The sequence below is a fragment of the Schistocerca gregaria genome, chromosome 1 (genome assembly GCF_023897955.1).
Source record: "Schistocerca gregaria isolate iqSchGreg1 chromosome 1, iqSchGreg1.2, whole genome shotgun sequence".
Lineage (NCBI taxonomy): Eukaryota > Metazoa > Arthropoda > Insecta > Orthoptera > Acrididae > Schistocerca > Schistocerca gregaria.
The window spans coordinates 368,284,441-368,428,619 of NC_064920.1; positions in this window are offsets into that span (position 1 = coordinate 368,284,441).

Consider the following 144,179-nt stretch of genomic DNA (forward strand, 5'->3'; position numbering starts at 1 on the left):
AATGCATGTGTTTGTCAGAAGTACTTTCATTATAGTCTATTTATTGTTTTTAAGCTGTAGACAGTCTGCGAGTGTATTTAAGCTTTTTCCCATTTTTTGCTGCAGGTCTGATGATGGTCATCATAGACCGAAACCGGTAATCTGTTAACAAACGTTTGTGACCATAGACGTAAATTAAATGAAACTTAAGACCTTTTTCTATGAAATTCATTGTAATCAAATTTTTTACTGGGCTCCTTTTTCGCTAGAGGCCGTAGTTTCCGAATTATTCAAGAAAAACGTATAACAGTGATTTTCATACTCCTGAGGAACTCTGAGACTGAGGCCTGCAGTGAAAGGGTATCCCAGTACACAATTTAACCACATTAACATTCCTACAAAAAGATCCTGTTCATTTTTTCTGTAGGGCTAATGGTTTGTACATAGCAAGTAAGAAAATATGCAAATCTCACGTCTAGTTTTTGAACGCATTGCGGGTTGAATAAAACCTGTCAATAGAGGCAGCTGAATCACTCTACATGACAGCAAAACTCAGAGTACCATAAAAAGGTAAGTGGGGCTGTTGTCGAAACGTCGTTCGTGAAATGGAAACTGCAGCCTGGCTGAAAACGTGAAAGATAATTTATGAATGAGGATGTTTATTTCAATGTCCTCGCAGAATCGCCCTTTCTATTACTTCTTCATTATGGGTATGCTATGGACACTCCCATCTTCGAGGATGACAACAGCCGTGGTTACATGTCTGCTCTTAAATGTTTCTGCCTGATGAACACTGGGGCACTTCGACTGGCCCAATAAATCAGCCGACCTTAATCCATAGTAAATTCCTGGGGCCATTTGTAACAGTGGGTGACGTGTATCAGTCAACATCCCTTAATTTTCGTAGCTCTACGGCACTGAATCATCGACGAGCGGCTCTGGGTGAATACAGCATACGTGAGGAAACTTGTTGACTCTGCTCCTCGTCCAATTGAGGCCATTTTCCAGGTAAGAGGCGCCAGTACAATCTAGTAGCGGAATGCCTCCTGTTAGTGACTGAATTTTTGTTCAGTATGTTTAAAATGTGTGACGTTACTCCACGGGGACAAATTATCTTCAGAATACTCCTAATTTACTTATGCCTGCTGTAATATATCCTGTATAAGTTGTCACATATTTGCAGCCACTCAATACGATTACATAATTTATTTACTTTTTGTTGTTCTGCAATTCTGAAAAGCACTTCGCTTCCACAACTAAGAGTCAGTATAGAATTGGAAAGATTATTAAGAAGTACAGCGATGTAAGCGTCAAAAACTCTGTGTTGTAAAGACATATGCAGTAAAAACTGGCAGATTCGTACAGGCTCTCATAACAAAAGCTTTCTTGCGTTCGGAAATGTTGCGAAATTATATCCATTTACCCTGTGTTGTAGGCCTCGTGAAAAGCGTTCCTGTTTCCTATGACATCGATAAAACATCTGCTAAGACGCGTTAAACTCATTTAAGTTTCTAAAACTCGCTGTGTTGTTTGTCTGCAAGAGCGCATTCGGTTGCGTAACCTCAGCGCTGCCGTCTAATCCCCAGCGACAGCTGTGTATCAGCCAGCCCTGGTGATGTAATCGTTCGCTCTTCACCGCAACGTCTCTTCTAGACGCTTGAGGCCCAGCTAGCCGTACATAGCGATGCTTGTCTCGCACCCCGTGCTTTCCCACGCAGGCCATGTGTGCTTTCATCTCCTTCGCAGCGACCTCCTGCTTTCAGACACTTCTCAGCTTCTCAGTTGCAGCTTAGGCGCTGCAAGTATATCACACCACACGCATGTCGTATTGTACGGTAAGATTTTTACGTACGCCGTACGTAGAAACGCCCTTTTTTCTTCTTCATTCTAGCACGTCGGAAATGATTTACTGACTGAATGGAGTAATTTATGTTTTAATTAGCAATTACCCTAGTCGGCGCAGAACGTCCCCTTGCTCGGGTGCAGTATTCAGTCCGTCGTGGCATACCATCGGTGGGATCGACAAGGTAGCACTACTCCAAATTGCTCGACTCCACATTGGCGATTCTGCTAAGTCAGGCACAGTGCGTAGTCGTTGACAAGAACGACCAACTGTTTATTTCAGTAGATCCCACACCTGTTCGATTGGGTTCATGTCCGAGGAATTGACTGGACAATCCGAACTGGTTATCCCCGCTTGGTGAAGGAACGTGTTCAAGAGAACATAATTATCAGCACGCCGGTTATCATTCATCAAGATTAAATTGCCACCAAAGTGTTGACCTTACGGTACCATTGTTAGTAGCACAACCTTGTCCACGTATCGTAAAGCAGTGAGATTGCCCTCAATAATCACAAGAGGTGTAAAGTGCCTCATGTAATGCCCCGCAGAACATCACTGCACCACTACGTAGTTGCACACGTGGGACACAGTATTAGAGGCATTAGAGGCTCTGAGCACTTTGGGACTTAATTTCTGAGGTCATCAGTCCCCTAGAGCTTAGAACTACTTAAACCTAACTAACCTAAGGACATCACACACATTCATGCCCGAGGCAGGATTCGAACCTGCTACCGTAGCGGTCGTGTGACTCCAGACTGTAGCGCCTAGAACCGCTCGGTCACTTCGACCGGCTCGAGGAATTCGATATTGCCGGGTTGTCTCCAGAGACGCTGTCTGTGATTATCAGGGTACAAATGGATCCGAGTTTCGTGCGTAAACAACACGCGGCGCCAATCCATGGGCGTCCAGTCTGCATGATTTCTTGCCCAACGATAACACGGTCCATGATTATGTGGTGTACGACGTGACACTCCCCAAGGTAGACGAGAATTCAGATTCCCGTAGTGCAATTGTCTGTAACAGTTTGGTGCGATACATGACGTCCTGTGCCTCTTCGAACGCCGAATAGTTCTGGGCTACTCAGCCCACAGTTGCTTTAACTCAAAAGTCGTTGATATCCATCAACGTGTGCACCTGTGTGGTGTATGTCTTCAGCACTACCTGTCAGAACCCCACGTTCTAACCTCATCACTGTGACTCCAGTGCACAGGTCGAGCAGTTTTCCTGTTCATTGTATCGCGTACACTAGAGAAATAGTTCGGAGATGATGATCGTTTTTGTCAAGATGCAAGCGGACCTCTCGCAAAGAACCATCTGTGGCAAAATGGCTTGTCAATAACAAAATTTCTGAAATTGGCTAGAGCGCCTAGAGTCCCGACCTGAACCCACTGAAACTTCTTTGGGACGAGTTAGAACGTCTACTTAGCGCCAGATCTCATGTAAACTTTTTAAGTTGAACCGTGAATTTACTTTCAAAATCTTTTCTTAAAGAATTTACTTTATTCACTAACGATTCATTAAGAACATTAACACATTTAATCACACTATGTGAGCGTGGAAGTAGTTGCCAGTGGGCAAGTGATGAAAGTCCACAAATGGAAATTTTATTCCTAAAAACCCTTTCCTTTTTTTAACAGATTTAAAATTATAATCAGAAAGCACCCTGTAAATATCAAGCTACAATTTATTCAGAGGCAGAATTTATTTATTTATTTATTTATTTATTTATTTGCAGTAGGAGCCTTCGGGCTGAGAACCTTGCCGCTCCCTTTTAACACGGCCGTAGTCACGACCGCTCACAACAACCTCTGGAAGACTACACTGGTGCAAATCTGCAACACACCATATTACTTTAAACTAAAAATTTTAATAACTCGCACAAACACCTAAACTATGCACCCCGTAGGAGGGATGGAAATGGTACAAAACACATTAAAAATTATTTGCCACCGAAAGTACAACTTTTTCTTAAAAGAGCTCTTACGGTGGAAGGTGGCAACGTTAGATACTAAAATGACCATTTAAATAAAAACCCATGAAATGCAGTCTTACATAAAATGTACAAACATGCTCTACATTACACATATACCACCTGTCTGGATGATAGGCAAGATAAAAACATATTTCAGGAATTCGGCCTTTACACCTTAAGCAATAAATTCGTTAACACCGAATCCGACAAACATGGCAGAGGCAGCTATTAACGTACGGCAGACCGTCAGACAGACACTAACTGCTTTACAAATGCGGACGAGAGACAGACGAGCAAGCTGGGGACGAGAGACTGCCCAAGAACACAAGTAGAATTTAACAGCAATTGACACAACATATCATGAATCACTTAACTTTCAATAAACTGCGATGTCTGGTGAAGACCTGGCGCTGCACCCCCAAATCGCTCTCCCGAACCGTCCGCTGCCAGCCGTTTCAACGGACGCAGGAAGGAGCGCCGATCTCCCGTCTCACGGCGTCGCAGCTCGTGTCGGCCAGACCGATGTCGTGGGTTGAGTCCCGTTGTTCTCGTGTCGGTCGCGAAGCCACTCCCCTTGCTATACGGCGCGGCCCACTGGACTCACGTGGCGACCTCACATGCGCCGACGCTCAAGACGGACAAGTCATGTTGTGTCTCAGTGCGCGACCGACCAACCAATCGATCCAACCGCAAATGACCATTGCCTGAACAAACCCGAGCAGACTGGTGTCCTAACACATACTAGCACTCCGGACGACAAACAGACACTGACTGCCCCACACTTAACCCGGTTGACCAACTTAACAGACTCACCCCCCTGACCAACTGCCTCTTAGCGAGCTCATCGTGCCCCTTAAATGCACGTGAACAGGCAACCTTTCCCCTTTCCCACCAGAGGGAGACACCAAAGCTGCGATTGCCACAGCGGCGCCACCATCAGAAACGGAGGGCGACTGCTTCACACTATGCGCTGCGGCGCGCTCTTCAAAACAGCAAATTTTACCACGGCTCAGAAGTGAAAACTATTTAAAAAAGCTTGAGATTAGCCCGTGAGATATACAAGGTGAAAATTAATAAAACCGACAATCTGCTGGGATGGATTACTGACTGGAAATGGAGGAAGAAAGGCCGTACAAACATGTGCCCGGAAATGGACGATGTGCGTACCGCGACAACAGATCGTCGCGGAACACAGAAATGAGCTGCATCGCATCCATGTCACAACATCAAAGTGGCGCCCACGTGGTGCAGTGTCATGCTGGGTACACACAATCGTACTTTGGCTTACACCATGTTGGCTGGCCACTTGCCTGGAGCTTCTACTACGGCTCGTCTTCGTATCCTGTAGATCTGGTCCTGCAAATCTTGTGTTCGCACATTACCCCGCTTCCCTGCACGTTCGTCTGGCTGAAAGGACTCATGATCACACAAACGCTCCAGAACGACTTGAAATGTTGTGTGATGTGCGTGGTGTCTGTGAGGGTACTTTTTTTTTCCAGCTGTGCTTTCTCTCGGCCGTTTCCACCTGCTTGGTCATAGACAAACACCATCTCGGCTTGTTCCCGACATGAATGCAGGATCATTCGCCTGCTTAGAGTACGCTGCGTCAATAAAGGCTGCAATACATATGGAGCACACGGCACGTGGACAAAATGTTCAAATGTGTGTGAATTCATAAGGAACCACACTGCTGAGGTCATCGGTCCCCAGATTTACACACTACTTAAACTAAGTTGAACTAACTTATGCTAAAAACAACGCACACACCCATGCCCGAGGGACGACTCGAACCCCCTGTGGGAGGGACAGCGCAATCCGTGACATGGCGCCTCTAACCGCGCGGCCACTCCGCGCGGCTGCACGTTGTCAGAGGAACTGTCATTCGTCAGCGCTATCTGCCGTGGCAACGATGCATTTCAAAACACGTCTTCATATGACCTTTCTTCCTCTATTTCCAGTCAGGAATTCGTTCTTGCAGTTTGTCGGTTTATTAATGTTCGCCAGGTATAAGTACGGTATTAACTTAGAATTGTTGGAAATTGCAGAGAGTTCAAATGTATCAAAGACCGTTGTGGAAGACTTTAGAGTGACACCAGTGAAAATGAAAATTAGGCAAGCAGGACATACTAGTTGAGGTCAAAAAGTTCTTTATAAGATTCCGAGAGGTAAGAGTAGATCTCATGTAAACTTTTGAAGTGAAAACTATTACAAAAGCTTGAGATTGGCCCATGAGATATACAAGGTGAAAATTAATGGGTAGATCACATAACAAATGAGGAGGTATTGAATAGAACTGGGGAGAAGAGGAGTTTGTGGCACAACTTGACTAGAAGAAGGGATCGGTTGGTAGGAAATCTTCTGAGGCATCAAGGGATCACCAGTTTAGTAATGGAGGGCAGCGTCGAGGGTGAAAATCGTAAAGGGAGACCAAGAGATGAATACACTAAGCAGATTCAGAAGGATGTAGGTTGCAGTTGGTACTGGGAGACGAAGCAGCTTGCACAGTATAGAGTGGCATTGAGAGCTGCATCAAACTAGTGTCAGGACTGAAGACCACAACAATAACAACAACAACAACAATAATAATAATAATAATAATAATAATAATAATAATAATAATAATAACAAGAGAAGACTGGGGATATATCGTAATAGGGGGTTGACTGATGAAATTAGAGAAGGTACATGTTGCGCATGGTTGGAAACATTGCAAAACATGGAGAAATCTGGACGAATTCCTTAGCAGCAGAAGCTGAGAAGTGTCTGATATTATTTAAAGTGTTGCCCATATTTGCAGTTCACATGGTATCGTTTACTGTGAATATGATGTATAGAGCGTGTTACTATTTAACCTGGAGTTCGTTCATAATCCACTGCTTTGATTTCTTCGACCGCAAATACCGCAGCTGAAAAAAACGTTTTTTTTTTATTTACAAGAACATAAAGTCCCCCATTCGTAGAAAAAAAAGAGCACAAATGGATTGTTCACAGCTAACATATTGGCATAGAGTGTCATGTGTGCACTAAATTCGACTACATATAAGTAAATGCTCATCTATTCTGTTTGTTGACAAGACTGGCTTCGATAGTTCTGTCGTTCTCTGTATCCCTATGAAACAAAAACCAATATGAAGAAACACACTTGTCACAATTACTTTAAATAAACTCTTAACAATACATGAATTAAAAGTCATACCGTATTACTAGTTAGCCGATGGTCTCTTCGGTGTGAAGTATACCTCCTCGGGTCTCCTACTAAAGGAGTGACAGTGAGTGGGGCTAGCCGGTAGGAGTCGTTATGTAGTTCGCCGTGTATGTATAAACTAATTACAGTGTTCAAGTAACTTACGTAAATGCAGCCGATATGTGACGATCCTTTCATTTTCCAGGAAAAACTGCAGGAACTAAGCTCTGCACAAGGGAATTTAAAACCTCGGATTACTGAACAATTCGGAAAACACACACACACACACACACACACACACACACACACACACACACACACACACACACTGGCGCCACTACACAACAAAAGTTGACCGATGACAGAAGTTATCGATAGTGAAAATTACTAAACAACGGGCAGTGTAGCATCAACTCTATCCCTCTATATTTTGATTAGGCAAAGAGCAGTTTTCCACTCAGAATTTAAGCAAGCACCTCTCTACATTTTTAAGGCTTGTAACACCATAGCTCTAATGCTGTACTGATTTATTTTGCCTTTTGTTTCGTTTAGTGTTATATCGTTGAGTTGATGTAAATGTTGCTGGATTGAATCGATACCATGAGAGTGGTTATTCTTTTCTGTGTAAAAAACTTTGATGTCATGGTTTGATTCTATGCAATGTAGTGTATCTATCATTTGCTTACTTTGCCTCATTTGGAGAGAACAAAACTTAATGTATATAATTGTAATTTTGTTTAAATATCTTTTTGTAGAAATTTCAATATATGCAAATGTTCTGTTTTATTTAAATTGTTTGTTTGATGTTATGTAAACTGCTGACCTTCACTTAGGGTTCTTAGTTATCTTGTATGTAAAAGGTGGTGTGGTTCCCCTCGGGAACGGCACTGAATAGTGCGCGCAAATTGTGGTTGGCGTAGGTAGAAGAGGTGGATTGAGAGTAAGTCAGGAACGAGCTACCAAATTGTCAACTGCTCCTGTAAAAGTTGTATATAGTGCTGGTGCCGAGAGAGGCTTTCCGTGCCGCTTTCCAATGCCTCGGATGGGTGGATAAAGAGCTGGAACTCTTCTGGAACTGACATCTATCATCGCCACCAATGAATGACAGAGTCCAGCAATTCTATCCGCAAATCCACCCACCAACATGCAATCGCCACCACATTGCGCAATCATTGAAAAGGAACCAAGGAATAGCAGAAATGTATGGTGAAGGATCAGCTCATTGGAAGTTTCAGCGTGCGCAAATATAAGGTAACTTATACTCGAACTCTTATACCTATCTTCATCTTTTATTCCAGTCACACAACCACTTAGGGTCCTTCCCATGTCAAAAATACATACCGAATGTCCATATTGTGAGAATAGGAAAGTCCAGTGTTTTACTAGTTAATGCCACTTGAAAATAGAAAAAAGAAAGTTAAAGTTTATGTAGTGGAACTGAGTAGCATAGGAAATGATGCTTGTTGAAAATAATGTTTCTATTTAAACTGTTTATTAATATTTTGTTGCCAACTTCCAAAGTGAATGTTCTCAAAACTCTGGCTTGTACAGGTTTGCAAATTAAATGATCACAGTGCAGTCTGTTGAAAATCACCCAAAGGTGAGCTATTGTCTTATAACCACACCAAGTTGTGCTCTACTGCAGTAAGAGTGGAGAACTATTACTGTTGAAAGGTACATGTTCATGTTTTTTAAGGGCTTGTTTCTTTAGTGTATTGAAAGTGTGTTCAGTTTTCTCTGCTACAGTGATCAAGATTAAGAGCCCCCCTCCATTGAAAGTAGCTCAAATGGACAAAGTTACTTAATTATAGAAAGTTTTAATTATTCTTCCTATTCAAGTGAAATTATGTACAATTTTGGGTTCCTCTTGTGTATTAAAAGTGCATATTAATGGTGTAACAGGATCCACAGTTTGTCTATTGTTCTCATGCTCGAGATTGTAATTCTAAAGAATTATTATGAACCCTCAGCCAGGCACTTATGTGTGATTCGCGGAGAATCCATGTGAATGGAGATGTAGATGTACTAAGCACCCCTCATACTTCCACTGGCTAGGCCCTCTCACTGTCAGTCCTCCACTAGGCGACCAGAAGACATGAACGACCCTTCTACATACTCAATGAATCATTGGCTCGGGAGTAATATGGTACACTTTTAAATTATGTTCGAGTCTCGGTCCGGCACACAGTTTTAATGTGCCAGGAATTTTCATATCAGCGCACACTCCGCTGCAGAGTGAAAATCTCATTCTGGAATACGTGTGAGCTCTGACTGTTGAAAAAAGAAATGGTTCAAATGGCTCTGAGCACTGTGGGACTTAACATCTGAGATCATCAGTACCCTAGAACTTAGAACTACTTAAACCTAACTAACCTGAGGACATCACACACATCCATGCCCGAGGCAGGATTCGAACCTGCGACCGTAGCGGTCGCGCGGTTCCGGAATGAAGCGCCTAGAACCGCTCGGCCACCAGATCCGGCGACTGTTGACCTACATCTACATCTACATCCATACTCCGCAAGCCACCTGACGGTGTGTAGCGGAGGTTACCGTGAGTACCTCTATCAGTTCTCCCTTCTATTCCAGTCTCGTATTGTTCGTGGAAAGGATTGTCGGTATGCTTCTGTGTGGACTCTAATCTCTCTGATTTTATTCTCATGGTCTCTTCGCGAGATATACGTAGAAGTGAGGAATATACTGCTTGACTCTTCGGTGTAGGTATGTTCTCGAAACTTAAACAAAAGCCCGTACCGAGCTACTGAGCGTCTCTCCTGCAGAGTCTTCCACTGGAGTTTATCTATCATCTCCGTAACGCTTTCCCTATTACTAAATGATCCTGTAACGAAGCGCGTTGCTCTCCGTTGTATCTTCCCTATCTCATCTATCAACCCTATCTGGTACGGATCCCAGACTGCTAAGTAGTATTCAAGCAGTGGGCGAAAAAGCGTAGTGAACTTACTTTCTTTGTTTTCGGATTGCATTTCCTTAGAATTCTTCCAATGAATCTCAGTCTGGCATCTGCTTTACCAAAGATTAATTTTATATGATCATTCCATTTTAAATCACTCCTAATGCGTACTCCCAGATAATTTATGGAATTAACTGCTTCCTATTGCTAACCTGCTATTTTGTAGCTAAATGATAAGGGATCTATCTTTCTATGTATTCGCAGCACATTACACTTTTCTACATTAAGATTCAATTGCCATTCCGTGCACCATGCGTCAATTCGCTGCAGATCCTCCTGCATTTCAGTACAATTTTCCATTGTTGCAACCTCTCGATACACCACAGCATCATCTGCAAAAAGCCTCAGTGAACTTCCGATGTCATCCACCAGGTCATTTATGTATATTGTGAATAGCAACGGTCCTATGACACTCCCCTGCGGCACACCTGAAATCACTCTTACTTCGGAAGACTTCTCTCCATTGAGAATGACATGCTGCGTTCTGTTATCTAGGAACTCTTCAATCCAATCACATAATTGGTCTGATAGTCCATATGCTATTACTTTGTTAATTAAACGACTGTGGGGAACTGTATCGAACGCCTTCCGGAAGTCAAGAAACACGGCATCTACCTGTGAACCCGTGTCTATGGCCCTCTGAGTCTCGTGGACGAATAGCGCGAGCTGTGTTTCACACGACCGTCTTTTTCGAAACCCATGCTGATTCCTACAGAGTAGATTTCTAGTCTCCAGAAAAGTCATTATACTCGAACATAATACGTGTTCCAAAATTCTACAACTGATCGACGTTAGAGATATAGGTCTATAGTTCTGCACATCTGTTCAACGTCCCTTTTTGAAAACGGGGATGACCTGTGCTCTTTTCCAATCCTTTGGAACGCTACGCTCTTCTAGAGACCTACGGTACACCGCTGCAAGAAGGGGGGCAAGTTCCTTCGCGTACTCCGTGTAAAATCGAACTGGCATCCTATCAGGTCTAGTAGCCTTTCCTCTTTTGAGTGATTTTAATTGTTTCTCTATCCCTCTGTCGTCTATTTCGATATCTACCATTTTGTCACCTGTGCGACAATCTAGAGAAGGATCTACAGTGCAGTCTTCCTCCGTGAAACAGCTTTGGAAACAGACATTTAGTATTTCGGCCTTTAGCCTGTCGTCCTCTGTTTCAGTACCATTTTGATCACAGAGTGTCTGGAAATGTTGTTTTGATCCACCTACCGCTTTGACATAAGACCAAAATTTCTTAGGATTTTCTGCCAAGTCAGTACATAGAACTTTACTTTCGAATTCATTGAAAGCCTCTCGCATAGCCCTCCTGATCTTTGTAGTAAAATAGCTTGGTTGTCTGGAATCTTCCTGAAAAAAAAAAATGGTCGGGTTTAAAATGGCGATGGGAGGACCTCCATCATATTGACTTAGTAATGGCTGTAGTGAAGACATTTCTTCCTGGTTCTCCAAAAACTATCAAGAACAGAAGTGCTGTTAGCAAATTACGTAGAATTACACCTGTCACGTGCACAGTATGTGTATGCTCCAGATGAGGCACGCCGCTATAGATTGGAAGCAGACGTACTCGTGGGATGTTTACAGGGGCGGCGAGGCTTATGTAAATGGGAGCAGCCGTCTAGGCGGGGCGAGGATTATCTTTGTGGGTCACAGGTGTGCGCCCGCCTTATCTTTTGTCAGCTGGGTGCGCTCGGCGTCGCTGTTCCAGATGGCACGGTGCACAGCGCCAGCTAACTAGGTCCTCCTTTCTATGATTCCAGAGCAGCCTATTACCTACTACAGGCGTGAAGCTCGAAAAAAAAATTGTATATGTAGGAAGTACTTCTATAGAAAGGAATTAAAAATGAACTCTGCCCTAAAGCATGCAAGACCCCGCATGTGAGAGCGTATAACTTGTTATCAGAGTCAGAGATTATCTAGACTTCAACACATCCGTTAAGACCCAATATTAGACCGAGTGAGGTGGCGCAGTAATTAGCTCTCTGGACTCGCATTGGGGATGATGACGCTTCAAACTCGCGTCCGGCCATCCTGGTTTAGGTTTTCAATTATTTTGCTAAATCGCTTCGGGCAAATTCCGGGATGGTTCCTCCGAAAAGGCACGGCCGACTTCCTTCCCCATCCTTCCATAATCCGATGGGACCGATGACCTGGATGTTTGGTCCCCTTCCACAAAGCAACCAACTCAGTGTTGATACACCTAACAGTGGAAATACGCTATATGAAATTTGGTCCTAACATGAGATGATAAGGTTGGGAATTGATACAGGGTGAAAAGTATTTAAACCGACAAACTCTGGCAAGTTGTAGAGGACATCAAAACAAATATTTTTCCCTAATGTCATTTTTTCCTATGAGTAGTATTTAAACCGGCAGAGGAAGATTTCTCTGGCGGCAAATAAATTAAACCAACAAACACTCTTCCATTATTTTATGACCAAGAGACAAGAACTAGGTAGCAGATACGGCCCAATTAAACAGTCTCCAACAACACCGACCCACACATTAACGAAGAACCGCATTGTATGAGCACTAGTAACTGTGGCGTGTGGGTTATCCTCACTCCAAACATGCGAATTGTGCATGTTGAAGACTCCATCACGCCCGAATGTTGCTTCATCGGTAAACAACGCAGAGGATGGAAATTTAGGAAGCATTTCACACTGTTTCAGGTACCACTGAGAAAACTGTGCTCTGGGTGGATAATGAACTGGTTCCAGGTTGTGGACATGCTGTAAGTGAAATGGACGTAACAGTTACTCTCGAAGGACTGTTCTTACGTTCGTCTGGTTTAAGGATCCCGCTCCACATGCTTTCTTACCGTGCGACGGCATGCCTTTCCAGGTAATCTGCTAAATGACCTGGTCTCCCGCAGACGGTGGTACACAGCAGCAATGGTCTTATGATGCGGGATACGGCGATTAGGATATTGTTGTGGATAACCCCGCTGTGCAGCTCGTCCGTTGTGAGGCGCTATATGGTACGCACCAACCATATCAGTGTACTCACTCCAGGTGTATCTCTCCATTAGTAAACAGAGACAATGCACTACTACACTGGTGGGCAGCAGTTGCCTACAACTAAAGAGCGTAATACGGCCCCCAACGGTTTAAATAATCCTCGTAGGAAAAAATGACATCAGGGAAAAATATTTGTCTTGATGTCCCCTACAACCTCCCAGAGTTTGTCGGTTTAAATACTTTTCACCTTGTATAATCTCAATTAATAATTGCATTTGAAAAGCAACTGGTAATATAGGAAGAGAACACTACCTACTTTAAATGAAATTCAAATCATAATAAACTAGTGATTTACTCCGAAAGTCAGTCGTCGTATACAAGAAAACCAGAAGATCGACAATACGAATCTAACATGATAAACAATTAATTAGCATAAGTATGATGGTCAGGGAAGTGTAATGGATTCAAGATGCACATTCCATTAACGATTCGAATAATCCACAAGAATCTGAATTTTACTGTACAGTGGTTGGTTGTGCAAACTAAAACCGAAACAGCCTATCTTCATACGCGTCGTTGGTGTACTGCTCCAAAATGTTTAACTCCCATCTAACGTGCCGGTGCTGCACAATACGCCCAGGTTGTTGTCTTGACGGATGTGAAGATGTGGCACAGGACGAAATCTGCATCACCGCGGAATCAGCGGATCACGCTAAGTTGTCTGGACGAAGTAACAGCGATTTATTGACGTTCCACATAAAAGCAGTTATTCTCACACCAAAGAAAATATGGGCTTCAAACTTTTATTTATTTCATCCAAGACTAGACGGCGTGTCTAAAAAAGCTGAGGGAAATACACTCCTGGAAATTGAAATAAGAACACCGTGAAATCATTGTCCCAGGAAGGGGAAACTTTATTGACACATTCCTGGGGTCATATACATCACATGATCACACTGACAGAACCACAGGCACATAGACACAGGCAACAGAGTATGCACAATGTCGGCACTAGTACAGTGTATATCCACCTTTCGCAGCAATGCAGGCTGCTATTCTCCCATGGAGACGATCGTAGAGATGCTGGATGTAGTCCTGTGGAACGGCCTGCCATGCCATTTCCACCTGGCGCCTCAGTTGGACCAGCGTTCGTGCTGGACGTGCAGACCGCGTGAGACGACGCTTCATCCAGTCCCAAACATGCTGAATGGGGGACAGATCCGGAGATCTTGCCGGCCAGGGTAGTTGACTTACACCTTCTAGAGCACGTTGGGTGGCACGTGCATTGTCCTGTTGGAACAGCAAGTTCCCTTGCCGGTCTAGGAATGGTAGAACGATGGGTTCGATGACGGTTTGGATGTACCGTGCACTATTCAGTGTCCCCTCGACGATCACCAGAGGTGTACGGCCAGTGTAGGAGATCGCTCCCCACACAATGATGCCGGGTGTTGGCCCTGTGTGCCTCGGTCGTATGCAGTCCTGATTGTGGCGCTCACCTGCACGGCGCCAAACACGCATACGACCATCATTGGCACCAAGGCAGAAGCGACTCTCATCGCTGAAGACGACACGTCTCCATTCGTCCCTCCATTCACGCCTGTCGCGACACCACTGGAGGCGGGCTGCACGATGTTGGGGCGTGAGCGGAAGACGGCCTAACGGTGTGCGGGACCGTAGCCCAGCTTCATGGAGACGGTTGCGAATGGTCCTCGCCGATACCCCAGGAGCAACAGTGTCCCTAATTTGCTGGGAAGTGGCGGTGCGGTCCCCTACCGCACTGCGTAGGATCCTACGGTCTTGGCGTGCATCCGTGCGTCGCTGCGGTCCGGTCCCATGTCGACGGGCACGTGCACCTTCCGCCGACCACTGGTGACAACATCGATGTACTGTGGAGACCTCACGCCCCACGTGTTGAGCAATTCGGCGGTACGTCCACCCGGCCTCCCGCATGCCCACTATACGCCCTCGCTCAAAGACCGTCAACTGCACATACGGTTCACGTCCACGCTGTCGCGGCATGCTACCAGTGTTAAAGACTGCGATGGAGCTCCGTATGCCACGGCAAACTGGCTGACACTGACGGCGGCGGTGCACAAATGCTGCGCAGCTAGCGTCATTCGACGGCCAACACCGCGGTTCCTGGTGTGTCCGCTGTGCCGTGCGTGTTATCATTGCTTGTACAGCCCTCTCGCAGTGTCCGGAGCATGTATGGTGGGTCTGACACACCGGTGTCAATGTGTTCTTTTTTCCATTTCCAGGAGTGTATATGTTTTATATTATGCTGTGCTGTGACAACGTGTGGGCGATGTATGTCCTCAGACACAGAGTAAATAATATAATTTCGTAGGCTTCCGGGGCCAGAGTCAGTCGACATAAAAGTAGTCTGAGTATAGTACCGCGTCAGTCGACATAGAAGTTTTCTGGGTATGGTACCGTCATATTGCATAAAACTACTGCTGGAGAAGTTTTATACAACATGACGAGGTACCATACCCAGAAAATTTTTATGTTGTAGAGTAAATAATGTTTGTGATAATGAAGACACTAATTACAACTCTTTGAGGTTGTTTTAAAATCCGCTTTACGCAAACACTAAAAAGTATATAAATTGTAGAATCATCATACTCAGGTTTGAAGCTAATCTTGATGTTTTTACGTGTTTGCAGTTTCAAATAATAAATAGTGTCTGCATAATGCAAATTTCTAAGCAATCCAAATTTTAAATTGCAAACACAGAAATAGCCAAGAGATGTTCCAAACCTGAGTTATACAATATGACGTGGTTCCATACCCAGAAAATGTTTATGTCGTAGAGTAAATAATGTTTGTGATAATGAAGACTCTAATTACAATTTTTTGAGGTTGTTCTAAAATCCGTCTTACGCAAACACTAAAAAGTACATAAATTGTAGAATCGTCTTACTCAGGTTTAAAGCAAATCTTGACGTTTTTACGTGTTTGCAATTTAACATAATAAATAGTGTCTGCATAAGATCAATTTCAAAACTACCCAAATTTTAAATTGCAAACACGGAAAAAGCCAAGAGAAGTTTCAAACCTGAGTAAGATGATTCTACAATTTGTGTACTTAACTTTTGTCATAGAAGTAGAGTCATACAGTGTTGGAGGTGAACACCTGAATAGATTAAAATAAATGTGAAACTATCCCAGCAAGCCTGCTTCATTGTACTGAGTTTTTTCTATCACTTTCTGTTGACTAGCACTTGTTAAACCAAACAAACGAACAAATGTTCCTGTCTCTTGTTTCTTTCTCTGCTTGTAAACCAGTTTCAATAGGTAGTGGTTAGAGAGAGGGTTCAGTAGGTCAGATATTTTGACAGCTTCCCCTAAAAATGCCCGTAATTTAATGTTTAATTATTTATTGTTTGCTTATTATTTTCATTCGCGTATAAAAGATTTAATTGTAACAGCAGTTTCCTTTGTAGACAGTGAGCTGTTCTATAGTCCTAAATGTAGAACTGGACGTGTTCTGAGACAATACAAACTTTAGAGGGGGTTCAAATGAAGGAAGTACTACAAAGAATGGAAGAACTTGGACGGAAGAAGAAAAGTAGCAGCGTATCCACCGTTTGAAGTAGTACTGGAAACAGAGGAGAATACCGACAAAGATGACATAAGGCAGTTGTCGCGTATCTCAGGTGGTCAAATCGTCAATAAAAAAAGGAAGTAATGCAGTCTTTTAAACCTACTGAATTACCTACCTTGTTAAGATCACGGACGGATTTTCACAATAAACTCAAGATTTACATTAGTAAGAAGAAGATGGGTGAAGTATCTGCCCACGAAAAACTGCGATCCTAGGTTCGAGTCCCGGTCCGGCAAGCAGTTTTACTCTGCCTGCTTTCAGTGTTTTGTTTGTTATAAAATAACATTTGCATTTGCGTGCCGCGATTTTACTTCAGATGTTTTTACTCAACACGTTTCAGGAAGTAATGTCTATTATCAAACGCGTTTCTGGTGTATATTGCGATTTTAGGCGTGATACTTGCAAAATGTGAGTTGCTGCATTATTGTGCTGACTTTAATGTAACACTAACAACTGAAGTTTCGTAATTACTGATGTATATACCTCTGTGAATAATGATGTATGTGAAAGTAACTTTTACTTGGGGATTTCTCTTCATCTTCTTATGCGGAAATGCTATATATATTATACATCACTTACATAGCTGACAGTACACAATACACCAACAAACAGTAAAAACTGCAAGTTATTCGTTTATTCAGCTCCTGTAGGAGGCCATGCTCATTTGACTAATGCATGTGATGTGTTCGCCTCTGCCCTTTGTTTGTGGATGCTAAAGGGGAAACTCTATGCCGTGCAAATAATATTGCCAACACTCACCGAGTCTCGCTTCACAGTGGCGGGATATTAGAGCTACTGTTTGCCAAGCAAGAGTATGAGAAGGGGGCGAGGGGGGGGGGGAGGAGGCGTGTACTTCCTAGGAACGCTAATAGCAGAAAATGGCTCATCAGGTAACAGCTGTTATTCAACGATGCGCCGGTGATAAGAAAGTTCTCGGAAGTGCCTCCAGAGACATATAATGTCGGTATCGGTGTAGCTGACCAAACAGTCAATATTTACTGGAAGATATCTAGAGAAACCCAGGGAAACAGAAGACGTATCAACGCATCGGGACTTAAGACAACTTCATGTGAAGCATTCGTTTGAAGGAGGGTGTTCATACCTCCATGATATTGGACTATACTCAGCAGTACTTCGTGGCCTTACAGAAATGTGAGGAAGATAGAGAAAACAAGAAAATATAAGAAACTAAGTGATAACTACAATATAACGAAAAGACAAATTGCTACTTACCACAAAGATGACACATTAAGTTGCAGACAGACATAGCTAAAAGACACTTCCACATAAACCTTAGACCAAAGCCTTCGTCAGAAACGGAAACGCACACACATTCACTCAGCAAGCAAGCACACCTCACGCACACATGACCGCTATCTCCGGCAGCTCGCATAGAACTAAGTAATAAAGATTATGGAGCTCAAAACGCACGGGTATTGACGCATTGTGGGAGATTAATTAAATAAAGTAAAGTTAGCATCAAGCTGAAGGGTGGGTTGAACCCCACAGAGTTTTTCTGTCCATGATCGTATTGTAGGTGCTATGCCTTTGCCTTCCTCCGTCCAATTAACTGACTTACCCAGCGAGTTCAGGGGACTCACAATTTATCGTGGATTCCATATCAGGGTGGAATTTTGTATTTTTCACATATGTAAACCATTGACATGGGTGAAATACACTACTGGCCATTACACCAAGAATAAATGCAGATGATAAACGGGTATTCATTGGACAAATGTATTATACTAGAACTGATATGTGATTACATTTTCACGCAATTTGGGTACATTTATCCTGAGAAATCAGTACCCAGAACAACCACCTCTGGCCGTAATAACGGTCTTGATACGCCTGGACATTGAGTGAAACAGAGCTTGGATGGCGTGTACAGGTAAAGCTGTTCATGCAGCTTCAAGACGATACTACAGTATTGTGACGAGCCAGTTGCTCGGCCATCATTGACCAGACGCCTTCAGTTGGTGAGAGAGATGGAGAATGTACTGGCCAGGGCAGCAGTCGAACATTTTCTGTTTCCAAAGGTCCGTACAGAAACTGCAACATGCGGTCGTGCATTATCCTGCTGAAATGTAGGGTTTCGCAGGGATCGAATGAAGGGTAGAGCCACGGGTCGTAACACATCTGAAATGTAACGTCCACTGTTCAAAGTGCCGTCAATGCGAACAAGAAGCGAACGAGATGTGTTACAAATGGCACCCATACCATAACGCCCGGTAATACGCCACTATCGCGATAACGAATACACGCTTCCAATGTGCGTTTACCGCGATGTCGCCAAACACGGATGCGACCATCAAGACGCTGTAAACAGAATCTAGATTCATCCGAAAAAAATGACGTTTTGCCATTCGTGCACCCAGGTTCGTCGTTGAATACACCATCGCAGGCGCTTCAGTCTGTGATGCAGCGTTAAGGATAACCGCAGCCATGGTCTCCGAGCTGATAGTCCATGCTGCTGCAAACGTCGTCGAACTGTTCGTGCAAATCGCTGGCGCCTTTCAAACGTCCCCATTCTTCGATTCAGGGATCGAGACGTGGCTGCACGATGCGTTACAACCATGCGGATAAGATGCATGTCATCTCGACTGCTAGTGATACGAGGTCTCGGGATTGAGCACGGCGTTCCGTATTATCATCCTGTACACACCGATTCCAGATTCTGCTAATAGTCATTGGATCTCGACCAACGCCAGCAGCAATGTCGCGATACAATAAACCCAATCGCGATAGGCTACAATCCGATCGGAAACGTAGTGGTACGTATTTCTCCTCGTTACACGAGGCATCACAACATCGTCTCACCAGGCAACGCCGGTCAACTGCTGTTTGTGTATGAGAAAGCGGTTGGAAACTTTCCTCGTGTCAGCACGTTGTAGGTGTCGCCACCGGCTCCAACCTTGTGTGAATGCTCTGAAAAGCTAATCATTTGCATATCACGGTATCATCTTCCTGTCGGTTAAATTTCGCGTCTGTAGCGCGTCATCTTCGTGGTTTAGCAATTTTAATGGCTAGTAGTGTATATGTGATGTCTCAAAGATCCTACGACCGGCCGAGTATTGCTGGTCTGTCGCTTACAAGCTGCAAAAGTGAACCACCAAAGTCACAATGACTTATGTTAAGATATAATGCAGTCGATTTCGCGATCATAAGAATAAATCTTCAGACATATGTCGAGGACTTCCTGACATATCGAGAACCAACTAATTAGAGCCCGCATCTCGTGGTCGTGCGGTAGCGTTCTCGCTTCCCACGCCCGGGTTCCCGGGTTCGATTCCTGGCGGGGTCAGGGATTTTCTCTGCCTCGTGATGGCTAGGTGTTGTGTGATGTCCTTAGGTTAGTTAGGTTTAAGTAGTTCTAAGTTCTAGGGTACTGATGACCGTAGATGTTAAGTCCCATAGTGCTCGGAGCCATTTTTTGAACTAATTAGAAACTCTCGCAATAAATCAGGAAAGATGAAAGCATCCAGTAATTGTGCAGTAGAGACTGGCACCTACCAGAAATATCTGTAGTTTCCGTAATTAGTGACCACCTCAGTCCCCCGTCGGACAGATATTAAGTACGGTGACAAATGCTTGCGTAAGATGCCGTCCATACTTTGGAAGTTATGGACGCAGGCTGTGGCAGCCTGGTAGTTCAGTACTCGGGATAATATCCACAACACCGCGTATTTATTCACACGGTGTTAGCTGAACTGTCGTTTTTAGGAAACATCTCTCATCCGCTTAGTTCATTTTGAAACTGAGTTACCCACTGCAATAAGGCACGCAGTATGATACCATTTTCATACTGCTCAATTGCTTTTTAATTTTAGCCGTATTTCGCAGCTTCAAACATGACTATATTCAGTACACTGGTGGAATGAATTAAAAAACTCTTTCAGTCACAATTTTTCGTGTTTTATTAAGTACACGATGTATTTCGGACCCTGTGGGTTCATCATTAGGTGTAATTTGTCTTAATACATGCTTTATTTCTTATCCTGACTGATGTGAAATGTTTATTCCTGTCACGAAAATGTTTAACATTGGGTTATGAATTACGTAAGTCCAACGCGGAAAATAAAGTGACACATTGTATGAAGACCGAAGCTTTCAAGTTCATTACGCGTAACATCAGTCGTCGCGCGGTGTGGCCGTGCGGTTTGAGGCGTCATATAACGGACTGCGCTGCTCCTCCCGCCGGAGGTTCGAGTCCTCCCTCGGGCATGGGTGTGTGTGTGTGTTGTTCTTAGCGTAAGTTAGCTTAAGTAGTGTGTAAGTATAAGGACTGATGACCTAAGCAATTTGGTCCCTTAAGAATTCACATACATTTGAACATTTGTAACTCCAGACTGGCCCTGGTGAAGGCGGGGGTTCGCTTTACTCACCGTGAACTGGAAGCCTTTCAAGTCAGCTGTTTTATTTGCACACGGAGATTGCAACCAATCTTCCTTCCTCTCCCAGGAATGGGTAAACAGCGTAACCTGGGCAAAATAGCACTGGTTCCATAAGGAATTTAGTTCAAGGCAGTCATCGAAGTTAAGCTCCGTGTCAGGAACGTCACCGCAAGAAGTTGCTTTTCGATGCTTCGCGGTCAATGTCACGGATAAGGTACGAGATTTCCGCCTCGGAAGAGTAATATTTCCTCCGTGGTAACGGCCGCATTACGCAGGTTACGAGAAGATACTCACTCGGCAGTCCCCCCAGTGCATAAATGAAATGCCATTGTACTGATGCCATGTGATATCTATGGCCAGAAGATAATAGATTATTGAGTGAACCTACGTAGGTCTAACAGAAGAGTGATGAAGGCCTACGGCGAGAAAAGAAAGAAAAAGTCAGCTTTATTAAATTCTCCTTCACATTGGCCAGAATTTGCGAAAAGGTTAAGATCTCACAGCTGTGTTCCTCCAAGGTTATACGGTCATCCAAAAACTTCACAAAAAAACCTAACATTACGTCCTATTGTGAGCAATACGGGCGCACCGATGTATGACTGAGCTAAACATCTTGCTTCGTTACTGAGATATTCTGTCGCAACTCTGCTGACTTTATTATTAGACTGAGGTCACTAGGACCAAATCAGTCATACTTACTATTAAATTTCGATCTCGTCTCACTTCCTCTAGGATAGCTCTCGGGCATACGTCGTCACTCATCGGCAATAAATTCGAGATAGTTAAGTTATTCTTAGAATGGAAACGTGTTGCCAGTCTGGTTTGACTAGTTCCATTTTATTTTTGTCAGCAACGAGTACAAATAATGTAACGATGGCTATTTTATAAATCTTGGTGGATTACTCTCTTGTCAGCCAGAGCGTGGATCAGTTTTTCGTTCTTGTTGTCGTTACATAAAGGTTTCTCACTGTATTACCTGTTATGCAAATGCACGTAATGGAAGACTGATGTAATTTTAGTTACGGAAATGCCCCCTCCTCTTGTTTATCTACGCCTCTCAAGGTTATGGGTTACGTACTGGCTCGCCCTTCATGATGGTTTTAACGTCAATATTGTCTTGGTTTGGTTGTTTTTTTAATACGAATGCGTGTTTTTTGCGTGATGTTCGCTACTGATACTCTGCAATACATGTTCCACCTGTATTCACCATACGACTGATCTGAAGAAGATTGTTATACACAACGAAACTAGTCATCACGTTTTAATTGTAAAATGTAAATTGTGGTCTAGGAAGTTTCTTGTATAAATATCTTAAAAATTTTAATAAAGTAATTTAAAAATCGGTATACCGGCGCTATTTCATCATGCTCTTTCCTTAGCCCATTTTCTTCTCAACAGAAAATATTTTGAGCAATTTGACGGCGTTGCCACGGGTAGTCCTCTAACCTCTCTTGTTTTTATGAGAGACTTTTAAGAGAGGACACTCGATTCAGTCGATCGTGAACCAAACGTCTTCTGGCGAGATGTAAACGATACTTTCGTAATGTGGCCATGCGGTCAAGAACACCTGTCACGGTTTTTACAGGATCTGAATTTAATCCAAAACAGTACCGAATCTACGAAGGAAGTGGGAAAAGGCGCTATCTATTGCTGTTTTAGTTAGTCGTTTGGTGGAGGGGCCATTGGGGCATATCTTTTGCCGTAAGCCCATACTTAAAGACCGATATTTGTAGGCTCCTAGATGCCATCCTACACAAACCACGGGCATCCTTCGAACGCTGTTGCACCAAGAACTTAATGTGTCTCATCCATAATGAAACACAACGACGGAAAAAATCACACCGCCGTAGACTAATGTAAGCAAGAGACACGCCATTGCAAACGTGAAATGCTGGTACATTAATAACCGGTATAACCAAAGAATGTTGAATGCAATCAAAATGACGCACAGGTATCGGATGTCAGTTTGTGAGACTCAGTTCCAAGCCTGTTGAGCTTGGTCGGTCAATACGCAGACCTTTATTTGCAGTCTGTGTATGAGGCTGGAGTTGTCGTCCAATGATGTCCAATATGTACTCAATTGGAGACAGATCTGATGGTCGAGGGGGCCAAAGCAACATGTCGACAGTCTGTACAGCACGTGGGGTACAATAGCGATATGTAGACGAGCGTTATCCTGTTGGAAACACCCCCTCGAATGCTGATCATGAATTACAGCACAACAGGCTGAATCACCAGATGCTCCTGCTGTCGTACGAAGTCACACACTAGACAACAGTTCCAGGCGTAGGTTAGTTGCGTCTAGTACGCTGAGAGGTTGGTTGCAGGCCACCGACTGCCCTTCTACTAACCAACTCATGGGCGTCACTGGAACGTAGGCAGAACCGGCTTTCATCAGAAAACACAACAGACCTCTACCCTGCCCTCTAATTAGCTCTCGATTGACACTACTGCAGTCGCAAATGGCCGTGGTTTGGGGTTCAAATGGTTGAAATGGCTCTGAGCACTATGGGACTTAACATATATGGTCATCAGTCCCCTAGAACTTAGAACTACTTGAACCTAACTAACCTAAGGACATCACACAACACCCAGCCATCACGAGGCAGAGAAAATCCCTGATCCCGCCGGGAATCGAACCCGAGAACCCGGGAGTGGGAAGCGAGAACGCTACCGCACGACCACGAGATGCGGGGTGGTTTGGGGTCAGTGGAACGCTCGCTAAAGGGCGTCTCGCTCGGAGGTGTCGAAGTCACCGACTGTGAACAGTTCGTTGCTTCAGTGTGATGCCAACAGCTGCCCAGATTGCTGCTGCAGATGCAGTTCCATGCGTCAGAGCAATACTCCAAACATCATGGTCGTCCCTCTCGGTTCTAGGCGCTTCAGTCCGGAACCGCGCGACCGCTACAGTTGCAGGTTCGAATCCTGCCTCGGGTATGAATGTATGTGATGCCCTTAGGTTAGTTAGGTTTAAGTAGTTCTAAGTTCTAGGGGATTGATGACCTCAGATGTTAAGTCCCATAGTGCTCAGAGCCATTTGAACCATTTTCTTCCCTCTCGGTAGTACCACGTGGCCGTCCGGAACCCGGTCTTCTTGTGAGTGTACATTCTCGTGACCACCGCTGCCAGCAGTCATGTACAATGACTACATTCCTGCTAAGTCCTTGCGCAATGTCGCAGACGGAACAGCCATCTTGTCGTAGCCCCACTACACGACATCGTTCAAACTCAGTTAAATTTTGATGTGGTGTCTTTGTCACCTTAAAGGCATTCTTGACTATCATCGGCTCACCACGTCCAATCTCAATGGTAACTAACGCTCACTGCCGATACAACATATACTTAAAGCAAAATGGATTGCCCTCCTCATATAGGCGCTAGTAGGGCCACTGTTATGCTACTGGAGTGAAATTTGGATAGACATGATATTTCAGATGTACAAACACTCCTATGGACGACATAGGAGCCTGAAGATGGCATTAATGTGATGTCGAAACTTCTCAAAATATACGGCTGTTTGGCGACTTTCCTTGGTAAATATTTGACTGGCTGCTGTTCCGTATCCACGCTGAATCAACAGAGAATTTTCGCTTATGTGGCACAATTCCTTCTGGGTGTTGCATTTTTATCCGTCAATGTATTATAGCCGTGTAATCTTGCGGCCACATGCAAAAACATGTGTATTTCTCGGTTCGGTAAACGATAATCTGCGATTGCGAAGGACCAGAGTTTACAGAATACCATGCCAGTGTGGGAAAGCCTACAATGGTCAGATCACACGCACAGTACGTGAAAGGTGCATTGAACATGGCCGCCACACTCGCCTTTAATAGCCCAAGAAAACAGCCATAACTGAGAACCGTATCTCCACAGGACACTATGGAGTATTCTGCCACGGAACTTTTGGTCCTGAAGACATACTTTTGAGTTTCAGTTATTAAGTAATTTTTGGGAATATGTTTGGTGGAAGATTAATCGTGATAGTGGCTTTCAACTAGATAATTCTCTTTAATTTTTAAATTTGTGGTAAGATCTAATGGGACGAAACTGCTTAGGTTATCGGTCCCTAAGCTTACACACTACCTAAACTAATTTACGCTACAGACAGCACATACATCCATGCCCGAGAGAGGACTCGAACCACCGGGGGGGAAAGTCACGCAGACCCGGTGACAAGGCGCCCATACCGCGCGGTTACCCCACGACGCAATGAGATAAAACGTATGGCCCTGTGATTTCTTTAATATCTTCAGAAAGAACGCATTTGTGACTAAGGACACATCTAGCGACAATTTATTTCATTATGTTCATATCTTAATTTAACTTGGGAGGCCCGCATATCGTCCGAAGGCGTGCCTCAGAGGGAGGCAATATTCAAATAAGGCGCTTAACTTGATAGAGGACGCTCGTGTGGCGATAATCTGTGCGCATTCGTATGAATACCAGGTCTTACGCGCATACGCGCGAGCGCCAGATTTCGGCAAGATGTCGACGTTATCCGGCTACAATCCCCGAAACTTCATGCAATACTCATTATGCCGGAAAAAACTGAAGAATCACATCAGTAGTACATTGTTTGATCGAAGGTTAAGCACAGACTGAGGTTGGTCATGCTTTCGAAGTATCCAGACAGCTGATGTCAACCGAGCGAGGTGGCGCAATGGTTAGCGCACGGGACTCGCATTCAGAAGGAGGACGGTTCAGTCCCGCGTCCGGCCATCTTGATTTAGGTTTTCCGTGCTTTCCCTAAAATCGCCCCAGGCAAATGCCGGGATGGTTCCTTCGAAAGGGCAAGGCCGTCTTCCTTCCCCAACCTTCCCTAATCCGACGAGACCGATGTCCTCGCTGTTTGCTCTCTTCCCCCAAACAACCCAGCTGATGTCTGTTTGGAACAAAAATCATAGCATCGGTGACCATACTAGCAACAAACCACACACAAGGCAGACCATGACTAAGTACCATCAAAGTGGACGGAATTATTAGAAGACAATATGTAGCATATCCTCAGAAGACAATACGGTAAATTACTGACGATCTGAACAAACTTTACGGATTGGGACGATCTGAACAAACGTCACAGATTTGAAGTTCACGTTTCTACAGTGAAGCGCCAACTTCGAGCTTAAGGCTTCACACGCCTCTGTCCTCGTAAAAGTAACTTCCATGAATTCGACACATACGAAGGAAAGAACTGCCTAAAAAAACCAGTGCAAGTGGACGCAAAAGATTCGTCCCTGGTGTTCTCTAGCACGAAAGTAAATTCAATTTGATGTCCTCCGCCGAGATTCCGTACGTTTGTCATCCTTCAGGTGAAATATGGAATCCACGATGCCAAGTCTGAACCGTGAAGAATGGAGAGAGAAAAAAAGAAAGATATGAGGAGTAGCTCCTTCAGTACACATAGTGGCTATCATGAAAGGTCTTAAGCGTAAGAAAATTTTAGAAACCATTTCACGAAATTGGATTAAAAAAGAAAAAACAAAAAAACAACGATTCAAACCGTCGTTCAATGTGTGTCCAAAAATACATTAAGAAGAAAAAATTAAGATGGAGGAGTCAAAGTTCGGATTTAAATAAGACTTAGCGTACATTGTAGGTACTTGGCAGATCTATTAGACGAAGTGAGTACCAAAATAAAGCAGATTGCTATGAAATTCTACAGTCCGAATGCAGAAAGATACGTCTGGATACAGAATTAAGGCTATTTTAATGTATTGTAAGTAGACTGTTTAGGTTTTTATGTTGGTAATGCCACGTAGCGCTCTGTATGAAAATCGCTGACTGCCCTGTGTGCAGTGTGTGACTGGTTGGACTCATTGTTGGATTATTCGCTAGTGTAGCGTTGCGCAGTTGGATGTGAACAGCCAGCAGTGGTGGATGTGGGGAGAGAGATACCAGAGTTTCGAGAGGGCGATCTGGACGTGTGTCTGTCAGAAAAAGGAAATTTGTAAGACTGGATGTCATGAACTTATCTATATTATGACTTTTGAACACTATTAAGGTAAATACATTGTTTGTTCTCTGTCAAAATCCTCCATTTGCTAACTATGCCTCTATCCGTAGTTAGGGCGTTCAGTAGTAAGAATCTTTTATTTAGCTGGCAGTACTGGCGCTCGCTGTACTGCAGTAGTTCGAGTAACGAAGATTTTTGTGAGGTGAGTGATTGACGAAAGATAAAGGTTATTGTTAGTCAGGGCCATTCTTTTGTAGGGATTATTGAAAGTCAGATTGTGTTGCGCTAAAAATATTGTGTGTCAGTTTGGTGATAGACAGTTCTGTCTTTACTTATTCTGATTGAGTACGTTCAGTTTGACTCAGCTGTTTGGAAATCAAATAACGTAAGAGTTTATCCAGCACTGTCATTCTTTACATACAAAGCGGAAGTTTCAATATACCTGCAAGATGTGCTGTTGTAATGTTAGCAAAGGGTAATGCAGGAAAAAACAACGTTACGGAAGGTGTCTCTATCTTGAATCTTTACACTGTATTGAAAGTCAATTCATTGTCAAACACACACGAGATGTGAATTTCTCAATTTCGTTTTCTAACACAAGCTATATACACTCCTGGAAATGGAAAAAAGAACACATTGACACCGGTGTGTCAGACCCACCATACTTGCTCCGGACACTGCGAGAGGGCTGTACAAGCAGTGATCACACGCACGGCACAGCGGACACACCAGGAACCGCGGTGTTGGCCGTCGAATGGCGCTAGCTGCGCAGCATTTGTGCACCGCCGCCGTCAGTGTCAGCCAGTTTGCCGTGGCATACGGAGCTCCATCGCAGTCTTTAACACTGGTAGCATGCCGCGAAAGCGTGGACGTGAACCGTATGTGCAGTTGACGGACTTTGAGCGAGGGCGTATAGTGGGTATGCGGGAGGCCGGGTGGACGTACCGCCGAATTGCTCAACACGGGGGGCGTGAGGTCTCCACAGTACATCGATGTTGTCGCCAGTGGTCGGCGGAAGGTACACGTGCCCGTCGACCTGGGACCGGACCGCAGCGACGCACGGATGCACGCCAAGACCGTAGGATCCTACGCAGTGCCGTAGGGGACCGCACCGCCACTTCCCAGCAAATTAGGGACACTGTTGCTCCTGGGATATCGGTGAGGACCATTCGCAACCGTCTCCATGAAGCTGGGCTACGGTCCCGCACACCGTTAGGCCGTCTTCCGCTCACGCCCCAACATCGTGCAGCCCGCCTCCAGTGGTGTCGCGACAGGCGTGAATGGAGGGACGAATGGAGACGTGTCGTCTTCAGCGATGAGAGTCACTTCTGCCTTGGTGCCAATGATGGTCGCATGCGTGTTTGGCGCCGTGCAGGTGAGCGCCACAATCAGGACTGCTTACGACCGAGGCACACAGGGCTAACACCCGGCATCATGGTGTGGGGAGCGATCTCCTACACTGGCCGTACACCTCTGGTGATCGTCGAGGGGACACTGAATAGTGCACGCTTCATCCAAACCGTCATCGAAACCATCGTTCTACCATTCCTAGACCGGCAAGGGAACTTGCTGTTCCAACAGGACAATGCACGTCCGCATGTATCCCGTGCCACCCAACGTGCTCTAGAAGGTGTAAGTCAACTACCCTGGCCAGCAAGATCTCCGGATCTGTCCCCCATTGAGCATGTTTGGGACTGGATGAAGCGTCGTCTCACGCGGTCTGCACGTCCAGCACGAACGCTGGTCCAACTGAGGCGCCAGGTGGAAATGGCATGGCAAGCCGTTCCACAGGACTACATCCAGCATCACTACGATCGTCTCCATGGGAGAATAGCAGCCTGCATTGCTGCGAAAGGTGGATATACACTGTACTAGTGCCGACATTGTTCATGCTCTGTTGCCTGTGTCTATGTGCCTGTGGTTCTGTCAGTGTGATCATGTGATGTATCTGACCCCAGGAATGTGTCAATAAAGTTTCCCCTTCCTGGGACAATGAATTCACGGTGTTCTTATTTCAATTTCCAGGAGTGTATTTTCTAGAATAATTGATTTCTTGTTAGAGTATAACTTTTATTGTTTGTTTTCTGTACATTATGTACTCAAAAGTATCTCTACACCAAATTAGTGGACAGTAATATAGTGTCAGTTCACTCTTCACCTTTGTAGTGATTTGAACCCTGCTGCGGACACTTTCAACGAAGGTCCGAATGCCTTTGGAGGAATAGCAGCCTGTTCTTTCTCAAAAGCCGAGACCAGAGAAGGTAGCGATACTGGAAGCTGGGGTCTGGGGCGAAGTCGCCGTTCTAAATCATTCCAAACGTGTTCCATTAGTTTCAGGTCGGGACTCTGGGCAGCCCAGTCCATCTCACGAATGCTTTTGTCCACAAACCATTACTCACTAATGCTGCTTTATGACAGAGTGCATTACTATGCTGATAGAAACAGTCATGGTCTCCGAACTGTTGCTCTCCTCTACGCAGTTCATAATACTGTAAAACGTGTTACCACCCATCCTCACTTACTGTTATCCTGAACGCAACAAGGGGACCACACCCTAACCACGAAACCACTCAGTACAGTAACACCACGGCCTCTGTACTTCGCTGTTGGCACTACACATGACAACAGGTAATGTACTCCAAGCAATCGCCGAACCCAAACCCTTTCATTAGATTGCCACAGCGTATACAGTGATTCATCACTCCCAGTCATCCACTGTCCACCTCATTGTTCATACCACGCCAAGTGTCACGTAGTACCGACTACTCAAATGTGTGTCGCATAAGCAGCTGCTCAACCATTATACCCAATTCTTTTTAACTACCTATGTTAGCTGCACTGTTGGTAGAATACTTCCAAAATCTCGAATGATTTCATCCGCTTATTTCATGCGATTTTTACAACAACCCTTTTGAATGCTCAGCTGCCCTTATTCGCCAGTACATGACGCCTGCTTGATCTTTGTTTAGTTGTGATGGTTACTTTGCGGTTCCGCTCCACAATTACATCATCAACTTAGGCAGTGTTAGATGCGCTGAAATGCCCTTGATGCATTTGGTACTCAGGTGACATCCAGTGTCTAGTCGACGTTCAAAGTTACTGAGCTCTCCTGACCTATCCTTCCTGCTGTCCCTGCTTCTCTGCTGACAACACAATACTCCCTGCCACGTTTTGTACTGGCTGGTCCTCGTCTAGTGATGTCTATCTCTGATGAGATAGTGTGCGAATAACAGGTTGCTGCTTACCTCCAACAAAATGGCTGACGAAACAGTCGCTCTCAAAACACTTTCGATCAGCACCATACAGGGTGGTCCATTGACCGTGACCGGTCCAAATATCTCACGAAATAAGCGTCAAACGAAAAAACTACAAAGAACGAAACTTCTCTAGCTTGAAGGGGGAAACCAGATGTCGCTATGGTTGGCCCGCTAGATGGAGCTGCCATAGGTCAAACGGATGTCAACTGCGTTTTTTTTTCTAAATAGGAACCCCCATTTGTATTACATATTCGTGTAGTACGTAAGGAAATATGAATGTTTTAGTAGGATCACTTTTTTTGGCTTTGTGATAGATGGCGCTCTAATAGTCACAAACGTGTAAGTATGTGGTATCACGTAACATTCCTCCAGTGCGGACGGCATTTTCTTCGTGATGTATTTCCCGTGTTAAAATGGACCGTTTACAATTGCGGAAAAGGTCGATATCATGTCGATGTATGGCTATTGTGATCAAAATGCCTAACGGGAGTGTGCTATGCATGCTGCTCGGTATCCTGGACGACATCATTCAAGTGTCCAGACCGTTTGCTGGATAGTTACGTTATTTAAGGAAACAGGAAGTGTTCAGCCACATGTGAAACGTCAACCACGACCTGCAACAATTGGTGATGCCCATGTAGGTGTTTTAGCTGGTGTCGCGGCTAATCCGCACATCAGTAGCAGACAAATTGCGCGAGAATCGGGAATCTCAAAAACGTCGGTGTTGCTACATCAACATCGATTGCACCCGTACCATATTTCTATACACCAGGAATTGCACGGTGATGACTTTGAACGTCGTGTATAGTTCTGCCACTGGGCACAAGAGAAATTACGGGACGATGACAGATTTTTTGCACGCGTTCTGTTTAGCGACGAAGCGTCATTCACCAACGGCGGTAACGTAAACCGTCATAATATGCACTATTGGGCAACGGAAAATCCACGATGGCTGCGACAAATGGAACATCAGCGACCTTGGCGGTTAATGTATGGTGCGGCATTATGGCAGGAAGCACAAGCGGCCCCCTCCTATATAATGTTCTACGGATGTTACTACAAGACAGAATGGCGATGTACTTCCAACATGATGCATGTCCGGCACACAGCTCGCGTGCGGTTGAAACGATATTGAATAGCATATTTCATGACAGGTGGATCGGTCGTCGAAGCACCATACCACGGCCCGCACGGTAACCGGATCTGATGTCCCCAGATTTCTTTCTGTGGGGAAAGTTGAAGGATATTTGCTACCGTGATCCACCGACAACGCCTGACAACATGCGTCAGCGCATTGTCAATGCATGTGCGAACATTACGGAAGGCGAACAATTCGCTCTTGAGAGAACTGTCATTACACTTATTGCCAAATACATTGAGGTTGACGGACATCGCCCGCATCTCGTGGTCGTGCCGTAGCGTTCTCGCTTCCCACGCCCGGGTTCCCGGGTTCGATTCCCGGCGGGGTCAGGGATTTTCTCTGCCTCGTGATGGCTGGGTGTTGTGTGATGTCCTTATGTTAGTTAGGTTTAAGAAGTTCTAAGTTCTAGGGAACTGATTACCATAGATGTTAAGTCCCATAGTGCTCAGACCCATTTGAACCATTTTGTTGACGGACATCATTTTGAACATTTACTGCATTAATGTGGTATTTACAGGTAATCACGCTGTAACAGCATGTGTTCTCAGAAATGATAAGTTCACGAAGGTACATGTATCACATCGGAACCACCGAAATAAAATATTCAAACGTACCTATGTTCTGTATTTTAATTTAAAAAACCTACCTGTTACCAACTGTTCGTCTAAAATTGTGAGCCATATGTTTGTGACTATTACAGCGCCATCTATTACAAAGCGAAAAAAGTGGTCCCTCTAAAACATTAATATTTCTTTGGGCAATACACGAATATGTAATAAAAAATGGGGGTTCCTATTTAAAAAACGCAGTTGAAATCCGTTTGAGGTATGGAAGCGTCATCTAGTGGGCCAACCATAGCGCCATTTGGTTTCCCCCTTCAAGCTAGACAAGTTTCGTTTTTTGTAATTTTTTCGTTTGACGCTTATTCCGTGAGATATTTGGCCCGGTCACGATCAATGGACCACCCTGTATAGTGTGCCGCACCACTACGCGTGTTATTGTTCAATTCGAAAAACCGTTATTTGTATATTTGTGATACAGTTTCGCCACGGAAGAGTTGAACCATTGCCGTGTGTCGTTCGGCACTGAGATAACGAGACCGGACAGTCACCTCTCGCATCAGTGACAATTATTTCACCGTAGTTCTTAGGCTTCGGTCGGGTTTTAACATTCACGACCTACACACACCGCACAGTGAAGTAACTATTCTTGAACGACTCACATTTTCTACGCTGGATTAGCAGTACCACCGTTTTTCACTGTCAAAAACCAGAAACGTATCTGCAGACGACTTGTTCCACACTGATTTATGCACTAAGCCAGCTCACGACGGGCGACTCAGTACTGACGTCAAACGCAGCAGGCAGTTATGATAATGCCACTCAACTGTATAATGTTGTTAACTACATTCTGCTGCGTGCTTGCACTTGTTTTGTATCGGAAATCCTTCTTAAAGGTGAGCTGCCACGGCAGTAGAATGAGATAACTTCTTGGCCGCCGGCGATATAACTCATTCGGCAGAGTAGGCTCGGGCTAAAAACAGACGTTCCTTTGGCCGCAACGCAGGTATTTTGTTTATCGGGCCTAGATTTCGCTTTCAGGTACAGGTGAAGCGTCTATAAATAGTCAGCGAACTACTAAATCGAGGCGGTGCCGCTTAATTATAACGCGTCAGCGTGGCCGCGCGCAGGGGAAGAGAAAGACGCTGCGGACGCGGGCAAGGGGAGCAGCGACCGGTATTAAGAGCTCGCCGCGGCGGTGCTCGGGCAAGTAAACAAGGCGAGGTGACGGCACCATTGTTCGCCGTATTTGGCCCTGTTTCGGCGCTAGCAAATAGCCCAGCCGCTCCGCCCTCATTAGCACTCGCTGGCAGCAGGCCGCCTTGTTCGGAACACTCGTGTGCGGAGATGGTGTGCCTGTTCCTATTAGGCTGCCACGCTGCCTGGATCGCAGACAAGACACCAAACGCTCTCTTCGGTGAACGTATAGCGCGGCGAAAACAGAAGTTTACTGTTTTCTGGTTTCTGCGAAGTCGTGAAAGAATGTCACCGCTGATGCCTTCTTGCACGCTATAGTTACGAGCTCAGTCAAATTTGGATCTCCCTTTATTATTACTTCTAGACTACGCTGAATGAGAAAAGCTGATATTCGCCCCATTTGGGTTTAAAAGTAGTAGCGATTCCCGATATTTCGGGCTGACGAGCCTAGAATGACCAGCCCGTACCCCTTGGGTTTTGGGTGGGTTGAACTTTAACCCTACAATCGCACGAAAAAGTATCGGCACAGTTGCATATTAGTTGTTGTAGGTTAAATCAAATGGTTCAAATGGCTCTGAGCACTATGGGACTTAAAATCTGAGGTCATCAGTCCCCTAGAACTTAGAACTACTTAAACCTAACTAACCTAAGGACATCACACATATCCATGTCCGAGGCAGGATTCGAACCTGCGACCTTAGCGGTCGCACGGTTCCAGACTGAAGCGCCTAGGACCGCTCGGCCACCCCGGCTGGCTGTTGTTTAAAACTAAGCACAGAATTCGCATAAAACAGAAGCTTTATTCCTACATGCTTAAACGTAAAATAGAAGTGCTATAGCCTTTTATATACAGTAACTGCGTCCATGCGTTTACTTACGGAAGAAAGAAAGGAAACAAAAGTTGTTCAGCAGAAGTCATTTTTACATCCCATTGCTACACTGCCATCGACTTTTGTTTAGAAATATGATTGTATTAACCAATTGGCCTTTTAGTCTGCTTCTTTGTTTGTTTATAAATAGTCCTGTTTTCTAAAATATTCTTTCACTGGGAACTGAAGTTGCAGGTATTGCAAGATTTTTTTTGCCACGGCAGCTAGACCTGGGTAACTGTTTTCATTTTTTTCCCCAGTAGTGTAAAGGATTATCCGTGCGTTGTAGGTATGGTTCTTCCAAATATCGTTGTACCTCCAGGTCTATGCTACCACAACCGCTTTTCATTAGATTTTTATTGGAAACCTCTTCATCGAAAGAAGCCTATAAGAAACTACTGGCGTTTTGTACGAAATGGTACTCGTGGCTAGTGTCGTTAGCAGACGAATGAGTAGATCGTACGGTCTCTACCACGTGCAATTAGGCTTGCAACGGCTTGTTTTGAATGAATGGGAGTCGTAAATGGTAACATTTTGAATCTTGGGTCGATAACTGTGGCAACGGCGTGTACTTTGTTTCTATTAATCCTAGCCGGGCTATTAGTGAGTTGTGCAGATGTTACTGTAGCTCCTGTGCTGTCGTGGTAGCCCACTTCCCATTGCATACGGTTATGATTAGCTGTCTAATTATTGGAATAGCTTTCGAAAGAGAGGTATAGTTTCCAGTTGAGATTTCACTTGTTGCCATTTCAAATGGCTGTAGTACACATAAACATTCGCTTAAGATTCGCCACTTGTCAGCTGTGAGATTCTCTACACCTGAATACAAAGTTGATAAACAGGCTGCAATGCATTCCTTTTGCTCCACTAGACGTTTTAGCATATAAAACGTACTGTTACATCGGGTTTCGGTTTCCTGAATCAATTTATGGACAGGGTTTTTCATTAGATCCTGGATCTCAGGGAGTTTTTCATTAGCATTGCAACTTGTTTTAAAATAGCTAACAATTTTTCTGGCCTTTTCCCGCATTATGCAGAGCTCACTGTTACTGTTCAAAGAACTTTTCACAACTAAATTGATGGTGTGTGCTAAACAAGGCACATGTTGCATATCTGTGTTGCCACTGTGAATAAATTGTACGGTTGCCGTCATGTTACTGGCGTTGTCAGTTGTGATGCTTACAACTTTGTTTTCGATGTTCCATTTTGAAATCACGTTATCTAACGCCTCACTAATATTTAGCGCAGTATGCTTTTCCGGGAATCTGAATGTCTCGAGAGCTAAAGCTTTCAGGCACCAATTTGTGTTAATGAAATGACCAGTTACAGCAATATATGCCTCACTATTGAGTGAGGTCGAAATATCGGTCGTTAAAGAAACACAAGTAGAGTCTTCCACGGAAAAGTTTACAGCCTCAATCATGAGTTGCAACTTCTTTCGATTTGGTATCGAGTATTGTGGGTCCAACAGTGAAACAAAACGTCGAAAACCAGTGTCCTCGATGATTGAAAGCGGTTGAAAATCGTCTGTTATCATGACCACTAGTGCTTCATCTAGCTGTTGTTGCCGTTTACTTCCCTCTACGAGGAGAAACTTAAGATTTAGATCAGTGCTCCTGCGAGGGGATACGTTATGCTCGACAACTAGTCCAATAAAATTACATACTGTATCGTGAAAAAGGTAGGATAGTATAGGTTTGATTTTGGGGTATGATGTATGTTATCAGAGTACGATTAAAAAATCAATGTTTTTTAAGCGTGGCGGACCGCTTCGGACACTTTCCGAACTTTTGCACGGAATTCACCTTTTGTATCATACGTACCTGGATATTTTCTCTGCCTTGCACTATTGGAAGAATAAGACTCTGTATCCACGGACGTCGCTGTTTTATTGCTCGATAAATTGTGCAGTTTAAGATGTCTAATCATGTCCGTTGTATTTTTTGATACATTACGGAGATTTTTACGACAAATGTTGCAAGTAACGTTATCTCCATCCTCCGTAAAGTATTTCCAGCCCATGACGTTCGTTTTCGAGTGTCCATATTGATTTGAATAACAACTTTACTCGAATGAAACCTGAGACATACTACACTCCTGGAAATGCAAAAAAGAACACATTGACACCGGTGTGTTAGACCCACCATACTTGCTCCGGACACTGCGAGAGGGCTGTACAAGCAATGATCACACGCACGGCACAGCGGACACACCAGGAACCGCGGCGTTGGCCGTCGAATGGCGCTAGCTGCGCAGCATTTGTGCACCGCCGCCGTCAGTGTCAGCCAGTTTGCCGTGGCGTACGTAGCTCCATCGCAGTCTTTAACACTGGTAGCATGCCGCGACAGCGTGGACGTGAACCGTATGTGCAGTTGACGGACTTTGAGCGAGGGCGTATAGTGGGCATGCGGGAGGCCGGGTGGACGTACCGCCGAATTGCTCAACACGTGGGGCGTGAGGTCTCCACAGTACATCGATGTTGTCGCCAGTGGTCGGCGGAAGGTGCACGTGCCCGTCGACCTGGGACCGGACCGCAGCGACGCACGGATGCACGCCAAGACCGTAGGATCCTACGCAGTGCCGTAGGGGACCGCACCGCCACTTCCCAGCAAATTAGGGACACTGTTGCTCCTGGGGTATCGGCGAGGACCATTCGCAACCGTCTCCATGAAGCTGGGCTGGGCTGGGCCGTCTTCCGCTCACGCCCCAACATCGTGCAGCCCGCCTCCAGTGGTGTCGCGACAGGCGTGAATGGAGGGACGAATGGAGACGTGTCGTCTTCAGCGATGAGAGTCGCTTCTGCATTGGTGCCAATGATGGTCGTATGCGTGTTTGGCGCCGTGCAGGTGAGCGCCACAATCAGGACTGCATACGACCGAGGCACACAGGGCCAACACCCGGCATCATGGTGTGGGGAGCGATCTCCTACACTGGCCGTACACCTCTGGTGATCGTCGAGGGGACACTGAATAGTGCACGGTACATCCAAACCGTCATCGAACCCATCGTTCTACCATTCCTAGACCGGCAAGGGAACTTGCTATTCCAACAGGACAATGCACGTCCGCATGTATCCTGTGCCACCCAACGTGCTCTAGAAGGTGTAAGTCAACTACCCTGGCCAGCAAGATCTCCGGATCTGTCCCACATTGAGCATGTTTGGGACTGGATGAAGCGTAGTCTCAGGCGGTCTGCACGTCCAGCACGAACGCTGGTCCAACTGAGGCGCCAGGTGGAAATGGCATGGCAAGCCGTTCCACAGGACTACACCCAGCATCTCTACGATCGTCTCCATGGGAGAATAGCAGCCTGCATTGCTGCGAAAGATGGATATACACTGTACTAGTGCTGACATTGTGCATGCTCTGTTGCCTGTGTCTATGTGCCTGTGGTTCTGTCAGTGTGATCATGTGATGTATCTGACCCCAGGAATGTGTAAATAAAGTTTCCCCTTCCTGGGACAATGAATTCACGGTGTTCTTATTTCAATTTCCAGGAGTGTAGTTACGAGAACAGCGAGCGTGTTTGTCTAGGGGCGGCATTCAATTCGTAAAACAACAGCGACGCGGCGTACGTTGTCGCAGCCAACTGGCGCGCAGCGGCACACGCTGTCGCGCCGTTTCTCGTGAGCTTCTCGAGAACTACTTGAAAACCAGAGGCTCGAGAAACTCTCGGTGTGCTCGAGTCGCCTCGCCTCGCCGTCCCATAACTAGTTTGAACACCGTCTTGTTGGGCATTGTCTGAAAAACCTCAGCAATAATTTACTGCACTTGTAGCATGTTGTCCGCAGCTCGTGGTCGTGCGGTGGCTTTCTTGCTTCCCACGCCCGGGTTCCCGGGTTCGAGTCCCGGCGGGGTCAACGATTTTCTCTGCCTCGTGATGACTAGGTGTTGTGTGCTGTCCTTAGGTTAGTTAGGTTTAAGTAGTTCTAAGTTCTAGGGACTGATGACCATAGATGTTAAGTCCCATAGTGCTCAGAGCCATTTGAACCATTTTTTTGTAGCATGTTCTTTCCGAGCAAGTGCTATGATTCGTCGACGGTCTCGGGTTGTGAGCACTTTTGGACGTCCAGGACAACACTTATTCAGTCTCTTCTTATTTATGAATGATGGCTCGTACCGTGGTGTAGCTAACAGACACCTCTGCTCCGATTTGTCGATAGCTTCTCCCTTCTGAATGGAGCAATACCACTCTGTCACGCAACGCCACTGAATGTTCCTTCTTCTTCAGCCGCTTGCTTAACACTATCGCGCAATACAGCAACATACTAGCGACTCGGCCGTCAACAACACGCAGTGTCTATTGCGTCAGCAGATTGCTTTCCGGTACCTGAAAACCGAGCAATATACGGAGAAGCCACGCTCGGTGCCAATACTTTTTATGTACAGAGGAGTTCATGTTTGCCCTTAACACTGCATTTCTTTGTTAATGGGAGACACTGTGGGCAGAACTGTAATGTCTGGTATGTGGGGTAGCACATACATGTGCTGTGTACCGGAAGGTGCGACGTTCGTAACCAGCAACGATAAATACCCACGTGTGCCAATACTTTTTGGTGCGATTGTATATCCTGCGCCCATTATCATAGAGCACACAAGTCGATACGCGATACTTTCGCAACATCTGTCTTGAGATTTGCTAAATACAAATAGTTTTAGTAAATTCTTACTTTGAAGGAGCTCGTAGCTCCCGTGATTCTCTCCTTGGATCCCTTCCTCATCATCAGTACAACTTCCTTCGATTAAAGAGTGTGACGTCTATAGTACGCAGCATCGAACAAACCGGCCGGGTTGGGGATTTTCTCTGCCCGGGGACTGGTTGTTTGTGTTGTTACGATATCATCATCATCATCCTTCGTGACAGTGGCTCGATTGGACTGTGTAACACTTTGGACTGTGTAAAAATTGGGACTTCATACGGGCGCTGATGACCGCGCAGTACAGCGCCCCACAAACCAATCATCATCATCGAATAAACTGTGCGGTAATAGGGGCTAGGATTGGTGGAACGGTCCTTGCTCTGAGACCCTTCCACCAAGCCACTGCCTTCAGTATTCCAGCAGTATTACGGATTCTGCGTTTGTCCCGAATATCGATATGGGCTTCATACTACGGCGCATCGTAATCCTGTAAGGGGTGCCGCCGAAGGCCTGTCAGGGCATCCTACGGGGCCGTCCACTGTCGCGAAAGTACCAGTAAACAGACTCCGATGAAAGAAATGATTCTGGTACCTGGAATCCAAAGCCAGCCGGTGTGGCCTAGCAGTTCTATGCGCTTCAGTCTGGAACCGCGCGACCACTACGGTCGCAGGTTCGAATCCTGCCTCGGGCATGGATGTGTGTGATGATCTTAGTTTAGTTAGGTTTAAGTAGTTCTAAGTTCTAAGGGAACGATGACCTCAGATGTTGACTCCCATTGTTCTCAGAGCCATTTGAACCATTTGGAATCCAAATTTATTGTTAATCACGCCTTTTGCATTCTTGTGGAGATACGTCCACAGCAAATTTTATCCCCTAAGAAAGATCCTTTACATCAAACCGTGAAGTGAAATACTAGTTTTCATAAATTTAACTTCAAAAATTTTGTAATGTAATGAAAGATTTTCTTAAAAATTTTCGTCTCCTATTGCACACCCGTAATGGCTAAATTTCCAGAAACATTGAAACACGAGCTTCTTAAAAAGATTCTAACAAGGAAGTCAAATATCAATTGTCATAGATGTAGCAATAAAAGTGCTTTAGTTCTTATTTAGCAGTAATTTATTTTAAAATAACTTTCACCCACTATTTTAGCTCCTTAGTGGTTGAATTTCCAAAAATGCTGAAACAAGTATTTTATATTCTGACTGAGAATACAAATGCCAGCTTTCGTAGTTCTAGCTTCAAAATTGCCTTAATAGTCACATTTTTCAAAAATAAAACCTTTATTTCCCATTTCGCTACCTTAGAGCTTTAATTTCGAAAAATCGCTTCATAAACGACACTTAGAGTATTAGATCCACAGCTTCTCCAAATTATCCTTACGGTTCGGGCCGGGTGGTGATGAGTCAGTCGGCTAGGACACTACCTTTTATATACAGAGTTTCACGAAGGCAGCACGGGCTGCCGTAAAACTCTAGGCACTTTCCAGCGAAAACACAGCAAGCTAATACTGGAGCAATGTGTTTCCGCGTTGAAAATATTTGCGAGAGGATTTCCATTTCTTGGGTTTCCCTCAGAGTCATGAGACTACTCTCAGAAACCAACAGATCTGATCTATTTCAATTTGTCTATGTGACACTACTTGAGAGATGGTGTTAGATGGCCGTATTTTACTTATTTTTATTCGTCCATGAGGCGCTTTCTTATATCTAACCAGGAATTCTACATATTTTACATTACGATCACATAACGAGATAGAATTTACAAAAAGACTCGACTTACATTTAAAATGGAAACCGGCATGTGGCAGTAACTGCACTGCCAGACAAAAAAAGTGAAGAAACTAGAGGAGGCAGAGGAAAGAAAATGAAACGTCACGCTTCGAGAGTGCATGTGGTGTTATTCTAGTGATTACAAAATCGACACAAATATGCAGGAAAACTTGCCAGTAAGAGCCCACTTATCAGTATAAAGTTCACCCTGTCTGATATGCATACATGCACTGATTCGGTTGGGAAGAGTATCACGAACCTCTTGTATCCTCTCTTGAGATAAGCTGGCTCATAACTGTTGCAACAGGTCCCTGATAATCTGGATCCTGGCAATGGGACGGAGTTTATGTCCAAACTGGTCCCCATACACTCTTCAGGGATAGATGCGTTTTTTATTATTATTATTATTATTATTATCTGGATCCTGGCAATGGGACGGAGTTTATGTCCAAACTGGTCCCCACACACTCTTCAGGGATAGACGTCGTTTGTTTTTTGTAACCACAGCATTTCCTCAGGTTGAAAAATGGCAGCACGATACTGTCGCATCAAAGGCAATACGTGAGATACTGGATGTCCATGACGCACCATTGTGCCAGCAGAGTTCCTTCAATCACTGGCAGCCGAGACCTGAATTCATTCCCGATCGATTCCCACACCATGAAGCAATGATTAACACCGCTTTGCCTTATCAAAACACACTGAAGAACCAAAGAAACTGGTACACTTGCCTAATATAGTGTAGGACCCCCGCGAGCACGCAGAAGTGACACAACACGACGTGACGTGGACTCAACTTAAGTCTGAAGTAGTGCTGGAGCGAACTAACACCATGAATCTTGCAGGGCTGTTCATAAATCCGTAGGAGCACGAGGGGGTGGAGATCTTTCTAAAGAGTGCGTTCCAAGGTATCGCAGATATGCTCAATAATGTTCATGTCTGGGGAGTTTGGTGGCCAGCGGAAGCGTTTAAACTAGGAAGAGTGTTCCTGGAGCCACTCCGTAACAATTCGGGACTTGTGGGGTGTCGCATTGCCCTGCTGGAATTGCACAAGTGCATCGGAATGCACAATGGATATCAATGGATAAAGCTGATGAGACACGATGCTTACGTACGCGTCACCTGTCGTATCTAGACATATCAGGTGTTCCATATCACTCGTTGCGTACGCCCCACACCATTACAGACTCTCCACCAGATCGAACAGTCCCCTCCTGACATGCGGGGTCCATGGGTTCATGAGGTTGTAGCCATACCCGTCTACGTCCACCCGCTCGATACAATCAGAAACGAGACTCGTCCGACCAGGCAACATGTTTCCCGTCATCACAGTCCAATATTGGTGTTGACGGGCCCAGGCGAGGCGTAAAGCTTTGTGTCGTGCAGTCATCAAGGGTACACGAGTGGGCCCATATCGATGATGTTTCTTTGAATGGTTCGCACTTGTTGATGACCCAGCATTGAAATCTGCAGCAATCTGCGAAAGAGTTGCACTTCTGTCATGTTGAGCGATTCTCTTCACTCGTCACTGGTCCCGTTCTTGCAGGATCTTTGACCGTCCGCATCGATCTCGGAGATTTGATGTTTTACTGGATCCCTAATATTCACGGTACACTCGTGATATGATCGTATTGGAAAATCCCGATTTTTATCTCCACTTCGGAGATGCTGTGTCCCATCGCTCGTGCGCCGACTGTAACACCACGTTCAAACTCACTCAGTCTTGATAACCTGCCGTTATAGCAACAGTAACCGATCTAACTGCGCCAGTTGTCTTATATTAGCGTTGCCGACCGCAGCGCCGTATTCTGCCTGTTTAAGTATCTCTATATTTGAATACGCATGTTCATATCAGTTTTTTTTTTTTTTTTTTTTTTTTTTTTTTTTTTTTTTTTTTTTGCGCTTCAGTGACCTCTGCTTAGCTCGCCCCCATACTCGCCTACAGCGATCATCCGGAGTGGTGCAGAACCGCAAAGCTGTGTCATTCATCATCAGTCTTTGCTTCCCTTTCAGGGCCCCGCCCCAAATGCAGCCTTTTGTGTTGTGGTGTTAACGACAGCCTACCTATGAGACGATTGCTGCCTGTCTCCAATGGTGCAGTGTAACATAGAATGTTACAATTACTCCTTTACTTTGTCTAGGATGGTAGGTGCAGATGTGAAAGTATTACAGTGTAGTTGATGCACAGTACAGTGATCCTCCATTGAGGTGGGCAGATGTGATTCACAGGAATCTTGACGTTGAGTATGCCTGCCCTCAGTTTCCCATGAAGTCTAACATCCGGCCACTGTCTGATACGAATGCCTTATAAATGTGGATATTGCACGATTCGGCTAGCCGACCAAATGGAGTCCTGCAATGAAGTCCCTTTCAAACTCGTTCAGGTGCTGATAACCCTGTGTCACAGGAGCACTAGGCGCCTCCGCATATTTTACAGCGATCACTGAGCACATGACTCTGTTTTCGACCACTATATACCCTAACAGACCTGTAACAACACTAAATATGAAAAACAGTAATACATTCTGGTGTTCGTTCAGCATTTCACAGAAAACTGTGTCTCTACTCATTTTCATATCCGCCGGCAGTTTTTACGTGTTCTACGTCCGACCATGTCTTCTGGCTGCTTCACTTTTGTTTGCCAGGCAGTTTACAGCAGAAGTAGTCGCGAGGAGTAGCAGCTGTTGATCAACACGTCTACCTCGGCTATAAAATTATACTAGAGCAAAACAGTCAAAAAACAGAAGTCCCATGCGGAATGGGACTGAGCTGGGCAAAATTCCAGAAACTACGATTTATCCTACCCAACAAGAGTGTCCCAAATACCCTGAGGGCTAAGGTCTATGATATGTACCTACTACCAGTTGTAACCTACAGTCTGGAAACAATGACTCCGACAAAGCAAGTGGTCGTAAACTATATCGCACACGAGCCATGTAGTGACATCCGCTAGGAGTGAACCCCAGAGACAGGATTCGATTAGGGGACATTAGGAAAATAAAGGCAAGAGACGTCTTAGAGAGAATTGCAAGACTGAAGTGGCAATGGGTTGATGGACAGTACAGTGTGCTCCCTGCCGCCGTTGGATAAGCAGCCGCTGCAGCAAGTCGTATAACCCTAGCTTACTTATTTGTTAGATAGTTTAATTAATTTCTTTGCGTGTTTTTGGGTACTTGCATTGTTTAATTCATATATTTCGGGCGTATTATAGTATTTGACAGTTGTAGCATCGCGCTTTAGTGTTTACTTCGTAGATTCTTATTTAAATTGCGTGTGAGTTTCGTATAGGAGGTGCAATTTCGAGTTTTAGTTACTGTAATCGTAAATTCAGCAGATTGTAGCGCAGTCGTTAGGCATTTGTACAGGTTAGTTGATACATTCTTTGTGTGTTCCGCTTGCGTTATCTAGGCACGGACTCGTGTTTCGGTAACTGTTGTTAAACATCAATTAGAATGGACAGGGACTGCGATTGCTGTGTTCGGATGAGGGCTGACTTGGCATCCCTTCGCTCACAGCTGCAATCGGCGCTGACTTCGGTCTCGCAGCTTGAGGCTGTTGCCAATGGGCACCACTGTGGGGAGCCGGACTCGGGTATCACGGGGATGTCAACCTCATCCCGTCTGTCCCCAGATCGGTCTGCCGCTGTGGTTGCCCCGGTTGCTGCCCGCAGTGGGGCTGAGCCCTCGCCTGTGGATGATTGGGAGGTCGTTCCAAGGCGTGGCAGGCAGCGAAAGGCGTCCCCAGAGGCTGATCAGAAAGCCTCCCTGGTGCGTCTGACAAACCGGTTTCAGGCACTGTCTCTGGCTGAGCCAGATGCAGCCGCCTGCCCTGTTTCAGAGGATCATTCTCAGCCTTCAAGGTCCGGGCAATCGCAGAGGGTGGGCTTACTGGTAGTTCGGAGCTCCAATGTTAGGCGCGTAATGGGGCCCCTTAGGGATATGGCGGCTAAGGAGGGGAAGAAATCCAGTGTGCACTCCGTGTGCATTCCGGGAGGAGTCATTCCTGATGTGGAAAGGGTCCTTCCGGATGCCATGAAGAGCATAGGGTGCAGCCAGCTGCAGGTGGTGGCACATGTCGGCACTAATGACGTGTGTCGCTTTGGATCTGAGGAAATTCTCTCTGGATTCCAGCGGCTATCTGATTTGGTGAAGGCTGCCGGTCTTGCTTACGAGATGAAGGCAGAGCTCACCATCTGCAGCATCGTTGACAGAACCGACTGCGGACCTTTGGTGCAGAGCCGGGTGGAGGGTCTGAATCAGAGGCTCAGACGGTTTTGCGACCGTATTGGCTGCAGATTCCTTGACTTGCGCCATAGGGTGGTGGGGTTTCGGGTTCCGCTGAATAGGTCAGGAGTTCACTACACTCAGCTGGCGGCTACACGGGTAGCGGAGGCTGTGTGGCATGGACTGGGCGGTTTTTTAGGTTAGAAGGCCTCGGGAAAGTGCGGGATGGGCTGCAATGTCAAAGGGTGCTTGGCAATTACAGGACGTGCTTGGATCAAGGAACAGTCGGAATTATAGTTGTAAACTGTTGTAGTTGCGCTGGAAAAGTCCCTGAGCTTCAAGCGCTAAGAGAAAGCACAGAAGCTGATATCGTTATAGGTACAGAAAGCTGGCTAAAGCCTGAAATAAGTTCTGCAGAAATTTTTACGAAGTCTCAGACGGTGTTCAGGAAAGATAGATTAGGCAGAATTGGTGGTGGAGTGTTGGTGTCTGTCAGTAGTGGTTTATCTTGTAGTGAAGTCGAAGTAGATACTCTGTGCGAATTGGTGTGGGTGGAGGTTATACTTAACAGCCAAATTAAGTTAATAATTGGCTCCGTCTACCGACCCCCAGACTCCGATGATACAGTTGCGGAACAGTTCAGAGAAAGTTTGAGTCTCGTAACAAATAAATACCCCACTCATACGGTTATAGTTGGTGGGGACTTCAACCTACCCTCGGTATGTTGGCAAAAATACTTGTTCAAAACCGGTGGTAGGCAGAAAACGTCTTCCGAGATTGTCCTAAATGCATTCTCCGAAAATTATTTCGAGCAGTTAGTCCACGAACCCACGCGAATTGTAAATGGTTGCGAAAACACTCTTGACCTCTTGGCCACAAACAATCCAGAGCTGATAGAGAGCATCATGACTGATACAGGGATTAGTGATCACAAGGTCATTGTAGCTAGGCTCAATACCATTTCTTCCAAATCCATCAGAAACAAACGCAAAATAATTTTATTTAAAAAAGCGGATAAAGTGCCACTAGAAGCCTTCCTAAAAGACAATTTCCATTCCTTCCGAACTGACTATGCGAATGTAGACGAGATGTGGCTCAAATTCAAAGATATAGTAGCAACAGCAATTGAGATATTCATACCTCATAAATTGGTAAGAGATGGAACGGATCCCCCGTGGTACACAAAAAAGGTCCGAACGCTGTTGCAGAGGCAACGGAAAAAGCATGCGAAGTTCAGAAGAATGCAAAATCCTGAAGATGGGCTAAAATTTACAGACGCGCGAAATTTGGCACGTACTTCGATGCGAGATGCCTTTAATAGGTTCCACAACGAAACATTGTCTCGAAATTTGGTAGAAAATCCGAAGAAATTCTGGTCGTATGTAAAGTACACAAGCGGCAAGACGCAGTCAATACCTACGCTGCGCAGTGCCGATGGTACTGTTATCGACGACTGTGCCGCTAAAGCGGAGTTATTGAACGCAGTTTTCCGAAATTCCTTCATCAGGGAAGACGAATGGAATATTCCAGAATTTGAAACACGAACATCTGCTAGCATGAGTTTCTTAGAAGTAGATACCTTAGGGGTTGCGAAGCAACTCAAATCGCTTGATACGGGCAAGTCTTCAGGTCCAGATTGTATACCGATTAGGTTCCTTTCAGATTACGCTGATACTATAGCTCCCTACTTAGCACTCATATACAACCGCTCGCTCAACGATAGATCTGTACCTACAGATTGGAAAATTGCGCAGGTCGCACCAGTGTTCAAGAAGGGTAGTAGGAGTAATCCATTTAACTACAGACCTATATCATTGACGTCGGTTTGCAGTAGGGTTCTGGAGCATATACTGTATTCAAACATTATGAATCACCTCGAAGAGAACGATCTATTGACACGTAATCAGCATGGCTTCAGAAAACATCGCTCTTGTGCAACGCAGCTAGCTCTTTATTCGCACGAAGTAATGGCCGCTATCGACAGGGGATCTCAAGTTGATTCCGTATTTCTAGATTTCCGGAAAGCTTTTGACACCGTTCCTCACAAGCGACTTCTAATCAAGCTGCGAAGCTATGGGGTATCGTCTCAGTTGTGCGACTGGATTCGTGATTTCCTGTCAGGAAGGTCGCAGTTCGTATTAATAGACGGCAAATCATCGAGTAAAACTGAAGTGATATCAGGTGTTCCCCCGGGAAGCGTCCTGGGACCTCTACTGTTCCTGATCTATATAAATGACCTGGGTGACAATCTGAGCAGTTCTCTTAGACTGTTCGCAGATGATGCTGTAATTTACCGTCTAGTAAGGTCATCCGAAGACCAGTATCAGCTGCAAAGCGATTTAGAAAAGATTGCTGTATGGTGTGTCAGGTGGCAGTTGACGCTAAATAACGAAAAGTGTGAGATGATCCACATGAGTTCCAAAAGAACTCCGTTGGAATTCGATTACTCGATAAATAGTACAATTCTCAAGGCTGTCAATTCAACTAAGTACCTGGGTGTTAAAATTACGAACAACTTCAGTTGGAAGGACCACATAGATAATATTGTCGGGAAGGCGAGCCAAAGGTTGCGTTTCATTGGCAGGACACTTAGAAGATGCAACAAGTCCACTAAAGAGACAGCTTACACTACACTCGTTCGTCCTCTGTTAGAATATTGCTGCGCGGTGTGGGATCCTTACCAGGTGGGATTGACGGAGGACATCGAGAGGGTGCAAAGAAGGGCAGCTCGTTTTGTATTATCGCGTTATAGAGGAGAGAGTGTGGCAGATATGATACACGAGTTGGGATGGAAGTCATTACAGCATAGACGTTTTTCGTCGCGGCGAGAGCTTTTTACGAAATTTCAGTCACCAACTTTCTCTTCCGAATGCGAAAATATTTTGTTGAGCCCAACCTACATAGGTAGGAATGATCATCAAAATAAAATAAGAGAAATCAGAGCTCGAACAGAAAGGTTTAGGTGTTCGTTTTTCCCGCTCGCTGTTCGGGAGTGGAATAGTAGAGAGATAGTATGATTGTGGTTCGATGAACCCTCTGCCAAGCACTTAAATGTGAATTGCAGAGTAGTCATGTAGATGGGTCGTACACGTAGCTCGATAACACTACAACAGCTGGACCCCCAGTGTTGTTAACTGGAGACCATAAGACCACAAGAGAGGCATTAGAGGACACTAAAAGAAGTTACTTGATGATGTGAAGCTGGTGGCTGGGACACGACGGTAACAGGTGGTTCAAAATCGAAGGCAGTGGAAACATACGGAAGAGGCAGAGGACTGAGATAATAATAATAATAATAATAATAATAATAATAATACACTACTGACCATTAAAATTGCTGCACCACGAAGATGGCGTGCTACAGACGTGAAATTTAACCGACAGGAAGGAGATGCTGTGATATGCAAATGATTAGCTGGCGATGCCTGGTAAAACGTTGTCATGCCTCGTGTAAGGAGGAGAAATGCGTACCATCACGTTTCCGACTCTGATAAAGGTCGTATTGTAGCCTATCACGATTGCAGGTTATCGTATCGCGACGCTGCTGCTCGCGTTGGTCGAGACCCAATGATTTTTAGCAGAATATGGAATCGATGGGTTCAGGAGGGTAATATGGAACGCAGTGCTGGAGCCCAACGGCCTCGTATCACTAGCAGTCGAGATGAGAGGCATCTTATCCGCATGGCTGTAACGGATCGTGCAGCCACGTCTTGACCCATGAGTCAACAGATGGAGACGTTTGCAAGGCGACAACCATCTGCACGAACTGTTCGACGACGTTTGCAGCAGCATGGACTATCAGCTCGGAGACCATGGCTGCGGTTACCCTTGACGCTGCGATGGTGTAGTCAACGATTAACCTGCGTGCACGAATGGCAAAACGTCAATTTTTTCGGATGAATCCAGGTTCTGTTTACCGCATCATGATGGTCGCATTCGTGTTTGGTGACATCGCGGTGAACGCAGATTGGAAGCGTGTATTCGTCATCGCCATACTGGCGTGTCACCGGGCTTGATGGTATGGGATGCCGTTGGTTACACGTCTCGGTCACCTCTTGTTCGCATTGACGGCACTTTGAGCAGTAGACGTTACATTTCAGTTGTGTTACGACTTGTGGCTCCACCCTTCATTCGATCCCTCCGAAACCCTACATTTCAGCAGGATAATGCACGACCGCATGTTGCGGGTCCTGCACGGGTCTTTCTGGATACAGAAAATGTTGGACTGCTGCCGTGGCCAGCACATTCTCCAGCTCTCACCAATTGAAATCGTCTGGTCAATGGTGGCCGAGCAACTGGTTCGTCACAATACGCCAGTCACTACTCTTGATGAACTGTGGTACCGTGTTGAAGCTGCATGGGCAGTTGTACGTGTACACGCCACTCAAGCTCTGTTTGACTCAATGCCCAGGCGTATCAAGGCCGTTAATACGGCCAGAGGTGGTTGTTCTGGGTACTGATTTCTGAAGATCTATGCACTCAAATTGCGTGAAAATGTAATCAAATTTCAGTTCTAGTATAATATATTTGTCAATGAATACCCGTTTATCATCTGCATTTATTCTTGGTGTAGCAACTTAAATGGGCAGTAGGGTAATAATAATAATAAAAGAAGAAGAAGAAGAAAAAGAAGCTTAAGTAGGAAAAAGTAGAATTTACGTTACTTCATGAAAGATTAACAAAGGCAGGCCAGAGTCTGTTAGATTTAAACTGATGGATCTTGCTGCAGTGATCGTGAGAAGAGAGATATGAGAGAAACGTGAAGAGTAGCTAGAGAGAATCTCACGTATTGAAGTGAGAGGATGAGAAAGTGGCGTCAGTTACATGGAAACCAAAAGGAAAAGAATTAAAACTAGGGGAAGATGAAGAAATTTTGTTTTACTGTTTGACTAAGAGGAAAGAGGTCATTTGTATTAATTTGTAGGGAATTTTTATGAGTTACGATACTGAGGAAAGGAAGTGCTTCAGCGTTTTCTTCAATGCAACGGACCACTGAATTGTTCCAGAAGCGAACAGTAGTAACAGAGATGTAGTTCGCGAATGTTTTTTATAGACAGGCAAAGCTAGAATACAAGTTTGTGTGTCTATGTTTACATTACTTATAAAACACTTATTTCAGTAACATTCTATGGCTGTCGTTTTGTACGATTTGAATGCATGAACAGTCTTACGAAATAATTATATTTGATACGAACAGAAAAAGTGAATGGTCGTCGTACGTCAGCAGTACCTGAAAACGGAGCAGACAAGACGAGCTACTTTCAGGCGAATGAGTTTCATTGCGGGTTCCTGCCAGTAAATCTGGTTACGCTCCACAATACGAGTAGGTTTACGTTACAGTTAAGGAGATTACCACATTGCTAGTATTTTATTCTCGCCTGTTATCTCTTTAGTATTCTAAAGGTGTGCTCTATCCTCAACGAACTCGATATTCGGGCGTTGAACCCAAACATTTCTTCCTAGAACTTCCGGATGCGAGCGTATGATTTCTCCCAAGTATCTACAGTGTGAGAATTAGTAATCGCGTCAAAGAAGTGAGTGATCACTGTTGGTCATTAGGGACAGAAGAACGAAGAGGACAACAATTATCGGAGGTGGCGTGTTGAGATTACAGTGTTTGCGAGAGAAGAGGAGGGGGCTCCGGCTAACGGCAGGGAATCCCGCAGATTATGGGGCGCTGACGGCTAGCACGTAGTACTCCGAGTGTGCCTAGCGGATGTGTATGGCTGCCAGGCACAGCTATCTGTGACAGCGAAAGCTCCGTTATGGCAACTACTTAATGAAGCCGTGTATTAAACAAAGTTATGACTAAAAAACAGCAACACATGTTACGCAGACGCGTAAACTCATAAACAGGAAAGGAGAAAGCAGTCGTTACGGTAGACGTTGGGATTGCCTGTCCTTTAACTTCCCCTGATCTGACATAGCGAGGTAGCACATCGCGTTTGGGCGGACGGTGCTTCAGATCTCCGTTGTGTCATCCAGATTTCGATTACCTGATTTCCTTAAATCGCTAAAGTATTGAAACTGACTCGGCCGATTTCCTTCCTCACCTCGATTTCCTGCTGCTTATCTGATGACCTCATCGTAGATGGGACGTTAAGGGGAGACGTACGTGAAAGCGTCAAAAATTATGAAAAAAATTTTATTGGTTTTTTATTTACTATGTATTATTGAAATTTCAAATCGTGAATGTTACGTTGCAGTTCCTCTCGTAAGTGTGATGAAAATGATAAATGGCAAAAGCTTGAACTGCAGGGCAACGCCCTTTCCTTGTTGTGCATTCTCTCATATTACTTATTTTTGGCAGGTTTTCTTCCAGTTTTGTGTAATCACCATGCAGGGAATGTTTGTGTAGTACATCAAGAAGACTGAGGATTAACATCCGTGCCACTTATTTTATATTTATTGGTTTTTGGTGCTTGTTTACAAGTGATTACAAAGTAATAAGGATTACGAAAGTTCTGTGTGGGTCTGTTAAAACAATTAGCAGTATGCCTCGCTCCAGTAAAGTGTAATTACTACACATTAATAATCTCGCTAGAGTACGAAGTCTACAGAGGCTAGGACTTGATCCAGGAGCTTTTACACTGCCGATATCGAAGGAGATCGGAAACGGGAGAATTGCTGCAGCTGACATTGTCGCCATTCAGTTTGAAAATCAGATTAGCCAAAGAAGACAAGCAAAGAAAAGACTGTTCGAGGATGAAGACAAGTATGCATATGTTTCGCACTAGTTCAAACACAGAAGGTAAGATCTTATACAAACATTGTTAAAGCTTCGATTTATGTAACTTAAGATTTGGAAACTTTACGTACCTTTTCCTGACAAACGACTGTCGTTAGAGTACTTAAAAATTTGGCATTCCACTAGTCAATACTATAGCGACATATTCTGTGGCAGGAATTTTCATTTAACACAATAGTAAGGCATTCGTGAAAAAGCTATAAAGTTTGGTGCACTTGTTTCACAGGTATTTGGAGAGCTGTAAAAATAAAGGAAAAGCAGTGACAGATTTTTAAATAAGGAACATTTGTCGAAAAAATTAAAACTGTTCATGATCAAATCCGTATAACCATCAATAAGAACGAAAATTTGAGTGTGTATGCATTTAATATTTCTTAACAACTGTAGTCAATTTAGTTACTTTTCTTGAAATCTTTGGACTTTTTAATATTTTTTACGAAGTACTGCAGTTTCGCATAGTCCCCCCTTAAACTCCTTCCGTTTCCGCTGACCTGTGTGCCATGATACGTATTTTTTGGTTTTGGGGCGACTTAAACTTCAATTGAAACCACTGTGCGAGTTGAAAGTCGGGTATATTGACTTCAGACTCGTGTTGCTTCAAATAAAAAGCATTAAGGCCCCTAATAATCGGTAGTTCGTGATCTAGACTACTCTGACATTTCACCTGGAGCTGCTTTAAACTTCTACAGCGGCGTGTTGCTCTTCCGATATTGGACGGCCTTGGGAGGAGCACAGAGCCTCGACTCAGGAGAAATATTTGAAAGGGGTCACTAACATGTTGGACCACCGTACCCCAGCCTAGTTTGCGTATTACCAATTACGGTACCAGAAATTTCTTTCGGAACTAATCGGATCACTGACGTTTGGATTCTTTGGGGGGGGGGGGGGGGGGGGTTGTTTCGGGAAGGAGACCAGACAGCGACGTCATCGGTCACATCGGATGAGGTAAGGATGGGGAAGGAAGTCGGCCGTGCCCTTTCAAAGGAACTATCCCGGCATTTGCCTGGAGCGATTTAGGGAAATCACGGAAAACCTAAGTCAGGATGGCCGGACGCGGGATTGAACTGTCGTCCTCCCGAATGCGAGTCCAGTGTCTAACCACTGCGCCACCTCGCTCGGTTGGATTCTTTGTACTATACCGATGTAAATGAATGGTAATATTTCTAACACTCGAAGAAGTGATCCAAGCACCCATATTAATGTCCCATGAGTAACGAAACCAAACTGTTGAATTCTATATCACTTACAATGATATTTAAATTTTTTTAAATGAACTCCTTTCGTCTGAACGCTGCCCTTTGTATATATTATACCTGAATGCAGTTACTCAACCCATCCTGCAATTACGAGTTCTTATTCGCATAGTGATCTACCTTTTACTCGTCTTACACAAAAGTTCTAAGGCACTTATATCTGAGAGTACTATGAAGTATGCCATTTAGGTCAGCGTCTGGACTTTACAAAACATCATATTGTGTGGTAGAATGCTTAGAGTGCCACTGTAAGCGTCACTCCCCTGTTACTTCCCCCCGGCCACTGTATCGTATTGTGGTGGAAGAGTGCGCTCAGGTGGAATTTCTGTAATTTTCAGATTAATTGCGTGATTAGAATTCGAGTTATGGCTTTTTATAAAAAAGACAATAAAAATTAAAAATCCAAATTTCTGTCAAAATATTAATCCTGCATATTTTATTATATTTTTCCTTTAAAACAAAGCTCTTTTGCTTGATACATGCAAAATTTTAGATTTGTACATTAATAAATATGGCTGTAATGATTTTTTTTAAATAAATGTTTGCATTTTCCATTACATCCCCCCTTAAATTATACTCGTTAATGTTAAGGATATGCTTTTACAATGGGAAATTCTACTTTGTGTCCCGGATGTAGGGCCAGTGGAAGCCACGTAAAGTGTAACATATATGGTTTGATAACACAAAGTTTTTGAGTCATATACACGGTCCGTCTTGCAGAAAACAGCTTACTGCTCTCGAGTAAGACAAACGTGCATGCTCGTCGGAGGTAAATTCCCCTTCCAACTGATGAATCCTCAGTGACACATGCGGTCAGACACGGTTGGATAGTTCTACGAAATACCTTCAGTCCGGAACCGCGCGATCGCTACGGTCTCAGGTTCGAATCCTGCCTCGGGCATGGGTGTGTGTGATGTCCTTAGGTTAGTTAGGTTTAAGTAGTTCTAAGTTCTAGGGAACTGATGACCTGAGATGTTATGTTCCATAGTGCTCAGAGCCATTTGAAGCATTTTTTTCTACGAAATAACGCAGAATTTAAGCTCACCACTTGATGATATAAAACTTTAAACAGTTGTCACTTTTTTTTCCCGGACAAATCCAGGTTACCTGAATTCGATTTGGGTAGCAGCAAAAATGACCCACCGTGCTGTCACGCTTTGCGACTTGGTTAAGAAAGTACCGTGTCCAATCAACTATGAGTGTTACTGGAAATATCTGCTGTGAAAATGTCTCTCGTTTCTACTGATCCAACTATTACAACGATACACGGAAGTTAAAACGACTGAAATTAAAACAGTAGGCAGCGAGCGCTGAGATGAACTATTTATAGACGAGAACGAGACACATGAATATAGAAATAAACCTATGATGCAATTCAGATATGCAAAGATGAAAATAAATCATTTGATAGGAGTAGCATAACGTACAAGAGCATGAATAAGAAAAGAAATGACGAAGTAACTAAGCCAACGAAATTATTCTTGGTCAAGCAGCGGGGCAGTATTTCGTTCATGTTTCAGTCTACGGAATGCAGGTTTCGGTTGCTGGTGAATCGAGCACAGAGCTATCGAATGCAGGTTGTGTGAATGCAGTGGCCAGGAACAGCACATCAGGCACCACCGGTTTTGACTGGACGCCCATTTATTTTGTCGCCATTCAGGAAAACATATGCTGCTCGGCAGGTACAAAACACTGTTAGCTGGGTAAACAAGGCCATAACTCCCTGTGCCCGCGCGCGGCCGCTCTTCCTCCGTAATTAATGAAGAAAGCTGGAGGCGACTATTCGTGTCACGCGTTGTCGCCGCAAGGTGCAAAAAACTGGTTCCCCAGGAGCGAACGCTCTTTCCCTCCCTCCTCGTGTACGTAAGTCCCACGTTTCAAGGCACGCTTCATCCCGTTTTAGTTGCTTTTTTCCGATTTCCTGCCCTGCTTTGATTTCCCAAGAGGTGGTAGATACAAAACACAAGCATTCCAATTTCGCACAAACTCACTGACTCTTTGTTGTCAATGTCGAATTTTCAGCTTTATTTAGCGGGTGTGGCGGTGTGATGCTATAATGCTACACAGTACTCGCTGAGTACAAGATTTCTGTATACACAAACTTGCCAAGCAAAATTCATTTGTATAATTAAATGGTAGGTGGCTGTTCGTTTTGTTCAATAAATTAGCTCAGAGTGCCCAGACGTATATTCTGTGCATATTGGTCGACACAAAGAATTGTTGCACCCCGCAATAATATTCTGGGGGGATGTATTGTTAAAGTTATTTCCTGGAATGTAAGAGGGAGAAAAGATTGGGTCAACGGCCAGGCAAAATGCCAGCGAGAGATATACGCTGATGGAGTGTTAGCGTACTCAGAAACTATTGCAACACCCTGAATGGCTCAAATGGCTCTGAGCACTATGGGACTCAACTGCTGTGGTCATTAGCCCCATAGAACTTAGAACTACTTAAACCTAACTAACCTAAGAACGTCACACACATCCATGGCAGAGGCAGGATTCGAACCTGCGACCGTAGCAGTCGCACGGTTCCGGACTGCGCGCCTAGAACCGCGAGACCACCGCGACCGGCCCCCTGGATGGGATGAGCCCTCAAACGGAAGCAAAGAAACAAAATGACGTCATGGAGCCAGATGGGTATCGTCATAATATTGACTGTGCTAAGTGACACAAGAAAGCCGCGCGGGATTAGCCGAGCGGTCTCAGGCGTTGCAGTCATGGACTGTGCGGCTGGTCCCGGCGCAGGTTCGAGTCCTCCCTTGGGCATGGGTGTGTGTGTTTGTCCTTACGATAATTTAGGTTAAGTTGTGTGTAAGCTTAGGGACTGAGACCTTAGCAGTTACGTTCCATAAGATTTTATGAAAAAAAAAGACACAAGAAAGCTCAGATGGAATGCAAGAGTAAGTGCCCAGTTGCTGAGACAGAAAAAAAGAGGATATGAAATGCGAAGTTGTGACATCCTAAAGCGACCAAGAACGTTGATTAGCTCCGTTTGATCATCACGCATGAGACGAATGTCATAGGCAAAATCTGACAAATACAATTGACTTCCACGGGATAGGACTCAGTTGTAGTTCAGTGTTGCAGTTAACTAGTATGGAGGCGGAATATGTAGCGCTCAGTCAGTGGTCTACTTAGGTGACTACGATCTACAACGCCATTGCCGACGACAGCTGACAGACTCTACAGTCAAGAGCTGCTGCTGCTTCATCCTCGACTTTGGTGATGGGAAGGCTTCAGTGTCTTCCAACGCAAGACCTCTGCAGAACTCACTGGTGGACCTCGGCGAGATGAACAACCACCATCGTTCTAGGGGAGTGCAGTAGTAGCTGCTCCCCAGCTTGCAGCTACGAGCCGACTCCAGTATCATGGGCCTGTCTCTAGCAGAGAGGCTGTGATTTCACTCTCCACTATTACGCTCACATTGTGCAGAACTACTGTCTGCCTGTCCAGGGCACTGTCTGTGACGTTAACGAGAGTGCGCTGGTAAACCAGAGAGCAGATCTGCAGGACGACCAACTGTTGTGGCTGTTTTTGCAGCGGTAACAGATGTAAAGTATGTATGTAGAGCTGTAAATGGATCCTACCCAAGGCTCGACATACGTTACGTACCAAGAATATGGAGATGTAACCCTTGTGCGCAATTTATGGTTGAGCCACATCACAAGGACAATTATAAATTTAAAAATTACAGGGTAGCCACCAGCCTAAGCCCTTCCTAACAATTAAGAAAACTGGAAATTATCAAGTTAATTAAATTAAGAATTTAATTATAAGAATGCAAATTTTTCAAGGAAACTAACAAGATGAGCAGCATTGTATGTCGTACATCAATGAACTTGTTTAATGAAATGTGAATTCCTTAATTTTGAGACAGTACACCCGTTCACTTTGAGTTTTCCTCCCATTTTTGTTCTTCAAAAGCAAGCAGATTAACTTTTTAAAAAAATCAGGAAACAGAATACTAATTTCAAAAGTGGCATCAATGAGAAAGATGAAGGACGCAGAATTTATCTTTTACGTAACACATTTATTTCATGACTGAATTTTATGCACATCCTATGAACAGACATGATTGGTGCCTGAATAAAAAATTTAACTAAATGATTCGCCAAAAATGATACAATAGCGTAATTAAAAAGAAACAAAACACACAAAAGGGAAGTCGACTACAATAATTCAATCATTCCATCTACAGAAATGGTTCAGAGAGATACCTATCACCACTATGATGATGCACTAGCTTGGAAAGAGGTTTATCCGATTCGCAAGGTTTTGTATAGAAGATATACGACATGGAAACCACGCCTACCGCTTGCGAATGGCCGAACTTAAGCACGTGCTAAACTTGATTACGAGTTAACTGTTCAGAAATCAGACATTAAACCCAGGACAATTGTAAGAAATTTTAATGGTGCAATACCAGAAGGATTTTGTCACCACGAAATAAAATTAACTCTCCAAGGCAGAAACAAACCGTTGCAAACATGTCCTCTATGCGCACGAAAAACTGATGTTTTACTCAAATTATAACACACGAAACAACTAAACTAGTAATATGAAAATCTATTGCAGTGCAGTAGTAGACCAGAAGGATCATAGGTTATGAAACACGAGGTACAAGACGAACACAAAGAGGCAATAGCATCTTCCACGAAAACATAGAAAATAAGAACAATAAAATTCACACTCGCTCGAAAACACTAATATTCTCACGTTCACCCGAAGTTATACTGACCAGCTTTTCCTAAACATAGTCACTGCTAGAAATTCCACACCATGCTGTCCGAAAAGAACAAAGCAACTTTCCCACAGACACACAGTCTACAGACGACTGAGCAGACATTGTTTATTCGCCCGGAGACCTGCAAGGTGCATTCCGCTTGCCCCTGGTCACAGGAGGGCCCGTAAAGCCTGGTGTCAAGAACACAGTACATGGTCATTGGAACATTGGTCCCAGGTTATGTTCACGGACGAGTCCAGGTGTAGTCTGAACAGTGATTCTCCCGGGTTTTCATCTGGCGTGAACCAGGAACCAGATACCAACCCCTTAATGTCCTTGAAAGGGACCTGAATGGAGGTCGTGGTTTGATGGTATGGGGTGGGATTACGATTGGTGCACGTAAACCCCAACATGTGTTTGTCAGAGGAACTGTAACAGGTCGGGTGTATCGGAACGTTATTTTGCACCAGCATGTCCGCCTTTTCAGTGGTGCAGTGGGCCCCACCCTCCTCCTGAAGGGTGATAACGCGCGGCCCCACCGATATGCCATCGTGAAGGAGTACCTTGAAACAGAAGATATCAGGCGAATGGAGTGGCCTGCATGTTCTCCAGACCTAAACTCCATGGAGCACGTCTGGGATGCTCCCGGTCGATGTATCACAGCACGTCTCCAAACCCCTAGGACACTTCAGGAGCTCCGACAGGCACTGGTGCAAGAATGGGAGGCTATACTCCGTCAACTGCTCGACCACCTGATCAAGAGAATGGCCAACCCGTTGTGCGGCCTGTGTACGTGTGTGCATGGTGATCATATCCCATATTAATGTCAAGGTACGCTGCGCGGGATTAGCCGAGCGGTCTAGGGCGCTGCAGTCACGGACTGTGAGGCTGGTCCCGGCGGAGGTTCGAGTCTTCCCTCGGGCATGGGCATGTTTGTTTGTCTTTCGGATAATTTAGGTAAAGTAATGTGTAATCTTAGGAACTAATGATCTTAGTAGTGAAGTCCCATAAGATTTCACACACATTTGAACATTTTTTGTCAGGGTACATGCGCAGGAAACAGTGGCGTTTTCTAGCACATGTGTTTCGGGACGGTTTTCTCAACTTATCACCAATACCGAGGACTTACAAATCTGTGTCGTGTGTGTTCCTTATGTACCTATGCTATTAGCGCCAGTTGTGTGTAGTGCCACTTGTGTGGCACCACATTATGCAATTATCCTTAATTTATGACCATGAATGTAGATACTCAAATTACTCGAACAAATAGTCTGACTGGCCTGAAACTTTCACTCGAAACTTTCATGGTGCTAAAATCTAGCCCTCAGGTTCCGTTACGCGTCACACCGTGACAATTAGCCATAGGTACTAGTAAGCCATGACAGACTAGCTACCCACAGCCCACCGGTAAGTACAGGCCAAAATGCAAGTCGATCTTAGTGTACAAGCTTAACTGAATACATTCTTTCCCTCACATAATTTTCTTCTGTATGCTGACGAACACCCTTGGCTCGTCTACTCGCAGGAACTCTCGTACTGCAGAATTCTAACCTGCTTGTCAACTGGCGGCCTCTTTACAATTTTTTGGAACTGTTTGCTTATTGGGTGGTGTCGCATTTTTACCCGCAATTCGCAGTCCGGTGGCTTGTAATCGACAGTTTCTTAATGCTCGCGACATCATATTGGTCTGGCGGTAGCATCAAGCACTGTAAATCTCCAGCTAGGTTCCAGGCTCTACTCCTTAAAATTCTTTCCAAGATCACTTTTTTTTTACTCTGTCATTACAGTGTATTCGACTGACGGCAAACTAGCGACATTTGCGACTTCAGTGGTGTCAAGCGAGAGGTCCCTGGAGGTCTGTTGTGTTTTCTGATGAAAGCTAGTTCTGCCTCGGTGCCAGTGATGGCCATGTGTTGGTTAGTAAGAGTCCAGTTGAGGGCCTGCGACCAACTTGTCTGGGCGCTAGACACACTGGTCTCACAGCTGAAATCATTGTCTGGGGTGCGATTTCGTACGACGGCAGGAGTCATCTCGTGGTTATGGACCCTGATTGCAAATTTATACGTCAGTCTGATGATTCGACCTGCTGTACTGCCATTCACGAATAGCTTTCCAGGGGGTTTTTCCCAGCAGGATGAAGCTTGAATGAGATTTTCACTCTGCAGCGGAGTGTGCGCTGATATGAAACTTCATGGCAGATTAAAACTGTGCGCCGGACGGAGACTTGAACTCGGAACCTTTGCCTTTCGTAGGCACCTGTCCGCGAAAGGTAAAGGAACAGAGTTCGAGTCTCGGTCTGGCACACAGTTTTAATCTTCCAGGAAGTTTCAGGATAAAGCTTACATACCGCTGTTGTAAATCGTACTGACATGTTGTCTTGGCCCGCTCGATCGCCAGAGTTGTCTCTAATTAAGAGCACGCGTAGTACGTTATTGGGTTATTCCGCAGCGTCATCCATAACCAGCATTAAGCGTTCCTGTTTTGAACAAGTACGTGCAACATGCATGGAACTTAATCCCATAAGTCCACAGCTCGTGGTTTAGTGCCTAGCTTTGCTACGTCTGGATCATGGGGTCCGGTGTTCGATTACCGGCCGGGTGGAGATTTTCTCTGCCCAGGGAATGGGTGTCTGTGTTGTCCTCATCATTTTATCACCATTGGTGAAATTGGCTAGATTGGAATAAGTACAGATTGGGAATGTGTACGGGCGCTGATGACCGCTCAGTTGAGCGCCCCACAAACCAAACATCATCATCCATCCCATAAACTGACATACGACACTTCTACGACCCAATGGATGCGCATTTCCGTGCTGGTATTCAACATACTGGCGGTCACAGCGGCTATTAATGTGCTAGCGTTTCATATTTGCAGTTGCTTTTCTCGCGCTTACATTAACCAGTGAGCTTCCAAACTTAATAACTCAAATACGTTTATATATACAGACGTATGCGGCGAATGAAATTTGTACCAAGCCCAAAATTCGAAGTCAGATCTCCTGCTCTGTAGGCAGATGTGCTAACCACCACGCCACCCTGGCGCAGTGTCTTTACACTCTGCATGGACTACACTATCATGCCTCCGTCGTCAATCAAAATTCCCATTCATGCTTCATCCCACTTGGTATTCCCTCCTAATCTCGAACAGCAGAATGAGGAGGGAGGCGTGCTAGAATAGCCCGTGCAGTTGTGCAGAGACACTATGCCAGAGACGCTCAGTGGTTAGCGCATCTCCTAAAGGACACCCAGGTTTGAATCACGGCCTTGGTACAAATCTTCATTCGTCTCTCCAGTCTACATCATAGTTGTTTGAGACTTCAAACGATATCTGGAACTATATAGTTTCATTTGTTTCCTTCAATATGTAACCTAGACAAATGTATTCCTAAAGTCTCGCTGCTCTACATTATTTATTTCTTGTTGATGGCATTTTTTCCGTCATTGTAGCTGCGAAGACGGATTTAAGATATCTTATATAATTTTGCATCACCTTGGCCTCACAAGTAGAGTTCTTTTCGACAGTCTAGAAACATGAGAACTTCCTCCCTACTGCATATTCTACACTACTGGCCATTAAAATTGCTACACCAAGAAGAAATGCAGATGATAACCGGGTATTCATTTGGACAAATGTATTATACTAGAACTGATATGTGATTACATTCTCACGCAATTTGGGTGCATAGATCCTGAGAAATCAGTATCCAGAACAACCACCTCTGGCCGTAATAAGGGCCTTGATACGTCTGGGCATTGAGTCAAACAGAGCTTGGATGACGTGTGCAGGTACAGCTGCCCATGCAGCTTCAACACGATACCTCGGTTCATCAAGAGTAGTGACTGGCGTGTTGTGGCGAGCCAGTTTCTCGGCCACCATTGACCAGACGTTTTCAATTGGTGAGAGATCTGGAGAATGTGCTGGCCAGGGCAGCAGTCGAACATTTTCTGTATCCAGAAAGGCCCGTACAGGACCTGCAACATGCGGTCGTGCATTATCCTGCTGAAATGTAGGGTTTCGCAGGGATGGAATGAGGGTAGAGCCACGGGTCGTAACACGTCTAAAATGTAACGTCCACTGTTCAAAGTGCCGTCAATTCGAAAAAGAGGTGACCGAGACGTGTCAACAACGGCACCCCATACTATCACGCCAGGTGATACGCCACTATGGCGATGACGAATACACGCTTCCAATGTGCGTTCACCGCGATGTCGCCAAGCACGGATGCGACCATCATGATGCTGTAAACAGAACTTCATCCGAAAAAATGACGTTTTGCCATTCGTGCACCCAGGTTCGTCGTTGAGTACACCATCGCAGGCGCTCCTGTCTGTGATGCAGCGTCAAGGATAACCGCAGCTATGGCCTCCGAGCTGATAGTCCATGCTGCTGCAAACGTCGTCGAACTGTTCGTGCAGATGGTTGTTGTCTTGCAAACGTCCCCATCTGTTGACTCAGTGATCGGGACGTGGCTGCAAGATCCGTTACAGCCATGCGGATAAGATGCCTGTCATCTCGACTGCTAGTGATACGAGGCCGTTGGGATCCAGCACTCCGTTCCATATTACCCTCCTGAACCCACCGATTCCATATACTGCTAACAGACATTGGATCTCGACCAACGCGAGCAGCAATGTCGCGATACGATAAACCGCAATCGCGATAGGCTACAATCCGAACATTATCAAAGCCGGAAACGTGACGGTACGCATTTGTCGTCCTTACACGAGGCACCACAACAACGTTTCACCAGGCAACGCTGGTCAACTACTGTTTGTGTATGAGAATTCGGTTGGAAACTTTCCTCATGTCAGCACGTTGTAGGTGTCGCCACCGGCGCCAACCTTGTGCGAATGCTCTGAAAAGCTAGTCATTGGCATATCGCAGCATCTTCTTCCTGTCGGTTAAATTTCGCGTCTATAGCACGTCATCTTCGTGTTGTAGCAATTTTGATGGCCAGTAGTGTACATTGTGTGTAAACAGATCAACAGCAACAATGATGCAAAAGACACACTGCTGCCTCCAAATCACATTTCACACTACGCTATAAACACCTTTAACTACTTCCTGTCTAACCTGAACGTAGCAGGTGTTCGCCAAAAAGGATTGAGATATATGTCCGTGTTTTTTTAGTACACTGCTTCCTATCGTAACTCTTGCTACCGTCACGACGAGAGCTTTCGGCAGTAATTGTTCGTGCGCAGCTGACGGCAGACCTGCCCGGCATGTGTTTATCTCGCGGTGCTGGCTCAGCCGGACGTTTTCCCCACGGACCCACGGCGGTCCGGTGACGGCGTTCCTCAAGGCCGGCTCGTCCTTCCGCTGCCAGGGCGACCGACAAACCGGTTCCCCACCTCTCGCCAGCGTGCTGCTACGGCTGCTCTCGCAGCTGGGCTCTCAGTGTCACAGTGACAACTACCTGCCCGCCCTATACCACTTCCACGCCTGCACTACAGCTGAGCGCACTGATTAGCGCTTCAGCTGCGTATTGTTTGCTCTCTGCGAGATGTATTGTTGTTGTAATTTTCAGTCTGTCATCTGCTAACCTCTTCATCACTGCGGCAACCACCACCATCACACTTTCAGCGAGCTTCATGCATCAGTTCATGCACAAGGGGGGTTCTGTACGTAATGCAACTCATCTTTTTCTTGACCAGTTTCGATTGAAAAAATACGAAATTTGCTGTGGAACATCGTGGTATATTCTCGCTTCAGCCCTTAAAATTTCATGAAACTTTGATCGGTGGCGGCGCTTTACTTAGCCTTCAAAAAGCCGTCTGTAACGGAGGTGCGTTCCAAGCAGAAAGTTGTCATCGATTTTCTTTTGAGGAAAACCAGAGCCTCGCAGATATTCATAGGCGATTACAAATTGTCTACGGAGACCTGCAGATTAAGAAAAGCACCGCGAGTCGTTGGGCGAGGCAGCTCTCATCATCGCAACAAGATCGCGCGAAATTGACCGATCTCTCACGTGCCAGCCGGCGACGCACAGCTGTCACTCCTCAACTGTTGAAACTTGCGGACCCACTCTTTGAGATGGTCGCCGGATTACAGTCAAACACATGGCGACACAATTGGACGTCTCAGTTGGTAGTGCTGACAGATTTGTCCGCCAGTAGAGGTACTGAAAGCTCGGTGCCCACTGGATTCCTGGCCGCCTAAAAACAATGAAAATCAACCAAGGACCATCTGTGCGAAATTTTTTAAGCGTTACGAGATTGATGGGACTTCAGCGTGTTTGTCACCACAAAAATTCAAACCAACGTCTCCTTCTCCATGACACGTAGGGACTCTCAAAAGTCTCAGCACAAGGTGGGGGGGGGGGGGGGGGGGAGCTCACGAATCTTCACTGGACTGTTCTTCCTCATCCACTCTACAGCCCTCAACTAGTACCTCCAGACTTCTAACTGTTTGCCCCAATGAAGAATACACACTGCAGCAATAGTACTTGGATGATGTGTCGGTTATTGATGCAGCAAGATGTTGGCTACGACGTCAATTAGTAAAGTGCTACCATGGGGGCATACAGGCCATCCATGGAAGGTGGCGTAATGCCGTCGCATTGAACGGAGGTTATGTTGACATTATATATATATAAAGATTGTCCCGCACTATATTCATCGTGTCCCTGCTCATTATACTTATTACTAGCGGCTTTTTGCCGATTCCGGTAAGAGTTCGGGCAATGTTTGTGCATCCACACAGAAGAAGATGGTCAAATGACCGGTGAGTCGTAACTATATATATGTATGAAGATGGTATCTGTTCTTTCAGACAAACAGTGCCCGAACTCTTACGGGAAACGGCAAAAAGCCGCGAGTAATGCAGGGGCACTATGAATATAGTGCGGGACAATAAGTCGGGAATGTGGGTCTCACGGGAGGCGTGCCAGAGATAAGTCCCTGCGGTCTCACTATCCTCTCTGTCTCAGATGTATAAAGCGTCTGCCATGTAAGCACGTGATCCCTAGTTCGAGTCCCGGTTGGGGCACACATTTTCAACTGTCCCCGTTGACTTATATCAACGCCTCTATGCAGCTATGGGTATTAATTTCACTGTAAAAAAGGGTTTTGTGGGCATACGTGTGGGGAATAATCTGATGTGTTGGTATGCTGAATAAAACGAACATGCTTCCAGAAAAAAAAGTGTTGCATTACGTACTGAACGCTCCTCGTACATCTACATGTACATGACTAATCTGCAATTCATACTAAAATACTTACCAGAGATCTTATACAAGCACTTTCGGACCGTTTCTCTACTGTTGCACTCTCAAATAGCACATGGTATAAGTGATCACCTAAATATTTCCGTGCGAGCTCTGATGTCTTTAATTTCATTACGATGTTCATTTTTACCTATGTAGGCGGTCGTCAACAAAATACCCTGTGCAGTCACATTAATGTGACCCTCTGTCAAGAGCCTGAATAACTACCTTTTACAGGCAGAAAGACGATGAGCTTCTGTAAGGAACCGACAGGGATGTGGAGCCATAGCGACTCCAGTGCCGTGATCAGCTGCTCCATATTTCTCGGTTGAGGATCCACGGCACGAACAGCCCGATCGCGGTAATCTCACAGATTGTCGACTGTGTTTAAATTCACTGAGTTTGGTGGCCGGGAGAGTACGATAAACTAATCTTGGTGCTCTTCGAACTGCGAACATACACTGCGCGCTGTGTGACACGGTGCATTGTCCTGCTGGTAGATGTCACCGCGCCGAGAAGAAACAAACTACATGTAGGGGTGGTCATGGTTCCCAAGGAGAGTTACATACTTGTCTTGCTCCATCGTGTCTTTCAGAATGACGAGATCACCCGGAGAATGCCACGAGAACATTCCCCAAACCATAACGCGTCCCCCGAGTTACAGTATGTTTGCCATCAAACATTCCACTCCTTAAGCCGTCGGCACACGGACCGTGCTGTCGACCGTTAACGTTGAGCGTGCCAAGTTCAACGTGGTGCTGAACGCTCAGGAACGATGCGACTTGTGCAGACGGTACGTGGGCCCCAACGTGGTATACGCGATCGCAACGCACTCTAGCGGCAGTTGAGGGATGTTTCTGGTTCGTAAATCACACTGTTTACTCAACGGACGCGAATAAAATTTCCACGTTAGCTCTATTAAAAAGCACATTTCTCTCATCGAGCACGAAAAGGAAACTACTATGACCAATCACTTAGGACACAGGCTTACAAATGTTCCATTACAAACAGTGCGGTACAAATTTGGAATACTTCTCAGCAAAAGATAAACATTATTTCATCATTCCCACATTTTAGTAAAACCCCAAGGTGAGCCTTACTTGATCACTGTTCCTACCCAGTAGCAGAATCTTTGGAATATGTGAATTACGAAGCGTAAAAGAAAAAGGAGCAAAATATCTTTATACAATTAGCGCAAACTGTCCTGTAGATTAAGCCGATCGGACAGTCATCCCTCAAAAAAGGTGAACTTACATTTACATAAAATCAAATATAATAGTATATACTCATATTAAACTAATAATAAATTATCAGAACCTAATAAAAACGCGAATGTCAGGAAAAAGTAATTGCAGATGTTAGGACGCGAACCACCGCCCCATCAAAACCTCATCGGTGGATAGAGACGCTACTCACTACGCCAATCCGACGACAGCCTGTCTGCATTTCATCTCATTATCTTACCCCTTGCTTAAAACGTTAATCGTAGTTAATTATGTTACTAATTAAAATATAATTAGAACAACATGTACCAAGAACAATGCGTTCTGGGTGGATCTTCAGCGTGTCGCTGCTTTCAAATAGCTTACCCTCATAATACGCATGTTACAATAATTCTTTGGCTTCGAATATGTTGTTTCTTATTATTTTACTGGATCAAATCACAAACTAACAACGGATTTTCCAGTGAGTCTCAATTTGCTGGTGCTCGGAAACGGCATATATACGTATGGGCTTGAAATGAATGCCAATATGGCGCCTTACAACTGTGTACTGAAGGGTGACGGCGTGCGTGTGACGTAGGTGGCGTTGTGTGATCTCATTGGTCAACGCTCAGACGCACGGTCAGAATATCTGACATGCCAGATATTGCTCTGCACGTTCGGAACTCCTCCCTAACGTGCTATTCCACGCTATGACGTCAGAAACTCGGCACGCTCAACGTTCAACGTTCGGATGCACGGTCCGTGTGCCGACGGCTTTACACGCCGACGGCCCTCTGCCCGATGGAACATAAGACAGGATTGACCTGAAAATGCCATCTGTTGCCCCTGAGAGGTCGTGTAGTTGCGCTACTGACGTGCAAATTCGAGCTTTCGTCGACGATGGACAGCAGTTAGCATGGGTGCATGGACCAGGCTCCCGCCGTGGAAGCAACGTTCGCTGAACGGTCACTGAAGAGACACCGTCCGTAGCCCCTTGCTTCATACGGGCACTCAACTGTTCAACAGTTGCACGTCTATTCGCTCCTACCTATCCCCGCAGCCGTCGTTCACGCTTGTAATCTATGGCCCGCTGTGCACCGAACTTGCCTCGGCGTCGGTTTTGTATGGCGCCATTGTGCCATGCACGGTATCCTTTAACTATGGCGGCACGTGAACAGTTCACATACTTAGCAGTTACGATAATGCTTCTAGCCTTGGCCCAAAAGTCAGTGGTTCAAACGGGACTTGACATCTGAGGTCGTCAGTCCCCTAGACCTAGAACTACTTAAACTTAACCAACCTAATGACATCACACACATCCATACCCCAGGCAGGATTCGAACCGTAGCAGCCGCGTGGTTCCGGAATGAAGCGCCTAGAAAGTCAATGTTCATGGCCTTTCGTATGTAAGCTAAATCGCTCCGTTTCCGAATTACGAGTACTATTTTCCGCGTTCACCCGTCACGGTTTATACACTACCGGCCATTAAAATTGCTACACCACAAAGGTGACGTGCTACAGACGCGAAATTTATCCGACAGGAAGAAGATGCTGTGATATGCAAATGATTTTCAGAGCATTCACACAAGCTTGGCGACAGTGGCGACATCTACAACATGCTGACATGAGAAAAGTTTCCAACCTATTTCTCATACACAAACAGCAGTTGACCGGCGTTGCCTGGTGAGACATTGTTGTGATGCCTCGTGTAAGGAGGAGAAATGCGTACCATCGCGTTTCAGACTTTGATAAAGGTCGGATTGCAGCCTATCGCGATTGAGGTTTATGGTGTCGCGACATTGCTGCTCGCGTTGGTCGAGATGCAATGTCTGTTAGCAGAATATGGAATCAGTCGGTTCAAGAGGGTAATACGGAACGCCGTGCTTGATCCCAATGGCCTCGTATCACTAGCAGTTGAGATGACAAGCATCTTATCCGCATGGCTGTAACAGATCGTGTAGCCACGTCTCGATCCCTGAGTCAACAGATGGGGACGTTTGCAAGACAACAACCATCTGCACTAACAGTTCTACATTTGCAGCAGCATGAACTATCAGCTCGGAGACCATGGCTGCGGTTACCCTTGACGCTGCATCACAGGCGGGAGCGCCTGCGATGATGTACTCAACGACGAAACTGGGTGCACGGATGGCAAAACGTCATTTTTTCTGATGAATCCAGGTTCTGTTTACAGCATCATGATGCTCGCTTCCGTGTTTGGCGACATCGCGATGAACGCACATTGGAAGCGTGTATTCGTCATCGTCATATTGGCGTAACACCCGGCGTGACGGTATGGGGTGCCATTGGTTACACGTGTCGGTGACCTCTTGTTCGCATTGACGACACTTTGAACAGTGGACGTTACATTTCAGATGTGTTACGACCCGTGGCTCTACCCTTCATTCGATCCTTGCGAAACCCTACATTTCAGCAAGATAATGCACGACCGCATGTTGCAGGTCCTGTACAGGCCTTTCTGGATACAGAAAATGTTCGACTGCAGCCCTGCCCAGCACATTCACCAGATCTCTCACCAACTGAAAACATCAATGGTGGCCGAGCAACTGGCTCTTCACAATACGTCAGTCACCATTCTTGATGAACTGTGGTATCGTGTTGAAGCTGCATTTCTTCTTGGTGTAGCAATTTTAATGGCCATTAGTGTATACCCTCCACTGCCGTCTGTGACTGGTAATTCCACGTTCACGTCGAATACAGGTAGTGGCAACAAAAATATGGCTGGATCGTGTACTTCCGCATCCGAAGGAAAATGTTGGTGACTTAAATTTCGCGAAAAGATCTCGCCCCAACGAAAAACGCCACTGTTTTAAGGACTACCACCCCAACTCGCGTATCATATCGGATATTCTGCAAATAATGCAGAACGAGCTGCGCTTCTTTGGACTTAGCCTCTCTGGTAAGGATGCCATCCCACGCAATAATACTCCAAAAAGACAACGGCAAACGTAGTGAAGGCAGTCTCTTTAGTAGGTTTGCTGCAGCTTGTGAAAGTTCTACCAATACAAAGCAGTCTTTGGTTCGCCTTATCGCGCAACTTTGTGAAAAAATGACTGGAATAAGCCACGGCTAAATTTTCTCAGACCGCTATCGCCAGAAACATCATACGTATTCAAACTTGAAGACATCCGTCTTACTCACTATGCATAACATAATATTTCTTTAATGTTACGCGATAAGCAAATTAAATATAATACTCAATTAATTACTTATTTGTCTCTGTGAGGCTTGATGCTCGAGCAATGGCAGCGTATACAACTGAAATAATTGTTTTTAATAAAACTGTACCTCTGGCCTACAAAAAGAAATTAAAAATATTACAAGACGCAGGTCTGCATTCAATTAGTTTATTGTCTTTAATACTTTCTGCAATTAAACGATTATTAAAGAAGTTTTATCATTTTTAACACCAATGGCGTGGCTGTAACAATGGACTTTCACAAAATGATAGTTATGAGTCATAGAAGGTACTTTTTGCTGCTAACAAAAAACACATACTACCAAGCTATTTGCATATATATTTAACGAAAATTATCATGACAATACATATAATATAGATTACTATTAACAGACCGTGATCTATATGCATCAGATAGGACATAAGAATCAACCAGTTGCAGAAGACAAGAGCGTGAAACAAAGAAATCTTTTTCTTATATACTGCTATACAGTGATAATAGTAATTACAATTCTATGACCACTTATAGCGGTTCCATTGTAGTTACATATCGATAAGTTGATTTACATTACTTTCTTCAAGATTCAGAGGTGGAGCCCCTCCACGCCCACACCGGCATGATGGCCAACACAAAAGGTCTACTGCCATCTCTGCATAAGGGTTAGTCTTCACTAAAGTGAGGTGTCGCAGGATGTGGGTACTGCGATGTTTGCGTACGTCTGGTTAAGATTAACCATTAATACGCGCTCATCTCTTCAAGAAGCGAGCTCTAGCTTCCTCCACATTTCCTATGTGATCGTTCCTATTTAAGGTGTTCCTAATAGTAACCCCAAAGTATTTACGGGAATCAACAGTCTTTAAATATGTGTGCTTTATCTTGATACCGAAATTGAACGTGCTTTTCAAGTGCTGATTTGGATGACCTCACACTTGTTATTTTTTCCCTGTTGTCACTTCTCTCTCCAAGCAGATGCCTTGTCTAAATCACTTTATGGTCCCTTTTGCTGGTTCGCCAGTATCATCCTGCAACAATCTAAGAGAACTGCTCAGATTGTTTAGAAAATCGTTTATGTAGATCAATAGAAACTCTTTCTTGTAGAACTTCAGATGTCACCTACGTTTTACTAGATGACTTGCCATCAAATACTACGAACTGTGACCTACATATACATCTACGTGATTACTCTGCTATTGACAATATAGTGCCTGGCAGAAGGTTCAATAAACCACATGCAAGCCTAACAGGAGGTGGTCAGGAAGACCTGACAGGAAGTACTCCATCGGTAAGCAGCTTGATTAGATGCCATTTGTAAGGAACAGAGTCTAAAGCCTTCTGAAAAATTTAGGTATGAGGAATGAACTTTAGCTCCCCTGTTGATAACACTAATTGCGTCGTGTGCATCAGAGTCAGCTGTGTTCACAATATATTTTCAAAATCTTCAACTCGTTGTCATTTATATGGACGAAGCATTGTTCTTCCTCTTCTTATACCACCATTAGCAGATTGACTGTTCCTTGCAGTCTCAGGCTGTGCCGCAAATTTCTTTTCTCCCCAGTGTGATTCATTACTCCTCATTCGTCATCAGATCTGTCCATCTAAACTTTCAGCGTTCGTCTGTAGCACCACATTCCAAAAGCTTCTAGTCTTTTCTCGTCTGAACAGTTTGTCATCCATATTTTTCTTCTGCACAAGACTACACTCACGACAAATGTATGCCGAAAAAAGCCGGGCGGGGTAGCAGCTCGGTCTCGGGCGCCTTGCACGGATCGCGAGGCTCCGCCCCCCCCCCTCCCCTCCCCAACCATCCCCCGTCGGAGGATCGAGTCATCCCTCGGGCATGGGTGTGTGTGTTGGCCTTAGCATTAGTATAAGTTAAATTAAGTAATGTATAAGCTTAGGGACTCATGACCTGAGCAGTTGATCTCATAGTATCTTACCACAAATTTTCAATTTTTCCGAAAGACCTCTTAACACTTGAATTCATATACATTGTCAATGGATTACTATTTTTCACAAAGCTTTTCTTTCTGCTGCGAGTCTAAATTTTATATTCTCTCAGGTACGGCCATCGTTAGTTATTTTGCTCCGCTATTAGCCAAACTCATCTGTTAAACGTGTGCCGTTACTCATCACTCCTGCAGTATCAAAAAATGTACTCATGTCACACTAGCCGCACCCATTTAATCTGATTTCCCTGTATCTGCTTAGTTCTTTCTTCGTTTTGCCCACTGAGGGAACACGTTTAATCTCGGTTGGGGCTTGATTCTTTCTGGTTATTATTCTTTGAAAATCTCGTCATTAATGCACTATCTATTTTTCTACCGTCCTTCTGAACATTTCTTGCCAGTTTTAAGTCTCCGTGAACCCATGCTTCATTACGAATGGTCCAAAGGCTAAACGATTTATTATGTTTTCTTCAGTGACTCTCGTGTCTTGTAAATCTTCCGTATTTTCTTCTGACCAGCTGGTTTTGAGAATTTTCAATTTATTAATACTGCAGAATTGTTTTGTAGGTTGACTCTTACAGAGAAGATAGCAGCAACCAGCCACTTTTTTCAGTGCTATTTTCCAACCGACAGCTTCATCTTCAGAAGGCTAGTCCACGATACATATTACATTAGCTTTCATTTTTTGATTTCCCAAATGATGAAATTTCCTTGGGGTGATGGTGCCCTACAACCAAACCAAGATGTGAGACAATTTCTCTTTAACTGAAACTGTGCCTCACAATGATTTTCTTTTAAATGATGTAAAAAAATTATTAAAGTGAAGATGTTTTGGTTACTAACGTTGAAAACTCCGCGCAATTACGTTTGCGTGCTGAACACTTGTGATCATGCAGTAAAATAGGTAGACATGGGAGCTTCTTAATGACAAACGCATTCACTACATCTTCCTTTTATATCTGCGAATAATTCTTTTGCTGATGGTACCATTGTTTACTGTTCAGTAGGGAAAAAAAAGTGCAGACTTCCTCCACATGATAGTGAAAAAAATCCATTAAATGTGTTACACAATAAAGTACACAAATCAAAAGGTTGTAAATTCAACTAAATGCCTGGGGATTACACTAATAATTAACTTAAAATGGAACCATTTATCTCATTTTATCATATTTTATTCTTCATCCTTCATTGATGTATTTATTGTGTTATTTTTCATTGGTTATGTAACCATTGCAAATCATATGTGTAGCCCCATACGCTAAATAAATAAATATTAGAACCATTGCATGGAAAATGCTCGGGTTCGATTCCCGGCGGGGTCAGGGAGTTTCTCTGCCTCGTGATGGCTGGGTGTTGTGTGATGTCCTTAGGTTAGTTAGGTTTAAGTAGTTCTAAGTTCTAGGGGACTGATGACCATAGATGTTAAGTCCCATAGTGCTCAGAGCCATTTGAAATTTTTGGAAAATGCTTTTTGAAAACAAATCAAAGATCGTGTTTCATTGACAAAACACGTAGAAGACGCACCTTAACTACTCTCCGCCCTCTTCTGGAGTATTAACGCGCGATATGAGATCCCTGCAAGATAGACTGAAGGAGGACACTGAAAAAATTCAAACAAGGGTCGTTCGTTACGTGAAAAATGGGAGAGAAAGACAGGGATACGATGCGCAAGTTGGGATGGCAGTCATTAAAATAAAGACGTTTCACGCTGCGGCGAGATCTTCCCGCGAAATTTCAGTCATCAGCTTTTTCTTACAGTACGAATATATGTTGTTGAGTCCCAACTACATTGGGGAAAAATGTCATCAAAACGCTCGCAGTGAAAGATTTAAACGTTCGTTTTCCCCACTTACTACTCGAGAATGGTACGGACACATATGAACAGCAGAATAGTCATGCATATTTAGATTTAGATATCTCTGTTAACAATAATCCTGGCACATGTAAGTCAGCATGGAAGAAAGGAATATCGATATGAGACACCAAAACACCTGGAAAGGCCGCCTGAATCGACGAATCGCGATACCTCTTGGTATATCTACATAATCTACATCTCTACTCCGAAATTCACGTTACAGTGGGTAATGGCGTGTACTTGGTCCTCCCTACAAGCAGGTTTGAAGAAATACTACAAAAGATAATACACTCCTGGAAATTGAAATAAGAACACCGTGAATTCATTGTCCCAGGAAGGAGAAACTTTATTGACACATTCCTGGGGTCAGATACATCACATGATCACACTGACAGAACCACAGGTACATAGACACAGGCAACAGAGCATGCACAATGTCGGCACTAGTACAGTGTATATCCACCTTTCGCAGCAATGCAGGCTGCTATTCTCCCATGGAGACGATCGTAGAGATGCTGGATGTAGTCCTGTGGAACGGCTTGCCATGCCATTTCCACCTGGCGCCTCAGTTGGACCAGCGCTCGTGCTGGACGTGCAGACCGCGTGAGACGACGCTTCATCCAGTCCCAAACATGCTCAATGGGGGACAGATCCGGAGATCTTGCTGGCCAGGGTAGTTGACTTACACCTTCTAGAGCACGTTGGGTGGCACGGGATACATGCGGACGTTCATTGTCCTGTTGGAACAGCAAGTTCCCTTGCCGGTCTAGGAATGGTAGAACGATGGGTTCGATGAAGGTTTGGATGTACCGTGCACTATTCAGTGTCCCCTCGACGATCACCAGAGGTGTACGGCCAGTGTAGGAGATCGCTCCCCACACCATGATGCCGGGTGTTGCCTCGGTCGTATGCGGTCCTCATTGTGGCGCTCACCTGCACGGCGCCAACACGCATACGACCATCATTGGCACCAAGGCAGAAGCGACTCTTATCGCTGAAGACGACACGTCTCCATTTGTCCCTCCATTCACGCCTGTCGCGACACCACTGGAGGCGGGCTGCACGATGTTGGGGCGTGAGCGGAAGACGGCCTAATGGTGTGCGCGACCGTAGCCCAGCTTCATGGAGACGGTTGCGAATGGTCCTCGCCGATACCCCAGGAGCAACAGTGTCCCTAATTCGCTGGGAAGTGGCGGTGCGGTCCCCTACGGCACTGCGTAGGATCCTACGGTCTTGGCGTGCATCCGTGCGTCGCTGCGGTCCGGTCCCAGGTCGACGGGCACGTGCACCTTCCGCCGACCACTGGCGACAACATCGATGTACTGTGGAGACCTCACGCCCCACGTGTTGAGCAATTCGGCGGTACGTCCACCCGGCCTCCCGCATGCCCACTATACGCCCTCGCTCAAAGTCCGTCAACTGCACATACGGTTCACGTCCACGCTGTCGCGGCATGCTACCAGTGTTAAAGACTGCGATGGAGCTCCGTATGCCACGGCAAACTGGCTGACACTGACGGCGGCTGTGCACAAATGCTGCGCAGCTAGCGCCATTCGACGGCCAACACCGCGGTTCCTGGTGTGTCCGCTGTGCCGTGCGTGTGATAATTGCTTGTACAGCCCTCTGGCAGTGTCCGGAGCAAGTATGTTGGGTCTGACACACCGGTGTCAATGTGTTCTTTTTTCCATTTCCAGGAGTGTAATAATTCCAATCCCAAAGAAAGCAGGTGTTGACAGATGTGAAAATTACCGAACTATCAGTTTAATAAGTCACAGCTGCAAAATACTAACGCGAATTATTTACAGACGAATGGAAAAACTGGTAGATGCGGACCTTGGGGAGGATTCCGCAGAAATGTTGGAACACGTGAGGCAATACTAACCTTACGACTTATCTTAGAAGAAAGATTAAGAAAAGTCAAACCTACGTTTCTAGCAGTTGTAGACGTAGAGAAAGCTTTTGACAATGTTAACTGAAATGCTCTCCTTCAAATTCTGAAGGTGGCAGGGGTGAAATCCAGGGAGCGTAAGGCTATTTACAATTTGTACAGAAACCAGAAGGCAGTTATAAGAGTTGAGGGACATGAAAGGGAAGCAGTGGTTGGGAAGGGAGTGAGACAGGGTTGTAGCCTCTCCCCGATGTTATTCAATCTGTATATTGAGCAAGCAGTAAAGGAAACAAAAGAAAAATTCGGAGCAGGTATTAAAATTCATGGAGAAGAAATAAAAACTTTGAGGTTCGCCGATGACATCGTAATTCTGTCAGAGACAGCAAAGGACTTGGAAGAGCAGTTGAACGGAATGGACAGTGTCTTGAAAGGAGGATATAAGATGAACATCAACAAAAGTAAAAAGAGTATAATGGAATGTAGTCAAATTAAATCGGGTGATGCTGAGGGAATTAGATTAGGAAATGAGACAATGAAAGTCGTAAAGGAGTTTTGCTATTTGGGGAGCAAAATAACTGATGATGGTAGAAGTAGAGAGGATATAAAATGTAGACTGGCAATGGCAAGGACAGCGTTTCTGAAAAAGAGAAATTTGTTAACATCGAGTATAGATTTAAGTGTCAGGAGGTCGTTCCTGAAAGTATTTGTATGGAGTGTAGCCATGTATGGAAGTGAAACATGGACAATAAATATTTTGGACATGAAGAGAATAGAAGGTTTCGAAATGTGGTGCTACAGAAGAATGCTGAAGATTAGATGGGTAGATCACATAACTAATGAGGAGGTATTGAATAGAATTGGGGAGAAGAAGAGTTTGTGGCACTACTTGACAAAAAGAAGGGACCGGTTTGTAGGACATGTTTTGAGGCATCAAGGGATCACAAATTTAGCATTGGAGGGCAAGGTGGAGGGTAAAAATCGTAGAGGGAGACCTAGAGATGGATACACTAAGCAGATTCAGAAGGATGTAGGTTGCAGTAAGTACTGTGAGATGAAGAAGCTTGCACAGGATAGAGTATCATGCAGAGCTGCATCAAACCAGTCTCAGGACTGAAGACCAAAACAACAACAACAACAACATCAACCTACACCTTCCAGCTACTTCTATACACAGTCGCCACTCAGACTTACACATCTGTTGTAGCGTTGTACCAACTTCTCAATTCCCTCGTTATAGAAAACAGCCGCCAGTGCTTTTCGACATTTTTCTACTCTGGATTGCAGCTCGCTGTCTGTGTCAAAATATTGTCTTCATACCCAGCTGTTCATTTGAGCAGAGATGAGCCTCAGGGGTAGCCAATTACGGGGTGTATTGTGGGTGATCAAACACTTCCCATCGAAAACGCTGGAAGATCATCTTCGTTGCCCCTGCAGAGTGCGGCCGAGATTTGTCGTGTAGAACGAACTGTATGACAGTTACGTTATGTGGATTGCATAGCTTCAGGCGATATCTTTCGCCAGTCCATCATACTTGGCGGGAGACGCTAATTTCTAGCCATTTTTACGTTCTCACTGTGACCTCAGAACTGAAAAGAGTCCCATGATGCGACCGACGGGTGTACTAAACACAGTGCCCAACGCATCTGTGCAAAACTTCATTAGGTTTTCGCTGTATTTTCCATTTGGCGACCGGTGGTTCCTTACTTTCCGAATAACCCTCGTATAGGCTCTGGCACGCCTCAAGCATCTACTTCGACCTGCCCTTTAGCGATGGCCGCATACGAGTTAGGCGCTATCGAGGTTACCGCCGGTTCGCAGTGAATTCTCGACGTCAGACTCTACGAAAAGTACTGCATCTTTTTCTATCGTTGAGTACCAAATCAGTAACGTAAAATTGGTTTCACTCAGTTCTGTCTGTCTTAGTATGGAAGTTTATCATGTGAGATTTTATCATACGACAGCATAATTTACATCCTTCTAATAATGCTTAAGCAAATGCCTACAACATAATAGTGGGCGCGAGTACCAACGAAGTGAAAATTTTCTTCGTTATGTATGACTTACCTCGCAGCGTGATTCCATAAAATGCTATTCCGCGAAACAAAGTAGAATGAAATTAATGTTGTCAATGAGAATGAAACTAATGGACTACAATAAAATGAAATAATGATTTTATTCACGACTGTAGTTCATCGGCTACAAAATATTTCAACAAAGATAAAAAGTGAACCAAATGCAGGTTTCCTTGTGCAGCTGATGACTGAATTTTTAACTTTGTTAGAAATGAAATAATATCGATGAAATCCATTCAGAAATACTAAAGCTGGAACTTCGTGATACGTCTTGACCAATGAACAGTTGCACCAGACAGAAATTAGACCCCGGAAATTGTGATTGTGAGGAGGAGTTGTTTTACCCAGCTCATAACTTATTTTCACTTCCGCCTTTCTCCAGTTTTTCCGAGGAATTAACCAGAGACTCCCTCTTCGAGAAAAGCACCATCGAAGGAAGAGATACGACAGAGGGCCGTAACTTACCCTGCCATAGGAAGATCCTTTGAAATGGATAAAGGTAACCGAAATGAAATGATTCGTATCAGTTGAAATGCAAAATAACAGGAGAACCTCTGGTTGTTTATTCGGAGCCAGTAGGATGAAATATGAATGGCAGCAAATAGTTGAGTCGCAAGTGTGTTCAGATCAAAGGTTTAAAAAATTAGAAAAACAATGGTTAAGGCAAGTGCTCGTGATACGCAGGAAACCGGGGCTAGAATACCAGTCAGACACAAATTTTTATTTGTAACAACACAACATGTTACGTTAATGTGCAGTTTTTTTTTTTTTTTTTTTTTTTTTTTTTTTTTTTTTTTTTTTTTTTTTTTTTGCCCTTAGAGTAGCAGAAGCGCAAAAGTCCAGAGCATAGTTGTTTGAGAAACTCGTGAGTCTGTCTTGCTTCTCAAATAAACTTCTGTATGTTGCATATTAAATGGGTTTCTACTTACGTACATAAGAAATAATAACCGTTCGAAAGCTTTCGTAAAGTCGTGAACAGTTTATATCTTATCTGCCCCTTTCATTGTTTCTCTTCTCCTGAAACACTGTTGCGAACTGAGCGAAGGGCTCAGAAGACGTAGTGAACTTTGCTGAGCAACTGACACAGGCGTGACGTGTGTCTGGTACGGACCTTGACGTACACTCGGACAATGAATGAGAATTCTGAGAGCTGAAATGTCGTGGTATTCTCAGTAAAGCACATGGATAAGTTCACAGCGGAAGCGAGAAAATGGCAGCCGCCGAATGAGGACAAACAGGTCGTAAAGTAGTCGAGCGAGAGTCGTAGACATTTATGGTGGGTGTCATAATTTGTGCAGTTTAGAGAGAGAATTAGGGAGATATGTTTTAGGTTTAAGTAAAGAAATAGCTGTAAGAAAGCATGTAAGGCGTAAGATTCGGTTAGACACGAAAATAATGTAAAATATTTCAACTGCAAGGAGCTATAAAGAGACTTCTAAAACAGCATCTTCAAGGCTTAAGAAGACAAAACGGAACTGTGGAGTCACGAAGACGTAGAAGTATAGACGGGTGGAGAGCCCGTTTCTGTAAATCTATATGATGGTAAAAAATAAATTTACACTTAATATACCGAGCGAGGTGGCGCAGTGGTTAGCACACTGGACTCGCATTCGGGAGGACGACGGTTCAATCCCGTCTCCAACCATCCTGATTTAGGTTTTCCGTGATTTCCCTAAATCGTTCCAGGCAAATGCCGGGATGGTTCCTTTGAAAGGGCACGGCCGATTTCCTTCCCAATCCTTCCCTAACTCGAGCTTGCGCTCCGTCTCTAATGACCTCGTTGTCGACGGGATGTTAAACACTAACCACCACCACCAAACTACGGTTAATATTTTTTCTTCACATGTGCTAACTGCAAAACGTACAGTCTTTATTTTTTGTGTATGGGTCCAAGGACGCTGTAAAGGAGGTGGTTTTTCTGCATAGACCGTTTTTTATTTGGAAAAAGTACTATATTTCACTATTTGTCAATTAGCTAGTTTTCTTCTTTGATCAGTGTCAGGCTATTTGGTAGTAAAAACAGCAACAAAAGTTATTGCAGTTCCAAGCAAAATATGAAATAAGAATCATAACTACAAAAAAGTCATGCCTCAGGAGGTAAAATCATAATAATAGTTGTTATGATTGCACCATGTTAAGCACGGAAGAGCGAAAGAAACTGGTACACCTGCCTAAAGTTTTGTAGGGCGCCCGCATCTCGTGGTCGTGCGGTAGCGTTCTCGCTTCCCACGCCCGGGTTCCCGGGTTCGATTCCCGGCGGGGTCAGGGATTTTCTCTGCCTCGTGATGGCTGGGTGTTGTGTGATGTCCTTAGGTTAGTTAGGTTTAAGTAGTTCTAAGTTCTAGGGGACTGATAACCATAGATGTTAAGTTCCATAGTGCTCAGAGCCATTTGAACCATCTTGTAGGGTTCCCGGGAGCACGCAGAAGTGTCGCAACATGACGTGGCATGACTAATGTCTGAAGTGAGCTGGAGAGAATTGACGCCATGAATACTACACTGCTGTCCATAAATCCGTAAAAGTATGAAGGGGTGGAGATATCTTCTAAACAGCAAGTTGCAAGGTACCCCAGATATGCTCATAAAGCGGTATTTGAGCGAGCATTATCCTGTTGGAAACATCCCCTGGAATGTTGTTCATGAATGGGAGCACAACAGGACGAATCACCAGACTGACGAACAAAATTGCAGTCAGGGTGCTTGGGATAACCATGAGAGTGCTCCTGCTGTCATACGAAAGCGCACCCCAGACCATAGCTCCAGCTGTGGATCCAGTGTGTCTAGCAAGCCGAGAGGTTGGTTGCAGGCCCTCGACTTGCCTTCTCTAACCAATACGCGGCCATCACTGGCACCGAGGCAGAACCAGCTTTCGTCAGAAAACGCAACAGACATCCATCTCGCCCTCCAGTGAGCTCTCGCTTGACACCACTGAAGTCGCAAACGGTGGTCGTTTGGAGTCAGTGTAATGCACGCTACAGATCGTCTGGCTCGCAGCTGTCCTTGAAGTAACCGACTTTGAACAGTTCGGTGTGTTGCTGTGGTGCCAACTGGTGCTGAAACTGCTGCTGCAGGTGCAGTTCAAATGTTCAGATGTGTGTGAAATCTTATGGGACTTAACTACTAAGGTCACCAGTCCCTAAGCTTACACACTACTTAACCTAAATTACCCTAAGGACACACACACACACACACACACACACACACACACACACACACACACACACGCCCGAGGGAGGTCTCGAACCTCCGCCAGGACCAGCCGCACAGTCCATGACTGCAGCGCCTGAGACCGCTCGGCTAATCCCGCGCGGCTGCAGGTGCAGTACGATGGGCCAGAGGCATATCCGGACGCACTGGTTTTCCCTCTCGATAGCACCACGTGGCCGTTCGGAGCCCATTCTTCTTGTGAGTGTACATTTCTTGCGAACACTGTTGTCAGGAATCATGTACGGTGGCTACACTCTTGCCAAGTCTTACTGCAATATCGCAGAAGGATTACTCAGCTCCTCGTAGCCCTATTACACCTTTCAAACTCAGTGAGGTGATGATAATGGCTTCTTTATCGCTTTAAAGGCTTTCAAGATGCTACGCCAGGCGGGTGTAAAATGAATGTGCGCAACGGAAAATAATAAATACTAAAATGAAGATTCGGCCCTGTCTGACTACACCCTGAAGCAGGTCTTATGGTCTCTTAATTCTATAAATTACAATCTAAACATACATGAATTATGAAAGCAACTGATCCTACTAAATGATAAACGTTGTCCCTGCTTATATGTTTATTGTAGATTTAAAAAATCCTTTATATTACAAAGTTTACATTTCCTAAGTAAAACTAATAATCAATTTCCCAACTCTACCCCTTGTTATGATTGCGCGGTCTAATATCAATAACCCGAAATGACTGACATCATCTACGTACCAAACACTAGAAGACACTACTTTCAAAGAAGATCTACGGTGGTGTGGAACCTCAATGGAAATAAATTAACGTGATCGCAGCTGTTTAGCTTTTAAAGCCCTAATAAGCCGAAGCAATTTGCGGTATCACCGTACGTACTGCGTCTGGTGAGTCGAAGTGATGGTTCTCGTACTCGTCTGGGACAATGGAAGAACTCCAGCCACAAATAAACTCATTCAAACACTAGGACGGCAGAAGGCGGTCCTCTGACTCTAATACTGTCTTCTCCTGTCTGTGTTCTACAGACGAGAAACACGAACTCCCAGCCACAAAGACGGAGTTCCGATAACGTTTCAACGAAAGTATAGACGCAGGAAGTGCTCTCAATTACTGAACGCTGCGAACTCAGCGACGACTTCCAACCCGGAGGTGAAGTTTCGAATCGTATAGGTTCGCAACAGCACAGTTCCTAACCGTTCTAACTATAAATTTTCCTGAGAGCAAAGACAGCAACTCCGTCTGTACCAACAAAAGCTGATGTCGTGCGACCGTCACACACGGGCGCTCACAACGTCTCTCCAGCGCTGGCCTGCCAGCAAGGCTTGGCTCCCCACCAGGAATATTCTCCCTCTCTACAGTGTCTTCCGAAAGCCGACCAACGACTTTTTAGTCTTTTGTCGTCCAGCGCGGAAAGTTCGCGAGGACAAACTTACACTCGCACAATGGTATGCTTCTGAGTAAAAATCCTTGTAAATAACCAAACCTGTGTGGTTTCCGAGGTGCCGCTTCTTCGTTCCTCTCACCTGCGTCCAATATTTTCATCATTCGGAAGTATTAACCGGTTATCCTTCCGGCCCCTACTACAATAGCGGCCATCCGTCACCCTATTGTGCACCAGAGCTAGGTGCCACGGCGTCCGTCAAGCTACTTCCTGAGTTTAAGCAGGACCAACACCTGTGCGGACCTTCCACCCAGAGCTTAAGTTCTGCCTGCCGTTTTATCCCCACAGGCGTTCCAGCCTCTACTAGTATAGGCAATCATTCCATTACGCCGTTTTTATAATAAAGGCACTCCGTCACTTTTCATGCAATAAGCGTTAACAATTATTTACAAGACGTACGTGCCATTCTCAGTCTCCTTTATATGAAGGGCTTATTTCAATAGTGGTACAAGTCCATTACGTCCACTTTGGTGTCTATAATGCTTCTGACGTTAATGGTCCAAACAAAGAGAAAGAAGGGTTCATCTGTAGCAAGAAGTCATATGCTTGAATATTTCTCGTATCTCAACTGCAGATTTTTCAGTGCTCATTTAACTTTAGGACTCTGTATCTCAGAATGAACAAAAAATGGACTTGTACCACTATTGAAAAAAGCCCTTCATATATCCATATACAGGGTGTTACAAAAAGGTACGGCCAAACTTTCAGGAAACATTCCTCGCACACAAAGAAAGAAAATATGTTATGTGGACATGTGTCCGGAAACGCTTACTTTCCATGTTAGAGCTCATTTTATTACTTCTCTTCAAATCACATTAATCATGGAATGCAAACACAAAGCAACAGAACGTACCAGCGTGACTTCAAACACTTCGTTACAGGAAATGTTCAAAATGTCCTCCGTTAGCGAGGATACATGCATCCACCGTCCGTCGCATGGAATCCCTGATGCGCTGATGCAGCCCTGGAGAATGGCGTATTGAATCACAACCGTCCACAATACGAGCACGAAGAGTCTCTACGTTTAGTAACGCGGTTGCGTAGACAAAAGCTTTCAAAAGCCCCCATAAATGAAAGTCATGAGGGTTGAGGTTAGGAGAGCGTTGAGGCCATGGAATTGGTCCGCCTCTACCAATCCATCGGTCACCAAATCTGTTGTTGAGAAGCGTACGAACACTTCGACTGAAATGTGCAGGAACTCCATCGTGCATGAACCACATGTTGTGTCGTTCTTGTAAAGGCACATGTTCTAGCAACGCAAGTAGAGTATCCCGTATGAAGTAATGATAAAATGCTCCATTGAGCGTAGGTGGAAGAACATGGGGCCCAATCAAGACATCACCAACAATGCCTGCCGAAACGTTCACAGAAAATCTGTGTTGATGACGTGATTGCACAATTACGTGCGGATTCTCGTCTGCTCACACATGTTGATTGTGAAAATTTACAATTTGATCACGTTTGAATGAAGCCTCATCCGTAGAGAGAACATTTGCACTGAAATGAGGATTGACACATTGATTGATGAACCATTCGCAGAAGTGCACCCGTGAAGGCCAGTCAGCTGCTGATAGTGCCTGCACACGCTGTACATGACACGGAAACAACTGGTTCTCCCGCAGCACTCTCAATATAGTGACGTGGTCAACGTTACCTTGTACAGCAGCAACTTGTCTGACGCTGACATTAGGGTTATCGTCAACTGCACGAAGAATTGCCTCGTCCATTGCAGGTGTTCTCGTCGTTCTAGGTCTTCCCCAGTCGCGAGTCCTAGGCTGGAATGTTCCGTGCTCCCTAAGACGCCGATCAATTGCTTCGAACGCCTTCCTGTCGGGACACCTTCGTTCTGGAAATCTGTCTCGATACAAACGCACCGCGCCACGGCTATTGCCCCGTGCTAATCCAGACATCAAATGGGCATCTGCCAACTCCACATTTGTAAACATTGCACTGACTGCAAAACCACGTTCGTGATGAACACTAACCTGTTGATGCTACGTACTGATGTGCTTGATGCTAGTACTGTAGAGCAATGAGTCGCATGTCAACACAAGCACCGAAGTCAACATTACCTTCCTTCAATTGGGCCAACTGGCGGTGAATCGAGGAAGTACAGTACATACTGACGAAACTAAAATGAGCTGTAACATGGAAATTAAGCGTTTCCGGACACATGCCCACATAACATCTTTTCTTTATTTGTGTGTGAGGAATGTTTCCTGAAAGTTTGGCCGTACCTTTTTGTAACACCCTGTATATGATGATCAGCCTATCACATGATACCTAATTGTGTTTGTAGATTACGGCAAAGTATGTGGATGATTTGTATCCTCATAGTAGCGCTGCCAGCGGCACTCGTACGCGACTGGTGCGAAATGTGAAGAGACATCATGACTGAAATGACGCCTCCCAACATTTGTTTACGTCGCACAACTCCTCCTTGGTGTTACGATTTTTTTCCCGTCAGTGTACTAATGTGTAAGCTGCAGTAACTTCTTGGCAAGCTTTGCTGTTTACGCTTCACACTGATCGACTACGAGGTCGGTGCGGTTTTTCTACTTTCAGACAACTGCAAGGAGGCTACAAGGTTCCTAATTTTATAGAACAGTACCGTCAACAAACTGCAATCGTAGAGTAGTTTATTGCGCTACGCAAGAACCGTGCCACTGCATAAGTGGCAGAACTGCAGCTGTGGGCTGCACCTCGACACGGACCAGAAACAGAGCGCAGCGAATGCGGCCTTCGCAGCTGCGGCAAAAAACGCGGTCGTCCGTGCAGGCGGTCCTCCGTATGGCCGACCTGGGGTCGCGTCAACAGCCCGCCCTCCCCTGTGGGTCACTGCGGAGGTGTAAGGCTGACGCGGTCTCCAGCTTGCAGTACATCGCTCTGTTGTTCTACAGATATGAAAAACTGTTTTGATAACGTCTGCTGACGGGAACTGCTCAAAATCAGGAAGAGATGTATAAATTTGAAACCAAGCTGTGTGACGTTAGACGCACACTAGAGATGGGGCTCCTCCACGCCCGCACCAACGTGGTGACCAAACCAAAATTTCTACTGTCAACTCCGTCAACATGTAAGTTATCTAGTAAGTGGATCACATGATGCTGGGCTGTGATGTTATCCGTGTGTCTGAGTAAGACTACGCATTAACACGGTCCATCAGGTGATAGATAGTGGACGAAACGCGAGTGAGGGTAGGGATTTGAAGTGCAGAGGGGAAAAAATTGCCAAGGCTCGTGCCGTGGGAAAAAAAACCCTCTGCGACAGTGGGATGGATAGTAAGAGCAGTAGTGGCTTACTAGCTGCGATAGTTCATGCAAGGTTGGATTTGTTAGTATGGGTATGATGCATCATTACCGTGGCAAGCGATGGCGATGTATCCCAGTTGTTGCAGCCGCTACATTCCTGGAACAATCAAGATCGTTTTACAGTAGTGGGAGATGGGCCATAGGTCATCTCACTGTGTGGGGGATGTGTGGAGCTTGTCTGCATGCAATGTACGGTACGGCTTCCTTGCGTGGTGCCAGTTACTCGGCAGTGTATTCCAGCTGGATATCCAGTAATGGCGTCTGATTAACAGGAGCTCACTTGTACCGTTGTGTTTCCATGTGCTTGGCCATAGATGTTAGGTCCTTACAAGCAGACGCACACTGATTCCTCAAGATAGTAGTGTAAAAGAACAGTGTACTCATGGTTACCATTCACAGAGCAAGTGTGTTAATTTTAGGAAAAATTTAGTTTTTCAGTCTTAAAGAGGGTACTCATGGTTATCATTCACAGAGCAGTGTATTAATTTTAGGAAACTTTTAGTTTTTCAGTCTTAGCTGCAAGTTGTAACTCACTAATGACTACTTTGTATCGTACATAATGATCGTCTGCGTATCTGAGTGTTCACTGCTGAAGAGTAGGAATATCAAATGTTTAAGATCTAGTTTTTCACAAAACACAGTGCTATTGTGTTTTTGTTGCTGTACTGCGTTTTCCTAGACTTGTTCCAAGTGCCAAATCATACTAAAATGTTTCAAACATTCAAAACAGGATGCTGCGTGGTCTTCGTGTCAAGCAGTGCTTCCCTCTACATCTCCAAGTGCCATGCGTCAGAGCTTTTGTTCCGCAACATTTACATAAGAGTGTTGAATCAGCTAAAGCAATGGACCTGGTACATGTAATGGCAATACAAAAAAGGACTTCCCTCATTTTAAAGACACTACTGAAACATTGTTGTCAGTGCACGAGTGCTAGATCACCAAATGCATTGTGTGATCCAAATTTCTCATACATCACCTCACATATACTGTGTGATCAAAAGTATTTGGACACCCCCAAAAACATACTTTTTCATATTAGACGTATTTTGCTGCCAGCTACTGCCAGGTACTCCATATCAGTGACCTCAGTAGTCATTAGAAGGCGCGCGGGATTAGCCGAGCGGTCTTAGGCGCTGCAGTCATGGACTGTGTCGCTGGTCCCGGCAAAGGTTCGAGTCCTCCCTCGGGCATGGGTGTGTGTGTTCGTCCTTAGTCTAATTTAGGTTAAGTAGTGTGTAAGCTATGGGACTGATGACCTTGGCAGTTAAGTCTCATAAGATTTCACACACGTTTGAACATTTTGAGTCATTAGACATCGTGAGAGAGCAGAATGGGGCGCTTCGTGGAACTCACGGACTTCGAACGTGGTCAGGTGATTGCGTGGCACTTGTGTCACACGTCTGTACACGAAATTTCCACACTCCTAAACATTCCTAGGTTCACTGTGATAGTGAAGTAGACACGTGAAGGGACACGTACAGTACAAAAGCATACAGGCCGACCTCGTCTGTTGACTGACAGAGACCGCCGAAAGTTGAAGAGGGTAGTAATGTGTAACACGCAGACATCTATCCGGACCATCACACGGGAATTCCGAACTGCATCACGATCCACTGCAAATACTATGACAGTTGGGCGGAAGGTGAGAAAACTAGGATTTCATCGTCGAGCGGCTGCTCATAAGCCTCACATGACGCCGGTAAATGACAAACGACGCCTCGCTTGGCGTAAGGAGCGTAAATATTGGACGATTGAACAGTGGAAAAATGTTGTGTTGAGTGACGAATCACGGTATCACGATGTGGCGTTCAGATTGCAGGTTGTGGATTTGGCGAGTGCCCGGTGAACGTCATTTGCCAGCGTTTGGAGTGCCAACAGTAAATTCCGGATACGCTGGTGTTATGGTGTGGTCGTGTGGTCGTGTTTTTCATGGAGGGGGCTTGCACCCCTTGTTGTTTTGTGTGGCACTAACACAGCACAGGCCTTCATTGATGTTTTAGCACCTTCTTGCTTCCCATTCTCGAAGAGCAATTCGGAGATGGCGAAAGCATCTTTCAACACGATCGAACACCTCTTCATAATGCACGGCCTGTGATGTAGTGGTTACACGACAATAACGTCCCCGTTATGGGCTGACCTGGACAGAGTCCTGCCCTGTATCCTATAGATCACCTTTGGGATGATTTGGAACTCCGACTTCGTACCAAGCATAAGCCACCGACATCTATACCTCTCCTCAGCGCAGCACTCCGTTAAGAATGGGCTGCCATTCCCCAAGAAACCTTCCAGCACCTGATTGAACGTATGCCTTCGAGAGTGGAAGCTCTCATCAAGGCTAAGGGTGGGCCAACACCATGCTGAATTCCAGCATTACCGATGGCGGACGCCACGAGCTTGTAAGTCATTTTCAGGCGGGTGTCCAGAAACTTTTGATCACATAATGTAGCTGTTAAAATTCTTACACTGAAAGAGTAGAAAAATGTCAGTGTATTCAAAATACGAAAGACCATGACTGATATATGCCATAACCTTTTTCATCTGAAAGACCAGTCATGTTTATTAGTGGCAGAAGAGAAGGAACTATTGGCGATGTTTCTATTTTCCTCAACAGCACAGGGAGTTCTACGTTAAAACGTAGCCACATCTGATTCCAAGAATTGACTAATGTAAGAAACAGAGATTAACACAGTTTAAGACAAAAAAGGACGCATCATGAAGGAGTTTGCAAATTGGTCACAAATTGATATTCACACAGCCACTGATGCAAAGCGAAAAACTGTGATGGATGAAGATGTAACACTGCAGCACAATTTCACCGCACATCTTCAAGGATATTAAATAGAGGACATTAAGATACCAGTTTATCTTTCATTAAATATACGCAGCAGTAACCGTGCCTCAGAGACAAGCGCATGAACAATACAAGCAGATGTCAGCATTTGAGGGAGGATGTGCAGTTGAATGGAAAGAAGCCAGTTGCAATAACCGGCGCATCGATCGACATTTGAACAAGAGCAATGCCACTATTTCACCGTGTTGGCAGCAAGGGGGGAACCATAGCCTAACACAGCGTTAAGATGGAAGAGGTGACCGAGCAATCATCAGACAGGCAAAAACGTTCAAATGTGTGTGAAATCTTATGGCTCTTAACTGATAAGGTCATCAGTCCCTAAGCTTACACACTACTTAACCTAAATTATCCTAAGGACGAACACACACACCCATGACCGAGGGAGCACTCGAATCTCCGCCGGGATCGGCCGCACAGTCCATGACTGCAGCGCCTGAGACCTCTCGGCTAATCCCGCGTGGCAGCAGACAGGCACACACATAACAGCATTCATCATTATCATCGATTCGACTTGCAACTGGTGCTTCAGTGACCACAAAAACCATGAACAGGCGGATCACCAAAACGAGGCTGCGCTCACAGCGCACCGTGCGCTATCCACCACTGACCACTGTATACCAACATACCCGTTTGTAGTGGTGCCGAACGAATTCGGCCTGAAATTTCACTGACGGAAGTGGAATTGTCTTCATTAAGGAGTCCCACTTCGAATTCTGCTCCGATGACCACCGTTCCAGACAGCGGCGGGATACCAACCAGACTGTCGTCTGCCATGTGACACGACGGCCAGGAGTGATGGTTTGGGGTTCCGTTTCATTTCATAACAGGACTCTTTGGGTATCACCTGCGGCACTCTAACAGCACAGCGGCATGTCAACGATATTGTGCACTCCGTGTTGTGGCCCTTCATGACAAGCCTCCTGGTCTTACATTTCAACAAGATAACGGCAACCCGCACATGGCGACAGCTGTTACTTCTTGTCTTCATGTTTGCCAAATCCTACCTTGGTCAGCAAGGTCCCCGGATCTCTAAGAAGTTGAGAATGTTTGGAGCATTATGGGCGAGCCCTCCAGTCAGCTGGGGATTCTCACGATCTTTGTCACTAAACTTTGAAAAAACACACTAAATGCAGTTCAGAACTTGTAAGGGGTGTCCCACGAGTATATGCCTAACATAAGATGACGAACAGATAGAAGCGGACAGTGATAAGTTCTTGGGCTTACAGCTTGATAATAAATTCAACTGGGAGGAGCACACCACAGAACTGCTGAAGCGTCTTAACAAATCTTTATTTGCAGTTCGAATTGTGTCAGACATAGGGGATATAAAAATGAAAAAGCTGGCATACTATGCTTGCTTTCATTCCATAATGTCATATGGGATTATTTTTTGGGGCAATTCAACAAGCCAAGCTAAAGTTTTCCGGGCACATAAACGTGCAGTAAGAGTTATATGTAGTGTGAACTCAAGAACATGCTGCACAAGTCTGTTTAGGGAACTAGGGATACTAACTACTGCTTCCCAATATATTTATTCCTTAATGATATTCGTCATTAAAAATATGTCACTTTTTCAAACCAACAGCTCAATTCATGGAATCAATACTAGAAAAAAGGCTAATCTTCACAAGGATTTAAAGTAACTTCGTCTTGTACAAAAAGGCGTGCATTATTCAGGAACACACAATTTCAATAACTTGCCAGCAGCCATAAAAAGCTTAACAACCAATGAAATTCAGTTTAAGAGAAGCCTAAAGGACGTATTGGTGAACAACTCCTCCTACTCAATTGATGAATGTCTCAGTAGAACCAATTGATTTGTAAACAGTTCTCCGTCAGCCAAAACACTAAAAAGTTGTAACCACCACACCTAAGAGGTGTAACATTTATCAATAGTGTAAGGAAATCTGACGTTCGTTAAATAGTGCCCCTTTGTGCATCACCCAACAAGTTCACCAACTTCACACCTAACGAGTTCACCAACTTCACAAAAACTTAATTTAATTCCTTCAAACCCACAACAAAATGAATGACATCACAGGGAATGAGAATGGGTGTCATTGAAAAATGAATAACAAGGCCCTATGGTATCACAAAGAGATTTATTAACTAATATCAAGGTTAAGAGAGAACAAACATATAAACAGAAACTTGAAGTGTAAAACATTTCATTAACACAAACTCAGGTTGGTTGGCAATAGACTTGGGGAGCCTAACTGGAATTTATGTGTGGATGAGACTGGCTACTGTGAGAAAGGATGCGATTCTAGGGAAGCACACTCTGCTGTATTGTTCCACTGATTGGTCTCACACTTTAAAATATAATTAAACGCTGGCCGGAATGGCCGAGCGGTTCTAGGCGCTACAGTTTGGAACCGCGCGACCGCTACGGTCGCAGGTTCGAATCCTGCCTTGGGCATGGATGTGTGTGATCTCCTTAGGTTAGTTAGGGTTTAAGTAGTTCTAAGCTCTATGGGACTGATGACCTCAGGAGTTAAGTCCCATAGTGCTCAGAGCCATTTGAACCATATAATTAAGCTTGCAATGGACACTGCGAGTACAAGGCCGCTATGAGAAAAGTTGGCCGTGAAAACTGTTGATAAGCTTCTGAATTTGCCAAATATGCGCAAAGTTACCGATATAGCCGGTGAAAGACGAGATACCATCGTCTGCTTGCGGGCGCTGCCAAAGCTGTAAGGTTCGATGGCGCTTCCTACTGCGGGAGATTGTCTCACGTCCGCGAAAATGCTAAAGTTGGCCCAGGTGTCCGGACGAGTTTACAACTAACTGCTCTCTCTCTGTAGAAACAGTAGAGCTCTAGCGGCTGTACTCCGCGATGGTCGAGAAGCACGTCCAAGCCTCTACCGTTGCTCAAAAACTTCAGAAAAACAGCCGTTCCCCCGATGCACTTGAATAAGCCTATCATGGCCCAGCGATGTTTACCGTGCCCATCATGTTTCCTACCAAGGAAACCCTAGATTCCTCAGCCAATCACTGCAGTGCAGTACACATTCTGTTCTCCGAGAAAAACATCACACAGTGTCTGGAGGGCTTGCAGCCGAACCTCTGGCGCATTTCACAAGATGAGGGAAGCTCCCTAGTGAAAACAAGCTCCGTCTCATCCGTAAAACGATTTAGTGGTTGCCGTTTTCGCGAGACGCGGCGTCATCTAAGAAACGAGAAATCTGGAGAAATTCGCCGTCCTGTCTCGCAAGGTACGCTGTTCTTGTAATAAACACACAAGTTGGGCGCCAGCCAACGCCGCTTTACCTGGATTTGCACGCATGATAAGGAGACCAGACTCCTACAACATGTCCACTCGCTAACAACGCGGTTATGCCGGCTTCAGGATGCCCGGCGCCGCCAGTTTGTAAATAAGTGTCATTTCGCATTCAGCCATGGGGTTTCCATCCTCTTGCTTCGGCCGCTGGCAGAACAAGCCCGACCGCCAGAACGGCGGCCCACAAACCGCTGCCCTGCAGGGCCCACGGTCAGTTTCGGTGACTACAAACGAAGGCTAGCAGTGAGAAGCTTCTGAATACGCACCCTCTGCTTGGGGAAAGTTCTGAGGCAGCCTCTAATGCAATGGTAAAAAAAATGGTTCAGTGGCTCTGAGCACTATGGGACTCAACTTCTGAGGACATCAGTCCCCTAGAACTTAGAACTACTTAAACCTAACTAACCTAAGGACATCACACACATCCATGCCCGAGGCAATATTCGAACCTGCGACCGTAGCGGTCTCGTGGTTCAAGACTTTAGCGCCTTGAACCGCTCGGCCAGTGGTCACCTCCAGTGTCCAAAAAGCTGTCTCCATAGCCGAGTTTAATTCTACTACTACCGCCGGACGGAGTGGCTGTGCGGTTCTGAGCGCTAGTCTGGATTCGAGCAACCGCTACGGTCGCAGGTTCGAATCCTGCCTCGGGCATGGATGTGTGTGCTGTCCTTAGGTTAGTCAGGTTTAATTAGTTCTAAGTTCTAGGCGACTAATGACCTCAGAAGTTAAGTCGCATAGTGCTCAGAGCCATTTGAACCATTTTCTACTACCACTACTCATGTCATGCAGGTACTGTGAGATCAGTCAGTTGTTTACCCTAATCCTACTAGCCCACTAGATTAATATCAATCAGCGAAAACTTAGATACACCAAAGACGAATGTATCTGTACGATAATCGCCGAAACAAAATGAAAAGGGAAGTGCCTGACAGGCATTACCACGGCAATGGCCTGCCCGAAAGGCAGCACCATCTTACAGAGCTCTTCCTCATGAAAAGATCATCTGATTTTTCTGAAACTGTAATCATTTGTCCGTCTGTACACGTACATCACATCTACCAATTTCCGTCTCATTCAGATAAATTCTTTGTGGTGCATCCTTTTTCCGCCTTTGAGTCAACTCAGAGATTTTTTTCTTGAATTTGCCTTTGTTATTCTCTTTTAGAAATTTGAAAGAGATGGGAAATGACTTTTGTTGACTGTAGTTCTACTAATTTAGATATTACTGATGCGTTCCTGTACTTTTATTACTGCAGATAAAATGTAAGGACTCCACACAAAAACATCTCAATTGACACTTACGACAAGCCAGTACACTGGAATGGCTTTTAGAAAGTTCTTAATAAATTATTTATTTCCAATTACCTGATTATATTTTGCAGTGAAGGCTTGAGCAGTACAATTCTGTGGTATCAAAGTACCTTCAAAATTTTTTGGACGCACGGGAGTTACGTACAATAAGAGGTACGCTGTTTTTTGATACTCTTGACAAACATAGGTTTTGCTACTTCTGATGTTTGACATTTCTCCTTTTCAGGTAGTAATCGGTAATTTCGTGTTACCACTTTGGAGTTGACCAATAAAGAAATTCTAACATAACAGCATCAAATCCTTGATGACAGTTTCCATTGATGTATAACATATTACTCTATTATAGTTCATTACCATATAACAATATAAACATCCTGTCGCCTATTAGGATTGCTCCACTTAAATACTCGTAGGACTCATCATAAAGGGAAATGTTAACATAGAAAAATACCCCAAGTGAGGACCAGTCCTCATCAACTTATGATGGGGAGGCTGCGCTTTCATCGGTTACACCATATGCACTACAGCGTAAAAACAAGAGAAACATCATCTGTCTAGCTAGGTGTCAACATCAACTACTTGCTACAAGTATGTAAACGGAAGCATGCTCAGTGTTCTGGTATAAAAGTCAAGTGCGGACACGACGGTCAGGAATGGTAGAGCAGAGACGGCTGTGAACAAGACGTCAGCCATTAGTACGCTGACCGACTCCTCCCTAGGACGACACAGAGACAACAGCGGCCTCTAAGCGAAGAGAACATATGCGCCACGCCGACTGGCCGCAGCCCAGTTGAAGTCTAGCCGTTCTACTCTGCAGTGGCGACTTAGCAGCTGTACTGTTTCACTTGTACTGGGAGTTGTGTATACTGAAGAGATTTTCGTATTTTGTCTGTCGCCGGTTGCTTGGGACACACCATTGTAAATTTTCAAAGTTAAGTATTGTCATTTATCTTACTATAATAAAAATTAGTAAAACTGCATTCCCTCGGGAAAAATTACGGCTCAAGTCTCCCCTTGCTTTCAGCCGTTTGCAGTACCAGCACAGCAAGGCTGTTTTGGTTAGTGTTACAAGGTCAGGTCAGTCAATCATCCAGACTGTTGCCCCTGCAACTACTGAAAAGGCTGCTGTCCCTCTTCAGGAACCACATGTTTGTCTGGCCTCTCAACAGACAACCCTCCGTTGTGGTTGCACCTGCGGCACGGCCATCTGTATCGCTGAGGAACGAAAGCCTCCCCACCGACGGCAAGGTCCATGGTTCACGGGGGGGGGGCTGCAAAATACTAACACGACTTCTTTACAGGCGAATGGAAAAACTGGTAGAAGCGGACCTTGGGGAGGATCAGTTTGGATTCCGCAGAAATGTTGGAACACGTGAGGCAATATTAACCTTACGACTTATCTTAGAAGAAAGATTAAGAAAAGTCAAACCTACGCTTCTAGCATTTGTAGACTTAGAGAAAGCTTTTGACAATGTTAACTGGAATGCTCTCTTTCAAATTCTGAAGGTGGCAGGGGTGAAATACAGGGAGCGAAAGGCTATTTACAATTTGTACAGAAACCAGAAGGCAGTTACAAGATTCGAGGGACATGAAAGGGAAGCAGTGGTTGGGAAGGGAGTCAGACAGGGTTGTAGCCTCTCCCCTATGCTATTCAATCTGTATATAGCGGCAGCAGTAAAGGAAACAAAAGAGACGTTCGGAGTAAGTATTAAAATCCATGCAGAAGAAATAACAACTTTGAGGTTCGCCGATGACACTGCGATTCTGTCAGAGACAGCAAAGGACTTGGAAGAGCAGTTGAACGGAATGGACAGACTAGCTAAAGTTATAAATCCATTAGATGATGATACTGAACAGAATGGACAGTGTCTTGAAAGGAGGATATAAGATAACCATCATCAAAAGCAAAACGAGGATAATATAATGTGGTCGAAGTAAGTCGGGTCATGCTGAGGGAATTAGATTAGGAAGTGAGGCACTTACAGTAGTAAAGGAGTTTTGCTATTTGGGGAGCAAAATAACTGATGATGGTCGAAGTAGAGAGGATATGAAATGTAGACTGGTAATGGCAAGAAAAGCGTGTCTGAATAAGAGAAATTTGTTGACATCGAGTATAGATTTACGTGTCAGGAAGTCGTTTCTGAAAGTATTTGTATGGAGAGTAGCCATGTATGGAAGTGAAACATGGACAATAAATAGTTTGGACAAGAAGAGAATAGCAGCTTTCGAAATGTGGTGCTACAGATGAATGTTCAAGATTAGGTGGGTAGATCACATAACCAATGAGGAGGTATTGAATAGGATTGGGGAGAAGAGGAGTTTGTGGCACAACTTGACAAAAAGAAGAGATCGATTGGTAGGACATGTCCTGATGCATCAAGGGATCACAAATTTAGCATTGGAGGGCAGTGTGCAGGGTAAAAATCGTAGAGGGAGACCAAGAGATGAATACACTAAGCAGATTCAGAAGGATGTAGGTTGCAGTAGGTACTGGGAGATGAAGGAGCTTGCACAGGATAGGGTAGCATGGATAGCTGCATCAAACCAGTCTCAGGACTGAAAACCACAACAACAACAACAATAAAAATTCTTGAATACGATTGAATTGTTGTCTAGCAATCCGAGAAAGCTGGTTTCCTAGGCGCCCTATATTGGACAAGTGGGCAGGATACAACATTTACGATGTGCTGGACAAGTATAACATAAAGATAGCACATTACAAGAGACTCTGTTTGCGGACAAAGATGCGATGGAATCTCAAGGATACAGGATCTATAAAGGAAAACGCGGCATCGGAGTGGTAAACAGTGCCACATCTAGGTACTGGTTTTGCTGTACACCAAAGGATGATCCATTATATATTAAGTCTTCCTCCTCCTACGGGTAGGACCTAATGACTATCGTTAAGGTTCCGCAAACCTGTGTATACTATAGTCAACTTTCATGCAACAGCGAATGACACTAACAGAATAAACCTAGAAGCAGTAGGACACTTCTACAGCTTTCTAGAAGAGACCCTGGCCAAGATCCTACAATACCATGCTGCCATAGTCATGGGTCATTTCAGCGGACAAGGTAGCAAACAGCGTGAATAAGAGGACCATCTGATGTAGAGAGCGCCTTTTAGACATTTGCGACCGCCTGCAAACACATTCATAGGAAGTCCAAGATAAGCCATGTGGCTATAGACAGGACGTACCACAGGGTATTGAGGTATTAAGAGAAGCTAACCTAGATTCTGACCATTACATCTCCATGGTAAAGAGTATCCTACAACTATTGAGCAAATCCTCCAAGATTACAAACAACTGTAAGACACTGAAGTTCAACAAACTAGAACTGAGTGATGAGTACTACAACCCTAAACGAAAGCACACAAAACAAGGGTGTCCACCCTACAAACGTCTCCGCTGGATACCACAAAAGAAATAATCAGTGCCTCATTCGAGAAAAGCAAGCATCCTTGGTAGACCATAAATGTGAATGATTCAGGGGAGGGGATCAAACAGCGAGGTCACCGTTCCCATGAGATTAGGGAAGGATGGGAAAGGAAGTCAGCCGTGCCCTTTCAGAGGAACTATTCCGACATTTAACTGAAGCGATTTAGGGAAATCGCAGAAAACATAAATCAGGATGGTCGCACTCGGATTTGAACCGTCGTTCTCCCGAAGCGAGTCCAGTGTGCTAATCATTGCGCCGCCTCGCTCGGTTACAGAATTTGACCAGGCTATAGGGGAAAGGCGCAGAGCCTAGATAAAGGCAACCAGCGTAAGCATGAGATCAACTACTAGGCTTTTTTAACATAACAAAATGACTAACACTTTCTGCAGTACCATGATAAAATACACCTGTTCACTGACACAACAGTCCACAGAGAACTTAAAGTGTGGCAGCACAACAGGTCTCTAGAAGGGACTCATGAAGCACACCACCTCATATACAGTCCCTACTTTTCAGCTTCATGGACCTGACGGGAAGTTTTGGTTGAACAATAGAGTGCACCAGTACTCTTGTAGGGTACTTCCAAAACATCCTCAAAGTAGAACCTAAAGAGAGAGTTGCCTTCTGTGAGCCCCCATCTAGAAATCCAGACTCCATACCATCAACGAGGGAAGGAATAAAGGAGAGTATCAAGAGCCTCAAAAAAAATGACGACTCAGGTAGAGATGTGAAAATGTGCAGATAAACAATCTGTACAGATCATACATGAGATCATACGATCCATGTGGATAACAAAGAGCTACCAAAAGGATGGACCACAGCCTGGTCCATCCACTTCACAAGAAGGTAGTGAGACCAGTCTCGACAATTACACAGGATTGTCTCTGATTCCTGTCTCCTATAAGACTTTCTCTAGGTCTTTGATAACTACCGTCATCAACCAACTTGATTCCGAAATATGTGAATATCAGGCTGTTTCCCGAGCTAGCGGATGTTGCACAGAGCAAATATAATACCTAAAAACCATCTTTAAATGCTGTAACTGTGGCAGATATCCCAAGGCAGCCATCCTATGGACTTCAAAAAGTATAAAATTCGATAGAGAGGTAGAACATGATCTCCACGCTACGAGAACTGCGCATAGATGAGACTACCAGATTAGTTCAGGCCACTCTGAGGAACGCAATGCCCAAAGTTAAATTTAGACGTGAGCTCTCTGATAGTTTCACAGCTCAGACAAGAATTAGACAAGGTGATGACCTCTTCTGCATGCTGTTCAACAGCGTACTGGAGAAGATTATTGGGGAATGGGCTTGCACACTGCCATCGGGAACTGGATTGAAGACTTGATACAAGAAATGTACCCTGCCTAATCTTCGCAGATGACATCGTCTTCTTAGCTAACGATATGGAGGCCGGCCGGGGTGGCCGAGCGGTTCTAGGCACTACAGTCTGGAACCGCGCGACTGCTACGGTTGCAGGTTCGAATCCTACCTCGGGCATGGATGTGTGTGATGTCCTTAGGTTAGTTAGGTTTAAGTAGTTCCAAGTTCTAGGGGACTGATGACCTCAGAAGTTAAGTCCTATAGTGCTCAGGGCCATTTGAACCGTTTTTGAGAAGGCTACTCACCAACTACAGAGCCTCCACATCATAGCAATTAAGACCAGTCAGAAGCCCGGAATACTAAGAACTAAGTTCCTTACGAACATGTAGGGATTTCAGTCTGTTTCCAATAGAAGACACCGCCATTCTAAATTTCCTGCAGTCTTTTATATAGGAGAGAAGATTTCCGCAAATTAGTCTCAGAACATGAGAATAGATATCATATATGTGAAGTTGGAGGGGTCTACCACTCTTGCAAGGGCATTTACATATCCAAGTGGTTTTCCAAAGAACTTTAAACTCAAACATTACAACTCAGTAGTAAGGCCCAATGTACTTTACATCTGTCGCTGCCTCTTGATGAACAGGACCTAGAGCTCCAAGGAATGGAAAATCGTAAGGGAAGAGGATGCAACCTACAGGTTGAGACAGAACAGGGAGCTGTACCATCGCCAAAAAAACTTAATCACGTCTATGAAATAAAGGCGACTGCCCTACTAGGGATATTTGACCTGCGTGACCCCTGCAGACTCACGAATAGGATCTTCATCACGACAGGTAGAAGGGAAGCTTCCATGAATAAATGTGTCAGCACGATGAAATCAGAGTGGGAACGACTCGAAATTCCTTTAGAAAACACCAGGACCGGTCCAAACGGCGGCAGATGAGCCTAGAAGTGCTATTGCCAGTGTCACTTACCAGCGACAAGAACACAAGAACCAGCAGACCGGAGTGGACAGAGGACATGAAGGGTGCTCGCAGTCAAAAAATGAAATGTTTCTGGGCTAAGAAGAAACAGAAGGCCCTCGTGACGAGTCAAAACATGCCCTGTGGCCCTAAGTAGGCCCAATCCAAACTAATAGGTATATTATTTAGAAGCAAATACGCTGGTGCGATAACTTCACTGATGATACTTTTGTTTGGCTATTCTGGAGTGCAGGTGTGCAAAAAGAACCCTTTCCGCGCGAGTAGGACGCGAGTACCGGCGGTTTCATATAAACTTAATTATGTGCAAGTGTCTGCCCCCATAGCTGAGTGATAATGTGTCTGCCTAGCATGCACAGAGTCACGGTTCGATTCCCGTCCGGGTTGGATATTTTCTCCGCTCACGGACAGGGTGTTGAGATGTCCTCATCATCATTTCATCATCACCGCCCAGTGTGGCGTGACTTGAATTAAGACTTGCAACTCGGCGGCCGTACTTCCCCGAACGGGGCGACCCGGCAACCAATGCCACGCGATCATTTCGTTTCATTTTTATGTTCTAGTATATAGGTAGTTCGTCCATCACGAGCATCGACATTCTCTACATTTTTGCCAATTAAGATTTCGATACTGGCGAGATATCAGTCCCACGAAACCTAAGACTTTCGATAATTAAAAAAAATGTTCTTGTAATATAATCACAAATTAACAATTTTTGTATCTTTTGCTTTGCTTTTACTGTGAATTCGTGCTTCTCGCCTAATTTTATGATTCTAGGCCATCGAGAAGTACCCTACAGTCACCAACCAACTTGATTCCGAAATAGATGAATATCAAGCTGTTTTTCGAGCTAGCAGGTCTTGCACAGAGCAAATATAATACCTAAAAGGTTAAATTTATTACACCGCCGAAGGGCTATAGAGCTTAGCATGCCACATCAATTTTAACTTCACAGGTCCACCCATTCCTTAGAAAAAGGGGTTTAACAGGCGGACGGACGGAGAGAGACAGACAGTCGGATAACAAATAAAAAAATCAAAATATAATCAAAATATCCACGGTGTACTGCCGGTCTATAGTGTCCAACGGGCACAATATTTCGGCGATCAAACATGTCACCATCATCAGGTGAACTGACGGACTGAGCTCCTGTGAACGTGCCGGCACGGAGATCCGTACTCTACGGCTGCTCAGGGGGAACTGGGTTCGGTCACGGCGGCGGCCGATTTAAATACCCTCCGCCCGCGGCGCGATCCCTCCGCCGTCCGCGCCCCGCACCACGGTAGCGCGGTGGAACAGATTGCGACGGCGTCTGAGATGACGTCGGTGTGATGGCTCTGTCCGCCGTGGTCGTCACAACTATGCGTTTGCTCGATTTACTCTTGATTAACCCAATCGCTGGTTGCCAAGCCTTGCTAAGACAACAACAAACAGCCGTATCTTTTGGCTTCATTGACTTTGGAATTTCAATTTTGCACACCGGTAAGGGACGGTAGACCTCTGTATGTGATATAAAATTAAGCTCGATACATGTGCCTATTCCGGAGAAAATGGGTTCTTAATATCTGGGCATATTGACACACGGACGGATCCTATATGGTTTCCATTATTACCGATTATTGTACTGAACCATGATAATGATCAAAGTTAAAATCTTAAACGATACCTTGGAGTTAACTCTATGTTAAAAGATAAAATATTTTCAAATATTAATAAACTAATAAACGACATGTAATATTACAGCCTTAGCTATCAGAAACTCTCATACGCTTAATTCGTAAAGTTTAAAGATAGTCAATGAATTTTATTTGGATGTACACTACTGGCCATTAAAATTGCTACACCAAGAATAAATGCAGATGATAAACGGGTATTCATTGGACAAATATAAAATACTAGAACTGACATGTGATTACATTTTCACGCAATTTGGGTGCATAGATCCTGAGGAATCAGTACCCAGAACAACCATCTCTGGCCGTAATAACGGCCTTGATACGCCTGGGCATTGAGTTAAACAGAGCTTGGACGGCGTGTATCAGGTACAGCTGCACATGCAGCTTCAACACGATACCACAGTTCCTCAAGAGTAGTGACTGGCGTATTGTGACGAGCCAGTTGCTCGGCCACCATTGACCAGGCGTTTTCAATTGGACACAGATCTGGAGAATGTGCTGGCCAGGGCAGCAGTCCAACATTTTCTGTATCCAGAAAGACCCGTATAGGACCTGCAACATGCGGTCGTGCATTATTCTGCTGAAATGTAGAGTTTCGCAGTGATCGAATGAAGGGTAGAGCCACGGGTCGTAACACATCTGACATGTTACGTTCACTGTTGAAAGCGCCGTCAGTGCGAACAAGAGGTGACCGAGACGTGTAACCAATGGCACCCATACCATCACGCCGGGTGATACGCCAGTATGGTGATGACGAATACACGCTTCCAATGTGCGTTCACCGCAATGTCGCCAAACACGGATGCGACCATCATGATGCTGTAAACAGAACCTGTATTCATCCGAAAAAATGACGTTTTGTCATTCGTGCACCCAGGTTCGTCGTCGAGTACACCATCGCAGGCGCTCCTGTCTGTGACGCAGCGTCAAGGGTAACCGCAGCCATGGTCTCCGAGCTGATAGTCCATGCTGCTGCAAACGTCGTCGAACTGTTCGTGCAGATGGTTGTTGTCTTGAAAACGTCCCCATCTGTTGACTCAGCCCTCGAGATGTGGTTGCACAACCGTTACAGCCATGCGGATAAGATGCCTGTCATCTCGACTGCTAGTGATACGAGGCCGTTGGGATCCAGCAAGGCGTTCCGTATTACCCTCCTGAACCCACCGATTTCATGTTCTGCTAACAATCATTGGATATCGACCAACGCGAGCAACAACGTCGCGATAAGATAAACCGCAATCGCGATAGGCTACAATCCGACCTTTACTAAAGTCGGAAACGTGATGGTACGCATTTCTCCTCCTTACACGAGGCATCACAACAACGTTTCACCAGGCAACGCCGATCAACTGCTGTTTGTGTATGAGAAATCTTGTGAGCACGTTGTAGGTGTCGCCATCGGCGCCAACGTTATGTGAATGCTCTGAAAAGCTAATTATTTGCATATCACAGCATCTTCTTCCTGTCGGTTAAATTTCGCGTCTGTAGCACGTCATCTTCGAAGTGTAGCAATTGTAATAGCCTGTAGTGTATCTTGTATGCTCGTTGTGAATGCAGTTTTGTCACCAGAGTACAGGTAAGCAACAGGAAAGCGTAGGCAAAGAAGTAAGAATAATACAGAAACAAAAGAAAGTATGTACTTTGTGTACAGTGAATACTAAACTGCTTTTCGTAAGCAGTTACCTCCCACACTCTCTTGTTTGATGTGGTCTGCACGTGTCTATAATTAACGATAGTCTCGATGTGCGAGGTGACAGACCTTCGGTCCGGTGAATTAATGTACCGAGTTACACTGATGATAGCAGCATACAACAGTAAATTCGTAACTTCGCCACATGTTGGACCTCGCTGTAATCTAGGTCGTTACGTTCGAACGGATACGAAATCCGCAGCAGAACTCGCCCTGTCGGTCGGCTCGGCGTTTCTTTCGCACATATGTAAATTGCGCGACATTCGCCACCCAACAGGAGAAACCGGACACGGTGTTTACGATTTTCTGTTGCGACCTGCGAGCTGTATTTCACCTGAGATGACCTACACTCGTGCTGTACAATTCACACAAGGACGGAACCGGTATTTCCCAACAGCTGTTTTTTCCTGCACATTGCAGAGGTCAGTGTTATGCAACTTTCTAGTCACCCAGCGTCGGCCGTGTAACTCAACCAATCTTGAGTTTGCGGCCGATGTGAGGTCCGCAGGTCGTATTAGCGCAGCATTTGACAGGTTATTCATAGTGGAAAGCAAGGAGTGACTTCGTTGTTAGCATACGTTACGGTACTGGACAGAAAATTCATGTACATCTACATGATTACTCTGCAATTCACATTTAAGTGCTTGGCAGAGGGTTCATCGAACCACAATCATACTATCTGTCTACCATTCCATTCCCGAACAGCGCGCGGGAAAAACGAATACCTAAATCTTTCTGTTCGAGCTCTGATTTCTCTTATTTTATTTTTATGATCATTCCTACCTCTGTAGGTTAGGCTCAACAAAATATTTTCGCATTCGGAACAGAAAGTTGGTTACTGAAATTTCGTAAATAGATCTCGCCGCGACGAAAAACGTCTTTGCTTTAATGACTTCCATTCCAACTCGCGTATCATATCTGCCACACTCTCTCCCCTATTACGCGATAATACAAAACGAACTGCCCTTTTTTGCACCCTTTCGATGTCCTCCGTCAATCCCACCTGGTAAGGATCCCACACCGCGCAGCAATATTCTGACAGAGGACGAACGAGTGTAGTGTAAGCTGTCTCTTTAGTGGACTTGTTGCATCTTCTAAGTGTCCTGCCAATGAAACGCAACCTTTGGCTTGCCTTCCCCACAATATTATCTATGTGGTCCTTCCAACTGAAGTTGTTCGTAATTTTAACACCCAGGTACTTAGTTGAATTGACAGCCTTGAGAATTGTAATATTTATCGAGTAATCGAATTCCAACGGATTTCTTTTGGAACTCATGTGGATCATCTCACACTTTTAGTTATTTAGCGTCAACTGCCACCTGCCACACCATACAGCAATCTTTTCTAAATCGCTTTGCAACTGATACTTGTCTTCGGATGACCTTACTAGACGGTAAATTACAGCATCATCTGCGAACAAACTAAGAGAACTGCTCAGATTGTCACCCAGGTCATTTATATAGATCAGGAACAGCAGAGGTCCCAGGACGTTTCCCTGGGGAACACCTGATATCACTTCAGTTATACTCGATGATTTGCCGTCCATTACTACGAACTGTGACCTTCCCGACAGGAAATCACGAATCCAGTCGCTCAACTGAGACGATACCCCAAAGGCCTGCAGCTTGATTAGAAGTAGCTTGTGAGGAACGGTGCCAAAAGCTTTCTGGAAATCTAGAAATACGGAATCAACTTGAGATCCCCTGTCGATAGCGGCCATTACTTTGTGCGAATAAGGAGCTAGCTGCATTGCACAAGAACGATGTTTTCTGAAACCATGCTGATTACGTATCAATAGATCGTTCCCTTCGAGGTGATTCATAATGTTTGAATACAGTATATGCTCCAGAACCCTAGTGCAAACCGATGTCAATGATATAGGTCTGTAGTTCGATGGATTACTCCTACTACCCTTCTTAAACACTGGCGCGACCTGCGCAATTTTCCAATCTGTAGGTACAGATCTACCGGTGAGCGAGCGGTTGTATATGATTGCTAAGTAGGGAGCTATTGTATCAGCGTAATCTGAAATGAACCTAATCGGATACAATCTGGACCTGAAGACTTGCCCGTATCAAGCGATTTGAATAGCTTCGCAACCCCCAAGGTATCTACTTCTAACAAACTCATGCTATCAGCTGTTCGCGTTTCAAATTCTGGAATATTCCATTCGTCTTCGCTGTTGAAGAAATTTCGGAAAACTGCGTTCAATAACTCCGCTTTAGCGGCACAGTTGCTGGTAACAGTATCATCGGCACTGCGCAGCGAAGATATTGACTGTGTCTTGCGTCTAGTGTACTTTACATACGACCAGAGTTTCTTTGGATTTTGTACCAAATTTCGAGACAATGTTTCGTTGCGGAACCTATTAAAGGTATCTCACATTGAAGTCCATGCCAAATTTCGCGCGTCTGTAAATTTTTGCCAATCTTCGGGATTTCGCGTTCTTCTGAACTTCGCATGCTTTTTCCGTTGCCTCTACAACAGCGTTCGGACCTGTTTTGTGCACCATGGGGGATCAATTCCATCTCTTGCCAATTTATGAGGTATGAATCTCTTATTCCTTTTGGTACTTTATCTTTGAATTTGAGCTACGTCTCGTCTACATTTGCATAGTCAGTTCGGAAGGTTGAAGTCCCCACCAACTATAACCGTATGAGTGGGGTATTTATTTGTTACGAGACTCAAAATTTTTCTGAAGTGTTCAGTAACTATATCATCCGAGTCTGGTTGTCAGTAGAAGAATCCAATTATTAACTTAGTTTGGCTGTTAAGTATAACCTCCACCCATATCAATTCGCTCGGAGCATCTACTTCTACTTCACTACAAGATAAACCACTACTGACACACACAAACACTCCACCACCAATTCTGCCTAATCTATCTTTCCTGAACACCTTCTGAGACTTAGTAAAAATTTCTGCAGAACTTATTTCACGCTTTAGCCAGTTTTCTGTACCTATAACGATTTCAGCTTCTGTGCTTTCTATTAGCGCTTGAAGCTCAGGGACTTTCCCAGCACAAGTACAACAATTTACAACTACAATTCCGCCTGTTCCTTGGTCCAAGCACGTCCTGTATTTGCCATGCACCCTTGAGATTGCAGCCCACCCCGTACTTTCCCGAGGCCTTCTAACCTAAAAAGCCGCCCAGTCCACGCCACACAGCCTCCGCTACCCGTGTAGCCGCCAGCTGAGTGTAGTGAACTCCTGACCTATTCGGCGGAGCACCCGAAACCCCACCACCCTATGGCGCAAGTCAAGGAATCTGCAGCGAACACGGTTGCAAAACCGTCAGACCCTCCACCCGGCTCTGCACCAAAGGTCCCCAGTCGGTTCTGTCAACGATGCTGCAAATGGTGAGCTGTGCCTTCATCTCGTAAGCAAGACCGGCAGCCTTCACCAAATCAGATAGCCGCTGGAATCCAGAGAGAACTTCCTCAGATCCAAAGCGACACACGTCATTAGTGCCGACATGTGCCACCACCTGCAGCTGGCTGCACCCTGTGCTCTTCATGGCATCCGGAAGGACCCTTTCCACATCAGAAATGAGTCCATCTGGAATGCACACGGAGTGCACACTGGATTTCTTCCCCTCCTTAGTCGCCATATCCCTAAGAGGCCCCATTACACGCCTAACATTGGAGCTCCCAATTACCAATAAGCCCATCCTTTGCGATTGCCCGGATCTTGAAGGCTGAGAATCATCCTCTGAAACAGGGCAGGCAGCTTCATTTGGCTCAGCCAGAGACAGTACCTGAAACCTGTTTCTCAGAGGCACCGAGGAGGCTTTCTGATCAGGCTCCGGGGATGTCTTTCACTGCCTGCCACGCCTTGGAACGACCTCCCAATCACCCACAGGCGAGGGCTCAGCCCCACTGCGGGCAGCAACTGGGGCAACAACACTGGCAGAGCGATCTGGGGACAGACGGGACGAGGTTGACATCCCCGTGATACCCAAGTCCGGCTCCCCACAGTGGTGCCCATTGGCAACAGCCTCAAGTTGCGCGACCAAAGTCAGCGCCGCCTGCAGCTGTGAGCGAAGGGATGCCTATTCAGCCCTCATCCGAACACAGCAATCACAGTCCTTGTCCATTCTACTCGATGTTGAACAACAGTTACTGAAACACGAGTCCGTGCCTAGATAAAGCAAGGGAAACACGCAAAGAATGTATGAACTAACCTGTACAAATGCCTAACGACTGCGCTACAATCTGCCTGAATTTACGATTACAGTAACTAATACTCGAAATTACACCTCCTGTACGATACTCACACACAATGTAAGTAAGAATCTACGATGTAAACATAGAAAAGAAGCTATATACGTATCTTTCTGCGCTGTCGATGTGCACCAAGTGGGAGGTCAGGCCATCCCTGCATGCTAATAACCTTTAGCACCCCTCCCAGCCTTGATACTGGCGTTCATTCTGCGGATTCCATACAGAGGTTAAAAAAAAAAAAAAAAAAACACTACACAGAGGATGCATTTTTTGCTGTGTCTGTCAGCTTGCATAAACCGTTTGTAGGCTACATTCAGATGTGCTGCTTGGACATTAAGTTTTGCTGACTGGTGTTCTTGGAGACTGCTTTCATTCGGATGGACGTCGGGTTTATCTCCAAGTTCTGCTTCATGTTTCATGTACACTATAAGTATGCCGCGATTAGCATTTGAGCGAGTTATGCGCGTATCTGTAACAGCTTAGTGTTCAAACAAATTACTCCCTGAGAACAGAGGTATCGACACAGCCTATACAATAGATATGTTCGACGCTTGTTTGGAGCGTCTAATTTAATTATGCAATAGGTACGAAAATGAAATCACAGATTTCTTATAAGTGGCCAGAGGGCGCGCGCGCGCTTTGTGTGTGTGTGTGTGTGTGTGTGTGTGTGTGTGTGTGTGTGTGCGAGAGAGAGAGAGAGAGACTGCGTCAAAATATCAGATTCCTTAGTCCAGCGTTCACATCTGCCACGGTGAAAACGCGTTGGTGATTTTTTTCACCTTTGTATGTATGCACATATGTGTATGAAGGCACACTGTTTACAAAAGGTCCATGGAAAAAACCTGGCAAATTAATTACTTTTCGACATTAATTCCATGCTCTATATAAATATAACTTTTTTTAGAGTCGAAGTGGTTATATTTCTTTTCCGTCCCTAAAATACTTTATTTCAAGTACTATGTTGCCTTGGATATTATTTTAATTGATAATACAACTGAATGTCAAATCAAAAATATCTTTTAGCTGTCTGATTTCCAAACTGTTAGTTTATTTGGATACCAGTTTCAGTGATTTACTAAGCTATCTGTAGGCTGCCTGATCGACGTGTAGGAAGATTCCAACCTTGATTCCGGTCGAAATAGGGGCCAACATTCAAAGATTGATATCTGTAGATTTTTGATTGATACAGCGATCACTTCAACCTTCATTTGCCCAAATGGGCAGAAATCTACGGATACCAGTCTTTGACCGCTGGCTCCTATTTTGACCGTAACCGAGTCTGGAAACTTTCTACACGTCGGTCAGGGAGGCCTGTAGAAGGCGAATTAAATCACAGAAAATGATAGCCAAATAAAATAGCAGTTTGAAAATTGAACGGTTGAAAGATGTTTGATTTGACGTCGTGTACTGAACAGCTGAGTCCCGCAACCATCTCCGAAAAGATGGACTAGGGATATAATACAACTGTTCTTCAGAAGAAGTACAAACATAAGGTATTATCCACTGCCTGTGTCCTGCTTACATACCCTCCAAGCAGACAGGGCAGGCCGCTTTACTCTGTCTGATCAAAATTATTCCGAGTTCTATAAGTGGACATTAATATGAGATATGTAAACCATCCGCCTACGTGACGACTCTGCTGGAGACACTTTCAGTGAGGTGTCTGATAGTCTGTGGCCGAGTGGAAGCCCACCCTTCCTCATGAGCCAAAACCAGGAACAGTAGTAATGGTGGGTTTGTACTCTGAGCGAAGTCGGCGTTCTTATTCGTCCGAAAGGTTTTGGTTGAGGTCGGGACTCTTGGTGGTGTGGGGCGGAACAGTCCATTTCAGGAATATTACTGTCAACAAACCATTGCCTCATACAGTCTCTTTATGACAGAGTGCATTGCCACACTCGTACAATAGTCTCCGAACTGTTCCCCTACTGTACACAGTACACAATACTGTAAAATGTCTTCACCTACTTCTGCATTTAGCGTTTTCTTAATTGCAGTAAGGGAATCACACCTTACCCACGAGCAACAGCCCCATACTGTAACACCACCTCTTTCGTACTTCGCTACTGGCACTACACATGATGGCAGATAACATTCTCCAGGCATTAGCCAAACCCAGAACCTCCCGTCCCCCACCGGACTGCCAAGGGGTATAGCGTGACTCATCACTCCAAATCACTCGTTTGCCATCATCAAAATGGTTCAAATGGCTCTGAGCACTATGGGACTTAACATCTGAGGTCATCAGTCCCCTAGACTTAAAACTACTTAAACCTAACTAACCTAAGGACATCACACACATCCATGCTCGAGGTAGGATTCGAACCTGCGACCGTAGCAGCAGCCTGGTTCCAGACTGAAGCGCCTAGAACCGCTCGGCAACGTCGGCCGCCTTTGCCATCATCCACACCGAGTGAGGCGGCGCAGCGGTTAGCACACTGAACTCGGATTCGGGAGGACGACGGTTCAAACCCGCGTTCAGCCAACCAGATTTAGGTTTTTCGTAAATCGCTTCAGGCAAATGCCGGGATGGTTCCTTTGAAAGGGCACGGCCGACTTCCTTCTCCATCCTTCCCCAATCCGATGGGACCAATCACATGTTTTTTCCCCTCTCGCAAAACAACCAAACAACGAAACAACCATCATCCACTATTCAGTGGCGTGATTACTTACACCACTTAGCACAGGCTGCAGAAATGCGTGGCTCATAAAGAGCTGCACGACCATTGTACCCAATTATTTTTAGCTACCTACGCGCAGTCATCGACTAAGCCGGATTGCCCATAGCACTTTAACTCTCACGAGTGATTCCTTCCGCTGATCCGACGCGATTTTTCCCAACACCAACCACAATGCTCGAAGGAAGAAAGTTTAACTCCCGTCGACGTCGAGGTCATTGGAGACGGAGCACAGGGTCGGATTGCTTTAAGTATGGCGAAGGAAATCGGTCGTGCACTTTCAGAGGAGACATCCCGGAACACTGGCCTGGAGCGAGTTAGGAATTTACGGAAAACCTAAATCTGGATGGTCTGACAGGGATGTGAGCCGTCGTACTCCTGACTGCGAGTGTAGTGTGCTAACCACTGCGCTACCTCTCTCAGTAGCAATGCAAGAACTTCCTTGTCCGTCAGTACATGACGTCTGTCAGGCCTTGGCTTAGCGGTGATTGTTCCTTCGCTTTTCCACTTTACAGTCACATCACCGTCTGTCCATTTGGGCAGATCTAGTAGGGTAGAAACACTCCGAACATTACTCAGGTGACATCCAGTAACTCGTCCACGTTCGAAGTCCCTGAGCTCTCCTGGCCGAATGATTCTGCTGTAATTGTTCCTGTACTGAGAAATGAATACTGTCCAGCTTCTCTTACTCTAGCGGGTCCGCCCTTCGTAATATCTTGTGGTCAATTCGGCGGAAACTTTTGATCAGATGGTGTAGATCTCGGGCCATTGTAGCGCTAAGAGCTACCCTGAAGAGCAATGCGGACTGTTTGAAACCCAGCATATGGCAGTGCTTTGTTCTTTTCAGCTAGATCGTAGGAAAATGAAATTGTGATAAGTGATTCACAGTTTAGAATGTTTAGAAGACGATTTAGGGTTTTGGCATTTAACGTATAAACAAGGAAAGAAATCCGAAACTTGTAGTTTGACTCGGGGGATTGGCGCTACTTCTCATTCCTTTCTGAAACAAGATGTGTGAGATAAAAATATAGAAAACAAATGTAAGTGTGTATGTACCTGCCAGAATGTGAAGCAGAGTTAAGTTGATACCACGCTCCACATGTTGTAAGTAGGCTGCTTAGGTTTTTATGTTGGTAACGTCACGTAGCGCTCTGTATGAAAATCACTGGTTGTGCTGCGTACAGTCTGTGGCTGGTTGGCATTGTTGTAATACTCGCGATTGTAGTGTTGGGCAGTTGGATGCGAACAGTGCGTAGCGTTGCGCTGTTGGAGGTGAGCCGCCAGCAGTGGTGGGTGTGGGGAGACAGCTGGCGGAGTTTTGAGAGCGGATGATCTGGACGTGTGTCCATCAGAGAGAGTAAATTTGTAAGATTGGATGTCATGAAAATAGTCAGGGCCATTCTTTTGTAGGGATTATTGAAAGTCAGATTGCGTTGCGCTAAAAATATTGTGTGTGAATTTAGTGTTGGTCAGAATAAGTAAAGAGAGAAATGTCTGAGTACGTTCAGTTCTGCTCAGCTGTTTGAAAATCAAATAACGTAAGAGGTTTACCAGCACAGTAATTCATTAATTTTTCTAACGGGACGTTTCAATGTGTTGCACTGTGCCTCATCTCACCATCCACTGATTAATTACGGTTCGGTGTAATGCATTATATTCACAATGTGTATACGGTCTAATTGCGAACAACCTGCTAAAGTAAACATGTTTGTTGTGATTTGGTGTTAAATTAGATACTAATTACACACTTTATTTGTTTCAGGTGAGCCAAAATCACCGCCTGCTGCCATTCTTGAAATAACATCTGTTGTCAAGTACGTATGCTCCAACGACAAATTCACTATTAAGGATGCAATCTGAAAACGAATTAATATGTGTCTGGATGTCCACATCCGTGTCCCTCCCCAACCGAAGCATAGATTAGGTTATATGCTGTGCTTATTTTCTCCCATTTTAACTAATTACTAATGGAAGGAAGAATAGTCTTACGTATCCTTAAGGATGAAAAGCCACAATGACGTTGTGATCAGCGTTAAATCAGCGTCTTACCAGCTATGTCCGAAGACCGGGAGTATATTGTCCACGACCAAATTACTGAACGCGTATATGACAAATATTATTCCGGCTTTTGTAAATACCACAGCAAAAAATAAATAAATAAAATAAAATAAATGGGTCTAAGCACTATGGGACTTAAAATCTGAGGTCATCAGTCCCCTAGCACTTAGAACTACTTAAACCTAACTAACCTAAGGACATCACACACATCCATGCCCGAGGCAGGATTCGAACCTGCGACCGTAGCAGCAGCGCAGTTCCGAACTGAAGCGCCTAGAATCACTCCGCCACAGCGGCCGGACACTGTAAAACTAGCACTGCATTAATTGAGGTAACTGATGACTTGAAATATGTTATAGTATCCATACTAGTAGGCGCCAGCTAAGCTTATAATGCCGTCAGCTCTGACACAATTCTAAGAAAAATGCTACAGCTTTTTCTGCAGATAGTACGCTGATGTATCCCCAAAGCAACTTGCAGGAGAAATAACAGTTTTGTTCGGGGTAATCAAAAGTCGTCCTAGAAGCTATTTTCGCAGGAGTGCCACTAGTGTTATACTTATTTGTCAATAATATATTGTCGGGCCTGTCCTCCTGAAAATATCAAATTTTTGTGCCGACAATCTCCAAGTTAATGTAAGCGCTAGATTGTGATGGTCGACTCGACTGATGACCTGTCTTCGGGTGCAAAACATGGAACGAGCTAAATACGAAAAAGATGCAAGAAATTTTAGCATTAATAAGTTCATAATTCCATGAACAGTCGCCTCCATTCTGTCTGGGCGGTATTCCAAAAAACAGCGAAGATCTTAGGATGACTACCTTAACTGGACAGAAAACACTATCACCCTCAAAAAGTTGCGGAACATATTTCCACTGGATCTGAAATGTAAACTTCTGCCCTCGCTTCTTCTATAGAATTTTCGTTATTGCGATGTAATCCAGCACGGCGTGAACAGTAAGAACACTAGACGGTAAGAAATAATCATGAAAGCCTGTGTGTGTTACATCTGCAACAAGCATCTGTATGACCATGTATACATACACTCAGACAGGCTGAGTGCAGCCAGACAAGTTACGTGATTGACATACGATTTGTTTATTTCATCAGCTCCTCAGTGCACAAGCACACCAGAACCTTCGTCAGAGATTAAGTACCTGTCGACTCATCATGATCTAAACTCAAAGTATTAGCTGAGCTGTGCCCATCCACAAAGCAAAAACATTCTCACAGCGCTTCTCTGTTACTGCCGTCCGCCTTTGTAACAAGCTATCCTGCACTCTGCGCGCAGTTAACCGTCCTCTTGCTTTTAAGAAGATGCTGAAACAGTTACTCCTCTTACTCCTGTCACAATGATAGCGGCTGCTCAAAAATTGACGTGTATGATCAGTCTGTCCCTCTGTCAAACAGTAAAGCAAATGTTCCGCGCTCTATCAATTGTACGCTTTCTACACATTACATTACTCAACCAATCACGTTAATTTCTTTCTCCTATCTTCTACCCAAGGGGTAGACTACACTCCATAGTAACTACTGATAGCCTTCGGAGATACTGCCAAGGCAAAACTCTTCCATCTGGTGTGCAAGATATATGAGACAGGCGAAATACCTTCAGGCTTCGATGCTGATATGTGTGAAAATTACCAAATATCATTTTCATAAGTCACGGCTGCAAACTACTAACACAAATCCTTTAGAGAAGAATGGAAAAACTGGTAGAAGCTGACCTTGGGGAAAATAAGTTTGGGTTCCGCAGAAATGTAGGAACACGTGAGGCAACACTGACACTACAACTTGTCTTAGAAGATAGGTTAAAGAAAGGTAAGCCTATGTTTTAGCATTTGTAGACTTAAAGAAGGCTTTTGAAAATGCTGACTTGAATACTCTCTTTGAAATTCTGCAGGTAACAGGCGTAAAATGCAGGGAGCGAAAGGCTATTTGCAACTTGTACAGAAACTAGATGGCAGTTATAAGAGTCTAGTGGCATGAAAGGAGTGACACAGGTTGCAGTCTATCCCCGATGTTATTCACTCAGTACACTAAACAAGCAGCAGAGAGAACTAAAGAAAAATTTGGAGTAGGAATTAAAGTTCAGAGAGAAGAAATAAAATCCTTGAGATCAGAGACAGCAAAGGACGTGGAAGAGCAGTTAAGTGGAATGGACAGTGTTTTGAAAGCAAAATGTCAGGTGAACATCAGCAAAAGCAAAACAAGGATAATGGAATATAGTGGAATTAAATCAGGTGATGCTAAGGGAATGACCACTGCACGAAGAATTCCTCCAAGATGTCTTGAGACGTCCGTGGCAACAACGCTGTCTCGCTTCGTTTCCCGGTGCTCTTGAAGTCTTATCTGACACCTGAGCGGAACGGACGTCCCACGAGTATTTCCCATTGCTCCGTCCCGTGTTTATAAGCGTGTAATTATCGTTACATAATGTGTTTACCAAGTCCTAGCTCTTTGTTCTCATTTCCTTTTCCTTTTGACACCACGGCTTCCGCCTGTCAGCGACGTGAAAAGAATGAAGAAAAAAGCTCCTAGGTCACCGTGAGATTTCTAAACTGTACTCTTGCTTAAAGCTTTCTGTGACAGTACTCCTGGATTTCCTAGGTTGCAGAGAGAGAGATGACTGATAGCTTAAAGCGAAGAGGAACGGCTCTTTAAAATATAGATTAATACAGATTAATGCAAAATGTGATGCAGATAGGCGTAGAGAGAAAAAAACCCTATAAATATATCCACTTGCAGAATGTTATCGTTCAATAACAATCTATCTGATAAGAAGGCTAGAAGCGTACCGCAAGAGAGAACGCAAGGCACAGTATACACATATGAGCCAAAATGAAAAACTGAATGCAGTGCACCATAAGTTACGGGAACTGAATGACATGTAAGCACACATCTGCTGTTACATACATCTAGAAACTTACCAACAACTTATCGAATCCATGTCACGCACATTCGCTTCTGTATGGCCTTCCAACGGTGGGCCAAAAAGCTACTCAGCAAGTGGTCCTAATATTTCGGGTTACCAGTATGTGTTCGTATTAAGGAAGAACAGAAGCCGGCCGCAGTGGCTGAGTAGTTCTAGGATTTTCAGTCCGGAACCGCGTGACGCGTGACGGTCGCAGGATCGAATCCTGCCTCGGGAATGGATGTGTCTGATGTCCTAAGGTTAGGTTTAAGTAGTTCTAAGTTCTAGGAGACTGATGACCTGAAATGTTAAGTCCCATAGTGCTCAGAGCCATTTGAACCATTTTTGAAGAACAGTAAATTATCATAGATTTAAGAGCAACAAACGAAAAGCAAGAGAAGTTGAAGCACTCTGCGATCAGGAAGAATAAGCGCTGGTGGAGATCTCTCTCCGTAGGTAAAGTGGTGTTTAGTTTATTTTTTGTCATTATTATTATTATTATTGTTATTATTATAGTAATCATCGGATATCAAAATTCGGGGTGAATGCAAGTTAAACTGGGAGGGTGGGGGGGGGGGGAGGAGGGAGAGACTATAACTGGCTGTGACACCCCTCTGCCCAGTAAAATCGAACTCTAGATCCGCGCCTGACAGAACGATTCTTGAAGGAATCTGTGATCGACTACTTAAGTCCACACGATGCCGACCGGCAGCCATGTCACCCTGTGCCTAGGCCGCCAGTCTGATGCGTTACGCTGTCACGTAGTTGAACAAAATGGCTCTGAGCACTATGGGACTTAACATCTATGGTCATCAGCCCCCTAGAACTTAGAACTACTTAAACCTTACTAACTTAAGGACAACACACACATCCACGCCCGAGGCAGGATTGGAACCTGCGACCGTAGCGGTCACGCGGTTCTAGACTGAAGAGCCTAGAACCGTACGGTCACACCGGCCGGCTCGTAGTTGAACATAACATGGACTTCGGCAAAGGTGCTGCTGCTTAAATGGCCTTTTCTTTGATCTGTTGACTAATTCAGACCTCATAAGTGGTTTACATGGACGCAAGTAATTGTATCATTTCATTTCCAGTTTGACGTACCTGCACCATGTATCTTGCACAGTTCATTTAAACCTTTGTGCACTTTATAATTATTTGTTTTGCCTATTCAGTAATCAGACTCAAATTAATGTATCTTACTAATAAACAGGATTTTCTTGAGATATTTGGTTACATTTGATAATTATGTAACACCCCCTTATCAGTAGATCCATGCGAATTATAGCACCAATATTTCATGTTTAGTTGGGCCCTGTTTAAATTCAGGTGTTCATTACCTTCAATCGCGAGACTTTTTTCTTGATATTTCATGTGACCTCAAGGAGAGTGGTCACAGGTTCAGGCCTTGTTAGCATCTCAGCTGAATGCTCAATCATAGTCTCACGGTGATGATGGTGGTACCAGCGAGCTACTGCACCACCCAGTCCACCTGACTTCTCGAGCTGCAGTCTGTCACTCGCAGGACGCCTGGCTGCGGTGCCAGTATGGCACGGTATGCCCAACCGCAGTGGAGCTGGGCATGAGCTGTGGTCCCATCCCAGCTGCCTGAGTCCAGTGCGAGCTACATTTTCTGTGCGACCTTTCCGAAATATCAACTAACACCCATGAAACATTAACTCTGTACAAAAACATTACTTCCGATCAGCTTCATATCTGACATGTCTTGCATCGCAGGTCTTTCAGAAAGCTGCAGTAGATCGCACTGGCTGGTCAGTACGTACGGATGATTCTAAGAAATTCTGTCATTCACTACTAGATGGCACTGGCATAGTTTGCACAGTGGCAGGGGACTTTCATTCAACATAATTGAGCCAGTTTGAATGAAATATCTGTGAATTATATACACGGAGCTTCCTCCTGCATCAGTCTTTGTACATGGTGGTTATAGTTAAAGTGCAGCTACAGAGATCCCGTGTGGGAGGTAATTATCGTAGGGGTGGCTAAACTTGGGTTGTAACTTAATGCGTTATTGCAGAACCGATGTACGTTGAAAAAAATTAGTGCCGGTTTTCGCCACCAGGTGCAAATCAGTCGCTGTACACTGTTAGTATGATGGTATGACATCTTCGCTGTCATTTGAGAAGCCTTAATGTGACTGAACAGTAAGGCTATCAAGACTACAGACTGTGTACCTTTAGTGAAACTGTTTTATGTGAATGGCGGCAATTATAGTGCTACGTTGAGAGAATATCGGGCGACTGAAAGATCTGAGGAGAGGCACGATGTCATTAAATGGTTTAAAGATGATGATGATGAAATTCGAAAACACGAGTGAGCTTGGTGTGTCAATTGATAGAGGAGGGCGTCCTGTCGCGGTGGAAGTTACTAGCTGCGCGGAGTGGCCGTGCGGTTAGATGCACCATGTCACTGATGTCCTTCCCTGGCGCCGAAGGTTCGACTCCTCCCTTGGGCATGAGTGTGTGTGTGTGTTTTTTTTTCATAGCATAAGTTAGTGTAAGTGGTGTGTAAATCTAGGGACCGATCACCTCAGCAGTTTGGCCCCATAGGAATTCAGGCATATTTGAACATTTTCTTGGAAGTTACTGTCGGGGTTGATGTTACTATATCTGGCCGTGCAACACGCGTGCCAGGTAGTGCTAGTGCACGTGTAGTTATCACGAGAATTGTCCGTCGCATGGTCAGTAGTACAGAACGTTTTGCGGTCTATTTTACTCTGGTGTCCATACAAGATTCAGATTGTGCAGCAGCTAAAATTTCATGATCCGCAGCAACATTCTGAATTTGCTGTTTGGTTTCTGGCACAGGTCTAAGTTGACGACATTTGGCTGGACAATATTCTATGGAATGCAGAGACAGATTTTACACTGCAAGGTGCAATGAATACACTGAACTGCCGAATTTGGGGTACTGTTAAACTGCGTGTTGGGCACGGAGAGACATTGCACTCGCCTTAAGTGATTTTGTGGTCTGCAATCACAAGGAGCTTCACTCTCGGCCTTTTCTTCTACGAAGAGAGTACATCCAGAATGCCTGCCAGGTGTACCGTGACATCTGCACGTTATCGGCACCTCCTTGTACAGCAGGTGATTACTGCTTTGGAAGGGCGCAGCTGTGTGGAAACCACTGTTCTAGTCTCTTCAGTCCGGAATCGCACTGCTGCTACGGTCGCAGGTTTGAACCCTGCCGCGGGCTTGGATGTGTGTGATGTTCTTAGGTTTAAGGAGTTCTAAGTTCTAGGGGACTGATGACCTTAGATGTTAAGTCTCATAGTGCTTAGAGCCATTTGAACCATTTCTGAAACCACTGTTTCCATGCGAAATGGAACAACGCCTCGTGTCGTTCACGGTGAAAGATCTGCTTGATGCAACCTTCCACGAACCTGTTATCCCCAGAGGTTTTCACGGGGTCCTGGGTTCAACTCCCGGTCGGGTTGTGGAGTTTCTCTGCCCTGGGACTGGGTGTTTGTGTTGTCCTCATGATTTCATCCGCACCACCATTCGTGACAGTGCTTAAATTGGACCGAGTAAAGAAATTGGAATGTCTGAAAAAATTGGGACTACGTATTTGCGCTGATGACCGCGCAGCAAACCAAACACAATCACCAGAGGTTTTCTAGATGCATGGCCTGCAAGATCACATGATGTGAATCCACGTGGCCTCTCAGATCTGGGGTATCTAAGAGGCCGCGTTCCGTTCCACCGAAATCGCTGCGAGCAACTGTTGATCACATCGTTTTACGGATACAGCATCTCGTCGATGACTCCGGTGCTCATCTGAACAAATTGTGTAAGCGACGGTTAATTATGAAAGAAACATTATGCACTTCTCACTTGTTTGACCTTTTGTGTCCACGTCCTGTTTCTAATCCATTACATACGTAAACATTTCTGTGCGTCTTTTTTTGTATTCAGAGCAACAGATTTGCACCTGGTGGCCAAAATTCGAACAAATTTTTTTCCAGCATAAATCGGTTCCGAATTAACGCATTACAAAATCTATAAGTTTCGCTGCCATACGATAATTACAGCCCACACTGGCCCTCTGTGAGTGGCTGCACTGAATTATAACAACACGGTTTCAGTGGAAACTGTATCAAAATCCCTATAGCGTTTCCTGAGATTAGACCAAACTTACGGATAGAAACCACACCGGGGGATTTTAGTTACGTATGTATAGATAGAAAATAGATAGATCGAGATGTCTAAAATTATACAGGGTGTTACAAAAAGGTACGGCCGAACTTTCAGGAAACATTCCTCGCACACAAAGAAAGAAAATATGTTATGTGGACATGTGTCCGGAAACACTTAATTTCCGTGTTAGAGCTCATTTTATTACTTCTGTTCAAATCACATTAATCATGGAATGCAAACACACAGCAACAGAACGTACCAGCGTGACTTCAAACACTTTGTTACAGGAAATGTTCAAAATGTCCTCCGTTAGCGAGGATACATGGATCCACCTTCCGTCGCATGGAATCGCTGATGCGCTGATGCGGCCCTGGAGAATGGCGTATTGTATCACAGCCGTCCACAATACGAGCACGAAGAGTCTCTACGTTTAGTAACGCGGTTGCGTAGACAAAAGTTTTCAAATGCCCCCATAAATGAAAGTCATGAGGGTTGAGGTCAGGAGAGCGTGGAGGCCATGGAATTCGTCCGCCTCTACCAATCCATCGGTCACCAAATCTGTTGTTGAGAAGCGTACGAACACTTCGACTGAAATGTGCAGGAACTCCATCGTACATGAACCAAACGTTGTGTCGTACTTGTAAAGGTGCATGTTGTAGCATCACAGGTAATCCCGTATGAAATCATAATAACGTGCTCCATTGAGCGTAGGTGGAAGAACATGGGGCCCAATCAAGACATCACCAACAATGCCTGCCGAAACGTTCACAGAAAATCTGTGTTGATGACGTGATTGCACAATTGCATGCGGATTCTCGTCAGACCACACATGTTGATTGTGAAAAATTACAATTTGATCACGTTGGGATGAAGCTTCATCCGTAAAGAGAACATTTGCGCTGGAATGAGGATTGACACATTGATTGATGAACCATTCGCAGAAGTGTACCAGTGAAGGCCAATCAGCTGCCGATAGTGCCTGCACACGCTGTACATGGTATGGAAACATTGGTTCTCCCGTAGCACTCTCCATACAGTGACGTGGTCAACGTTACCTTGTACAGCAGCAACTTCTCTGACGCTGGCATTAGGGTTATCGTCAACTGCACAAAGAATTGCCTCGCCCATTGCAGGTGTCCTCGTCGTTCTAGGTCTTCCCCAGACGCGAGTCTTAGGCTGGCATGTTCCGTGCTCCTTAAGACGCCGACCAATTGCTTCGAACGTCTTCCTGTCGGGACACCTTCGTTCTGGAAATCTGTCTCGATACAAACGCACCGCGCCACGGCTATTGCCCCGTGCTAATCCAGACATCAAATGGGCATCTGCCAACTCCACATTTGTAAACATTGCACTGACTGCAAAACCACGTTCATGATGAACACTAACCTGTTGATGCTACGTACTGATGTGCTAGATGCTAGTACTGTAGAGCAATGAGCCACATGTCAACACAAGCACCGAAGTCAACATTACCTTCCTTCAATTGGGCCAACTGGCGGTGAATCGAGGAAGTACAGTACATACTGACGAAACTAAAATGAGCTCTAACATGGAAAATAATCGTTTCCGGACACACGTCCACATAACATCTTTTCTTTATCTGTGTGTGAGGAATGTTTCTTGAAAGTTTGGCGGTACCTTTTTGTAACACCCTGTATTGGATTTCCCAGGAGGAATGGTCAGTACTCAGGTATATGACAGGAACGATGATACGAAGTACGGAAGTCTCGTGAATATGAGCTCTAAAGTATATACCTTAAGAGCTATAAACACTTGTTCATATTCGCTACTGTGAAACACTTTTCTTCTGTTGAACAAGTGTTCACAGTCCTCACAGCCCCCATCTCGTGGTCGTGCGGTAGCGTTCTCGCTTCCCATGCCCGGGTTCCCGGGTTCGATTCTAGGCGGGGTCAGGGATTTTCTCTTCCTCGTGATAGCTGGGTGTTGTGTGATGTCCTTAGGTTAGTTAGGTTTAAGTAGTTCTAAGTTCTAGGGGACTGATGACCTAAGATGTTACGTCCCATAGTGCTCAGAGCCATTTGAACAGTCCTCACGACATGCGTTTCAGTGCCCACATTTACTAGGCAATTTTTTCTTGTTTTGGTCCATACTTCCTCCTTCCAAAATATGGAAAGGAAAGAGCTTGTAGTAGAAGAGATATGTTTCACAGAACCGAAGATCAACAAATGCTCATGGATCTTAAGGTATGCGTTTTAGGACCTATTGTTACTAGACTTTCTCTTGTTCGAATGATCGTCCATTTCTCATCTCTGAATATTGATCATTTCTCCTGGATCGCTCTGTATAACATTGAAAGAATCTGTAAGTTGTAGGTCGACGGAATACTCGTTTCGTGCTGCGATCGTTTGCCCAACTTACTGTGACAAGCAGTGCCCAGGTCGGTCTCGCGTTTAGCAATCGCGGACGCTGTAAGTTTCCACTGGGTTTTCGCCCCGCCTTTAGAGAGTACTCCACCTGTTTTCTCCTCTGTTCTCAGATTCACCGTAGAAGGCCACGCGTTGGTCTCACCGGCGCTTTTTTTGGCACTCCTTGCCCACCGAAATAGCCAGCGGACCATGCGAACTGTTGCACTGCACCGCACCGCCCAGTTACACGGTTATACGACAGGAATTCTCAGGCGGAGATCGGTGTACAGCTAGCGCCATCAACATACTCTCTGCGGCTCTGGTTACTATGATGAGCACGGCGGCGCAGTGATAGCACATTGGACTCATATTCTGAAAGACAGTTGTGCAAATGAGCGTCCGGCCCTCCAGAATTAAGTTTTCTCGTAGTTTTCCTAAATATCGTGCCATTGGCCGGTAGAATATATGATTGGTAGAAATTAGTTGGACGGGGAGTGTTCAACAGAAGCGAAAATAATATCAGATGTGCACCAAAAAAGCCTACTGGCAAAGTTAATGACACGGTATACATAATAGATTTATCAGACGGCACTTTCCGACAATGCTTTCATCTACAGAGAAGAATCGCCCGTTGGCGATTTTAAGGAAATACAGAAAGACGTAGACAGTATTTGCACTTGCCATAGACTATGTCAGCTTGTGATATAACTCCGTTGAACTTGCCTTAATCTCAGTTCGGTTCCGATCACTTGATCTTCTCCACATCTATTTCTTTAGATAAAAACGCCTTTGTAAAATACAACCTGAAATCCTACGCAATAAAAGTTCGTTCTGATGTAACGTAAGAGACTTTCGGCCGCAACATGAAACCGCTTGAAATTATCCTTCCCACTCCATACCGATGTCTTTACTTCGATTTATTTTATCAGCTTTCTTTGTATTGCTCATGATTTAATATTAGGTTTCTCTTTTAGAGATTAACTTCCGTTTTACTGAGCTGTGCTGAAAGTCAGAACCACCTCTTTTTCGCAGTGGCATAAAACGTTTAGTGGGGGATTGCTTCCGCCAACAAAGCATGCCATACCTGATATCAGAAAACTGCTCATGTCAATTTTTGACAATGTGTTAGACAAGTATTTTGAAACAATTAAGATATTCCATTCCAAACATGAGGTCAAAATACCTCACCCCTGATAAATAGTTTTACTTAAAAGATGATGTTTTATTTACTGTTAATTACTTAAAACATCGATAAAGGTACCTCTATAACTCTCCTTATACTCTGACTAGATAAAATCCAATTCAGGTTATGTATCCTTCGACCATATGGAATCATTTTACGCTTATTTTGGCATTTTTCTACTGATTTTTGTTGTTATAAGTTTGCAGTCCTTACACACAACTTCAAACCCGGTTCAGTCAAATTATTATTAACACAGACATAACCAACAGACTCCGAGAGGCCTGAATACTATTTCGGTCCACTAAATCAGACGAAAAATTGGCCCTTAGCGTAAATGCAAATTATGTGAAACTTGATTTGATTCATACGACACGTTGTAATTCTGATGTGGCACTTGCTTGACGCTATGTGAATGACGTAATATGCCATCAGCAGGAGACAAAAAGAAACATCAGCTGTAGGTGGGCAGCTGTGAGAACAGTTTTTTTTTTTAAATTACTGCGTTTGTGTGAGAATATGAAGCCTGTGAATGGCTGCAAATGGTCTCCAAGTAGCCGAACGTAACCATTTAGTCAACGACCGGTTCAGTTGGACCAGAGACCCAGTCTATTCCACGTAAACACAGCCCACACCATTATAGAACCACCATCAACTTGCACATTGCCTTGTTGACAACTGGGGTCTATGGCGACCTGCGTTTCGCGCCACAATCAAACCCTACTACCAGCTCTTGCCAACTGAAATAAGAACTTATCTGACTAGGCCACGGTTTTACAGTAGTTCAGGGTCCAACCGATATGGCCACGAGCTCAGGAGGTGTGATGCAGGCGATGTCGCGCTGTATTAACAAAGGTCGTTTACTGCGATAGACCATTAATGGTGGCCTAACGCACATGTTTGCCGTAAGACCCCCATCACGCAGTGTTGCTTGTCTGTCAGCACCGTCAACTCTACGCAAACGCCGACGCTCATGGTAGCTGAATGAAGGCCGTCCGCCACTGTGTTGCCAATGGTGAGAGGTAATGCCTGAAATGTCGTATTCTCGGCACTCTCTTGACACTGTGGATCTCTGAATATTGAATTTCCTAACGATTTCCGAAATGGAGTGTCCTATGCTTCTAGCAACATGCACCATTGCACGTCCAAAGTCTATTAATTTCCGTCTAGCGGCCTTAATGAAGTCGCAAACCTGTTCACATGAATCGCCGAGCACAAATGACAGCTGCGCCAATGTACGCGATGTTCCGCCCTCTGTACATGTGCCTGTCGCTGTCTCATTGTTTTCGTCGCGTCAGTGTACGTTGGCATTGCTGACCACGCCAGGTCCACGAGGTCTTTGTTTTTGAGTTGAGCGATAATAAACCAACAATTCATATGTTATTTATTAAGCCAAGTTCACCTCAGTGATTAAAAGTATCCGTTGACGTGCAACCATAGATAGCCAAGAACTATGATGTAAGTGTATCAACGGCAGTTATGGATTTGTGAATCTGCTAATGGGGACACGCTTTTTGTCAAATGCAGAATCAACGTAGGTAGATCTCAAATTCTGTTCGGCCATTTAAATTTTTTGTACATGTCAAATTCAAACAGGCGCAAAATTCCCAAGATTGGCCATCTTTTACAGAAGTTCGAAATTTAGCGCGGACTTCAATGCGAGATGCTTATAACAGTTTCCACAACGAAACTTTGTCTCGAAACCTGGAAGAAAATCTAAAGAGATTCTGATCGTATGCGAAGTATGTTAGCTGCACGAAACAATCAATAATGGAGGTACTATCGAAGACAGTGCTACCAAAGCAGAGTTACTGAACACGGCCTTGCGAAATGTCTTCACAAAACAAGACGGAGTAAATATTCCAGAATTCGAATCAAGAACAGCTGTCAACATCAGTAAAATAGAAGTAAATATCCTCGGAGTTGTGAAGCAACTTAAACCACTTAATAAAAGCAGGTCTTTTGGCCCAAACTGTATACCAATTAGGTTCCCTTTAGGGTATGCTGATGCATTAGCTTCAAACTTGCCAATCATATGCTACCGTTCGCTCGACGAAAGATCTGTACCCAAAGACTAAAACGTTGCTCAGGTCACACCAATATTTAAGAAAGGTAGTAGGAGTAACTCATTTAATTACAGGCCAATATCATAAATGTCGATATGACAAGGAATTTCAGATCGATCCCGTATTTCTGGATTTCCAAAAGGCTTTTGACACTGTACCACACAAGCGGCTTGCAGTGAATATCGTATCAGTGAATATCGTATCAGTGAATATCATATCAGTGAATATCGTATCAGTGAATATCGTATCAGTTATGTGAATGGATCTGTGACTTCTTGTCAGAGAGGTCACAGTTCGTAGTAATTGACGGAAAGTCATCGAGTAATACAGAAGTGATTTCTGACGTTCCCCAAGGTAGTGTTACAGGCCCTTTGCTGTTCCTTATCTATATAAACGATTCTGAAGACAATCGAAACAGCCGTCTTAGGTTGTTTGCAGATGGGCCTGTCATTCATCGACTAATAAAGTCACCAAAGGTCAAAACAGATTGCAAAGCGATTTAGAAAAGATATCTGATTGGGGCGAAAATTGGCAGTTGACCCTAAATAACGGCCGGCCGCCGTGGTCTCGTGGTTAAGGCGCTTAGTCCGGAACCGCGTGACTGCTACGGTCGCAGGTTCGAATCCTGCCTCGGGCATGGATGTGTGTGATGTCCTTAGGTTAGTTAGGTTTAAGTAGTTCTAAGTTGTAGGGGACTGATGACCACAGATGTTAAGTCCCTTAGTGCTCAGAGCCATTTGAACCATTTGAACCTAAATAACGAAAAGTGTGAGGTCATCCACATGAGTGCTAAAAGGATTTCGTTAAACATCGGGTACACGATAAATCGGTCTTATGTAAAGGCTGTAAATTCAACTAAATACCTAAGAATTACGATTACGCACAAGTTAAATCGCAAGGAACACATAGGAAATTTTGTGGGGAAGGCAAACCAAAGGCTGGTTCAAATGGCTCTGAGCACTATGGGACTTAACATCTGTGGTCATCAGTCCCCTAGAACTTAGAACTACTTAAACCTAATTAACCTAAGGACATCACACAACACCCAGTCATCGCGAGGCAGAGAAAATCCCTGAACCCACCGGGAATCGAACCCGGGAACCCGGGCGCGGGAAGCGAGAACGCTAACGCACGACCACGAGCTGCGGACACTTGCCAAAGACTGCGTTTTATTGGCAGGACACTTAGAAAATGTAACAGATCTACTAAGGATACTGCATTCACTACTCATGTCGGTTCTCTTTTAGAATACTGCTGCGCGATATGGGTTCCTTACCAGATAGGACTTTACGGAGTACATTGAAGAAGTTCAAAGAAGGGCAGCACGTTTTGTATTATCGCGAAATATGGGAGAGAGTGTCACTGAAATGATACAGGATTTGGGCTGGACATCATTTAAAGAAAGGCGTTTCTCGTTGCGACGGAACCTTCTCATGAAATTCCAATCACCAACTTTCGCCTCCGAATGCGAAAATATTTTGTTGACACCGACCTACATAGGTAAAAACGATTACCACGATAAAATAAAGGAAATCAGAGCCCGTACGGAAAGATATAGTTGTTCGTTCTTTCCACGCGTTATAGGAGTTTGGAATAATAGAGAATTGTTAAGGTGGTTCGATGAGCCCTCTGCCAAGCACTTGAATGTGATTTGCAGCGTATCTATTTAGATATATGTAGATGGGCGAATTTCGTATCTTGAGACAACGAAATATCTCAAAAGCTATGCATCTGATTAAGTACGGGATAATACGGTTTCATTATTCTTTTAAACTACTATACGGTGGTACAAATGATGCCACCCCCCCCCCCCCTCCTGTGTCCCACCCCATTTGAAATCATAAATAGTGCCATCCCATTTTTATAATAGATCTAACTATATAGACAAAAATACTAATTCTTGTACGCAACGCTTTTGTCGTGATGGCGATGTAATCGAGAAATAACAGCATTTAGTTCCATAAATGGTGTCATCTTGAGAAAAATCCATTCGATCAAAAACATAAAAACAGACGTGTGTGGAAAACGGGACTGTGTTATGCTTTTTTCTCCATGTAGCTGTTTTGAAGCATTCGTTCATTATCTGACTTGATCCCTTTGCGTGCACGTCTTCTCTCGTTTCTTAAATACGTTCCTTCATGACCTGACTATCTTGTTAGCTTGGATGCAAGCTTGTGCGTCAGAAGAAAAACGTTGAAATGGCTTACATTTATGGAGAAAGTGACAGGAATGTAGGTAATGCTGCAACACTTCATGCTCAACGTTCTCCATCAGAGGGCCATCACACTGTTCTTTTTGTCGGATTATTCTTCAGTTCTACACAAAGGGAGCCGTACAACTACGAAAAAGGAACAGTCTAACAACAGTTGCTGGAGAAAATAATGAAATCGCGATATTAGCTGCAGTGAATCATAGCTCCCACATTAGTACTCAGAGAAGTGGTGAATCGGGAATTATTCAGAGTTCCATTTGTCGAATTTCGAAAAGTAGAAAAGATCATCCGATTCATGTTTCTCTCCATCAGGAACTTAATAGCAGTGATTTCCAGAAACGAGTAACATTTTGCCAGTGGTCGCTTCAGCAAATGCAGGGAGACCCCAATTGCTTTGCTTGAGTATTTTTCTCTGACTGTCGACCTTGACAAGGCATGGTACGCTTAATCGACACAAGACGCATTACTGGAGTGTGGAAAACCACATTGGTTACGTCAAGCTGTACATAATCGTTCGTGGAATGTCGATGTTTGGTGTGGAATAATTGGTCACGGACTAATTGGTCCATACTTTATCGTTGACATTTTAAATTATAATAAATGTAGAATGCTCCTGGAGGACAATTTTCCAGTATTGTCTGCAGACCTTCTTTTGGACTGGCGACAAACAATGTAGTTTCAACATGATGGTTGTCCAGCACATTATTCTGCAGCAGCACGGGAAGTATTACCCATACATCGCGAGTGCAATCATCGGTAGATCAAAAGAGGAGGTTCCAGTATCTTGGCCTGCAAGATCACCAAATCTACCTTCGCCTGAATTTTGTTTGTGGCGTTGCTTAAGAGTAAAGTTTATAATGAAGTGCCTACAACGCGCGATAACATGATTCAGCGTATCACCAATGCATGTCAGCAGATTACATCGGAAACAATTGTCAGTTGTGTCGAATCATTCAGTATGCGGGCAGATAAATGGATCGAAGTGGGCGTCGACAGTCTGAGCACGTGCTGTGAAATGTTTCTTACTGACAAGCACATCATTGGTGAAAGGTCACAGCACACGCCTCAGACAAACTTTTTTCACAATTACTGAAAAAGCCTGATTTCTACTTTTTTTTTTATTCATTGCATTTTCCTCCAGATAACACTGTTTTGGGACTCAACTGTGATATCTGTCGATTGCAACACCACCCATCACGAAACGATATTATATAATTTTTTCCGTACAATCCCAGTCTACAATAAAAATGGGACTTTCGTATTTAAGATTTCAAAGTTTCTCCACGCCCTACCCCTTGGAGGTGGGGAAGGAGGTCAACATTGGAATTGACGCATATCATTTTTAGATATTTCGTTGTCTCAAGATAAAAAACTCACCATATATATCCAAACGATTGCTGACATAAAAAAATACTATACAAACAAAACAAAGACGGCAAACTTCCTGTTGTCAGTGTATCAAATTTTAAAAACTAATACGCATCGCAACTGAAAATAAAGCATCGATTCATTAAGACAGAAATGAAAGCCGATAACCACGTTTACTGTGGTTTTATGAATCAGTATGAAGGCTTAAGGCTGAGGACAGCTGGATCTACGAATCTACAGCAAGCGGCAAGTTTCAGCAAGGAGCAAGTTGACAGATTTGTTGACAAGAGCAGATGATCAAGTTCAAGTTTTCAGCCATTTACGGTCCACTTAAAACATTTGTTGTAACAAAAATGACTCTTTAACACATTACAATTTTATGCCCGATACAACTCTCCAAAAAATGTTGACCAGCTTATATTTTTACGATACTGAATTTTACAGTTTCATTAAATAACGTCCAGGACAGCTGGATCTACGAATCTACAGCAAGCGGCAAGTTTCAGCAAGGAGCAAGTTGACAGATTTGTTGACAAGAGCAAATGATCAAGTTCAAGTTTTCAACCATTTACGGTCCACTTAAAACATTTGCTGTAACAAAAATGACTCTTTAACACATTACAATTTTATGCCCGATAAAACCCTCCAAAAAATGTTGACCAGCTTATATTTTTACGATACTGAATTTTACAGTTTCGTTAAATAACGTCCTATAATGTTCCTCACTGTCAAGAAAGTGCAAAAACAACCTGCAGAAAAAATAATAATTTTTAAAAGCTTTTGTGTCCGGTAGTACCTTACCTTCCCCTGCACATCGCCATGCATTGCGTTTTAGCTTGCGAGGAATTTATTTACACAGAATGTTGTTACGGTGGATTGTCTAACATGTTCTGCGTGATTGCAGTGATTTCGATTCGCTGTACTTTTACTTGAGCTAACCGCTTCAAAATTAAGTTTTGCGCAACGTAGTCCAGTTCGATTTCCTGGAGGCAGTCAGCCTGAAGCATATGATAATCTCACGCATCGTCCTAGTAGTTTTTTTTTACTGGCTTTCCGAATTGCACAACATTTTAGTAAACACATATTTAAAAATTCTCGTAAAAGTTTGAAAGGGCAGTTTTCACATACATTGTCCGATGAAGAGAATTGATTAGATGAGTATATGACATAAGATGCACTGTGTAGTCTGACTGGTAGAACAGCATAAATCTTTAAATTTCTCTGTTTAAATATTAAGCGTGGTTTCTACCCATGTCAGAGTACGATGAACAAGCCAGCTTGAAAGTTATAGGGACGTGTTACGACTATTGAAGACACAACACAAGTTTTTTACTTAAATAGTTGAGTTTCCAATACTGTGATGTTTGCGTAGATAACAAACTCCTACTTACTATACCGCTAATACCTAACGAAGTTTGAACACTAGTTGGAAACTGTGACGAAGTCCCCTAAAATTCTTTTCGATTATTTTTATGTGCTTTGTATTCATAACACAAAAAAAATTGGTTTGGATTGCCTTTGACTCCTAGGTAAGTGGTGGTTAAATCTGTTGACGTACCAATAATTAACTTTTTGTCGATCGACCGTACTGCTGGAATTATTGGATCAATTAACACACGCTGTCAACCACTTTCTGATCAAAAGTATCATATGCGTTACTGGGATTTTCTCCTATTAAAGAGTGCTGTTGGCGGATGCTTGCTTAGCGATAGCGCCTCCATTTCATTTTTACAGTTTCCGGGGCGTCCAGAGTGTCCCTTGATCCACAACATTCCTGTTTTGCAGTGTGTTCTCATCATCATGGCTGTAAGCACTATGGGACTTAACATCTGTGGTCATCATCCCCTAGAACTTAGAACCACTTAAACCTAACTAACCTTAGGACATCACACACATCCATGCCCGAGGCAGGATTCCAACCTGCGACCGTAGCAGTCGCGCGTTTCCGGACTGAGCGCCTAGAACCGCGAGACCTCTCATCATCATGAACATGATGTACATGACTGCGTTAGCTATTGAATTGGCCGCTGTTCGCCGACATACTAGTGCATTTTCAAGAGAGATGTGAAATCTCGCCTGACGATCAGTTGCATTGAGCAATTCCATATGAATTTTTGCGGCACATCCTCTAGCTGTCAACTGTTTTCCGCGCAGCCGTCCAGTGTAGCAGAAACTGCCTATGTCACTTAAAGGTGAACTCGCCGGTGATCGCGTCAGAGACTTTCTGGAGGCTGGCCTCTGCCGACCTCGACGTTCGTTAGGGACGGGTCAGTGCACCCGGCACTGCTTGAACGAGAAGAAATGGGTAATGGGCCCTCATTAGCCCCAAGCCCAGTATTTCTGCCGTTCGTGTGCCGGACAGGTCATGGGTAATGGCGTCATACTACGCAGGCTTGCTGCCTGTAATGCTGAAGAGTTTATCACTCAGGAACTGAGCGTACCACGTCTGGTATTGCGCACTTTTCTCGATCGCATGCTCAATTTTGTGACCTTATGCTGCGTAAAGGTGAGTGAAACTGTAGAAATCCACGTCGTATATCCATTATTGACGAAAATTCCGTTTATATTCCTTACATAGGAAATTCTCCGACTTATAGGCCTGTCGTAAAGACTGTTAAACTATTACGTCAAGAAATACAGGATGCAGCCGCTTTTCATATGTATGTCTATAAGCAAGCGAATGTACAGCACTAAACAATATTATGTGATCAAAACTGTCCGGACACCTGGATGAAAATGACTTGAAAGTTCGTGGCGCCCTCCATCGCAAATGCTAGATTCAGTATGGTTTGGCCCACCTTCAGCTTTGATGACAGCTTCCACTCTCGCAGGCATACGTTCAGTCAAGTGCTGGAAGGTTTCTTCGGGAATGGTAGCCCATTCTTCACGAAGTGCTGCTCTGAGAAGAGGTGTCGATATCGGTCGCTGAGGCCTGGCACGAAATCGGTGTTCCAAAACATCCCAAAGGTGTTCTGTAGGATTCAGGTCAGGACTCTGTGCTGGCCAGTCCATTACAGGGATGTTATTGTCGTGTAACCACTCCGCCACAGGCCGTGCATTATGAACAGGTGCTCGATCGTGTTGAAAGATGTAATCTTCAACAGTGGGAAGCAAGAAGATGCTTTAACATCATTGTAGGCCTGTGCTGTAATAGCGCCACTCACAACAGCAAGGGGTGCGAGCCCCCTTAATGAAAAACACGTGCATACCATGACACCACCGCCTCCGAATTTTACTGTTGACACTACACACGCCGGCAAACGACATTCACCTGGGCATTCGCCATACCCACACCCTGTCATCGTATCGCCACATCATATACCGTGATTCGTCACTCCACATAACGCTTTTCCACTGCTCAATCGTCCATCGTTCACGCTCCTTACCAAGCTAGGCGTCGCTTGGCATTCACCGGCGTGATGTCTGGCTTATGAGCACCTGCTCGACCATTAGATCCAAGTTTCCTCACCTCCAGCCTAACTGTCATAGTACTTGCAATGGATCCTGATGCAGTTTGAAATTCCTGTGTGATGGTCTGGATAGATGTCTGCCTATTACACATTACGACCCACTTCATCTGTCGGCGGTCTCTGTCAGTCAACAGACGAAGTCGGCCTGTACGCTTTTTGTGCTGTACGTGACTCTTCACGTTTCCACTTCACTATTACATCGGAACCAGTGGACCTTGGCATGTTTAGACGTATGACACGAGTCACACCCATTCACCTGACCATGTTCGAAGTCCGTGAATTCCGCGAAGCACACATTCTGCTCCCTCGCGATGTCTAATTAGTTCGCTGATATGAAGTACATGCCAGTAGGTGGCAGCACAATGCACCTAATATGAAAAACGTATATTTTTAGGGGCGTCCGAATACTTCTGATCACATAGTGTATATTTATCAGGAAAATATTAGGCCCTTGAAAATCCATGGAGGGTTGGAAATTACGAAGTAACGATGAATTTTATCGGAACACAGAAAACATATCAGAAGTAATGATAAAAAGAAGACTGGTTTTTTGGATATTTATATGGAATGCAACACAGTAGACTGACCGAAAAAATCTTCAGATATTTGTGTGATGAGAAGTCAATAACAAGTTGAATCCCAGAATCAAGAAGAGAGATTTACGAAAATATAATTTACAAGCTCAAGAAACGAGTCACAGAGAAGTGTTCAGGGAGAAAATATTGAATATGAAGGGATTCTTAGGTAGGCTGGTGAAAAAAAACCTGGTCTGAAATTGTTCAGGGGGCATTAAAAGAAAACGTAGTGGACAGATGTAAGAGTATTTAAAGAAAAGAACAACGAACAAGAAATTTAAATTGGCGTGTTGTCCTTAATTGACGCATCAGAGAAGAGAGCAGGATTTGCGCAGTGAGGGTCCCGTACAAACTTAATTAGGTGTATGGACAGTTCATCCATTCCCGGAACTGTAGATCTCGAAGGTTTTTGCCTGTTATCGACATCACTGATACTGGCAAGATATGGGTGCCAGGGATTCCAATACTTTGGAGAACGTTTTAATTTCAAACGACAAAAAGTACTTTTTCGTGTGATATAATTACAAATTAAGTTTTCGAATTCTTTTCCTTTGGTTATAATGTGAAAAATCGCTTCCTGCCAAGTTTCATGATTCTAAACCAATGGGAGGTACCTGGTTGGTAGGGTTTGATGACTGAGTCTGAGTTTGCATGTCTTTGTTCGAACTGCCCTTTTTTTCCATTAGTCTTCTGGCTCGTTTGATGCGGCCCGCATCTTCGTCTCAGAGTAGCACCTGCAACCTACGTCCTCAATTATTAGTTGCATGTATTCTCTGTCTTCCTCTACCAGTTTTGGCCCACTACAGCTTCTTCTAGTACCATCATTGCTTGATGTACTGTCAACCCGTCGCTTCTCTTTGTCAGTGTTTTCCACATATTCCTTTTCTCTCCGCATAACCTCATCATTCCTTTCCTAATCTGTCCGCATAATTTTCAACATTCATCAGTAGCACCACATCTCAAATGCTTCGATTCTCTTCTGTTCCGGTTTTTCCACAGTCAAGACTTAGGTCCCGTCCCCACAGCTTTGCTTCCGCCAGTATCTCATCTCCTATCACCCAACATTGTGGAAGTTCTACTACATACCTAGCAGGCGTAACACCTCTGGAAACAAGAGTATCAGGGAAGAATGGCTCAGCCAGAGCCTTTCCACGAATGTCTCACTTTACAGTACTGTGTGGGCGTTTTTTTTTTTTTTTTTAACTGTTCGCTCCGGTGTCGCTCGAATGTTATCCTGTGCAAGCCATATGACCGAGCGAGGTGGCGCAGTGGTTAGCACACTGGACTCGCATTCGGGAGGACGACGGTTCCATCCCGTCTCCGGCCATCCTGATTTAGGTTTTCCGTGATTTCCCTAAATCGTTTCAGGCAAATACCGGGATGGTTCCTTTGAAAGGGCACGGCCGATTTCCTTCCCAATCCTTCCCTAACCCGAGCTTGCGCTCCGTCTCTAATGACCTCGTGGTCGACGGGACGTTAAACACTAACCACCACCACCACCACCACCACCACCACCACCATCACCACCAAGCCATATGCCTATGCGGCATTATACTGCCCCAACTCCCGACGCTGTGATTTTCCACTAATTGGGAATGTAGTATGTGAAGCCTTCATCGCCTTATTCTGCTGAGACATTAAAAAACAATATTTAAAAATAACCTATTTTGATGTTGGATCGCAGTTTCCGAAGTAAGAGAAATTAGGTTGTAGAATAATAATAGCTACCACTCACAGTGGAAGGTGATTTTATTCAACACACGACTGGTTTCGGGTTTTTGCCTATCATCAGGTGTATGTTTCCACACGCAGTGCTGAAGATCAATACAGCTGGTGTATCCATGGCCACGGAGTTTAACTGCATCCATTATGGATAAAATACAATACATGTAACTGAGATTAGTGCTGTCGTTTAAATCCAAGTTACATCTGTTAGGACGATTGATTGAAGAACATTGTGAATATTTGTACGAACTATTAGAGCTCTATACAAACTTGCAGAGTTACGTAAACATGCTTTTACTTTCGAAGACATCTTTAGTATTCCTTTACATAGACATAATGCACCCGCGCTGTGTGTGAGGTTTGTAAGATTGGGAGTGTGCTAGGGAGCGTGCCAAATGACGTTTTATGAGAAATAATATCATAATGAATTTATAAAAGATTTTTTGACATAATTTGTTCAATGTACTTTTAAAATGAAACATTACTTACCTAGTAAAAGACTGGAATAATAAGTGAATGGTTTTGAGCATTATGGGACTTGACATCTATGGTCATCAGCCCCCCTAGAACTTAGAACTACTTAAACCTAACTAACCTAAGGACAACACACAACACCCAGCCATCACGAGGCAGAGAAAATCCGTGACCCCGCCGGGAATCGAACCCGGGAACCCGAGCGCGGGAAGCGAGAACGCTACCTCACGACCACGAGATGCGTTCAATAAGTGAATGGGTAACAGTAGGTAATAAATTAGTTGTTTATTCACAACCTTTTGGCTCCTCGTTGTATGGTCCATAGCTATTTTTATAGTACTAAAAAGAAGGCGCCCCCTACCGCTTGTATCCACTCCGTATCAGTTTAAACATACTCAAAACTTATTTGACTGTAAGCGACGCAGTAAGCTCTGTACCAAGAGCTGCCACGTTCACTGGCAGATGTTAGAATACAGACAACCTGCCGGAAGCGTAAGGAAGGATGTGTGTACAGCCGTTATCTTCGGTCCTCTTGCTGTAGTTGATATGAAGATTAATATAATAGTTAATCTTTGACAATTGCTGTAACTGAGCTTTTCGGCGGTAAAATCGTGTTTAAAATGGTTCAAATGGCTCTGAGCGCTATGGGACTTAACATCTGTGGTCATCAGTGCCCTAGAACTTAGAATTACTTAAATCTAACTAACCTAAGGACATCACACAACACCCAGTCATCACGAGACAGAGAAAATCCTTGACCCCGCTGGAATCGAAACCGGGATCCGGGCGCGGGAAGCGAGAACGCTACCGCACGACCACGAGCTGCGGACAATCGTGTTTAGGAAATTAGGAATGAACTATCGGCAGAAGAAAATTTCCTTGTAAAATGAAGTGACTAAAAGCACCACTCCGCGCTATTGCCAGAAAAAAAATCCTCATGATAGTTAACAACAAAAGGTCCTACTCCATTTTTAAAACAAATTCGGACACAGTTTTTAATTTCGTCGTTATAAGCGGTTGCTGGAAGTCTGCGACTGTAAAATAGTGGTTCTGTTTGTTTATGAAATAATTTTTGCTGCTGTCCGTCAGTATTTTCTCTTATTTGTTTCACGCACGACACGTTTTGGGAAACAGTTCTCAATATCAAGTGCGTTTTTCGTGTCTTATGACATTTATGACTGAATTTCGGGATGTGTGAGCGGGTCTATTATTCTGATGATTTTTTTGTAATACAAGGTGAATAAAACATATGTCAGGAACTTTAGGGATTCAATCTTGACATCAAAATATTACAAAAATTTCACCTTAACATTGGTGTGAGAATCCTACCGTACGGAGGTACTAAAGGATTTGTTACTCACGGCACCAGAGTGATACATACACCAATCACATTTACGTGTACGAACGGGTTCATTACTCATGACACAAATATGATAAACGTACCGAACACATTTACATTTATAGAAACTTCTCGAATTGACCATCAGCTGCTTCCGTGCATTCCCTGAGTCTGCGTTCCAAATTTCGTCGTATGTTATGGAAAACCCCTGATGTGTTCCGAATTTGCTTAGAAGCATTTTGTACACGCTCCATTAGAACATCGAATTTTCAATGCCCACAAAGGAAATAATCCATTGGCTTCATCTTTGGTGGTCGGGTAGGCCATGCCGTGGATCATCCTCGACCACTCCACCAGATCATCAAGATAATGGCGACCTTTTCGTGTAACGTGGGGCTGAGGACCATCACGCATAAACCACATTCACTGGCTGACGTCAAGAGATACAGCATCAAGTAAATGAAGCAACTCTTGTCTGAGAAACTGCAGGAACAGGAAGAAGTAGGGATAATTGAGATGATCATGTATGATTTCACCCCACCTATTGAGGATGAACATCTGTTGGGTTCTGTCTTTTCGCACTTCATGACGTTTTCGATAAGCCAAATCGTGATTGTTGCGATAACTGATGATCGCGGCACAAGAACATCGAATCTCATTACTCCTTTCACAAGTTCAAGGTGATAATAGTACAAAAGATTTTTATGTAGAATTTTCCAGGTCGTCATGTGACACTGCCTTTCCTTCTTGCAGTCTTATTCTATTAATTGTTGGAGTTTCATCAAAAGTAAGAACAACATGTTCTTCAAATTCAGATGTTCGTACATTATGCTGTCTCTCCCCACCATCTTCAATGCTCTTCTCAACTGAGTCTGTCTCTCACAAGCGTTAGTGGAGTCGTACAAACGTTCCTGCACGAGGTAAATAAATGCCTCTCGGCGTATCGTCCGGCGTAGACATCGCGTGCTGAGTGCGCATACCACCACCTACGCCGTACACGTAGTGCACATCCGCCATATCAGACACTGAATACATTGTTGTGATGGAAGTGGCTCTAAAATAGAACCAACAACGATAAGACAAAACAAAACAAAAGTGAGTAAAAATGCACTTCTAAGGGTAATTACCGAATCAGAAATCACTACATGGAATTTCTTTCGCACCTCCTTAACGAAACATTTCCGGACTATTGTTAATATGAACTTGATGGGTTTTATTCTTTACATCAAAACAGTACATAAAGTCTCTGAGACATATTTTTACCAATCTGTATATAAAAGTGCACAGTTTCGCAGTTAGTGCTGTTAACGATGGATCCTCTGTCCTTAACCATGTAGAAATATCCATCAATAATTAGGCAAGCCAGTCATTTTTGTTTTACGTTAAATTCACTAGGTCGCAGTGCAAATTATTTTTCCATGTCATATTGTTTTTCTGAATTTCTCTCTCTCTCTCTCTCTCTCTCTCTGATACAGCACAGATTATCAACAGTAGATTTCAAAAATGCAGAATATATTTTCAATTAACGATCAATATTGCCTGTTACCTTAATGAATTCCATTCATAATATCATTATTTTGACTTGCCCAGTAAATATCTTTTTGCGTGTGTGAAGTAGCACTCCCGAAATATAACATTGCAGAACATCAATGAATGAACCTAGGCAAAATAGTGTAACCTAAAATAATGTGCATAAAGCAGGCAGTTATTCGTCTGATAAAAGTAGCTGAAAACATATGTTTTAGCAGAGATACTATATAGTTCCTCCAGTCCAAGTTTTCATCATAAGCACACCTAAAATCTTAGAACTATCTGCTACATTTATTATTTGTTGTTGCTACAGTACATTAAATGGAGGTAAAGCATTTCTGACAGTAGTGTACATAAATGTACAAGCTGTTTTTTTTATTTCAAAACTAACCAGTTGTGCAAATCCAGTTAAATTATCATCGAAACGCTGACTCTGCAGGCTCATTATCTAAGTCCTTCTTTTCACGAACAGTAATTACATTTTGAGAATTCTGCCTTATGCAAAAGACAATGCCATATTTTTTTCTGTTAACCCATACATGTTTTAGTAATGAGACACCATAATCAGGGGGCTTCTATTTATTCTACTGATAATAAAAAAGACATATACTTTAACAGGACGTCACGTTGTTCATCTTGCTGTCTAACATACACAGTATATCATGTGTTTTTACATAAACTAATAAGGTTGATTTAGAGTGTTATAAATTCTACGATGCGTAAAGCTGGGCCTGAAATGCTCAGACACTAGTAGTCCCATTTAGGTCAAAATTTTCGTTCCTTAAGAAGCACAGCATTGTATCAAATCCAAATTAATTGCACGTGACAACTGTTTAAAAATACCTGTTGTACTGTACGCTAATAAACGTACAATAACAAGCAAATATGCTGTAAAGACATATGTTTTCGTCGAAACAGTTTCATGCCAACTTACACTTTTTACATTCAAAATTTACTTGTGTTTTACAACAAAATAAATCAAACTTCAATGATGATGGTGTCACATCCCCGAAACGCCACAGATAAACACAGGAAAATAAGAAATCACGTTTACTCGTGGCGAAAGATTTATATAGTACTTGGGAAGTGCCCCGTTCCAGATACGAAAATCGCAAAAGCCCAACGAATTATCGCTTCCTGCTCCTGCGTAACATGTCAGTACATTTCAGTTGTTTACCAAACAATGCGAACTAAATCTATTTACTAAAGCTGCGAGCTTTCCTTGCTGATAATTTCCGAGGTCGACCAGTGGCTATTGCGCATCTGTGTGTCCTCAGCTGTGATATTCAGCCGGTGAGAACCAGATGCCTCTATCGCGTTACAACTCCGATCAGGGATTGTGAATAAAACTGCCATTTGTCTGCTCCCGCTGAGTATGGAGATACTTCCCAGAATCACGGGAGGCAAGGATTAAGTGGAAAATACTGACTAGGAAAATGCACATGTGTCGAAATATCAAGGCATATCCCCTGTGGTCCTACAGAGAGGTAAGAGAGATACAGAGGGCAAAATGTGATTCGGAAAACAGTTATTAAAATACACACGACAAGTATCTGAAGACGGCACGAAGTCCGAAACTCTTATCTGGTCAGCAGCACACAAACTCGCAGCTATCCCGCAACTGCCCTTACCACTAATAGCCGAACTTCGAAGCTACCAACAGACCTGTGACAAATTATTGAGCTCCCCGTAACCTCGTCATCGACGGGACTACATTGATTTCCTTTCTTCCATCAGTAAATATTCACACCTCAAACATCGATGACACTGAACACAATTATACGTTAATGAACAAGAGACTCATTTGTAAGCGGGCTCAGATGTCACCCCTGTATCCGGGAGTAACAAGGCGTGGTGTTATGAAGAGGAACGATCACGCAGCATTATCGAAGGTATAGCAAATGTCAGGCTGAGATTCATAGGCTGAATAAAGAAAATCGCACTTTGTCTTCGAAGGAGATACTGCCTTACTGCTGAAGAACATTTATCACACTGAACAAACTACTTAGTTCCTTTACAAAGAAGAGCGACCATAGTCGTCTTTGACTGACATGTGAAACTTGCGGAACAAGTAGACATCAAAGAATACAATGTCTCACAAAAAATAATTTGTATAAATTCAAGTACAGGGTTCCTTTTAGGAAGCTACGAATTTTAACGCGAACATTTTACGTTAGGCCTTACCGTGACGGTTAATATTAATTGAAACAACAAGTCTACTGTTCAAAAATGGTTCAAATGGCTCTGAGCACTATGGGACTTACCATCTATGGTCATCAATCCCCTAGAACTTAGAACTACTTAAACCTAACTAACCTAAGGTTCAAATGGCTCTGAGCGCTATGGGACTTAACATCTATGGTCATCAGTCCCCTAGAACTTAGAACTACTTAATCCTAACTAACCTAAGGACATCACACAACACCCAGCCATCACGAGGCAGAGAAAATCCCTGACCCCGCCGGGAATCGACCCCGGAAACCCGGGCGTGGGAAGCGAGAACGCTACCGCACGACCACGAGATGCGGGCTAACTAACCTAAGGACGTCCTACAACACACAGTCATCAGTAGGCAGAGAAAATCCCTGACCCCGCCGGGAATCGAATCCGGGAACAAGGGCGCGTGACGCGAGAACGCTAACCTTCGACCACGAGCTGCGGGCCAAGTCTACTGTTATCAATTTATTTTACACACATTAGAAAAACTTTGCATCGTCCCAGTTCCCAGAACTCCTGATGATAGACGTTGACTCTGGATATTGTATAACAGACACAGTCCCTTTGACTATTCAGAGATGTCACTAAACAAGGCCAAAGATGTAAACCACGCATAAGCAGCGCCTATCAGACGGAGGGGGTCCGATAGCCGATCAGTTCCAGTCGTTCCACGAGGAAAGAGGTACACAGTTTGTGTTGTCTGTAGTTCAACCATACCTAGAAGATCAATAACGCGGTTCGATCGCATCCGCATTGTTACTTTGTGCCAGGAAGGGCTCTCAGCAAGGGAAGTGTCCAGGCTTCTCGGAGTGAACCAAAGCGATTTTGTTCGGACATGAAGGAGGTAAAGAGAGACAGGAACTGTCGATGCCTCGCTCAGGCCGCCCAAGGGCTACTACCGCGTGGATGACCGCTGCCTACGGACTATGGCTCGGAGGAACACTGACACTTTCGTGCAGCCACAGGACGTCGCGTTACGACTCAAACTGTGCGTAATAGGCTGCAAGATGCACAACTTCACTCCCGATGTCCATGGGGAGGTCCATCTTTGCAACCGCAACACCATGCAGTGCGGTACAGAAGGGCCCAGCAACATACCGAATGGATCGCTCAGGATTGGCATGACGTTCTCTTCACCGATGAGTGTCGCATATGCCTTCACCCAGACAATCGTCGGACACGTGTTTGGAAGCAACGCATTGAGGCTGAACGCCTTAGACACACCGTCCAGTGAGTGCAGCAAGGTGGATGTTCCCTGATGTTTTGGGGTGGCATTATGTGGGGCCGACGTATGCCACTGGTGGTCATGGAAGGCGCCGTAACGGCTGTACGATACGTGAATGCCACCCTCCAACCGTAGTGCAACTGGCAGATTCAGTTGAAACTACGATACTTCTTTGGTTACTACGTATAGCTGCCGCAAGTATCGTGAAGGTAAGACTAAGTAAGACTGAATAAAGGAGAAGTAAGACTAAAAACAGATAAGAGTAGCAGAGAGGCCTCTATGCAATCATTATTGTCACGGTTCATTCGTGTAAATTGCAGACTATATAAGCGGATATAGGTTTCCAAAAAGCCTATTAGAACTATGAAATGTCGCACCTATGTAGTAAACTTCCGCTTTACAGTTAATTCTAACGAGTTTTAGCAATTGAAGCGGAAGTTACGCCAGGTAAACGTGATGAGTAGACTTTGGAAAATGCGTCTCCCACCATGTACTGTAGATGCAAACAGCAGTTGCGGAAGTAGACCTCAAGAACGGACACACACACACACACTCACTTTATCGTAAACGACGTGCAGCGTGCTTCTGCATCATACTCTCATCCAGCTACTGACCTCCACTTACTGCCCTGGGAACCTCATCTTCTCTGTTACTTTTGCAGATAAAGCGTACCCACGGTGCCACATGTTTCAACTTTGCATTCAGTACAGGGCATTAATCTCTTCCATTTCCCTACAGTGCAAACATAAAACGACCATTCAGCATGTTTTGTAAGGCATATGAAAAACTATGAATGTAGCATGTGCACAGTTACGTGAATCTAACGCCCAGTGTGAAACCGGTCGTCGGTCTAATGGGAAAAATGAACAACAGCGAAACAAAAGTAACTGGTTTCCTTCGTCAATCATTTCCAGTTCTCGTAACGCTCTTTGATCCCTCGTGCGGATATTCAGACAGCTTTACAACTGACCTGTGTGCCCTTACGTATCCATTACCTGCGGTGTGCGGAGAATCATGTGTGTCTACACGACTGAGTGCCTGGGTGCTGCGAGGGGAAAGCTAGCGAGCTCATAGAGGCCACCTGGCCTCTTGATGTATTATTTTGTCGACAGTCTTTACACTGTTTTGATGCGGTCCTGAAACTCTTTCCACCCTTTGATAACGTATTCGTCATTGCGTATGTTGCATACTTCAACGCCCTCGAATAAACTGTGCATATACTCTTCTTGTTTCTCCCTGGTGTTAAACTAATTGTTTGTTATGTATTTGCTGATGGTAGTGTGGCTTATAGGCGCTAAAATTATCCTATACTGTGCGAACATGTAATGTTATACTGACATGCAGACTAAATTCAGATCAGTAACTTGTGAACAGCATTGCTATACAGTGTGCGGCGAAAGAGCTAATAATAATTAATAATAAGATCAAAATTTACCGAATAATCATTGGACGAAACTGTACCACTGTAACTTCTTGAGACTGTTGTTGTAAACTAAATTGGTTTCCCGTTCTTTGACTGCCGGCCGGAGTGGCCGTGCGGTTCTGGGCGCTGCAGTCTGGAGCCGAGCGACCGCTGTGGTCGCAGGTTTGAATCCTGCATCGGGCATGGATGTGTGTGATGTCCTTAGGTTAGGTAGGTTTAATTAGTTCTAAGTTCTAGGCGACTGATGACCTCAGAAGTTAAGTCGCATAGTGCTCAGAGCCATTTTTGTTCTTTGACTTCTAACGCGTTTGTGTTGTAATCCTGAACAATGCTAGTGGTGAAATTATGAAAAAGCCAACTCACAAAATGAGTCGCGAAAACTTGTCTAATATTGTATAACTGTATTTGAATTAACTTGCAGAAAACGTGAATTGTGTACTAAATAAGCTGTCCTCTGAAATTCTGTGTCGTACATTGTAGTGGACAAAGCAAAACAATGCGTGACGTCACAGTACGGGATTTGCAGTCTCAACACGCAAAAAATCCTACAAAAGATTACAAATAGAATTGTTAAGGAATAACTTATATGAAAATGCACTGTACACAAACTGACTAAATAAAATTCCAAACATTAAATGACACACAAGCGAATGTAACATTGCACTGTGCGAAAAAGTAAATGAGATCTGAACCTGGAGATAATTTTGCAATGCATCGTGTAACTATGAGTGATCATATTGTCATGACTGTGTTGTAAAACCGGCCCAAATCAATCTTTTGACTTACCTGTGGCAACGGAAACCACGTACTGCTCGAAAGTGATGAACATAAAAAATACAACGCAGCAGAAGTCAGCTAAAGAAAGAAAAGTCGGCCATGCTAAGCACACAATGCTCTCCTGGATGACAGTGTTTCGCACAGTGCAATGTGGCGACACACGATCATAAAATGAAACTTTTGTGAGGAGACGGTGAAAGATAAAAGTCCTATCTCTTTAGATAGGATTTTCTGAATGATTAAAAAAGAGATTAGTATTCAAAAACTATGTTGTACACTACTGATGTCTTTATTAACAGACACAATCACGTTTATAAATATCAGTTGACCGGGGTGGAGGTGCGGTTCTAGGCGCTACAGCCTGGAGCCGAGCGATCGCTACGGTCGCAGGTTCGAATCCTGCCTCGGGCATAGATTGTGTGATGTCCTTAGGTTAGTTAGGTTTAATTAGTTCTAAGTTCTAGGCGACTGATGACCTCATAAGTTAAGTCGCATAATTCTCAGAGCCATTTGAACCATTTTTATGAAAATCACTTCTTGTTAGCAAAAATATTATTCTGCCATGAAATTAGTGACTCAGATGGTGGAGGAGTGGTAAATATATGTCTTGACAATCAAATTAACTAACCCGAAGCCTTAAAGAAAAACCCTAAAACAGCATGTGCAAGCAAGCGTTGCAGTGACAACATTACCCCAGTACCTTCTTTCTGCTCAAACCAATCTTGACAAAATCATATTTCCAAGATTAAACATTCTCTTTGTTTTTGCACATCAGTGTTCTGTTAGCTATTTCCAGACCGCTCAGTGGCGTGACCAGCACCCGACTCCCCCTGACTTAATTTTGCAACGGCAATACTTCTCAGCTTCTGAAAACCAAAGATCGCATTGCTTGTACTCAGAACCTGTGTAGCATTAACATATCGACTATCAAAGACTCTGTTTGAAAAAATAACCAGTGTAGAGATATGAAGTGAGACATACGGAACGAAAATAGATCTCATTCACCTAGAATGCCAAAAGTAAGCAAGAAACTTTAAAACCTTTATGGTATTACGGCCGTCAAACAGTGATCATTAAAAGAGAATGGAGAGAAAGTGTGTGTGATGCTACAGAACGTAGTTACTGGTTAAATTAGCTCAAGCCATTTGTTCGTATTGAACAGTTAAAGCTACGAAAACTATAAAATCCTGTCTGTGGCTGATTTCCTTAGACGTGAGTTCTCCTTTCCATTTATTTGACTATTAACCCGGCTACGTTACAAGTAATTACATTAATTTGTCGAGGTAGTAAGCTGCACTCTAGAAAAAGCACTGCCTTGAGGTAGTTGACGTGTGGAATTCAAAATGCGATGTTTCCAGGAATGAACTTCAAAAATAACTTGTTTCACTTTTTAATAGTCTACAGAGAGTGTGAATCAACTTTGATCGTAAGGACTGCATTAACAACTACAAACCAGACAGTAATGAAGAACAAATCCCAAATTAAATGTTAATGGCTTATTTTCTCAAATATATTTTTTAAATAAATTTAGTGAAATAGCAACTAAGTTGGTACCCAGACAGCAATGAAGAAAAAATCCCAAATTAAATGTTAATGGCTTATTTTCTCAAATATGTTTTTTAAATAAATTTAGTGAAATAGCAACTAAGTTGGTACAACTGAAGAAGCGATAAACTCAAACGCTCGGAGATTCTTGGGCGTATTGGGAATGATTGTTGCCACGTCAAAGATTGGTGGGAAATGGAGCCTCTTCATTCCCGACCTAGCATGGTGACCAACACAAACAGCTGTACTGTCGCCTCTGACAAAATGTTAGCATTCGAATCTTGGAGTCACACGATACGGCTTTCAGGTGTCGTGCGGACGTCTGAGAGCGTTCGCCCACTATTACGATCCCATCGAAGAGATAGTAGTCAGAAAGCGACTGAAGGGTAGCCGTTTATGGCAATGGGAAAAATTTGTGCAATTTGTGTACATAGTTCAATAATGTACATTATAGAAAGAAAACTGATACAGATAGCACAAGGCAGTGCACTGTAAGTACCTAAAATATAAAAAAAATTACGGTTTTGTAAAAATTTCGTCGCTGGTTACCAAATATCCGTCATTTCCACCACAAGCATCAGCACTGCATCTAGTTACATCTGGTCGACACCAGAATGTTCTTGTAACACCTCCATCTGAGGATGAAGGTGCAGTGGCTCGAAAACATGTTCATGGTTGAATAAATCGTAAACAAAGCGACTGGCTGCATATTTATTACCAGATTAATCGTCAATTTAAATCACAGTAATAGATCATCATCCACAATGGATAAACTGAATTGAGTGCTTTGTGTAGTTATGAGTTAATCTTTGATGGTTTCCACTCTTGTACTGGAAAGGCAGTGTTATCTGCATAGGTGGCAACCATGGCGTGTTGCTCGAATATCATTTATGTCGATGTTAAAACAAGATGGGCTCCAGGATGCTGCCATAGGGTAGTCCTGCTTGAATATCATGTTGTGTTGACTGTTCACCCTGAACTTCTGTTAGCGGGATATAAGTGTATGAAATATATCGATGAGTTTGCAGATGTGCCGATTGTACCGCAGACGATCGAAGGCTTTTTAGTTGTCCAGCAATACAGCCCCCGTTGTTTCACTGGTATTGCAGCCATCTGGTATATCTTCTATCACCATGCAGAGTTACTGCGTTGCGGATTAAAGCTATCTGCCTGCCCTTCAGGGGGGTTGGTTTCTGAGCACTCGTGGATGATTAGCTGCTGTTATGTCCTCGAGGTCCAGTACTCGGCATTTTTGAAAAAATTTGGAAATTTGTGGTAAGATCTCATGGGATCAAACTGCTGAGGTCATTGCTCCCTAAGCTTACACACTACTTAATATAACTGAAACTAACTTACGCTACACACACACACAAACAAACACGCGCGTTCGCCCGAGGGAGGACTCGAACCTTCAACGGGAGGAGCCACGCCAACTCGGAATTTTGATTTAAGGATTTATTTCATTTCACAAGATTAAAGCCATCGGGCCCTGCCTTACATCTAATCAAGCATTTGTATACGCACATCAAAAAAAGTTTTGCATCACCCCG